At 38.9% G+C, this 144,179-nt stretch overlaps 1 protein-coding gene across 3 annotated transcripts; it reads right to left on the bottom strand.

The window, feature by feature from the left end:
- Positions 1–49,570: 49,570 nt before the first annotated feature.
- LOC126457599 (myoneurin-like) lies at positions 49,571–124,971 on the bottom strand. Of its 3 annotated transcripts, XM_050094044.1 has the most exons (6): positions 124,472–124,971; positions 97,180–97,401; positions 91,866–92,101; positions 87,798–88,443; positions 68,204–68,896; positions 49,571–52,545 (listed from the first exon to the last, which is right to left on the bottom strand). In XM_050094044.1, the coding sequence occupies exons 4-6, from the start codon at positions 88,422–88,424 to the stop codon at positions 52,297–52,299; spliced, it is 1,569 nt and encodes a 522-aa protein (XP_049950001.1). In that variant the 5' UTR covers positions 88,425–88,443; positions 91,866–92,101; positions 97,180–97,401; positions 124,472–124,971; the 3' UTR covers positions 49,571–52,296. The 3 variants fall into 3 exon arrangements, with proteins under 3 accessions (XP_049950001.1, XP_049949999.1, XP_049950000.1); XM_050094042.1 differs by lacking the exon at positions 97,180–97,401; XM_050094043.1 differs by lacking the exons at positions 91,866–92,101; positions 97,180–97,401.
- Between the last annotated feature and the right edge of the window lie 19,208 nt (positions 124,972–144,179).

Below are 144,179 nucleotides of genomic sequence, written 5' to 3'. Positions count from 1 at the left end.
GGCAGTTTCGAAATGGATGTTGTACTCTCTGAGACCTAGTGGAAATGCAAAGAAGAAGAACACGGTAATTATGAACATACCTGAAGTGGGGTGTCCAAGGTGGTAAGAGCCATAGCAGGAGTCTCCATTATGATAAATAAAGCATGGAAAAAGAGAATCACTAATCCAAGTTTTAGAAAATGAGGTGAGTAAGGTATTAAGAACAGAAAAAAATGGTAAATCACCTGGACCAGGCCGCATCAATCCGGAGCTCTTAAAAGTTGGTGGTGACAGAATTGTGAAACTAATAACATGGTTATCCAATAAAATGATACATGGAGATTCAGTACCCAAGGGAATGAACATGGATTATATTAATACTATATTTAAGAAAAGGGATTGCAAAAGCTGCTCCAACTATTGAGGAAATTGTGTTAGAAACTCATTAATGAGAATTTTTGAGAAAATAATTAAAAATAAGCTGAACATAAATTTTAAAACTCAGTAAGAGCAATATGGCTTCACAGCTGGTAGATCAAGCGTAGACCATATTTTCACATTACGACATATCTTAGAGAAACATGCAGAAAAATCAAATAACATACAATTAATATTCATAGATTAATATTCATACCTCACTAATGGTCCAGATGACTTACACAGGGTGGTCCATTGATAGTGACTGGGCCAAATATCTCATGAAATAAGCGTCAAATGAAAAAACTACAAAGAACAAAACTTGTCTAGCTTGAAGGGGAAAACCAGATGCCGCTACGGTTGGCCCACTAGATAGCACTGCCATAGGTCAAACAGAAGTCAACTGCGTTTTTTAAAATAGGAACCCCCAGTTTTTATTACATATTCGTGTAGTATGTAAAGAAATATGAATGTTTTAGTTGGAACACTTTTTTCACTTTGTGATAGATGGCACTGTAATAGTTACAAACATATAGCTCATAATTTTAGACGAACAGTTGGTAACAGGTAGGTTTTTTAAATTAAAATACTGAACATAGGTACATTTGAACATTTTATTTTGGTTGTTCCAATGTGATACATGTACCTTTGTGAACTTGCACATGCATTGACAATGTGCTGACGCATGTTCTCGGTCATTGTCGGTGGATCACGATAGCAAATATCCTTCAACTTTCCCCACAGAAAGAAATCCAGGGATATCAGATTCAGTAAACGTGTGGGCCATGGTATGGTGCTTCAATGATCAATCCACCTGTCATGAAATATGCTATTCAATATCGCTTCAATTGCCTGTGAGCTATGTGTTAGACATCCAGCATGTTGGAAGTACATCGCCATTCTGTCATGCAGTGAAACATCTTGTAGTAACACCAGTAGAACATTACATAGGAAATCAGCATACATTGCACCATTTAGATTGCCATCAACAAAATGGGGGCCAATTATCCTTTCTCCCATAATGCCACACCATACATTAACCCGCCAAGGTCGCTGATGTTCCACTTGTTGCAGCCATCGTGGATTTTCTGTTGCCAAATAGTGCATATTATGCCAGTTTACATTACTGCTGTTGGTGAATGACACTTCGTCGCTAAATAGAACACGTGAAAAATATCTGTCATCGTCCCGTAATTTGTCTTGTGCCCAGTGGCAGAACTGTACACAATATTCAAAGTCGTTGCCATGCAATTTCTGGTGCATAGAAATATGGTACAGGTGCCATCGATGTTGATGTAGCATTCTCAACACCAACGTTTTTGAGATTCCCGATTCTCGCACAATTTGTCTGCTACTGATGTGCGGATTAGCCACAACAGCAGCTAAAACACCTACTTGGGCATCATCATTTGTTGCAGGTCGTGGTTGACATTTCACATGTGGCTGAACACTTCCTATTTCCTTAAATAATGTAACTATCCAGCGAACGGTCTGGATACTTGGATGATGTCATCCAGGATACTGAGCAGCATACATAGCACACACCCGTTGGTCATTTTGATCACAATACAATAGCCATACATCAACATGATATCAACCTTTTCCGCAATTGGTAAATGGTCCATTTTAACATGGGTAATGTATCATGAAGCAAATACTATCCACACTGGCGGAATGTTACGTGATACCACATACTTATATGTTTGTGACTATTACAGCACCATCTATCACAAAGCGGAAAAAGTGGTCTAACTAAAACATTCATATTTCTTTACATACTACACAAATATGTAATAAAAAATGGGGGTTCCTATTTTAAAAAAACACAGTTAATATCTGTCTGACCTATGGCAGCACGCCATCTAGTGGCCCAACCATAGCACCATCTGGTTTCCCCCTTCAAGGTAGACGAGTTTCAATCTTTGTAGTTTTTTCGTTTGAAACTTATTTCGTGAGGTATTTGACCTGGTCACTATCAGTGGTACACCTTGTATATAGAGGCAAAGAAAATTAAGGAGGTCAGTACTTTCTGCTATATGCGACCCATTTTAGGGACGGAGAGAAAACCAGAGGTAGAAATTAATGAGAAAATACGCAGTGGAAGGAAGGTCACTGGGTTGCTCAACTCAACCTTATGGAGCAAAACTGTAATAAACTGAACCAAAAAAAATCACATATAAATTGATACGAGAGAGAATAGTTTTCTAGAGAATGGAGACATGGACTGCTAATCTGAAACACATAAAGAAACTGCAAGCAGTAAAATGGACTTCTGGAGAAGATCAGCAAGAACTTCTAGAAAAGAAAAAGTAAGAAACAATGAAATAATAAAGAAAATGGAAGTAATAGAAGGAATACATAACAAGATGGATAGAAGGAAGTTACAATGGTATTCGCATGTAAGAAGAATGGAAGAAGCCACAATTCTGAAAATGATCCTGGAATGGGAAACGGAGAGAAAGAAGAGAAGAGGACACTCTATGACCACCTGGCTCCAAAATGTGTAAAATGTGTAACTTGGCACAGAGGAAGAAGGTATGTACGACCAAAAGACCTGGAGGGACATCCTGATGGGATAAATTAAGATCTTCTGTAACAGATTTAATAATTTCCAGGTATTTTTTATGTTGGAAAAAAAGCCTTGTATAGTGGAAACTCTCAATAAATCAAAAATAACTCTATTTATAAAATCTTCACATTAGAGAAATGCCCTTCTGGAAACATTTTACATGCTGTACGTGAATAAATCATTCTAAACATTGAAATTATGTTCACTCACAAGATTTAATGAGACTGTGGCCATAATGTATCCCTTACAGGAATTACAATATTTTTATTTCTTAGTGTATTTTATTTTACCAATTCTGCTGTTGTTGTTGGCATGACTATTGCATTCAAATTTATTAACAGGAAGCAGAATAAATTGTTGATTACATTCAGTTCCTGTATTTTCTCCTTACAAATATTGTTGTTAGATATGGTGAATTTTTACTGATAAATGATATGTAGAAGATACAGAAATAGAAATGAGGAATTTACAAAGAGTGCTGCATAAGGTGACCACAATGAAATACAGGAAGAAGTCTATGATGTTACCAATGCTGAAAATAAGTGTGAGTGGTTTGAAATTTTAGACATGTCACCTGCAGTAAAAATGGTGAAATATACAGTACTATTCATCCAAAAGTAAGAAACAGCGTTCCAGAAACATTCCTAGGCAGAGTGCTTCAGTGCTTCCAAGAATAAGAGAAATAATTACATCAGAGAAGATTTTTTGTTATGATTTTTTGCTGTGGAGATGAGAAGAATTAATGTGATAATACCAATAACTGTGAAAAAGAGCTGAAGGCAAAACATTCTTATCTTGAAATACGGCAAGAGAAAGATGACACAGAATTGGCAGCTTTTCTCAGCCTTCTGATCATGTACCGTGTACAGAAAGACAATGGTAGGCCTCTTCCATGACTTTTGGTCTCCTGAATATGAACTCTCTTTATTTGGGGATTACTACCATGTCTGAAATTGATGATAAAGATACATGCAGCACAAGAAAAGAAATCTCACAAAATAAAGAAGAGTCTTTATGAGCAATATTTGAGATGTTTGTTGGAACTTGTATTTCATCACACATACCAGGGACTAATACTACATTGGATGAGCATTTGTGCATGATTAGAGGAAAGTGTGGCTTCAAAGTGTATACACCATCAAAACCAGGAAAACATGGTATCAAAATAGAGGCTCCTGTAGCCTGTGAGGCACAGTACATAATAAATGCACACAGGTCATGTAGGCAACGTTGGAGAGACCCAGCAGGGCAACAGAGTTGTAAACAACTTGATAGATCACTTGAGAGGCAGTGGAAGAAATATCATGACTGATAATTTTTTCACTAGCTATGAACTTGGTCAAGATGGAGAAATGCCAGAAGAAATGTTACCATCCAGGGCTAGAGAAGAATTTCCCAGTATCTTTTGGATTGCCAGGAATACACTGGTGGTATCATATGTTCCAAGGAAAAATAAAGCTATCATTCAACTGTCTACACTGCATGAAAAATTCAACACCACTTCAAATTATCAGCAAAAGCCAAGGGTTATTTTATTCTACAACAGCACAAAGTCTGGAGTAGACACCATTGACATGATCGCAAGGCAGTATTCAACTAAGCACAGGGAATGGCCTCCTGAAGTTTTTTTTTTATGACATGATAGATATGGCAGGCATCAGTGGCCATATTCTACATCTACATCTACATCTATACTCCGCGAGCCACCTTACGGTGTGTGGCGGAGGGTACTTATTGTACCACTATCTGATCCCCCCTTCCCTGTTCCATTCACGAATTGTGCGTGGGAAGAACGACTGCTTGTAAGTCTCCGTATTTGCTCTAATTTCTCGGATCTTTTCGTTGTGATCATTACGCGAGATATATGTGGGCGGTAGTAATATGTTGCCCATCTCTTCCCGGAATGTGCTCTCTCGTAATTTCGATAATAAACCTCTCCGTATTGCGTAACGCCTTTCTTGAAGTGTCCGCCACTGGAGCTTGTTCAGCATCTCCGTAACGCTCTCGCGCTGACTAAATGTCCCCATGACGAATCGCGCTGCTTTTCGCTGGATCATGTCTATCTCTTCTATTAATCCAACCTGGTAAGGGTCCCATACTGATGAGCAATACTCAAGAATCGGACGAACAAGCGTTTTGTAAGCTACTTCTTTCGTCGATGAGTCACATTTTCTTAGAATTCTTCCTATGAATCTCAACCTGGCGCCTGCTTTTCCCACTATTTGTTTTATGTGATCATTCCACTTCAGATCGCTCCGGATAGTAACTCCTAAGTATTTTACGGTCGTTACCGCTTCCAATGATTTACCACCTATGGCATAATCGTACTGGAATGGATTTCTGCCCCTATGTATGCGCATTATATTACATTTATCTACGTTTAGGGAAAGCTGCCAGCTGTCGCACCATGCATTAATCCTCTGCAGGTCCTCCTGGAGTACGTACGAGTCTTCTGATGTTGCTACTTTCTTGTAGACAACCGTGTCATCTGCAAATAGCCTCACGGAGCTACCGATGTTGTCAACTAAGTCATTTATGTATATTGTAAACAATAAAGGTCCTATCACGCTTCCCTGCGGTACTCCCGAAATTACCTCTACATCTGCAGATTTTGAACCGTTAAGAATGACATGTTGTGTTCTTTCTTCTAGGAAATCCTGAATCCAATCACAAACCTGGTCCGATATTCCGTAAGCTCGTATTTTTTTCACTAAACGTAAGTGCGGAACCGTATCAAATGCCTTCCTGAAGTCCAGGAATACGGCATCAATCTGCTCGCCAGTGTCTACGGCACTGTGAATTTCTTGGGCAAATAGGGCGAGCGGAGTTTCACATGATCTCTGTTTGCGGAATCCATGTTGGTTATGATGAAGGAGATTTGTATTATCTAAGAACGTCATAATACGAGAACACAAAACATGTTCCATTATTCTACAACAGATTGACGTAAGCGAAATAGGCCTATAATTATTCGCATCTGATTTATGACCCTTCTTGAAAATGGGAACGACCTGCGCTTTCTTCCAGTCGCTAGGTACTTTACGTTCTTCCAACGATCTACGATAAATTGCTGATAGAAAGGGGGCAAGTTCTTTAGCATAATCACTGTAGAATCTTAAGGGTATCTCGTCTGGTCCGGATGCTTTTCCGCTACTAAGTGATAGCAGTTGTTTTTCAATTCCGATATCGTTTATTTCAATATTTTCTATTTTGGCGTCCGTGCGACGGCTGAAGTCAGGGACCGTGTTACGATTTTCCGCAGTGAAACAGTTTCGGAACACTGAATTCAGTATTTCTGCCTTTCTTCGGTCGTCCTCTGTTTCGGTGCCATCGTGGTCAACGAGTGACTGAATAGGGGATTTAGATCCGCTTACCGATTTTACATATGACCAAAACTTTTTAGGGTTCTTGTTTAGATTGTTTGCCAATGTTTTATGTTCGAATTCGTTGAATGCTTCTCTCATTGCTCTCTTTACGCTCTTTTTCGCTTCGTTCAGCTTTTCCTTATCAGCTATGATTCGACTACTCTTAAACCTATGATGAAGCTTTCTTTGTTTCCGTAGTACCTTTCGTACATGATTGTTATACCACGGTGGATCTTTCCCCTCGCTTTGGACCTTAGTCGGTACGAACTTATCTAAGGCGTACTGGACGATGTTCCTGAATTTTTTCCATTTTTGTTCCACATCCTCTTCCTCAGAAATGAACGTTTGATGGTGGTCACTCAGATATTCTGCGATTTGTGCCCTATCACTCTTGTTAAGCAAATATATTTTCCTTCCTCTGTACTGAGCATAATCCCTACACATGGAAAAAAGAGCAGAGCAAGGAGACAATTTCTAATAGACCTTGCTAATGAAATAGCAGCACCCAAAATAAGAACAAGGTTACAGAACCCACAGAAAAGAACCAAGGCCATAACAGATGCAATAAACATAAGTGGATTTCATCATTTGATAGGATCTGAAGCAAGAATTCTCAGAGAGAAGAGAATGGGGAAGAAGAGATCTAGATGTGTCTCATGCCCACATGAGAAATATAGGAAAACGAATCAAATATGTGATAACTGTGATGACTTTGTATGTAATGATCATTTAATCGAAAAAATACTTTGTAATAAATATACTGATCATTCTGTGAACTAGGATTGTGAGCAGTTGAAATGAACACTAGAATGAGAAAGTGGTTAATGTTCTCTGTAATATTTATCCTATAATTGTTCCACAATTTCTTTCACTGTGGGACGGTGTTTCCTGCAAAGTTCTTTTCATGATTCATGTAAGTATGCAGCTAAAAATTCCTGGACTTCATGTAATAATCAAGTGATTTTGCTTATCAACTTATTAATTATTTTATTACAACAAACACAGGAAATAACAATAAAATAAAAACAACTAAATAAATAAAATACATTCATTTTTTTAAGAACATAATACATGTAGAAATTGCTGGTGTCACACATGACCCCTAATGGAATTTATATGATTATGGAAGAAACTGGGTGTAACGGTTAAATAAAGTGTTCTTCAGTAAGCAATTTACATTTAATTAACTACAAGAACTCTGCTTAGATGTACAATAGAGAGATGAGGCCATACATTCACAGACAGTCGTTCTTCCCGCGAACCATACGCGACTGGAACAGGAAAGGGAGGTAATGACAGTGGCACGTAAAGTGCCCTCCGCCACACACCGTTGGGTGGCTTGCGGAGTATAAATGTAGATGTAGATGTAGATGTAGAATGGTTTATCAACCCTTTTCACTCCTCCTGTTAATTTATAGGATAATTGATGCACCAGCAGATGACCCAATCTTTTGAATATTGTAATGTAATCTGTGCTGCGCAATATGGCTTTAGATCTTCCCTTTCTACTGCAAAAGCAGTTGTTGACTACTTTATAACAAATATATATAACTGCTTTGTGGATACGTCACTAAACGGTGTGATACTGCCGGATCTAAGGAAGCCTTTGATACAGTGTCCCACAATATCCTAATATGAAAGCTACAGTATTATGGAATAGGGGAGAACACTGTCCTCCTATTGCAGTCATACCTAAGCAATATGAAACAGTTAGTGTTAGTAAATAATAAAATATCAGATTCTTTACCTCTTGGAAAAGGTGTGTCACAAGGCTCCTTTCTTACACTCTTTCTGTTTATCAGTCAGTACAAGATCACACTAATTACTTAGAATACCACCTGAATGAGTTAAACAGAATGTAGCAACAGCAATAGATAGGTGTATGTCATGGTTTCAGGCTAATACACATAAATAATAGCTAACAGGAAAAAAAATACTTTTAATTTAAATACCCCACAATTGAATTGTGTACCAGATGCTCATATGTGATTTATCTGCTGCAAAATCCGAGAAGCCATGTTAGTAGAACAATTTCTGTATGCATATTTTGCTTTCTTCAGTTTCCATCTACCATGTGGAATTATGTTATGGGGAAACTGGGCTGGATCAAAGACGGTACTTAAATAACAAAAAGAGACTATCAGATGCATAGTAGGACCAACAACATGAGAATAATGTAGATATTACTTTGAGAAAATGAATTCAATGACAGTTCCAAGTATTTATGTTTATGGCTGCCTAGTATACGCTAAAGAAAACGTGGATAACTTTGATCTTAGGATGTCAATGCAGCACTATAAAACAAAAAATGGACATGCAACTGACAAGCCAATTCAAAAACATAATAACCAAATTGATGAAAGGTACAGCAATTTATGCAGTGAGAGATTTGAAAAATTACTTGAAATTTTGATCCGAAGTATCAATATGAAATTATAATTGTTATAGTTTATAAAGTTTTTAATGTGATATGATGATTTACCATGGCACCCTGTATTAGATTTGTGAACATTAGATCTGTAAAAAAATGGTCAGTTTGTATAACAGGGTACATTGCTAAAGTAATAACTATGGTTAATGCCATCTTGTAACGTAATTATAACTTAATTCCACAAAGAGCCATAGAAGGAACATATTGTAACTATAGATGTATATAAACTGCATATGACAACACCGATTACATGTGAAAACGTTTAAAGGTGAATAATTAGTTTACTCTACATCTAAATCTATACTCTGCAAACCACTGTGAGGTGCAGGGCAGAGATACATCCTTTTGTACCAGTTATTAGGGTTTCTTCCCATTCCATGCATGTGTGGATAGCAGGACGAATGATTGTTTGAATGCCTCTGAGTGCAGAAATTATTCTAATCTTACCCTCGTAATTCCTATGTGAGCAATACATAGGGGATTGTAGTATATTCCTAGAGTTGTCATTTAAAGCTGGTTTTTAAGAAGTTGATAGTAGACTTTGTCAAGGTAGTTTGCATCTGTCTTCAAGAGTCTTCCAGTTCAGTTCCCTCAGTATCTCCATAACAATCTCCCATGAATTAAACAAAATGTGACTGTTCATGCTGCCATTCTCTGTATACATTCAACATCTCCTGTTAGTCCTATTTGGTACAGGTCCCACATAAATGAGCAACATTCTAGGGCAGGTTGCACTAGAGATTTTTAAGCAATCTCCTTTGTAGACTGATTGCACTTCCCCAGTATTCTACCAATAAACCAAAGTCTACCACCTGCTTTATCCATGACTGGGCCTATGCGATCAGCCCATTTCATATCCCTATAGAGTGTTACACCCATGGATTTGTATGAGTTGGCCAATTCCAAAAGTGACTCACTGATGACAATGACACTCTATTCAAGATAACATGCTGCATCCTCTCTACCAAAAAGTCCTCAATCCAAACAAAAATTTCTGTTGATACCTCATATGATCATAGTTTTGACAATAAGTGTAGTTACTCAGTTCTATTCTATGGAGATATGTAAAATGTTCATTTCTATACTATTTCTTATACCTGAAATCTGATGGTTTCACAAACATATTGTCTTTTGCATGTCTATAAAAAATTCACCTTTTTTCCTGCAGGTAAGAAAATATCCATCATTAAGTCCTTGCAATAACGATGAAATCCAGTCATGCACATTCATAACAAACACAGTGAGAATTTTGCTGCAAGTCATTAGCGTGCATTTTATTAGTGTAATACAGGAAAGTGGTTATGGCAGATGGGTGTGGCCGCTCCATATTTCTTGTCAAAAGTCTCAGGGGATGCCACATAGGCATTTATCTAGATCTCACTACACTGCCAGCCTTTGGGGGGAACAAGCTGTTTATTGCTGTTGTGCACATCATATTCTCCTCCAATGTAGAAAACAGACAGGAATATGATACAAAGAATATTTCTTTTGAGGATATCAACATTCTCATTAAAGTTTCTAAATGAAAAAAAATTTAATTTTCCATAAATTGAGTAAAAGTACTGCTTGCAGTGATTTTTAAACCATAAATGAGATTATCTGTTGTTTGAGTGTGCAATTTGGTTGCAACTGACATCATAATATCATTTGTGAGGTCAAATATGGCTTTGTCTATCAATAAGCATTTTGAGAGGGATAGGGCATACAAATATTTTGGGGGTGCAACCTTTTCATAAATGGACATAAAACAACTTACACGAGAATACAAGCAAATAGACATGTCAAAGCAGATGATCTTGATATTATGCTTGAGGATTCCAGCATTTCAAAAGTTCATTGCAGCAAATTTCTGGTACTGATGGTGGACAGTCTCATGACATAGAAGACTCAAATAGATAAAAGATGCTCAACAATTAGCACAAATATATTTCTCATGAGAAAATTGTCACAAATTGATCATTACACTTTGCTAAAAACGTATTATGCTCTGAGTTATCCACATATCTTTACTGTATACTTGTATGGGGTATTATAGCTAATATATACATAAGCACATTACTTAAACTCTGAAAGAAAGTGATTAGGCACATTGGAAACTGTCACCAAGAATGTACTGCAGAAATAAATTAAAAGAACTGCAAATATTGACAGTGCCTGCTCTGTATATATATGAAACAATTACATACCTAGAAATAAACTCTACAGTTTTCATGAACAAAATTATACATGACTACAGTACTAGATGTAATGATAATTACCACATGTGTTCAAACTTCCAAACAGTATCAAAAACTTATAAAACAGTACCTGTTTTCAAGAAAATACCAGAAGACCATCTGGTCTCAGTTCATTGTCACAATGTAAATGAGTTCTTAGATGGAAGCATAACAGTGTAAAGGAGTTTCCTACAAGCAAGAGCACAAAATTCTTAAATAATAGTCTTCTGCATACTCCATGTAACTAATATAAAGACATTGTTCTGTCACTGTTAAGTAGCACAACTGTATGTACTCTTTTTAACTCTGTCTGATATGTGTAATATTATTTGTATGTTGTAAACTCTTAATATCTTTAGAAATGTCTCAAAATACTGTATACAGGGTGTTACAAAAAGGTACGGCCAAACTTTCAGGAAACATTCCACACACATGAATAAAGAAAAGATGTTATGTGGACATTTGTCCGGAAACGTTTAATTTCCATGTTAGAGCTCATTTTAGTTTCGTCAGTATGTTCTTCCACCTACGCTCAATGGAGCACGTTATCATGATTTCATATGGGATACTCTACCTGTGCTGCTAGAACATGTGCCTTTACAAGTACGACACAACATGTGGTTCTTGCACAATGGAGCTCCTGCACATTTCAGTTGAAGTGTTCGTACGCTTCTCAACAACAGATTCGGTGACCGATGGATTGGTAGAGGTGGACCATTCCATGGCCTCCATGCTCTCCTGACCTTAACCCTCTTGACTTTCCTTTGTGGGGTCATTTGAAAGCTCTTGTCTACGCAACCCCAGTACCAAATGTAGACACTCTTCGTGCTCGTATTGTGGACGGCTGTGATTCAATACGCCATTCTCCAGGGCAGCATCAGCACATCAGGGATTCCACACGACAGAGGGTAGATGCATGTATCCTCACTAACGGAGGACATTTTGAACATTTCCTGTAACAAAGTGTTTGAAGTCACGCTGGTACGTTCTGTTGCTGTGTGTTTCCATTCCATGATTAACGTGATTTGAAGAGAAGTAATAAAATGAGCTCTAACATGGAAAGTAAGCGTTTCCGGACACATGTCCAGATAACATATTTTCTTTCTTTGTGTGTGAGGAATGTTTCCTGAAAGTTTGGGCATACCTTTTTGTAACACCCTGTATATCATTGCTTTTATGCACTTACCAAATTCTTTGTAACATATCCAAGTATATCCTGTTGTATCCAATAGCACTACCAAAAGTGATCCAAGGATGAAAAATAAATAAATAAAAATAAGAGCTAACTAAAGTCACTGTGTGGAAAATGGGACTGTTGACATATTCCATAATAGCTCATTTTTTTCAAATCTGGAGGAAAATCTCAAAGTCATGAAATGGGACAGTAAGTGGAAATTTTATGCTTATTTCCAGTTTTACAAGTCAGCACTATTATTGTACATTTCAGTCTTTCAACAAATATGTCAGAGGAAAGAGACTCATTCCATTGATAGCTCAAGGTGTGAACTTCCAAGTCATTATAAGATTTCTTTTTCTGTACTGGATATGCTCATCATTTTCTACAATTGAATGACTTTTGAAATGTCTTTGTGGATATGAAGATTGGAAATGTGACACATTCTAGGTGTCACTTTTTGCAGTGCCACTGTATTCATGGCATTCTTGTCGATGTACCCTAGACTTGTTCCAAGTGTCAAATCATGGAGCAAATGTTTCAAACATTCATCACTAGAAGATGCCGGGTCATTGTACCAAGCAGTACTTCCCTCAGGAATTCCATCAGCTAAAGCTATGAAATCATTCCATGCAATTCCAATGCATGCATCTGTCTTTGACTTTAAAGATGCTACTGAAACATTGTTTTTAATGCAAGCAGGGACACAATTCTGACTGGGGAGAAATCACATATGAGGTTCCCCAAGGCTCAAATTTAGGTCCACTACTGTTTCTCTACATCTAATGTACAACAAATGGAATCAGTTCTTTTTGCAGATGACACCAGTATTGTAATCACTCCCAGTATACAAACAGAAATGGAAGAAATGGTGAACTAAGTTCTCAAAAGTATCATTGACTGTTTTTCTGCAAATAGTCTCACCCTGAATTTCACAAAGACACATCATATTCAGTTCTGTACCTCTGCACCAGTTATAAGTGTAACACATGGTGATGAAATAATATGCTGAGTGGCCAGTGCAACAGAATGTCAATCCTAAGGGCCCGGGTTTGATTTCTGGCTGGGTCGGAGATTTTCTCTGCTCAGGGACTGGGTGTTGTGTTGTCCTAATCATCATCATTTCATCCTCATCAATGCACAAGTCACCAAAGTGGCGGCAAATCAAAAGACTTGCATCCCGCGAATGGTCTACCCAACAGGAGGCCCTAGTCACGTGGCATCGTAGGGTGGAAACTACAAAATTATTAGGTGTTCATATTGATGAGAATTTAAATTGGAAAAAACACATTTTGAAACTCCTACAACAACTTAGTTCTGCCACATTTGCACTAGAATCATAACAAATTTTGGGGAGAGAGAAATCAGTAAGTTGACATATTTTGCTTATTTTCATTCAGTAAAGTCATATGGAATAATGTTCTGGGGTAACTCATCTTTAAGAAAGAAGGTCTTCATTGACCAAAAACATGTTATAAGAATAATATGTGGTGCTCATTTGCGATCATCTTGTAGACATCTGTTTACGGAGCTGGGCATTGTGACTACTGCTTCACTGTATATTTATTCCCTCATGAAGTTTGTTGTATATAATCCACTATAGTTCAAAAGGAACAATGAGATGCATAATTAGAATACTAGAAGAAAAAATGGCATTCATTACTCAGCATTAAGGTTGTCTTTAGCACAGAAAGGGATGCACAATGCTGCAACAAAAATTTTTGACCAGTTACTCAGTGATATAAAATGTCTAAAAGACAGCATGGTCAAATTTGAAAATAAATTGAAAAAGTTTCTCCTTGAGAACTCCTTCTATTCCACAGAAGAATTTCTGTGTTTGTAATGTATAAAATGTGGTGGGTAGGAATTCCTAACTCAACTGTATTTCTTTTTTTCTATTTCAGGGGGAAAAAAATAATAGTTATATGGTGATGTTTAGAGTACAAATAGATGTACTAATTAATTTGCAATATGAATGTAAAATGACTCATTCAACATCATGATGACCTATCATGCAAAATGATCCATGGAACATGAAAGTAACTAACTAACCAACATAGACTAAAAGTCTACTCCCAAACTCCTCATTACATGGCTATGAAAATTTATAATAAATTAAAAATGAATAACTTTCATAGTCTGGAACTAGGTTTACTAAAGATAAGATAACATGTCATCCAAGTGCAAAAATGTTATTATTCATTCGTGAAATTTATAAAAGGTTATGAAAATTTCTTTGTTGAATAATAAACAAATTTTATATGATTTTTGTAAATTGGATTGTTTTTGTTCTTTGTTTGACACACTGTATGTATCTCTGGTCCATCAACAATGTAGGGAAAGGCAGATTGCTACTTACCATAAAGAAGACACATCAAGTTGCAGACAGGCACAATTAAAAGAAACTTACATAAAGATATCAGCCACAGCCTTCATCAGTAAAAGAGAGACACACACCATTCATACACACAAGCAAGCACTTCTCATGCACACAAGACTGCCAACTGCAGCATCTCAGGCCAGAAATGCTAGAGTTGGCAGCTTTGTGTGCATTTTAAGCACTGCTATATGAACTTAGTATGTAACATAATATCTCACGTACAGACAGAAAGTTTAATACAATTATTAGAATGTGTAAGTCTTATACGAGGGGCAGTCAAATGTAAAAAAAATATCCGCCACAATAGGACCACGAAATGGCTACATTCAAAAGTTATCACCAATCATGTTCAGACATTTATCCCACTGAGAGACATCACAGTCAATTCCTGGTTAAAGGAGAATGTGGTTGGTCACTGATGGACCCACAACCGCATCCACTCTTGCACTTTCTCATTTGACTGAAACCAATGTCCATACTTTTCTTTCTTCAGGCCACCTCAGAATTGAAAATCACATGGTGAAAAGATCCAGGCTGTATGGAGGATATTGCACTGTTTCCCAACCAAATCACTGATGTGTAGCCTTTGTCTAGTTGGCAGTGTGAGGGCAGATGTTATCATGCAACAGAATGATTCCATCCAACAGCCCGAGGGCAAATGGCAAAGTCATCAGTGGAAATATCCCACATCTACGCCCCCCCCCAAAAAAAAAAAACTACTTGCACAAGTTCTAGTGAGGTCACTATGACCTTCTTGTCCACCTGCAGGGGCCCTCTGCTCATTCCTATGTTCCTCGAACATAGTTGAAGGCTATGCTTCAGTGATCTGGTTGGCAAACACTGTAACATCCTCCATACAGCCCAGATCCTTCACCATATGATTTGCACATCTTTGGCAACATGAAGAAAGACATGTGTGGACATCAGTTTCAGTCAGACAAGAAATTGCAGAGTTGGCATATTTGTGGCTGACCACATTCTATGAAACAGGAATTGATCATCTCGTCTCCTAGTGGGATCAATATCTCAACATACGTGGTAAATACTTTTGAATGGAACCATTCCATTGTCCCATTGCGATGGGTGCTCAGTTTTGACTTGACTGTTTGTGTTACTATTATTACTACAGTTTTAATATCTGAGCAATTGTACCTCAATTTTGGTTCATACATTTACATATAACTTTGACTGTAAGCCTTATGACCATTTACTCCGATAATCTGAATGCTCTGTATCCTAGAGAGGCATTCATGTTAAGTATACATGGAATTAAAAATAAATAGATAAATAAAATGAAAGTATGAAAGAATTCTGTGGTATACTTGTTAAGTGTCAGAGCTTAGACGATTAATGTTGCTGAAAACTTCAAACACAAACTGATTGAACTTTGGACATCTCCCTGTGCTAAAGCTTATAACAATGAGAATATAAAGCTGAGCTCGAGACAGGGTGAGAACAAAATAAGGGATAAGTAAAGAGGAGACCTGCTCTATATTACGACATCTCAAGCTGCTGAGATGCTTCACAGTGAAGGTGTATAGGCAAATTTTTGAGCAACCATATGATACACAATCATGACAGTGCCTTCAAAAGATGAAGAAAATGTTCCTTCCCCCCCCCCCCCCCCCACCCCCACCCACACACACACACACCCACACACACCCAGACATACTTCATAGGTAAGATGAAGTTCGACAAGAGTGTTGCCTCTTCTACATGGTGAAATCAGAAGGCATGTAAAAACATCCACATCAGTGTTAAAATGTTACATTTAATCAATGATAGCGAATGTTTATTCAGTAATGAATAATATTTCTGATGGTTATAGTAATTAACAAAGAGACAAGAGAAAATATCAAAACACCCTTGTGGGAAGCTGAGTAAAGGAATGTGTATAATGTGACATATATCAGTTCTCGATTTCATGTATGTATAGATGATTTTCTACCAATCCGTAACAGCTGCTTTCCCAAGAAAACAGCACATGGCATCACTAAGATATAAGAAAAGACTAAGATTACAAAAGAAATCAAAACATCATTTGCAAGGAAAAAGAAATTGTATGAAATTATTATGACAAAGAGAGAAACAGGACTGATTTCATATTACAACAAAATTGTCATGTTAAAGGAAAGTGATTAAAAAATAAAAAACCTCTGTATAATGTCTGAAATTAATAATTCAGACAGTAAAATTAAATCTATGAGGGAAATTGTTAAAAGAGAAACTGGGAAATCAGTTAAGGAATGAGAGGTCACTGTTATTAAAGAAAACAGCAAAACAATATATTACAGCAGTTTGGTAGCCAACATATTTAATAATGACTTCCAAAAAATAGCTCAGAATCAAAACATCATTTGCAAGGAAAAAGAAATTGTATGAAATCATCAGAACAAAGAGAGAAACAGGACTGATTTCATATTACAACAATGCAGTTTGGTAGTCAACATATTTAATGATCACTTCCAAAAAATAGCTCAGAAGGGTGGTGTGGACAGTTCAATGAATAAAACAGAGACTACAAGCAAGAAGCAATGCCACACAATACATAAACCACAATTACTCCATTCTCCATCACAGTAAAAACTCTCATGGAATTGATAATATCTCAAGTAAATTGTAAAAATTGTGTTGTGTTTTTACAGTACATCCTAGATTTTCCATTGTTTAAAAATTGTGTTCTTCACATATATGCACAGTATTCAGTCACATACACAACACTGATCAATCTCACTACTAATCTCCCACATGAAGGTACTGGCAAGATTGTGTATGCAGAACCATAACTCACATTGCTCAAAACAATGGTCAGTTTCAAACAGATCTCTCTACAAAAAATGCCATTTTTTCAATTCATAGATCATATTATATAAAATTTAAATGACAAAATATTGTCAACTGGTATATTCCATGACTTATCAAAATCACTTTATACTGCAGCTCACAGTTTTCTCACAGAGAAGATCAGTTATGAATTATGTGAAAACTATCAAAGGTTTTTAAATAAAACAAATGTTGTTAATATTCTCCATCTTTATTCTTCATGTCTATATATTTATTTCTCAATGTAGTCACTCTGAGAACAAACATACTTCCCAAAAAGAGACCAGTTTGTTGATACCGTCACTTTAGAGTGATTGAGCCACAACCTCTCCACTGCTTGCACTACTTCATCACTACCACACTGAAGTCTTCAAAGATATTCTTTAAGTTTTTGAAACAGACAAAATTCAGATGGGACCAAGTCAGGACTGTATGAAGAATCAATGACAGTGAACCCGGGGTGTCAGACCATTGCAGTCCTCAAGTGTGGTCTGGCATTGTCATGCTAAAGCAAGGGTGCACCATGTACGGACAAACTCTTTGAATTTGAAACTTGATTACAGCACACTGTTTCTCAGCCATTGATATAGTTACAGTTACACACTACCATGTTGCACAGCAGAGGGTTGCAAATATGTAGGTCCAAAAAATAAAGATGTAAACTGTTAATAACATTTGCTTCATTTAAAAATCTTTATAAGAGTTTTCACACTAAAAACATGAGGGCATTACTTTTCAGCACGCGCTTGTACAATGGTATCAGAGATCTTGCTTCTAACTGGTTTTCATACTACGTATCTAAAGGATCCAGAATGTTGCATTAAGAAACCTAGGATGTGTGTGCAATAAACAGTATCTTCATAATATGGAATATTCACTTTACGTGTACCACAGGGACCTATATTGGTCCACTCTTGTAACTGGTGTATACACAGCTGGTCATTAAAATTGCAACACTAAGAAGGATGGCAAATAATGAAATTTTACTTGTGGCAGTATTATAAAAATGATAGATTGCTACTCACCATGTAGGGGAGATGTTAAGTCACAGACAGGCACAACAAAAAGGCATTAGATAATTAAGCATTTGGCCAAAAGGTCTTCTTCTAAATTACACACATTCACACAAGCACAATTCATAAACACATGACCACTGTCTCTGACTGCCAATGCTGGGCTGCGAGAAGCTGTGTATAATGGAAGAAGCAGTTCAAATGGTTCAAATGGCTCTGAGCACTACGGGACTTAACATCTGAGGTCATCAGCCCCCTAGAACTTAGAACTACTTAAACCTAACTAACCTAAGGATATCACACACATCCATGCCCGAGGCCAGATTCGAACCTGTGACCGTAGCGGTCACGCGGTTCCAGACTGAAGCGCCTAGAACTGCACGGCCACACCGGCCGGCCAAAGAAGCAGTCTGGGTGGTGGGGGTAAGGAGGAGGCTGGGGCAGTGAGGTGGCAGGATAGGAGGGTAGGGTGGATGACAGTAAAATGCTACTTGTGTCTAATTCAGAAGAAGGTCTTTTGGCAAAAAACTTACTTGTTTAACATCTTCTGTTGTGCTTCAACATCTGATGAGTAGCATCCTTTCTTTTTCATAATCTTGTCATCCTGGAGTTTCCATTCTTTGAAATTTTACTTATTGTGTATATACATAATACCCTGAAGACTATGTTATTAAATTCATAGGTGATTTACATATATACAGATTGTGAAATGTAGAACACAGAGCTCCACATTAGCAGCAACAATGGCTGTAACCCAGCTGGGCATCGAGAACTGCTTACAGATGCAGGTACATCACCCCATCCTGCTTCAACTCTGTGCCAGAGTCCATTAAATGTAATGATTGGGAGGCAACTGCTGGTCTACAAATCCATCAGCAAGACCATAACCAAATGTTTTCAATAGGTGAAAGATCTGTGAACGTCCTGGTCAGTGAACACACACAAACACCTTCAGCATCAAAACAGGTCAGTACAGCACTCACAGTATGTGGTCTTGTATTACCTTGTTGGAAGACAGTAAAGTGCTACTTGTGGGAGCATAAGCGATGTGATAGGGATAGGGTGGGGCAGTTAGAAGGTTAGACAGGGGGTGGGTGGAAGGGAGAGGGGAGGTTCAAAAGGGAGTGGAAAAGGAAAGAAGTAAAAAGACAGTCTATGCATTGGTGGAATAGACAGTTGTGTAGTGCTGGAATGGGAGCAGGAAAGGGGATAGGTGAGTGAAGGATAGTGACTAATGAAAGTTGAGGCCACGAGGGTTGCAGGAAGATAGGATATATTGCAGGGACACTTCCCATTTTCCACTTGCGCTGTTCAAAATAGCTGGTGTTGGTAAGAAGGGTCCAGATGGCACAGGCTGTGAAACAGTCATTAAAATGAAGAATGTTGTGTTGAGCAGCATGCTCAGCAACTGGGTGTACCAGCTGTTTCAGCCAGTTTGCTGGTAGCCATTCATGAGGACAGACAGCTTGGTTGTCATGCCCACATGGAATGCAGCACTGTGGTTGCAGCGTAGCTTGTTGATCTCTTGACTACTTTCACAGGTAGCCCTGCCTTTGATGGGGTAGGTGATGTTTGTGATCAGACTGGAGTAGGTGGTGGTGGGAGGAAGTATGGGACATGTCTTGCACCTATGAGGTGGAATCCAAAGTTTTTGGGACTGGTGCTGCTATCTGGACAGTAGTAGTAGTAGTAGATCTTTGCACCACTAGGTGGTGAGAGCTGCATACTTGATGAGTCAGTGTGTGGAGTGGGATTCAGCTTGGAGGACATGTTGTGTGTCCACAGTGATTTCTGTAATACTCTGTGTTTGGTGTGTGGCAATTTTACGATGGATCCGTGAAAAGAACAGCATGCGTGTATCAAATTCTGTGTGAATCTCGAGAAAAATGCTTGGGGGACTGAGCACGAGCCATACATGTGTGTTTGAGTGGCATGCCTGGTTCAGGGCCGGCCATACAGATGTCGAAGATGATGCTCACACTGGAAGGCCCGTTAGCCACACAACGCCAGACATTGTTGCCAAACTTCAACAATTTGTTCGTGCAGATCAATGTCGAACCATTCAAGACCTTGCAGATGAAGTGGATATTGGTTATGGGACATGTCAACGAATGTTGACTGATGAATTTGGCATGCATCGTGTCACCGCAAAATTTGTGCCAAGGATCTCGACTGCCGATCAGAAGGCACAGCATGTTGAAATGTGCACGGACCTTCGTCAGACAACATCTTATGATCCAACCTTCTTGTCACAGGTTATCACCGGCAACAAGAGCTGGATTTACGGTTATGAGCCAGATACAAAGCAACAATCGTTCCAGTGGAAGAGTCTGGGCTCTCCAAGACCCAAAGAAGCAAGACAGGTGACGAGCAAAGTGAGGAGCATGATCATCGATTTCTTTGATGCCAAGGGAATTGTGCACAAAGAACTCATCCCACCCAACCAAACAGTGAATTCCATACACTACTGTGACTTTTGTGACAGCTCTGTGAAAACGTGTGGCGACAACAGCCTGAACTTTGGCATCAAGGGAACTGGCTGTTGCAGCACGACAACATGCCCTGTCACATGTCCTTACTCACCAGGACCTTTTTGGCTAAAAACAACATGGCAGTTGTACCCCAGCCACCGTACTCAGCAGATTTTGAACCTTGCAACTTTAAGCTATTCCCAAAACTGAAACTCAAGTTGAAAGGCCATCAGTTTGACACTCTAGAGAGGATTCAAGAAGCATTGCTGGTGGTGATTAACAACCTCAAAGAACAGGACTTCCAGAAAACATTTGACCAGTGGCAGAAGTGCTGAGACCAGTGTGTACATGCGGATGGGAACTACTTCGAGGGTGACGGTGACCATTAGTTCAAAAGTAAGGTTTCAACAGATGGCAGCACCAGTCCCGAAAACTCTGGATAGCACCTCATAAGTCTGTTACAGGGATGTGAGCCATGAGGCAAGAGGTTGGGAGCAGGGTTAGAGTATGTGTGGACAAGATATTGTGTAGGTTTGGTGGGTGCCAGAATACCACTGCAGGATGGGTGGTAAAGACACTGGGTAGGATATTCCTCATTTCAGGTCACAACAAGAGGTAAACAAAACTCTGGTGTAGAAAGTGATTCAGTTGCTTCTATCCTGGGTGGTACTTAGTCACAAGGGAAATACTCCTTTGTGGCTGGATGGTGGGAATTTTGGAGGTGGTGGATGTGCCTGTCTGTGACTCAACATCTCCACTATACAGTGAGTAGCAATCTATCCTTTTCATTATATTGTTATTATTCCATCCTGGATTTTCCATTGTTTGATACTAAAAGGGAAAAAAAGTATTTAAATTGTTCTTCACTCAACCTTTGGTGTGGCACAGAAAGGAGTGAGGTGCTCAGTCAAAAAAATCATCGACCACTTTCCCACTGATGTAAAGAATTTAATACAGAATAAAATTTACTTCAAACAGAAGCACCTGTTTGATGAGCTCCTTATACTTCATATAAGAATTTCTGAATGTCTAATTAGTACAAGTGTGTTTTTGTGTGTGTGTGTGTGTGTGTGTGTGTGTGTGTGTGTGTGTGTGTGTGTGTTTTGGGAAGGAGGGATGGGGGGAGGGCAAGAGAGAGAGACAGGGAGAGAGAGGTTATTGGACATGGTTAATTATAAACCACTGTATGTAAAAAAATAAATAATTAAATAACAAATAACCTATAACATAATATCATGTTGACTGTGAGGAACCCATAAGAAATAAAGATCAATATAGTCTTCCATTCAGTGAATCACCAATCTCCTCTCTTTGATGAATAAGTTATTTACTAAAATTATCTACAGCCACTTACAAAAATATTAGTTTTAGTTAGACAAAGGAAAAATCAAGCTTTATAATTACATATAATACAATGGGCCATTCACAAGTTGCAAATGAAATTATAGATCAGAGGTCATTGTGCTTGCCATCAATGCAGCAACAGAAAACAAGAGAAGCTATCAAGTTTGTGCAGAACACACACAACACAAACAGAGAAGAATGTTACAAGCTCCTTCTGCCATGGCTGCTAATGCTACCTGTCCAGTGGGTCCTACCTGTTCTCTGAACAACACTTGAATTATTTCAAGTTTTGGCTATGGACAAAGCAAGACACATGTATGCTATTTGAACATATGTAAATGAGTCTAATGTTTAAGGAATAACTTAGCTTGTGGAAGTTATTGTCTGTGAAAGTTGAAAATATATAGTGATTGAACTGAAATGTATTTTATGAGTACCAAAATTATTTCAAGGTCTAGAAAAGTATTTTAATAAATTCCTTTAACCAACTACAGCCTTCAGAGAAGAAGCTTTTGGGAGATTGACGTAGCTGATTACCCAGAGGTAAGGATCGGCTACACACAATGTGCAAGTTAACTGAATTGAGAGACGTGTGTGCCTTGCAACCCAATACCACACTGTCTCTTGTCGTCCAAAAAAAGTTAGAACATGGAGACCCAAGTGACAGGACCTGAGAAAACGGGAATTTTAAGACAGAAACAGGAAGAAGATATTATGAGTTTCCATAGCAACCATGACTAACATGATACGAGAACTGTTTCCAGTAATTGTATTGAGTCCAATAAACCAATGGAAGAAAGTTGTGAGTGCAACACAGTAAGAGATAAGAGAAAGTAATAGAGGCAAAAAACTTGAGAGAAGACCTCAACCCTTCGACTAAGAAGATTGGATGTGAAGAGTAAGCAGTCTTCACACACGTACATCGCGCCGACACCGACACAGTAACCAGCCACCGATGCCGACTTAACCAGCTGCTGCTCACCAGTGCTGACTCTACGTCTAATCACCAACGATGACACTGAAACCAACATTCACCGCCGCCGGCGCCAGTGCCGTCCACTGGCACTGATTACACATTCGCTCACCAACGCAGCTAAAACTCTATGCTGGGTGAGTGAAAAACAATAATTATTTGGTAACGTTGAGGGAACTGTTGAATGATAAATTGTTAGTATAGTTATTATACTCAGAGGTCAATTTTTTTAATGATCACCAGAGCTAAGAGTAAAACGAATATGGATCAAGAACAGCTACTAGCAGAACCAGTCACAGCTATTAAAGTGACTAAGGATATGACAGACTGGTCTGAATTAGTGAATTTAATTAAAGCTCAGCGAGCAGATTCAGCAGCTGTAAACGCTCAAATTGCTGCTTTAAGAAAGAAGATAGGCTCAGTACATTCTAGATTAGATGCTAAGTTAGATGACCAGACAACAGAGTTAAATGCTAAAAATGCTTCCTTGAGAGATGAACCGAGTGCGAATTTAAGTGAAAAACTAGAAGCACAAAATGTAATGCTAAGTGAAAAATTAGATGCTCAGAGTGAAATTTTAAGTAATCGAAGTGAAACCCTGAACAGTCAAGTAGCAAATATATTTTTATTAAAGACTGAATTTGACTCTTTAAATAATAAGGTAGAAAATCTGAAGTTAGATTTAAAGAATGAACTCACTAGTTCTTTGAATACTTACATTAATCAACTATTTACCGAATTTAAATGGAGACAGGATGAACAACTTCAAGATTTATCTAAAAAATTAGAATTTGACATTAATGATAAATGTAATAATGTAGAAATGGAACTGAGCAAAAAACTAGGATCGTTTCAATGTATATGTAGTGTTACATTTGATGCTGTAAAACAAAGGTTACACACTTTAAAGGAAAGTGCTGAAAAGCAGGACAAACTAATTCCTATAGTCCAATTGCAAATTACAGGTGTCAGTACACAAGTTGTCAGTTCACAAGTGAATAATATAGGATGAAGTTTTAAAGGAAAAATAGCCAAATTTGACATTATAAATGTAAGTAGTTTGGTGGAACAATTTGAAATAATTAAAGATCGAAAAGTTACAGATAGTATAATCTCTGGAAAGATTTCAACGGTTGCTTTTTCCGAACTTAATGATGCAAGCAAAGTTATGGATGACTTGTGCTAAGAATTCAAACTTGTCCATGACAAAGTAGAAAATAGGATAACTTTATCTAATGTTGTGGTTCCTATTAAAGTGGTAATTGTTTTGTTGTGTGGACGCTTACAGAAAAAATTTAATGAGAAGTATTGGTCCGTAAGTAATCGAGTGAGGTTAATGTCAGATCCATGGGATCCGGGCGGAGTCACATCTGTCCCCCAGGGACGTTAATATCCTGGTGTCAACAGGCAGAGTGACAACCATTGGATCCCTAGTTGTTTTCGGTGTTTCTTCTGTACTATTTTTCCTGCACTGAATGCCCTTCAAATCTTAAACTATTCTGTAATCTGTTCTTGAATTCTTATGCTATCCTATTATCCACCTTTAGGGAGACATATAAGCTGATCAGTTTTCTCTTGCTTCTGCATCCTTGTCTTTACTTGGCTGACAAGCAATGGCTACTGCAAGTCATTGATATCGAAGCCATACTGTTTCTTGTAGTAAAAGCAATAAGTGATTGTATCACTATTCGTGGTCTCAAATGGGTTACGTGGGCTTCTGTTCCACGCTATGTCATCAACTCAATAAAGTTCGTTGTTACATCGAGTCAGGACTGAAGCACCTATTACTGTTTTCATAATATGTTCCTTAGAAGCAGTTGGATTCCGATTTGATATATCTCCAATTACATTCAGAACATACCGTGTTCTCAGTATTTGGTTGTTAGTGCCCGATAAGTATTTAAGTCACCTTCATGCTCTGCTCAAGTCAACGGTGGTCTCAAATCCTGGCACCAGAGTATAGTTAGGTCTTATTTTCACCTAAGCTACTCTTTGAAAGTATTCTCTTATCTAGTTGATCTATGTAAACCTGTGTGTAGATTAATAAACTGCAAAGAATATTAGACTAATAGAAAATGGAATTTTATATGAATTATTACATAAGTGTGATGCCATGATACATAATTTTACCTTTATGAGGTGTGATTTGTAGGGGATGGTTTGTATTAGTTTTGGAAGGGGTGGGTAGTGTAAGTACTAACATGGCTAACACAGAACACACACCACACCTTCCAAATGACACTCGCAGACAAGTGCGACTGATTCTTCATCATTTGCTGTTCCATAGGGGTTGCTAAGAGTTTTCTTCGAGGACTTCAAAGGTGAAGGTGAGAATGTCCATTCTGTAGGAGACATTTAACATCATACCTCATACAGCTTCTTTCCACTCAAATACCAGTGAAATAAGGATGCTGGGGAAGGGAGGTGGGAAGGGTTTCCTGTCTCTGGGGCTCTCTTCTTTCACTTCTTCGATCTTAGCAACCATTTCTACTTTTTCCTTTCTTACTTCCCATCTGAGTACCGGTCTCTTTTTCCCCTCTTTCCATATGCATATACTTCTATCACTGAAGTCTTTCTTATTTTCCATGGTTTCCAACAACCTTAAACTTATTTCATATAAGTAGGCCAAAGAATCAGGCTACACAAACACACTTCTGCATAAACACACCATAACACGAAGATGTGAACAATGAAAATACAGATTAAAAGGATGTGAGAAATGTCAAGTGTTATAGGGGAAAAATGTGCACATACAGAAATGTGTACTTATGGATGTTGATTGTGACGGTTCTACATCGTCTAGGTACTTGAAAAAAAACTATCATGTTCATAAGGAGCATAACTAATGAGCATAAGTCAGGGAGGAACTAATTGTGATAATTATTAAGGAATGTCAGTCTAACAAATATTCTGACAATTTGCAGGATAGTGGGACTCTAATAACCTAAATAAACATATTATATATTGAATGGTGTATAGAGACATAGTATGTATAAGTTGAAAAGTAGGGGAGGATTCCAGGGACTAAATAAAGTATCAAGAAGTGGAGATGAGACTAGAGACTTTTGAATTACTGCAAGTCTTGACTATGAACGAAGCAAGACACAGGTATGCTACTTGAATGTGTGTAAATGAGTCTAATGTTTAAGGAATAACTTAGCTTGCAGAAGTTATTGTCTGTGAAAGTTGAAAATATATAGTGATTGAACTGAAAAGTATTTCAATAAATTCCTTCAACCAGCTATAGTCTTCAGAGAAGAATCTTTTGGGTGATTGACTTGGCTGATTACCCAGAGATGAGTATCGGCTACACACAACATGCAAGTTAACTGAATTGAGAGATGTGTGTGCCTTGCAACCCAATACCACACTCTCTCTTGTCATCCAAAAAACATTACAATATATAGCTGACCCTCACCCAGGACAGTGGATCACTCGGTCCATGGGTCGATGAAGAACGCAGCAAATTGCATGTTGACGTGTGAACTGCAGGACACATGAACATCAATGTTTTGAATGCACATTGCAGACCATGGATTCCATTCCCGGGCACATCTGGCAATCTATCCTATTATGCTATTTAGGAATAAAGCAGATGACTCACTGAAAGGTAGAAGTGCTGCGTCATCAACAGATACACACACAAAAGGTACACAGCTTTACTTTGATAGCTTTCAGAATGCAACTCCTTTCTCAAGCTGTAGGAGAAATATGCACACACACACACACACACACACACACACACACACACACACACACACACACACACACACACGCACCTGTCTCCCCACATTTTACTCATTCAACTGCCAGCTCCTTCCTGGCCCACGGTGAGTGTACTGATGTGAGGAGAAGGTGCAGGGTGGGGTGGGGTGAGGGATGGAGAGAGACGGGAGGCAGGAAGAAGGTTGGGGTTAAGTGTCTAGAGGCTTGTGGGAGAGTGGGGAGCCATCTGTGGGCTAGCTAGGGGTGCAGGTGGCAGATGGTTTAGCACTCGGTTTCACACACTAGGGCATGAGATGGCAGTATATAACTAGCTGGATAAGTAATGTTCATAATATAGTAGAAAGTGGAATTAGTATATAAAAGTGTTTTTTGGTTTAAAAAAGAAAAGTATTTCGGTTATTACATGAAAAGGTGTGAGGGACTGAGTCAGAGGTTTATGGTTCACAAAGAGTTTTGTCTGAGAATCAGTAATTGTCATGGAGAAACATATTGTCAGTATAACACAAACGAAAGGGTTTCCATGATCAGTGATTACCTGTTTAATTAATGGGGAAACACCATGTTGTGATTGTTGCTTCGGTTTGAATGTGAAACAAACATAACTGTTAAATGAGACTGGGTGAGTGAAGCACTGTTAGGGAAGCATATTACGTGAAAAAGTAATTTGAATTTTACTGTTATTATTTCAAAGTGATATATTTCATTCTCAGATTAAATAACTTTGAAATTTGCAATGCACAAGAGGCACACATTTGCTTTAGGAATATGGTCAGGTTCGTTTCGTAACAAAACATGATCTCTATGTAAGGATTCCAACTTGAGTCCACTAGTCCAATAACTACAAAATTTAAGTAGAAAAGATATTAACAAAGAGAGGAGAGCAGGAGCTCTACATCTGTCATGGTGCCAGGGACTGTAACTTTATATTTGGCATACCATTCCTGGACAATTGCTTTTTGGTGAAGAATGGAGAGATGGTATGCAATAATTGTAATTAACTATACACAATAAAGCTATAAATCTACCTGTGGGGAGAGTAATGAGAATGTGCCATTGCAAAAAAATGTTTATACAACAAAAATCTATAGCATCTTGAATTTCAGTGGTTTGATACAAGAGACGAATTCCACATCATCTTGGATTGCAGTGGTTCAAGACAACCATCATGATGATGCAAAAGAGTGGTGCAGTTGCTGCACCACACCACAAAGCAGCAACCATCAGGTGTAATAAAAAATGTAAGTATTGCAATAAGGCCAGTTGCATGTAGTTTGAAATTGCTGCTGTAGGCAAACCGTTTAAATTATTTGATGTGTGATGGGCTTAATACGGAAGAAGTTAGTTAGACCTGTATTTTGTATTTTTTGACTTTGAAGTGTAAAAGTGTTGTTAGAAAAGGAACAAGCACCAGTTGATAGTGTTGTTGTGGGAGCTCTTCCTAGTGAAGATGGAATAATGATACTATTAAATGCGATAAAAGAATTCACATAAGTAACTAGAATGAATCTAGGTAGGAATTCACAGAATATGCAGAAAGTCAAGAGAAGAAATTCAAATAATTTACAGAAAATCATGAGCGAAATGAAGTCAGTGTTTAAGGAGCATAAAGAGGAAATGAAGTGTATAAATTAGGAAAGTCAAGAGTACAAGGTGAAAATATTTAAGGGGAGTCAACAGAAAATGGTGAAGAGATCTGAAAAAGACAAGAAGAGAAACATAAAGATGTATGGTATGAAATGCAAAATTCACCTACTATTCTTACAGACTGTACATCACCTATCATTTATTTCTATTTTTATTCTTATTTAATTATTTTTTCTATTGACATAAATAGAGTAAATTAGTTTATCACATGAGTAATGATATTTTGTTGATTACAGTATGTTAAACAGTCATAGAAAAGGTTCAGAGACATGATGATCTTGCTACTGTTTTTTCCATGCAACCTTTGCATGTAACTTCTGCAGATTTTACAAATGTGCCTTAACACTAGTAAGATTAAGATGTGCAGTATGCTGTGAAGCATTTCATAGTTTTACTTTTATTTAACCCAGCTGTATGGCAAATTCCATTTCTATGTATCTTTATTGGCTGCCTATCAGATTTTTTAAAAAAATGTAAAGATTGGAAATTTCATTGTTGGGATGAGAGAATGTGAAATGCATGTAATATTTCTGCCATACTGCAATATAATAACTCAGGAGGGAAACATTGCTGTGTTATTCATTGGTTATTCATTTTTCTGTGGGATTTATGGTTTCTTTTTCTTTTGTTTTTCAAAAAACTTTTGATTTTCAAAAAACTTCTTTCTCACATTTTTTAAAAAATTCTATGGGGGGATGTAAGGAGTACTGCTATACGGTACTTGCTCTCTGAATGTATCGATAGTGTACTCCTCACTTAATTGATGTCTTTTGGAACTTTTGGAGCCAAGTGTGCCTTCTCTCTGGGAAAGCACTGTCTTGCTGTATAATGACAACAATGCCCCAATGCTAGGGGTGTCTTGGATAAACATATTGTTAGTAAAAAGTAAATGGAAGGGCTCCCGTGACCAGTGATTACCTGTTTAATTAATGTGGAAATGCAGGGCAGCAATGGTTGGTTCAGTATTAATGTGAAAATGTGCAGAAGCAAATATAGACAGAGTAATTTGAAAAGTATAGTTATTATTTCAAAATGACATCTTTGAGTCTTCAATTAAATAACTTTAACATTTGCTACATATGAGAGGCATATACACTTTAAGTACATGGTCAAGTTCATTTTGTAACAAAGTGAGATCTTTACATAAAGCTCCCATACATGAGCCTGATATTCATAAAACTAAAGTAGAAAAAAACATTAATAAAGAGAGGAAAGACAGAACTTTACAAGAGAAAGTATCATGAATATTCTGTCAGGATTTAACACTAATAACATAGTAATTTTTGGATATGCTAAGTAACATTTTGAAAATTTTATTGAAATTTGTCTTTTGGGTTCAGTGAAGCGAGTATTGTGCTTCAAGCAAATATACAGGGTCATATAGAAATACTTCCATCCCCTTAGCTCAATTTGATTATTAAAAATGTTATGTAATGCTAATATAGGAATACATAAGGCATTGCTTTACCATTATTTTAAATGTTATTTATTGTGCTATTAGGATAACTATTTGTGTTTCTAATAGGTAATGACTGTCTGACTAGATGAGAAACATTTTATTAGAGGTGTCGGGTTAGGAGTTACTAGTGTACTAAAATAGAGTTTTTTGACCGTTGTTTTACATGTGTGATTGCTGTATGTAACAACATTCGAGGACACTGGTCGACGTGGCTGAACATAGGCTCACAATTTGAACCTGTGAAAATAGGGAACTGAATTACAATAAAATGAGTTAATTAAGAGTTAGCAGAACAGAACTTGAAAAAACATTGAAAAGAATATTGTATATTTCTGTAAAAAATACTAAAAATTTGTTTCCAGTTTGAAGAATCTAGTATACGTGATAACATTAAAGTATGCATAAAATGTATATCTTCTATAACTGATGTCAGTGACCAGTTTTAACATATATTTCATTTGTGTATGCAATACTGTAAATTTGTAGTTTACGAAAAGTTTACATTTTTTAATTTGGGATTTATATTGGAAGGTTTTTAGCTAACTGTCTGGACAGTGGATTATATACTCAGCTATTGGGTGGTATCTGTATATATGACCCAATGTGAGGCTTGCGTGACATAGCATGGTGAATTCTCCCCATCTGTTATGTTTTTTATACTCTCACTAATAACCCATTTTTTGATAATTTTTATCTTATTCTCAATACATTTATCTACTGACAGGGAACACTTAGATGAAAATCTCAAGATCTTATTTAGACTTAATTTTACTTGAATTTACTCTTCAGATTGTCATTCTGGTTGTTTTGTTTACATTAAGATAATTAATTTTCATTAGGGCACTCATAATTTGAAAATGAAATTGAGTGATATTAATACTACAGTGCAACATACAAAGCCCAATGAGATAATGGGCAGGATACAAAGGGATGACCTACATCTTTCGAAAGCTAAGCATTCCAAATTTCCAGTAACCTATCTTAAATTACCTAAGAACAGTTATCTTCCAAAATAATTAAACTTAAATTTCTGACCACTACAAATTTTCATTACTTGTTTTGCTCTACCAACTGTTAGAATGTGATTTTTGGCTACATACTTTCATTACCTTAATTTTTCTGCACAATGTGACATGCAGAACTAAATAATTAACTCACTGCTTAATAATGTCATGTAATTTACACTAATTTGCAATATGACAATCATATACGCAAATGAGTGGATCGACATCACAATGAATAATACTGTCTATGCATTTTTCTAAATTTCTAACCAACAACATTTTCTACATGCCAAAATCACACTGGATATTGTAGTTCATCAAAAACAGTAAAACTCACCCCAGTCAATTCTCTAAGCACAATCTAATTTACAAAATAACAGTTTATTCTTACACCCATCTTCAAGTAGTCAGACATCACCCAAAATTGGCAGTTTGCTGTTAGGAAACCAAAGAGTAAAACCTATGTCAGGTGCACTCTCAGTGTTGGCTCACACCAGTCATGCATGTTCTGTACATGGAAATGCATGCTCTGACATCCACAAAACTCAAGAAATTTAATGTTTAAAGACTTCTGTAACATAAATTAAGGAACATTTTATTGAAATGTGTTTTGATTAACAAGTGATGTGAAAAATCATTGTAATCAAAACAAATGATGGTTGGACACAAAGATTCTCATTTTGTACTGAATTAAATGAACTACTGAAGCACAATCATCTATAATAAATCACACAGGATTGTGCTAACTGTGAACGGTAACTTTTTGTGTAAATGTGACCTATGTTTTGTGGCACAGTTAAACACTTAACTTTGCCAATGAACTGTTTGTTTATAGGTAACTGTACGTCCTTGTCTGGTTCTGTGAACTAAGAAGTCTTCTTAGTTGACAAACTGGTCGCCATTATTAATATTCAAACTTTGTGAAGCTCAATGTTTGCATTAGTGTAATCTAAATTATGGTGTCATGAAAATCTTTGAGCCGACACCATCCCACTCACATTTAGACTTTCAGCTTTGCAGTGATCAAGAGTGGTGCTACTGAAGAGAGACTACACAAAACAGGTCAGTAATACTACAATGTGTTCAACAGATGTCATGTATTTGTCATTAGTAAATAATAATATCAAATGTCAGTATTAGTATATCAGAGAGCCATAAAACTGATGCACTGAATTACAAAGAGTGACACAAAAAAATAGAAATAAATACAATACATCTTTTTGCTTATGTATCTCTATCTGATTTAGAGATAGTCAAACAGATATACCAGGTGTAGAAGTATGGAACCAGAATTTCTGTATAGCTGGAGCTACCCATCAGTGTAGGGCCCATGACACTGCATCTGCAGCACCATCTGCTTCCTGTAATGGCTGACGACCAATGTCAACACACAGTAACCCAAGTTCTGTACATCAGTATCTGTTTCAAAGCCATAAACATGTTGAGTTTTGTGCCTATGAACTGTGTTTTGTGGACAGCATTGGTTTTCCATTATCAATTGTGGGAAACTGCTGCAGAATCACACTGATTGCTTGTCAAAGCTTTTGGGAAAACACAGTATTTCATGTGGTTCAAAAAATTCAAAAGTAGTGATTTTGACATCAGAAACTATGAGTGCAGGAAACCACTGAAAAAGTTTGAAGACGACAAATTGTAGGCCTTATTGGATGAAGATAATACTCAGACTCAACAAGAACTTGCGGAACAATTGAATGTGATGCAGAAAGCCGTTTCTCTTGAGCTGAAAGCCATGGGCAAGGTGCAGAAGATGGGAAAAGGGTTCTGCATGAGCTGAATGAAAGACAGCAAGCTAATTGAAAGACCGTTTCTGAAATGCTGCTTGCTAGATATGAAAGAAAGTTGTTTCTCCATCGAAGAGGGACAGGTGATGAAAAATGGATATATTTTGCGAATCCTAAGTGTCATAAATCGTGGCTGAAACCAGGCAAACCATCAACATACACTGCAAGACCAAATTGCTTTGAAAAGAACACAATGCTCTGTACTTGGTGGGATCAGAAGGGTGTCATCTATTTTTGAGCTGCTAAAACCTGATGAAACTGTTAATACAGATCACTACCAACAGCAAATCATCAATTTACAACACTTATTAATGAAAGTATGATCATGTGGCGTATAAAATGGAATTAGTGTATGGAGTAAGAACCTCTTGGTAGTGCAGATACAGTATGTCACCTTACACAGTAGGTCATGGACAGTTGTGGAATTAACTTCAGGCATCCCCCAGGGAAGTGTGTGTATGACAGGTGATGTAGTTATCTCTAATGAAGTACTATTTGAAAAAAGATGCACTAACTTTCATATGATTGTGAAAAGATTTTGAAGTGGTGTACAGATTGGCAACTGGTTTTAAATGTTCATAAATGTAAAATTGTGCAATTCACAAAATACTGGCCATTAAATTGCTACACCATGAATGTGACGTGCTACAGGTGCAAAATTTAACCGACAGGAAGAAGATGCTGTGATATGCAAATGATTAGCTTTTCAGAGCATTCACACAACGCTGGCACTGGTGGCAACACCTACAACATGCTGACATTAGGAAAGTTTCCAACCGATTTCTCATACACAAACAGCAGTTGACCGGCATTGTCTGGTGAAACATTGTTGTAATGCCTCGTGTAAGGAGAAGAAATGTGTACCATCACGTTTCCGACTTTGATAAAGGTTGTATTGTAGCGTATCGCGGTTGCGGTTTATCGTATCGTGACATTGCTGCTCGCATTGGTCGAGATCCAATGACAGTTAGCAGAATATGGAATTGGTGGGTTCAGGAGGGTAATACAGAATGCCGTGCTGGATCCCAACGGCCTCGTATCACTAGCAGTCAAGATGACAGGCATCTTATCCGCATGGCTGTAACGGATTGTGCAGCCACATCTCGATCCCTGAGTCAACAGATGGGGATATTTGCAAGACAACAACCATCTTCATGAACAGTTCGATGACGTTTGCAGCAGCATGGACTATCAGCTCGGAGACCATGGCTGCGGTTACCCTTGATGCTGCATCACAGACAGGAGCGCCTGCGATGGTGTACTCAACGACGAACCTGGGTGCACGAATGGCAAAACGTCATTTTTCAGATGAATCCAGGTTCTGTTCACAGCATCATGCAGGTCACATGCGTGTTTGGCGACATCGCAGTGAATGCACATTGGAAGCATGTATTCATCATCGCCATACTGGTGTATCACCCGGCGTGATGGTGTGGGGTGCCATTGGTTACACGTCTCGGTCACCTCTTGTTCGCATTGACGGCACTTTGAACAGTGGACGTTACATTTCAGATGTGTTATGACCCGTGGCTCTACCCTCTACATTCAATCACTGCAAAACCCTGCATTTCAGAAGGATAATGCACCACCACATGGTGCAGGTCCTGTACTGGCCTTTCTGGATACAGAAAATGTTCAACTGCTGCCCTGGCCAGCACATTCTCCAGATCTCTCACCAATTGAAAATGTCTGGTCAATTGTGGCTGAGCAACCGGCTCATCGCAATACGCCAATCACTACTCTTGATGAACTGTGGTATCGTGTTGAAGCTGCATGGGCAGCTTTACCTGTACACGCCATCCAAGCTCTGTTTGACTCAATGCCCAGGCATATCAAGGCCGTTATTATGGCCAGAGGTAGTTGTTCTGGGTACTGATTTCTCAGGATCTATGCACCCAAATTGCATGAAAGTGTAATCACATGTCAGTTCTAGTATAATATATTTGTCCAATGAATACCCGTTCATCATCTGCATTTCTTCTTGGTGTAGCAATTTTAATGGCCAGTAGAGTAGTACTGGTATTCTTCAAGTATGATATCAGTGAGTCACAATTTAAATTAGTCGATACATATAGGGTGATTTCATAAGGAAGGAGAAGGGTAAATGTATCAGTTTGAGGCAAGGAACCATGGTCTGAAATGACAGAGTTGAAAGGTATAACCGAAATCTTTCTAATAGCTCTGACAGTATAATATGTGTGCTGCTACTGCTGTTGCTAAGTCTGTAGGGTAAGCAACTTTCAGAGTTGGTGGTATGGACCAAAACAAGACAAAAACGTCTAGTGAATGCATGCTCTAAAATGCATATCTTAACAACTATGAGCACTCATTCATCTTCAGTACTGTGAAACATATCTCTTCTGCTGTGAGCTCTTTGGTTTCCATATTTTTGGTGGCTGTAGTATGGACCACAAAATAAAATCAAAAATTCTTAAATATTGGCTCTACAATGCATACCTTAAGAGCTATAGCACTTTTGTCGGTAGAAGAGACGTGTTTCACGGTAACAAAGATCAACAACTGCTTAAGGTAGGCATTTTAGAGCCCATGTTTACTAAATGTTTTTACTACCACCTCTGAAAGTTGCCTACCCTACAGTCTTAGCAACAACAGTAATGGTACATGTATTCCGCTTTCAGAGGAATGAGAATGATCTTTGGTTATAACTTTCAACTAGACCACTGTCCCTTGCCTTAAACTGATACCTTTCTCTATCATCATGAAATCACCCTACATGTGTTGACTAATTTAAATTGTGACTCACTGATATTGTAGTCATAGGACACCCGTAATATATTTTTGTGTTTTGTGGACGGAATATTTTTACATTTCTGAAATCAGTTGCTGACCTTTACACCAGTTAAAAATCTTTTCAAGATCAACTGCATATTAGTGTATCACTTTTCAGATAGGACTTCATTATAGATAACTACATCACACTGAAAGTTTGCAACATCATCACAGAGTCATCCTGCACAAATACTTGGGTGCAACATTTTGCAGGGATCTGATGTGGAATGATCGCACAGGCTCAGCTGCCAGTAAAGCAGATACTATTGAAAGCATCCTCTGCCATTTGCCTCTCAGTGATTTGCAGAGTATGGATGTAGAGATGGAAGTTGCAAGTGTTATTAATCTGTTTTAGAGTGACATACATGCCTTGGAACTCTACATTTCTACTTCAAGCAATCACACCCACTGAAATTTGAACACCATTTCATATGTATCTTTCACATTTGGTTCTTCAAGAGTTAAAATGTAGCTGGATGCCACTACATTAATATTTGCCTTAAGGAAATTGGTGTGTAGCGAGCAGCACAAAGTGTGGAAAAAGAATGAAATGTTCTGTCACTGTTGAGATCTGTGGGGACAAAGAAACAGCTTGGCTGGAAAAATAGAGGTTGACACCAGACAAGAAACTCAAATCCACTGACATGGAAACTGCAAGTGCATATGAGATTATTTGGGTACGATTTAGAACCAAGTGTCAGAATAAAATTATAATTATTATAACTGGAGCCTTCTTTTGACCACACATTCACCCCCAAATATAAACGAGAAATTTAGATAAAGCTTTATCCAAACTAACATACACCTTCCGCAGTCATTAGATGAGACTTCAGTCATCGAATAATTTAATGATATAACTACAGTTTTATAAGTAGTGGACACAACAGACCCCCTGTGAGGCATTTCTAAGAGCATTCTCTGAAAATGGCTTAGAGTAGATATTTGAAGTCCCACTGATGATGGAAATATAATGGATCTAATGTTAACAAGCATAATGACCTCTTTGATGCTGTCCAAGAGGAAATTGGTATCAGTATCCATGAAGGACTTGCAGCAATAATTACTCTGAAAGTTCTATGGTCAACTAAAACAAGTAGGAAGATTTATATGTGAGTAAACAAGATAAAGAGGCAGTAGAGTCATATCTCAAGAAGGAGCTTGAAAAATTTAGCTCTAGACAGGAGAATGTAAAGGAACTCTAGCTCAAGTTCAGAACAGTAGCTGACCAAGCACTGAAGATATATATAAGATTACCTTGTAGAACACTTTGTGATGGGAAGAACACAGTCTCTGTACAACGCAGGGACTACTGTACAATAATTGTAAAACAAAGCACAGAGTTATAGACAAAGATATGTTAAATGAATGTGTTTTTCAAAATGACAGTGTGTGAATCCTTCATTGACTACCGTATTAGACTCTTATCAACATACAAAATATCTCTCACAAAACCAGAACAAACTCTGGTCATATACGAGGGCTGTCAGGGGAATCAAATTTAGTGCCCAAACACCCATGAATGACAAATGAACTAACATTGAAGATGGCAAAACAATGGCATTGAGAAATCGCTAAAACCATTCTTATTACACAAGTTTGTTGTCAACAATCAAAAAACAGAATACAGTATTTCTGAATGTGAAGTAGGAAGAGAGAGAGAGAGAGAGAGAGAGAGAGAGAGAGAGAGAGAGAGAGAGAGAGTGTTTGTGTATGTGTGTGTTGTTTTCACATGTGTGCGAGTGTGCACATGCACACTTTTCAGGGAGGGCAAGAGGGATCGAATAACTAACTTACTAGCTGGCCCCAGGGCCTGACAAGATCCCTGTCAGATTCCATTCACAATTTGCAGCTGAGTTAGCCCCTGTCATAACTATAATATACCACAGAGCCCTCAAACAAAAAGCTTGGGCCAGTTGTTTGAAAGAAAGAACAGCTCACACTCACCTACAAGAAGGGTGGTAGAAGTTGTATACTAAGCTACCATGCAATATCGCTGACATCCATTTCTTTTTAGAATCACTGAACATATTCTGAGCTCTAACATGACAAAGTGCTTCAAGCAGAAATACTTCTTCCTTCTGAACAAGCAGGAACTTCGAAAACCTTGGACACGCAAAATGCAACTAACACTTTGAAAAACTCATGAAAAGCAGTGAAGCTCACATAACACTACATACAGAAAGCTGGTTGAAACCTGAAACTGTTAGCAGTGAGAGTTTTGGGGAAAATTTAATTGTATATCTAAAGGACAGGCAAATGGGAAATGAAAGTGGGATATTTTTCGCAGTATACAAGAGAATCCAATCCACCAAGACAGTAACTGAAGCTGCATGTGAGATTGTTTGGGCAATACTCAGTATCAGGGGTGGGCATAAAATGATTATTTGACTCTTTTATTGCCCACTGGACTCATCTTCTGATGTAACCAAAAACTTTTAGAGAAATCCTCAGGTCATTCATATGTGAGTTCCCTAATCTTACAATAATCGTTGGTGGAGACTTTAATCATCCAACAATTAGCTGGGAAAACTACAGTTTTTTCAGTGGTGGGTGTACGACATTCTGTGAAACTTTACTAAAAGCCTTCTCTGAAAACTACCTACAACAGATAGTTTGGAACCCCACTCATGATGGAAATATATTGGATCTAATGGCAACTAATAGACCTGATCTCTTTGAGGATGTCCACATTGAAACCAGTATCAGTGGCCATGATAGGGTTGTGGCAACGATGATTACCAAAGTACAAAGGACAGCTAAAACTAGCAGGAAGATATGTATGTTCAGTAAACTAGGTTAAAAAATCGCTAGTGGCATCTCTCAATGAGGAACTTGAAACTTTCACCACATGGCAGGAGCATGTAGAGGAACTCTGGCTCAAGTTTAAAAGAATAGTTGACCACACACTGGATACCTATGTACCCAGTAGAACAGTTCACAATGGGAAGGAACCTCCATGGTAAGCAGTTACTGTAGAGAAACTTCTAAAGAAACAGAGATTATGGCATAATAGGTGTAAAACATAGCATAGGGTGATAGATACACATTTGGCTGTCAAGAGAGCAATGCATGATACCTTCAATGACTACTTTAATAGAATATTGTCAAGTGATCTTTTACATAACCCAAAGAAATTTTGGTTGTACGTAAAGGCTGTTAGTGGTACCAAAGTTAGTGTACGGTCCCTAGTGAGTGAGACAAGAACTGAAATTGAGGAAGCAAAGCAAAAGCTGAAATCTTTAACTCCATTTTAAATGCTCCTTTACAAAGAAAAGCACTGGAAAATTGCCTCAATTTAACCCTCGTACAACTGTAAAGATGAATGAAATAAGTATTAGTATCAGTGGTGTTGAGAAACAACTGAAATCGTTAAAATTGAACAAAGCCAGATGGAATCCCTGTCAGATACTACACTGAATTTGTGGCTGAGTTAGCCTCTCTTCTAACTACAACAAAAAACTGTGCCCATTTTCTGGAAGAAGGCACAGATTGCACTCGTTTACAAGAAGGGTAGTAGAAGTGTTCCACAAAACTACTGTCCAATATCCTTGGCATCGATTTGTTGTAGAATCTTAGAACATAGAGGTATCTTGAACAGAATGACCTCCTCAATGTCAACCAGCACAGATTTTGAAAACATCGATCATGTGAATCTTAACTTGCACTTTTCTCAAATGACATACTGAAAGCTTTGGATCAAGGCAATCACATAGATTCTGCATTTCTTGATTTCCGAAAAACGTTTGACTCAGTACCACACCTATGCTTATTGTCAAAAGTATGATCATATGGGGCATCAAGTGAAATTTGTGACCGGATTGAGGACTTTTTGGTAAGGAAGATGCAACATGTTATCATGGATGGAGAGTCATCATCAGATGTAGAAGTAACTTTGGGTGTACCCCAGGGAAGAGTGTTGGGACCCTTGCTGTTCATGTTTTATTCAATAACCTTTCAGGCAATATCAATAGTAAAATCAGGCTTTTTTGAGATGATGCAGTTATCTATAATGAAGTACTGTCTGAAAGAAGGTGCATAAATATTCAATCAGATCTTAATAAGATTTTAAAGTGGTACAGGGATTGGCAATTTGCTTTAAATGTTCAGAAATTAAAAATTTTGCACTTCACAAAATGAAAAATGTAGTATCCTATGATATAATATCAATGAGTCACTGTGGTAACCAGCCAACTCATACAAATTCCTGGGTGTAGCACTTTATGTGGGGATATGAAATGGAATGATCATATAGGTTCAGTCGTGGTTGATTGGTTTATTAGTAGAATACTGGGGAACTGTGATCAGTCTACAAAGGAGATTGCTTACAAATCACTTTTGCAACTGGCTGTAGAATGTTTCTCAAGTGTGTGGGACTCAAAACAGATAGGACTAACATGGGGTATTGAACATATACAGAGAAGGGCAGCATGAATTGTCACAGGTTTGTTTAATCCATGGGAGAGTGTCATACAGGTATTGAAGGAACTGTGCTGGAAGACTCTTGAAGATAGACATAAACTATCCTGAGAAAATCTATTACCAAAGTTTCAAGAGTCAGCTTTAAATGATTACACTAGAACATTCTATGACCCCCACGCATTGCTCGCATACGGATTGTGAGGATAAGATTAGAATAACTACTGCATGCACAGGGGCATTCAAACAATCATTCTTCCCACACTCCATACATTAATCTAATAGGAAGAAACCCTAATAGCTGGTACAATGCACCTCATGGTGGTTTGTAGAGTATAGAAGTAGATGCAGACGTAGATGTAATTTGTCCACAATTTTTGGACAACATAGCCCCAGTTTGACAGGAAGAAGGGTGATCAAAAATTAATGTATGACATTTGGAAAAATAAGTTAAAATTAAAAAGGGAGAAGATTATATGTCATGAAGACGATCGACTATGGAATGACAATGAACAGATGCAAGGCAATCAGAACTAGAAGCAAATGATAGAGAATGCACAGTCAAGAAAAAAAAAAATCTGTATGACAATTTGCAAAATTTTTAAGAGAGTGGAAGAGGGAAGAACTAAATAGAATGGTAGACATTTGATGAGAGTGAAAGCGTATAAGTTAAAAATACGCAGAGAATGAGAGAAGTAAAATTTCATCCCACCATAGATTGGTTTTCCTCCCATTATTTATAGCCTTGAATGACTTTTATACTAAATTTTTCATTATTCTCATATCTCCTTACCTTTTTGTCTGTATTGCTGGATGGAAGAATATCTGGTTCCAAAAATGAGTTATTTTGTCACTATCTGTGAGCATCTGCCTTCTTGCTGTTTAATAAATACAATCGTCTGACAGTGTGCAGAAACATATCTGACAAGAAAAGCACAGTGCATAGTAGGAAGGCTTATTCTTAAAATTTTATGATGCATATTACTTGATCCCAAATACGTCTTTCTCACATAATGATCACAGCAGTAAAATTAAAGAAGTTTCAGTTTCTATCGAGGTAGTCCAACAGTTTTTCTTAGTGCACCAATTACTAATGGAATAGCTAGGGTTAAACTGATGTAACCTGCACAACACATCATATAATTGTTTTTTCGATACAACTATAAACTAGGAATTGATTGTATCAGAAATCCAAAATAACCATGGCAGGAGGAAGGATAAATGGAACAGAAGAAAGCCTGCATAGTGCCACTGTCAAAAAATGGTTCAAATGGCTCTGAGCACTATGGGACTCAACTGCTGAGGTCATTAGTCCCCTAGAACTTAGAACTAGTTAAACCTAACTAACCTACGGACATCACAAACATCTATGCCCGAGGCAGGATTCGAACCTGCGACCGTAGCGGTCTTGCGGTTCCAGACTGCAGCGCCTTTAACCGCACGGCCACTTCGGCCAGCGCCACTGTCATTCAAGGTTCTATTAATCTCAAAGTTTTCAGAACATTGCCCCAAACATTTGCTTCATAATTTTTTTTATTTCTCCATATACAAAACTACTGGCCAGAATGGAAACAATAGATCAGTGCACTGGAGGTTTGTCCAGAGCTGACATAATTTTATTGTCCTAAAACATTTCAGACTGCAAGTTTTATATTATTTTCTTGTAGTACAATAATACAAAAAGAAGCAATCAAACAATGGGGACTCCAGAATGGAATACCAACAATTTTGGAAAAAATATAGATTATTCCCTAATATTATAAAAAGGATAGATTCTGTCACCATGTAATGAAGATGTTGAGTCACAGACAGGCACAACAAAAGGACTGCTATACATTTAAGCTTTCAGTCAAAAGGCCTAAGTAAAAGATACACGCATATTTACAGAAGCATAACTCATACACACATGACCACTGTACCACTGTCTCTGGCCTTGGCACAGTGCAATCTAGCTTCAGCAGCCAATGACAGTAGTCATATGTGTGAGAGTTCTGTTTGTGTGAATGTGTGTATTTTCTACTTTAGAAGAAGGCTTTTCAGCTGAAAGGAGTCTTTTTCTGTGCCTATCTGCAACTCACCATCTACTCTATAAGGTGAGTACCAGCCTATCCTTTTCACAATATTGTCATTACTCCATCCTGGATTTTCCATGGTTTCACGCAGTATGGCTATTCTTTTCATTTGACTTGTAGTTAAAACAAACATTTATCTATTGGTAGTGCATCTGTATATTACAAAATAAAAAAATAAATAAAAAAACATAAAAGGGTATCACATCCTGAACTGTAAACTCAAATAATTCCTTGCAACAAGTGAATAAGGATTTTGTACCTAGTAATAAAAAATTAAATTTTTACTCCATTCCCATCTTGGCCTGCCTGGCCTTGCTCTGGGTCTCAAGAAGTTTTGTCTCTTAAGTTGAAACAGTTTTGTTCCTGTTATGTCTTTCCTTACACTTACTGGAAAACAAAAAAAATCTGCACTTGAAAGCCAGCATTTATTTTTCCTTTGCAGTGTTTTTCATATGTGTCTCTTCTTGACACTTATGTAAGTTTACTACTTACAGCAAAAATCATATACAAAAAGAACCACCTATAGTTGTGCTTCTCATGCACAGAGAGTGCTTTGGATCAGGGCAACTAAGTCAGTTCCATACTATCTCCTGATGATTGCATCAGTTGTTACTCAAAAAGAGGAAATATGAAAAATAAATATTTGAAGAGGAAGTGAAATGTGTTCAGGTAAACATGCTGTAAACATCCACACTAATTTTCAAATATAAGTTAAATAATTAGATGTGTAGTTAAAATAATTAGTTAATTAACACATAATGCAAACACACAGTTGAAGAGGAATGGGAATATATTTAAATACTGTGTTATACCGAAATTTCAAGCAGATGGAGATATTATTCTTAAAGAAATATTTGCAGGCAAAATAAACTGCAAGAGTTGTCAATTTCGCATCTTTTGCAGAGTAATATAAGTTTTGGTGGTTAAATTACGGCAATATAAGAATAATATTGGTTTTAATTCACAGTTAACTTGCTTAAATAAATTGGAAAGAGAGCACTTCACAAAAACTGCAAACAATGAAACAGTAGCTGGGCAAAGGATCTACATGTAGCACTTATTTTAGTGTAGAGGGGAATGAGCTCCTTACCATAAGATTATCCTACAGTACTGCTGCAGCTCCTTTAAGGAACTGTTGGCATAAAATAATCTGTCAAAATATACAAACATATGCAGATAACAGTTATCAGAAATACTGCTGAAATGTTATCTTATCTCATTTTATCACTGCCTCAATATTTGTTTTCTCAGAAAAAACTATAGTTTTCTGCTTTCTACTGATTTATAAATAGAAATTTCTTAGAAACAGGTAAGTGAAATTACATTCCTATTGCAAGTCCTTCAGGTTTAAGTTGTCCTCCTATCAACTGAAAAACTCCATGTACCAAAAGAAAATGGACACAATTTCTATTTAATATACCTACAGTGCTATATACTGTTTGTTTTGCATATATACTCCATGTGTGAGACAAAAAATAATCATCATGGATATGTAATACATCAAGCATCAGATGAGTAAAAACAATCAGCTCGGGCATAGCACTTTTATAGATTATTGTAATTACAAATAAGCACTCCACTCATAAAGAACAAGCTTTCAAAAATATTTTTGTTTCTATTTTAATTAGTTAATTTATTTAGTGTTATTTTTTAGTTTATTCTGTCGTTTTCATTTCAAAATACATCAGTACATGCTTTCAAATTGTTTTTCTATAGTACATACTTGTCACTCATGTCTAATAAATTGCAAAATTTCCATGTGAACTGTCTTCTGTATGGACATATTACAACATATCATACTTCTAATTACTGAAACTTGGGTCATTTTTAAAAGTGGCTAATACCTGATAGGAGTTATTACTGGAAAGACACATATCTTGTGTACTCACAGTTAAAACTACTGTCTGAAATAAGTATGGGTAAAACTATACAAAAGCAGGGGGCTAGGGACACATAACATGTGGGATTAAAGTGCTGAATATTTTTCCAGAGAGACCTCTACATAGGGCAGATAACAAGCTATAATTTTATAACCACAAGTATTGTCACTCAGATACAGTGATTCTTCTAGATGTGCTGTTGTTTTAGCAAAACTTTGCAATTGCTTGAGAGGACCACCACTTAGCTGTCTTTGTATGTACTACTGTGTCTTGATGTAGGTACAAGTTATGGCACACTCAGTCAAGGTTATGGAGGTTTGTCAAAATAAAATGCTAATATACTATAAGTTTAATTTTGTCAATGCTTTAAGACCCTATGATATCTTCTGCGCCAACTGTAGTCCTACAATGTATTTCTCCTGCATTGATAATTTTATCATGAATACACTGGTATCATCACAATCACAATCATCATCATCATCATCAATTATTGCACTTAGGCCTACATAGAAAAACAAACAAACAAAAAATACAGGACAAAAGAAAAAAACAGTGAACTATACATAATTAAGAAAGGACACATCACAAAATGCACAATGAAAAAGGGTGGTCAGTCATAACAAAGGAGATACCTACTGCAGGTGGTAATCCATCATTGCCGAACTCTAGCTTCATCTTCCACTGCTGCCAGTTCCACTTATTTATGGATTGTTAATACTCGATCCCTCCATCATGTCCTTGGACGTCCCCTCAGGCATTTTCCAGCATGTTAAGAATGGAAGACTCAGTATGGGAGTGATCTATCAGCTCAAAGGATGTGCCAAACCACTGTAGTCTCTTGTGCCCTATTGTGGCTTTCGTAAATGCTGGGACAGGTCTTCATTCATTCTTCATTCATAAATTACCTTCTATGTATTCGTACAAGGGTATATAGATCTTTCATAGTACCTTCCTCTCAATGGCACAGATTGCTTCTTCAGTTGTTATTGATATTAGCCACATTTCACAAACTTATAAAAGTACCAGCCGTACTAGTGTCATGTACAGCTGGATCTTATTCTTCTGTGACATCAATCATGACTTGAATAAACTGTTCAGGCTAAAGAATTTGCAGTTAGCAATATTTGTTGATGCACTTATTTAGTGACTTCACTTTTATTGTCAGTATGGATCCCAGGCACTTGAATTTTTAAACTTGTTCAAAGGTATGCCCATCAACAACAGTGGAAGGAATGAGAACCTGACAGTGTGATACAATGAGATATTTAGTTTTATCATCATTCACAACCATTTCAGTTTTCTTCGCATTGTGGAGAAATCGGGAAGTAACAGCACATACTTAAGGCTGGCACCTACAATCACAAGATTGCCAGCAAATGCCAGGATTGCATTTGCTTTCACTAGCTCAATTTCTATGATTCACTCAGTGTCATGGCTTACTTTTTAAAAGATAAAGTTGAATATTATTGGCACCAATGGATCTCCTTGCTTAAACCATTTCGAATATTCAGTGGTAGTGATAGTAACTATCGCTATAGATGCCACCTCCCTGTACGCTAATATTCCTAATGCCCATGCTGAACCAAACTTGCCAAGTTGATAGAGATTAGCAAGCTATAATTACTTGGATGTATTTTGATGGGATGACAAATTCCTCTTAACATTTTTCATAACATGGAACATTCAATGTTGTCATAATCTTGTCAAACATCAAGGAAGATAGGGTGTAATTCCTGAAGGTTTTGAGTAGTGACCGGATATCCTGCTGGATTTCTGGACAGAAATCTTTAGGACCACCCCAGAACCTCTCCCAGAGTCCATCTCTCTACCCACTCCTACCACTCCCCGCACCCCTACCTTCTACATACTTCTTAAAGTCCATAAACCCAACCACGCAGGACACCCCATTAAGGCCAGTTACTGTGCCCCCACTGAGAGAATCTCTGCTCTCGTAGAACACCACCTTCAACCAGTTACCCTGAACCAACCCTTCTACATAATAGATACCAACCATTTCCTCCAATGAGTCTCCACAGTTCCTGTCCCTTCATTACATGGTGCCCTGCTCATTACCATAGATGCCACCTCCTTGTACGCTAACATTCCAAATGCCCATGGACTTATTGTTACTGAGCACTATCTTTCCCATCACCCAACAGATTCGAAACCAACAACCTCATTCCTAGTCACCATACCAACTATATCCTCACCCACAATTACTTCTCCTTTGAAGGCATTACCTACAAACAAATCCAGAGTACGGCTTTGCGCACCCCCATGGCACCATCCTATGCCAACTTATTCATGGGCCATCTACAGGAATCCTTCCTAAAAACCCAGAATCCTAAACCCCTCACCTGGTTCAGATTCATTGATGACATCTTTGCAATCTGGATCAAAGATGAGGACACTCCATCCACATTCCACCATTTGCTTCACCTGATCCTACTCAACCCAACAAGCCAATTTCCTAGATGTTGACCTACACCTAAAAGATGGCTACATCAGTACCTCCTTCCATATCAAACCTACTAACCACCATCAATACCCCCACTTCGACAGCTACCAACCGTCCAAACCAAGAAGTCCCTTCTGTACAGCCTAGCCACCTGTGGTCATCGCATCTGCAATGATGAGCGGTCCCTCTTGAAATATACCGAAGGTCTCACTGAAGCCTTCACAGACCGTAATTATCCTCCCAACCTTGTACAAAAACAAATCTCTTAAGCCTTATCTTTCCAGTCTCCCAACACCTCCCAAAGTCCCACAGTCTGGCGCAGAGAAGCATTCCTCTCACAACTCAGTACCACCCAGGGCTGGAGCAACAGATTACATTCTCCGCCAGGGTTTCACCTAGCTTTTGCCATGTCCTCAAATGAGAAATGTCCTACCAACTATCCTTCCCACCCCTCCCACTGTGGTATTCTGGCATCCACCAAATCAACACCATATACTCGTCCATCCTTACACAACCCCTGCTCCCGACTACTTTCCACATGGCTTATACCCCTGTAATAGACCTAGACGCAAAACCTGTCCCATACATCACCCAACCACCACCTACTCCACTCTGGTCATGAACATCATCTATCCCATCAAAGGTAGGGCTACCTGTGAAACCAGTCATGTGATCTAATCTATAGGACCACTGTGCTACATTCTACATGGGCATGACAACCAACAAGCTGTCTGTCCATATGAATGGCCTCTGACAAACTGTGGCCAAGAAACAAGAGGACCATCCTGTTGCTGAAGACGCTGCCAAACATGACAGCCTTCTTTTCAATGACTGCTTCACAGCCTGTGCCATATGGATCCTTCCCACCAACACCAGATTTTCTGAATTGCGCAGGTGGGAACTTTCCCTGCAATACATCCTATGTTCCCATAACCCTCCTGGCTTCAACCTTCATTAGTCACTGTCATCATCCATCCAGCCCCTTCTCTTTCACTATACAGTTGTCATTCCACCATCACACTCAGTCTTTTTACTTCTCTCCTTTTCTGATACTCCCCCCCCCCCCTCCCCACCTCTCCACCGCCCTCTGTGTAACATGCAGCACTTCACTGTCCACCACCCTCAACTATACTACCCATCCCCCTCTCCACTCTCCCACCCAGCCTCCTCCTTACCCCCACCCAGTCGCTACTCCCACCACGCACTGTTGCTGCTGCTCACAGCATGTTTCAGTTACCTGAGACTGCAGTTTTGTGTGTGTGTGTCTACTGTTGCTGAAGGCCTCAATGGCCAAAAGTTTCATTTGTGACAGTCTTTTTTGTTGTGCCTATCTGCGACTCACCTTTTCCGCTGTATGGTGAGTAGTACCTTTCTTTTTCATAATACTGTAACATTCCATCCTGGATTTTCCATTGTCAAAAATAAGAATGAGATTGACATACTTTGTCTGTCTGAACACCATATAACTGTGGGGATGGAAAGTGTCAGTATATATGGTTATAATTTAGCATCTTACACTTGCAGATCTAGTGTGGATAAAGGAGGAGTTGCCATTTACACAAAACAAAACCAAAAAATATGTATATCAGAGATGAAATTAACAACTCAGGCAATACAATCAAATCAATATGGAATGTTGTTAGAAGAGAGACAGGAAAAGTAACTGCTGGGGTAGGCACCATAAATATTAAAGAGAATGAGACCATCTTAAGCAAGGTACACAAGTAGCTAATGTATTTAACAACCATTTCTTAACTGTAGGTGAAAAAATTGGTGAAGATAGTTCAAAAGAAAAAGCCAACCAGTATATGTAAGGGTCAGTTTTGAGAAATCCTTGTCAGATTAATTTTCATGTAAGAACCTCTTGTGAAATAAGAAAAATCATTAAATCTTTGAAAAATAAATGTTTGTTGGAGTAGATGACATCTCTAACAATGTATTAAAACAATGTGGAGTAGTTATACTGATGTCCTGAGTCACATCTGTAATGCATCACTAGTTCAAGATATTTTCCCAGACAGGTTAAAATATGTCACTGTCAAGCCTCTCACCAAAAAAGGAGACACCACAGATGTCAATAACTACCAGCCAGTGTCCTTGCTTACAGCATTTTCAAAAATTGTTGGGAAAGTAATCTACTCAAGAGTGGTTAGCCATCTCAACAGTAATAGGATACTCAGTAAGTCACAGTTTGTATTTCAAAAATGCTGTTCAACTGAAACAGCAATATACAATTTCACTGCCCACATAATAGAGTCTTTACTTTAAACAGTAAAATGTCACCAATAAGAATTTTCTGTGAAGCAAAAAGTTTCTCTATATGGATTAAGTGATTTAAGGAAGTTTCCCACTTCATCTAACTGGGATGAAATTACATTTGGTGTTCCACAGGGTTTGATCATGGGTCCCCTTCTGTTCTTGATGCATGTGAATGACCTCCTTTTTTATCTGACACAAGAAGCTAACTGACACTGTTTCCTGATGATACAAGCATCATTATCAATCCACTAAAAGAAACTCCAACAGAAAATGATACAAATAATGTCTTTGGAAAAGTTATTGATTGGTTTTCTGTGAATAGGCTTGTTCTGAACTTTGAAGATACACAGTACATCCAGTTTTCTACAGGATAGTTTACATCTATCTTCAAAAGTCTTCCAGTTCAGTTCCTTTAACAGTATCTCTGTGACACTCTCCCATGGATTTAACAAACCTGTGACCATTTGTGCTGCCCTTCTCTGTATATGTTTAGTGTCCCCTGTTAGTCCTATCTGGTATGGATCCCACACACTTGAACAATATTCCACAACCAGACACACAAGTGATTTGTAGGGAATCTCCTTTGTAGACTGATTGCACTTCCCCAGTATTCTACCAATAAACTGAAGTCTAGCACCTGCTTTAGCCATGACTGAACCCATGTGATCATTCCATTTCATATCCCTACAAAGTATTACACTCAAGTACTTGTATGAGTTGGCTGATTCCAACAATGACTCACTGATATTATAGTCAAAGGGTGCTATGTCTTTTCATTTCTGAAGTGCAAAATTTTACATGTGCATGTACATGATGGTAATTAAAAATTATAAATCTGAGTACCAATCAAAACCAATGTCTCTCAAGGAAAGTATTGATAGGCTATTAAAATCAGATTGTAAATGCTTTTGCAGTTAATTTATTAGTGTAAAACATTCATCTAGAATCCAAGGAAAGGAATCCACAATTTACAAAAGTCAACATTAAAACACAGCAAGACAAACCTTTATATGCCTTAAAGAAATGAGTATCTTTTATAAAGAAGTAACACAAATGAATAAGACAATACTAAATTAGTAGTATTTTTCTCAAAAGTTACAATATATCAATTTGCAGTTTATGTTATGTTTAACTATGGCATATTAACAAATTATAGTTTCCTTATAAGTAAGAAAGAAAAGAGTACACCTTAGCAGACATAATACCTAAGCTTTCCAAGGCACAATAGTTTTGTGTCATAGCAAATGTCTTACTTTAATGTTATGATGCAGAGGTACAGTACTTGGATGAAGCAAAGATTATATCAGAAACGCAATGCAGACCGTTTTGTACAGTTACTGTGAAATTTCGTGGACACTTTTCAGTCTGAATACATGAGACTATTCTTATACCCTGAGTAACATGAAATCAATGAAGGGAACAAAGGAAGAATGGTTCTTGACAAAATGAAATAATGAACTGGAGAACTAAAATTTTACCCCTACTTGAAAACTGCTGACAGATGACAATTTTGAGAGAGCATCATCTGCTAAAAGAATGTAAATGCAAATATGCAAGTGATATAAAACCAATTTGTAGAGGTACAATTTCCCAGCAGGTGGTTCAGACACACTGTTTTACAGTTGTATTATCCAACACACAGACTGCCTGCTACACTTGTGCCCGTTAGGCTACCCGTATAAGAAGGAAGTGACAAGGCCATGCTGGTTGGTAATAGAAAAATATTAACTGACTGTGCTGGCCAGAAGGGTTTCTTGACATACTTGGGGGTACCCAAAAAACAGACTAGTGGAGCTTGTGTAGAATGTATTTCTGCCACTAGGTGTGTATTGTGCAACTCATTGCCAGTTCAGTGCCCCCGTGTTGTCAACCTCGCTTGTTCTGTTCACCTGCAGTGATTGTTTTTGCTAACACTGTTTCATTCTTGTTTCATTTTTTATAATGGCAAGTTTAAGTGAACAACACGCAGCTGTGAAATTTTTTTTCTACTCGGTCAAAATGCTGCTGAAACTGTTTTATTGTAGGAAACAGCTTACCAAAATGAGGCTACTGAAAACTCAAGTGTAAAAGTGGTTGCTCAATTTATAAATGGCAACATGTTGATTGATGACAAACCTCATTCTGGACGTCCGTCAACTGCCCAAATCACCAGAAACATTAAAAAAGTTCAAGAGCTTGTGCTCACAGACCATCGACAGACAATGACCAACTGTCAGAGATTAGTGGGCTATTTCGGAGGTCGGTTCAGCCCATTTTAATGGAAGATTTGGGAATGAAAAAGGTCGCTGCCAAGTTAATTCCTTAGATTCTGACTGGCAATCAAAACAAATGTAGAGTTGAAACATGTCATGCTTGGAAACAACAGCTTGAAACTGATTCAGATTTTCTGTCAAAGGTCATTACTGGTAATGAGTCATGGTGTTATGGTTCATCAAAAAAGACCCCATATGCACGTTACTCGCCTTACCTGGCTCTGTGCGACTTTTTCTTATTTCCACACATTAAAAGGGGATGGGAGGACACCAATTTGCTAACACTGAAGAAGTCAAGAAAAAACCAGAGAGGAGCTGCCAGCCATTTCTAAAGATTACTACAAAAATGTTTTGGATAGAGGAAGGATCGGTAGGACAAATCTATTAGTTGTAATGGAGAGGAGTATTTTGAAGGGGAGAAGGTTGTTTTGTAAGTAATTTGAAAATATATAACTTGTAAAAACTAGTTCCTATTTTTTTCATTTTTTAGGTGGGGGGAGGGGGGGGGGGGGGTAACCCTTGTATGAGTTATAATCACTGAATCTGCATGGGAACAATGCTTAGTATGTGAAAACATATCATAACCCAAGATTTATAAAATACACAATAAAAATAAACTACTAATAATGGCATCTGTTTCACCAGTCACAGCACTGAGGCTACTGCTTAAATTGCTAACTTTCTAATGGTCTGCAGACTTTCTCTCTAAAAGTCCATCAATGCAACTAGAGCTGATGGCACCTGTGAGTGTCCATGTTTTCCTTATCTAAATCACTTTTCATTTTTAAAACCACCACCATATTTCATACACTGCCAAATTGTTTACATTCCTGTATGTATTGATTACACATCTTCTGCGAAACCTTCATTAACTTCCTTTAGTTTTTGATACCTCCTCTTGTCACAATACTTCATGGAAAAAGCATTACAGAGCAGATACAAGCAGAAGGAAAGAAGGCTAAGGTATAACAGGTTGAAGATGATGAGATCATTAGAGATGGGATACAAGCTAAGATGGAACAATGGAATCATGCAGAACTTACAGCTAGATGGTAAGATGGGAATTTGACTCCACTCCTCCAAAATTTGAGTTCAGTGTACTGATAAATGGACAGTCTCGGGACACACACACACACACACACACACACACACACACACACACACACAAAGCTAATAATGAAGCAGTAAAAAGGAAATAAAGACAAACCATAACCACATGCCTAAATAGTGTTACACTGCCAAAGGCCAAATAAAATTAAAAAAATAAATAAACCATGACCAAATGAAAAGAAAATCACATCTTTCACTATCACTATCATCTTTGGTATTAACTGTCACATTCACATTTAATACATGAAAAGTTCAGAGTACAGTATGCATTAAGAATTAACTTCCTGTTTAGACACTGCCTGGATAGTACACTCCCCAAGTTGTCTTACAGAATATAACAGTTCATCTGTATTTGAGTCCAAAGTTTCTGCTGCACTGACTGTTGAGTCAGTATGTTTCTGCTGTCCAAATGAAAGTGATGATAAATAGCTGGTATCTCCAAATGGAAGTGATGACTCTCCCCTTCCTACTTCTCGCAGTTCATCTTCTGTTACTGCATTATTTGCACCACTGGAAACCTGAAAAATAAGTCAGTGTCAGTCTTCACAGAAAGTGACTCACGTTACTACAGTCATTTTCATAATCTAAACACAAATAAAGGTAGCAAACAAGCAAAAAAAGAAACAATGAATCATAGATAAATGGTAATACCAAAAGTACACTAAGTCACAAAATCTGATGGAAAAATTAATATGAAATGATGAAAATATGGAAACAAATCCTATAACAAGTGGCAGAACAGGGAAAAGATGTAAATAGGGACTCAAATACAAGTATAATGATTTCTTTCAAAAAGAAAAGATTCTGCTCCCAAAAACCACAGAAAGTGCTAAGAAGATCAATTGTGTGTTACATCACCGCCTTTCTACACTCATAATGTGTCTCAAATCTAGCTCCCATTTAATCTGCCTAGATTCCTCCAAGATATTCAACACAGTATCACACAGTCACCTGATTACTTCATCTACATCTACATCTATACTCAGCAAACCACTGTGAAGTACATGGCATGCAGTACATCCCAGTGTACCAGTTATTGGGGTCTTTTTCGTGTTCCATTACTTGGAGTAACTTCCTAAGTTTTTGTGAAGACATGAAGAATTCCTGATGTTTAGGAAATAGGGCAACCAGAGTTTGTCAGAAATAGAGGTAATGCATCAGTCTATAAATCAGGGTAAAAATTCAAATTTATCACTGCTAATTCTATTGCTCATGGCTAAGTATTACTGAAACTTGGGTGATCTAAATATAATTTCCATAACATGTAGTGAGTAGTGAGTTCTGTTAAAAATGAAGAAGTACAAAAGGTGTGTACTTGTGATGCAGTTCAAAAGTATGTTGTTGTGATTATAAAAGACCTGTTTACATGATAGGAATGGTTTGTTGAAAAGTTCAAGGAACAGTTGGAACAACATGCTTCCCTGAAATGAAAGCCTGTTTCTTCACTATAAGAACTAGCATATGAAAGACGCTAAAAACAATTCTCCTGTCTTTGTAGCATATTCTGGGTGAGAACTATAACCTGATTATACTTCCTTTCATGATTGATTCAGAAAACAAATTGCCTCCTGACAGACACCAAACAGTAACTGAACAGGAATGTCTGAATCACTATACAGTTGTTGAAGTGAGGTAGAAACCATTCAAAACATGGCCCATCTTTCACTTTTGAGAAATAACTAAATAAACAAGGAAAATTAAGTACTAACTCATCAAAGTCATAACATGGAAGGATCTGAAACATATGGCTCTGAGTCAGTGATATCTACCAGCTGGGAACATTTATGTTGAGATATCTCTGGGATAAGACACTATCCCAAGAGAACACTGAACAGGCAATGTGTCTTCAATATAATTCTTTGCATAGTTAATACTGTTATGAAACACTCTAGTTCCAACAACTGCTCCAACAACTTCCTCATCTTCAGCAATGTCTTCAGTCACTCTCTATCTTTAGAAAGGGTGGGAATGATTGTGAGTAGGCTGTCTCTCATTTCCAAGCACATTGCTAGATAAAAATGTAGCAAAGTATATGGTTTGCCTGTTACATCCTGGGATGGTATTGGGTGATGAGGGGTGTTTCTTTGCACCTGGTTCTGCCAAGGGGAGGGAGGATTATGGAAGCTTGAAGATGTGGTGTGAGAAATAAGTTTATAGGCTAGATTTGAGGGATAGTACCTGTCTCTGAAGGACTTAGTGAGACCTACAACATATTGAGCAAGGCAATTCTCATCATCACAGATGTGTTGCCTATGGGTGTGGCAAGACTTTATGGGGGTGATTTTTCGGTGTGAAACAGATGACAGCTGTCAAAATGCCCATAGTAATGATCGTTAGTGGACTTGACATGAGCAGAAGTATGGGTGGAGCCACCCACTTCTCAGTGTCCCCTTCCTCTGTTCTTTCATCTCACCCCAACCCACTCGCTGACAGCATCATCATCATCATCATCATCATTCACTGCATGTTTTTAGTGGTTAAAGTGCCCTTGTGTCACACTTCTATTTCGGGCAATTGCTGGCTCTCCCTCCTGCATTCCTATGACATACATCTGCTGCCTCCATCCAAACTGTCGGCCATCGGCCAACCTTCCTCAACTTCCCTGACCTTCCATCCAATTTCATACCTCTCTTCACTCCTTACACTTGGTTACCTACCAAACTGCCCTCCTAGCACTGTGTATTTGGCTGACGTAATCTCTCTCTCTCTCTCTCTCTCTCTCTCTCTCTCTCTCTCTCTCTCTCTCTCTGTGTGTGTGTCTGTGTGTGTGTGTGTGTGTGTGTGTGTGTGTGTGTAAAGGGGGGGGGGCAGGAGGGGGGCTAGATGTGTGGATGGGTGAGTGTGATTGGGTGGGAGAATGGGTGTGTGTGTGATTGTGAATGTGGGTGTGGCTGTGGGTGGGTGGGTGTGCATGGATGGATGGATGGATGGATGGATGGATGGATGGATGGGCGTATGCATGCACACATGCTCATGTGTATGTGTGCATATGGTACTCTAGCTCAAAAAAGAAATCATCCAAAAGTTAGTGAAGCTCTCAGTCTTCTCTGATGCCTTGCATGCCTGTCAAAGACTCAATGCCTCTACTATTCAGTGAGTTGTTACCTTTACTCCTAAATTATTTACAACACAGACAAAATTTCATTTATACACAGAGAGAAAAGAGTACGGATCAAGGACAGAATGCCAGATTGGATACGTTTCCATGATAACTTCTCTAATCTTACAGATGACGCAATGCTATTTCTTTTAAGGTAGTATTGCATTACTTTAGAAATTTAATTATTTCATTTTCATAAGTAATATATCAGAGTCAACAGCAAATCATACCAGTCTAACTTTTAAACCTTTTTTTTCAGTCAGTTTTGTACCCTCTCTGTGCCTCTACCCTAGGGAGAAGCCAATCTCATCAACCTCTCAGTATAGTCATGAACTTTGGCACTTGTCTTTTCAGGCATCTTGTTTCCCTTCATATTCACTGTGGTTTGAAATGATAAATTTTAGTTTAACACAACATTCTAAACTTATCAATTGATTTTGAGCCAGGTTTTATGAGGTACAGATACCTCAAAAGTCACTAAAACTTGAGCATAACTAACGCCTTTTTTGACATAGTGGTCATTATCATAATTACACTTTGGCTCAGTATTATAACACTAAGTTCCACATTCTTGTCTGAGACTTTCATCTTAATTTACGTTGTTGACATAAACTCAAAGTTCAGTTGTGTTGCCAGTGTCAACAAATTTCTCAAACCTGTGTACAAAACACAATACACTAAATGTGGATATTCATTTAAAAACCTATATCATTTCATCAATTGCTAACTATATATGAATGATGAAGAACTTTGAAGCTCGGGTCCAGTGCAGCTTTTACGTGTATGTTGTAAAGGTTATTTTTAACATTTTAATGTCAACCTAAGCTGCATGTATTTATTTTCTTTTATTTACTCAAACTTTTTTGCTGAACCAGTTTTGCACATTATTGCCAATCATATTCAGCTAGACCATATATAGTCAATAGGTATTAAAATACATCATCTAAATAGTCTCTTATTATAACCTGTTATATACAGCTTCTAGTATGCTGATATGGCAAACAATGACGAGTAAAATATGGTCAGTAAATTGTGTTCAAAACAACTGTGTAAATGCGAGTATCTTGTGTGTAAAGTGCAAAAAGTTGTGTCAAAAAGGTGTAAGTGCTTGCAATGCATGCGTACTTAAACTAAAAAACATAAGTCCAATTGCTACAAGATTGGAAACAAAGCAGGGTTGTATCAGTAATAAAAGTGTATCACACAACATTGTGGAATTACAGCATGAGATTTCAAGAAAAAACGAAATTATAGGGGTGCCTAAAAAAGAAAACTGTGGCCTTTTGAAGGAACTCAAAATGCTGGAATCTAAAGTTAGTGTACTTGAACTTGTTATCCACAAAAATGAATACAATGAACAGTGCAAAGTTACACACAAAATGAAGAATGAAATAGCAATCAAACACTGTAAACACTCCAGTGAAAATCTACAGTTTGTAGAAGTTGCCTATTTGATAAAAATTCGAAAAGTCAACAAAGCTCAGCTGGTGAGGGCGATAAAAGTACAAAAAACAAATTGGAAAAGACAAATGGAGGTATGAAACAGAAAATTCTTCTGTTAGCAGACAGTCATAGGTGGCATTGTGAGAGACTCTTAAAAAAAAAATAAAAAAAAAAATATATATATATATATATATATATATATATATATATATATATATATATATAGAGAGAGAGAGAGAGAGAGAGAGAGAGAGAGAGAGAGAGAGAGAGCCAGCCCTACTCTCATACGTTTTCATTGAAAAAACCAAATGCACCATTTAGAGAAGTCATGAATAACGTGGAAGGCAAGATCACAAATATCACAAAAGATGACTATTTGATCATCATGGGTGGAGCAAATGATACAAAAAACACGATTCAGGACTTCATAGAGAGTGTTGCTGGTCTATTACAAAAAACAAAACATATTAAAGTCATACTCTGTACAATTCCTTAGAAATTTGATGAGTTACACTGTAACAACAAACTATATCAAATCAACAACTGTTTGCTAAATGCGACTCTAAAGCACAGTCATGCCAACACTGTAAATGTGAACACATTCCTGAGATGAAGTGATTGTGTAAAACACGGTTTGTGTGTGGTGATGAAGGGAAAAGAAAAGCTGTGTTGACATATACAATTGGAAACAAAGTCTAACTATAGCCAGCCACCACAGATAAAACCAGTCACAGAAGAACATAAACTCCAACAACCAAGTGCAATAAATCAAATGAAATATGCATACATAAAACCCAAACAAGATATGAAACCAGCACTAACATTAGAATTAGCTGCTGAAGAAGAAATGAAAATATCCCCAACGTCAGCATCAACTACTGGAGGAAGACACAGGGACATCTAAACAAAATGTGTGTGTTTTTTTATGGAAAAACACTCAGCTAAAAAGATCAGACTCAAGGAAGAAGAAACCACAATCCTCCAGACATTCACTCCCAGAAAAGAAGAAAGAGACACCATCATTTGTACAGAAGAACCTCCCATTGCTTGGCAACCCAGAGGAAGATTGAAGACAGCCTGCATGAAGTATGAGAACTTTACTGCACATCAGAAGAAGGAGGATGCCAACTCAGCATCACATTCATCCAGGATTCATAAAATGGAGCAGTAGAAGCAAGTAGGCCCCAAATTTCAGGAACCTGTAGTGTTTCACCAAAATGTGCAGTCCCTAACAAATAAACTTGATGAATTTCAAGTACTATGAGAGAATGAACTTAAAGATGTTTCAATCCTGTGTATAACTGAACAGTGGCTGCAGAAAGACACACTGAAAATAGTATATGTTCCAGACATCACACTAGGTAGTTGTTTCTGCAGGAAAGCAAAAGGTTGTGGCGGCAACTGTATCTACATTATAAGTGATATCAAATTTGTGTCCATTCAGTTCCTGGAAGATATTCCCAGAGAAAGAAATATGGAAATATCAGGTATTGAACTGTTAAATGAAAATATGGCCATAATCTGTTTGTACAGGGGCTCCGATAGTGACATGAACACTTTACTACAAAATTTAGAATACCTCTTTCATAAATTATCAAAAAAGAACAGAGGTCTCATTATTAGTGGTGATTTTAATATTGATTTTTCTGTAGAATCAAAACTCAAACTGACATATTGAACCACCTATTAACATTTAATTTGAAATCTACAATGGAAATAGCAACATGTACAACAAACACTTCAGCCACAACAATAGACCAAATATTTACTGGTATTCTTACAAAATGTAATGCAAAATGTTTCACCACAGGTTTTGGAGATCATATTGCACAGATAATATAAGTGAACATAGATCACCCTGTACATCCTAACAAAACATTAGTAACCACCGAGCGAAGTGGTGCAGTGGTTAGCACACTGGACTCACATTTGGGAGGATGGTGGTTCAAACCCACGTCCAGCCATCCCGATTTAGGTTTTCCATGATTTCCCTTAATCACTTCAAGCAAATGCCTGGATGGTTCCATTGAGAGGGCATGGTAGATTTCCTGCCCTATCCTTCTGATGGGACCAATGACCTCACTGTTTGGTCCCCTCCCCCCAATCAATCAACCAACCATTAGTAACCACTGCTAGAAATTTCAGTGTACAAAACATAAATACATTTATTAACTGCTTAACTAAAGAGATGGAGGAAGTATACAGCTGTAGCAATACTAATGAAAAATTTGATAAATTCCTAAGCACCTTCCAGCATTACTTTGAACTGTGCTTCCCAAACAGAAAAAAGAAAATCTAGGAAAACATGCAAAAAGTAATTGTATAACTTCAGGCAAATAAGTTTCACTAAAAGGAAAAAGATTTCGCTGCTATAGCCATGCAAATCAAAACAACTCCAAAATTTGATGCATATTTTAAAAGAGATAAATAGATCCTAAATAAAGTTACCAGAAAGTCAAAAAAGCTAACAAATTATGCCTGAATGGGAAAAGCTACAAATAAAATGCAAGCAATGTGGGCCACTGTTAGGACAGAAACGAAAAACACAGGAAAGACACAGTAACACAAATCTCCTTGAAAATGGAGACAAAATTTCTGACCCACACAGAGTAGCTGATGCATTTAATGTATATTTCACAGAAACAGCAAACACATTGATGGAACAACAGCATAAAACAGCTTCTGGAAACAGAGATGGGTAAAAAGTTAAATTACAAAGCAATCTTTTTGTATCCAACAGATGAAAAGGAAATAATGAATATTAAAACGGAATTAAAGTCAAAATTTTCTTCAGGTACAGACCATGTTCCTGATTATATTGCACATACTTTTAAATATTCTTTTAAATATAAAAGAATGTGCAACATAGCTGACTAAGCCCATAACTCATCTTTGCAACTCTTTATTGTGTAGTGGTATTTTCCCAGAAAAACTAAAAATGGCCAAGGTAAGACCTCTTTAAAGAAGGGAGACAAGACAAATGAAAAAAAAAACTACACACCAATATTCTGGCTGTCCGGTTTTTCTAAAATACTGGAAGAAGTTTTTTACAAAAGACTGATTTCATTCATAGAAAAAAATAATTTTGTATCAAATACCCAACATGGGTTCAAAAAAACTCAAATCAACAGAAACTGCCATTTTTCACTTTGTTAACGAAGCCTTGATGCAATAGAACAGAAAGAACACAAATCAGCAATATTTGTGGACCTCACAATAGCTTTTAATGTGATAAACCACAGCATACTACTTGAAAAATTGGAGTATGTAGGAATGAGAGGCCTGACACATGAGTGGGTGACATCATACCTGAAAAGCAGAGAACAGATAGTTGAAATCATGTATCAGGATGAAAACATTATGTACAGCCAACAATCTAAAAGAAAAGAAATTAAGTATGGTGTTCTCCAGGTTCTATCTTGGGTCTAGTGCTGTTCTTAATATTTATCAATGGCACAGAATCATCTAGCCATTCCAGAAAATATATAAAATTTGCAGATGACACACATGTATTGGTAAAAGGCAAAACTGCTGCAGAACTACAATATTGCACCACACATGTTACAAGATGGTCCATTACAAATAATCTTATTAATAACACAGAGAAAATTGTTGCACTGCACCTTCACACCACACACAATAAAAATCCATTAAGCCCCACCATAAATCTATTTCATAAAAACTTAGAAACTGTAAACTCAAAAAAATTCTGGAATTCTGGACTCAGAACAATATGAAGTGGGACACATACATCAAATACATCAGCAAGAAGTTTAGCACAATATCCTATAGCATAAAAAATACTAGCTAGGTGTAAACAAAAGAAACACTACAAAATGTGTATTATGCCCAGACAGTATCACTACTGCAATATGGGATGATTTTTGGGGGAAATACGCCAATAAGCAAAAGCTGTTTCATAGCACAGAAGAGGATCATGAGGACAATTGAAAATGCCACATCCATAAATTTTTGCAAATCCCTTTTTAAAGCACTCCAGATACTAACACTACTATACCTGTATGTTCATGAGATAATTTCATACATAAAGAAAATTTCAGAAACTAAAAACCACTTAGCATGTACAAATCAAGCAGTCCACACACACAGCAGCAGGCAAAAATCAGACTTCCACAGCAAACATGCAAGCACAACTCTCAGGCAAAATGGAGCACTGCAAACTGGCAAAAAACTTTACAATAAACTTCCTCACAACATCAAGAAAATAAAAGAACACAAAAATTCAAAGTGGTCTTGAAAACATATTTACAAGACAGGTGCTATTATATGATAAATGAATACCTGTTAACATAAATTTAAACAATTTCCTTTGGTAAATAAATATCTGTTGACATAAATTTAAATTACTTCCTTTCTCATATTACATATATCAAACTGCTTTTGTTATCTATTGTACTACATATTAGTACTTACCAAACGAAAGCGTTGGTATGATGATAGAGACACTAACAAACACAAACACACACACAAAATTCAAGCTTTCACAACCAACGGTTGCTTCATCAGGAAAGAGGGAAGGAGAGGGAAACATGAAAGGATGTGGGTTTTAAGGGAGAGGGTAAGGAGTCATTCCAATCCCGGGAGCGGAAAGACTTACCTTAGGGGGGAAAAAGGGACAGGTATACACTCGCACATACACACATATCCATCCGCACATATACAGACACAAGCAGACATATATGCCTGCTTGTGTCTGTATAGTGAAAGCTTGAATTTTGTGTGTGTGTTTGTGTTTGTTAGTGTCTCTATCAACATGCCAACGCTTTCGTTTGGTAAGTTACATCATATTTGTTTTTAGATATACTTTTCCCACGTGCAATGTTTCCCTCTATCTTATTCATACTACATATTAGGTTGTACTAGTCTATTAATGCATTGTATTTCATTTATTTACTGTACTGTATCATGTGCTTAAATTATTTATGTCATTGAATCAATCTTACTGTTATGCAACAGTATTTAAAATTGTGTACTAACATACAAAGTAAGCTGTATCCCACATCATATATTTGATGAATGGATGCTTAACAAATAAACAAACAAACATATTACAAAGTAATTGGACTGTGCATGTTATGGCTTGTATGTAACAAAGTAAACACTGTCGATAGTTCATGGTGTTTGGGCCTGGGGCAGCAAGAAAGCATTGACTTGTGTAGATGAATGTTCTTGAACAGCTCCCTAAGTGTTTAAGAGGGTGACAGAAAGAAATGCTTGTGCCAGAGAAGCAATATCACGTATTTCTACATCTGAAGTGTTTTCTGGTGGGATACTATTTTATGATTTCAAACGTGCTGTATCCTAGATACCAAGATTTGGTTCACTTACAAAAGCAAAGCCTTGACTGTCAGTCTAAAATTACAGCTGATCAACTCTTGGCTTCTGTTGGTCCAATGGCTGTTGCTAAGAAGTGCATGTAATAACAGTCACTGAACTGTCACTGCCTTTGAGTGCATACATTGCTTTTTCACACATCCAACTATCCCCAAAAACATCAAAATGCTGCATCATGGCAGCAAGTCACAGACTCAACATAAAACAATGACCTCTCCAAAGAGCCACTTATAAGAGCTGACCATGTTATTGAAAAATAGTTAATGATACCTCTACTAATCAATAGCTCATTCATTATCCTTCTTGAGACTCAGTAGAAAGTCACCTAGGGCTTTTAGCAAATCACTCTTACATTAATCAAACCGCTTGCATAGTTGTACATGTTGCAGCTCTGTTTATGGGACAGGGAGGGCCACCAGCCTCAGATTGAATCTGCCTGGTGAGTTAACAATGAGGATCAGTGTTCTGGCCAGCCTGGATGTGATTTTTAGCCAGTTCCTCACATTGTACTAGGTGAATACTGGGCTGGTAACCATGCCCCACTTCAGTTACATGATTTGCAAACATTTAGAAAACATTTGTTCACTTTCACAAGGACAACATTGCATGCAGACAGTTGGGTTGCACTTATTCCATCCCAGAGAAGGGGGGAGGGGTGGGGGGGGGGAGGGGCAGGGGGGGGAGGAGTGATGTCAGGAAGGACATTAAGCCATCTCTTAAACTAACCATGCCAAATCCATTCATAACCACACCGACACTGCACCAATGTTGGACAAAGGGGCAAGAAAAAGAATAAGACTCTTATGTTATTCTCATCGATTTGGCTTCTTTATAGCCAAAATATGATGATGCCAACTGAAAATTCTGGGATTTTGAAGCTGTAGAAGTCAATGCAGATCAGGAGCAAGCTGGGAGCACAACACTGTGTAATGGATTTGAGCTAATGATACATTAAAAACCTATGATACCAGCAGGTGTCGGTATCTATGTATACATACAGAAAAATTCATCTAAGAAAGTGTGTCCTTAAAAATCAATTATTTAATGCCAAAATATTTACATTCCATGTATTTGAAATAATGTTGAAGTTATAGCATAACTGTTTTTTAAATTCAAGCATATTAATTCTGCTAAGTATGTACCAGCCATTGTCTCCGACAAAGATCTAAACTCTTTGTTTTGCATAGTATTTCCACTGTTCTTGTTTCTGTAAAAATTTGGTGGGAAGTGGTTGTAAAGTAAAATTGAGTTCAATAAAATTTTTTCTGGGTTCATGACCGCATTGTCAATATATATAAAACTACCAACATTTCGGTCCCTGTTGCAAGCGACCTTCTTCAGGGTGTGACCAAAATGTCAGTAGTTTTATATATGTTGACAATGCGGTCACAAACCCAGAAAAATTTTATTGAATGTGACAATAGCCATGGAAGCCTACGTTTATAAAAGTGAGTTGTTTTTTGAGGCTGCAGACAGTGGATGTATTTTTTGTTTCGTTTCTTAAAGCTGTACCTTTATAAAACGTGACATGTTGCAGAATAGAAACGTCTAAATGTTCAGACACTTCATTTAGTATTTTGAGAATTGCCTGATTTTCACAATCATTTCATTGGATAATTTTCTTTCTGGAAATAAACCTGCAGAAATTATCATACCTCCAAAGAAGACAACAAAGCCAACGTTAAGGTAATCAGCTAAGTGCAACTTCGTATTTTTATACGTGGATGTGTCCTTCGATGCAGATTGGATGACTAACATCTGGTCTAAGGATAAGTCATTCAATATGCAGCATTAAAGAGGCACATTACAAGGGTAAGTCTTTATGGAAACGATTCTCACATCTTAGCTTGGGGAACTCATTGAGGTAGCTGCCACTAAGATGTCCACAGGCATCTTTTATCTACTCCACTAAGCATTTGAGAAGGAGAAACAAGGAAACACCAAATGGCAGGTCATACTCAACAGTTTTTGCACAGAGAAGATGCCCCATCACATAGTGCTGTCTCACAAACTGGAACTAATCTCTCTCTGAAGTAACTGCAGTTACCTTCTAAAATTATGTTTTTGATACTTTGAGAATATCGTAGATATCACACAAGCATTATTAAAAGCATTTTTGTCTTGGTAACAGAGATCTTATGAGATTCCTTTGGTATTAAGTTGCTACAGTTAGGACTGAGGAATCTGCCTCTGTATAAGAGTGCGAGGTGTGGCTGACTGCCATGGGGGGTCCAGGTTCGATTTTTGATACTGGCAAGAATTTTTCTTTGGTTGTAGGACAGTAACAGGTTGCACTCATAACTGTAGTACTTCTGAAATTCTGTTTGTGACACTCTGAAAATATCCTACATATCACACAAGTTTTATTAAAGCATTTTTGTCTTGGTGACAGAGACCTTATGAGATTCCTTTGGTATTAAGTAGCCACAATTGGAACTGAGGAAGTTGCCTCTGTGGGTGAGTGCTAAGTATGGCTGACTGCCGTGGGGGGATCCAGGTTTGATTTCTGATACTGCCAAGAATTTTTCCTTTGTTGTAGGGCCACAACAGGTTCCACTCAGCCTCATGAGGCCAACTGAGGAGCTACTCGTGCATGTACTAGCAGTTCCAAGGTCAAGAAACCTGACAACACCTGTGAGAGTGTTGTGCTGACCATATACCCCACCACACTGCATCCCATGATACCACTGGCAGAGACTAACACAGCAGCTAGTCAGGCTCAATTGCCCGTCTAGAGTCACAATGCACAACTTTAACTTTACTTATCAGAACAGCTCCTTGACATCCGTTCTGTGGATTGGAGACGAGCTAGCGGCGGCTGCATTATGCTCTGGGGAACATTCACATTGGCACCCATAGATCCAGTGGAGCTCGTGTGAGGTACCAGAATGGCAAAGGAGTATTGCACACTGGTTACAGACCACATACACCCCTTCATGACAAGCACCTTTCCCGATGGCGCAGTGGAATTTTTCAATAAGATAATGTGCTATGTCTTGAGGCCAGGAGTGTGATGGAGTGGTTTGAGGAACAAAGTGGCAATTTCCAATTAATGAGGTGCCCCCCCCCCCCCCCCCCCAACTACCCATATCTGAACCTGACTGAACACATCTGGGTTGTGACTGAACACAACATCAGAGCTCATCATTTAAGCAAATTAGCAATTTAAGCAAATTAGGTGACTTGTATGTGCAGATGTGGTGCCAACTCCCTCCAGCGACCTACCAAGCCTCATTGCTTCCATGTCACAATGCGTTGCCACTGTTATCTGTGCCACAGGTGGACATACCAGCTATTAGGTAGCTGGTCATAATGTTCTGGCTGATCTGTGTATTTTTCCCCAATGTATACAGATATTTTGACTAGGTTGGGATGAGCTAGTGACTCATCATTTTGCCACTAGATGGCATATGTGGATTTCAGCCCTTCTTGACTCAGCCAATGTCACTACACCAATATGAGTCCACAAGTTCAGCTTTTCTGTTATGAGTGTGACTAAGCATATAATTGTACCTTATGTGTAATCTGTACTGATAACACATAGGAAAATAACCAGCTGTAGGAAGAGTTAACTAGCTCTGTCAATAGTGGTAACATTACCTTAACTAGAACGGCAGTCAGAATTGAGGGACCAAGACTGCTGGTGCAAGACCATCAACTTTGATATTGGCACAGAAACACTCTGCACTGATTTTGAGGTAATCCTTGGATTGATAACGCAGGATTCAAGAAAAAGAAAACTAGTTGCAATAGAGTTATAAAAACTCAGAATTAAGGTTTTCTTTGATCTGAAGGTGTACAACAAATATTGTCACTCACTACTCTCATTATTTACATCAGTCTGAAATACACAGATGGAAAAAAATCACAACACCAGAAAATAATTAATGTAGAGTAATGAAATTTTGGGAATACGTTTGTCTAGGTATCATATTTAAGTGACTAAAATTGCAAGAACACAGGTTAATGTGTGCACAAGATAAGCCATTGCAAATGTAATTAATAACCAGTGTAACTGCCGGAATGCTGAATTCAAGCATGAAGATGTGCATGTGTTGCGTTGTACAGGTGCTGGATGTTAGTCTGTGGCATGGAGCTCCATACCTGTTGCACTTGGCCAGTCAATACAATGATAGTTAATTTTGTTTTGTGGATGATGCCGGAGCTGTTGTCGGATGATGCCCCGTATGTGGTCAACTGAAGATAGATCTGGTGATTGAGCAGGCCCATTCAACATGTCGATACTCTGTAGTGGATGTTGGTTTACAAAAGCAACATGTGGATGAGCGTTACCATGTTGAAAAATTCTCCATGGGATGCTGTTCATGAACAACAACATATCAGGCTGAATCACCATATTGATATACAAATATCCAGTTAGGATGCATGTGATAATCAAACGCATTCCTGTTGTCATATGAAATCGCACCCCAGACTATAATTCCAGATGTAGGTCCAGTGTGTCTAGCATGCAGATAGGTTGGTTGCAGGCCCTCAGCTGGCCTCCTTTTAACCAACACACAGCCATCACTGGCACCAAGGCAGGATCAGCTTTCATCAGAAAATGCAACAGACCTTCACTGTGCTCTCCATTGAGCTCTTGTTTGACACTATTGAAGTCGCAAATGGCGATAGTTTTGGATCAGTGGAATGCGTGCACTGCAGGGCATCTGGCTATGAGTTGTCCTTGAAGTAATCGTTGTACCACTGTGGCTTCAACTGCTGTTCAAATTGCTGCTGCAGATGCAGTATGATGTTCTGGAGCCATACGCCAAACACAATGGTATTCCCTCATGGTAGTACCAGATGGCCGTCTGGAGCATGGTCTTCTTGCAACTGTACATTCTAATGATCACCACTGCTATCAATCATGTACAGTGGCTACATTCCTGCCAACTCTTCCTGCAATATTGCAGAAGGAACATCCAGCTTCTCGTAGCCCTACTACACAACCTCACTCAAACTCTGTGAGGTGTTGATAATGGTGTCTTTGTCACCTTAAAGGCACTGTTGACCAACATCAGCTTGCCACATACAATCTCAAAGGTTATGACCATTACAGCATGTATTTAAAGCAAACCTGAATGGCATTCTGTTTGTGGTGCTGCTAGAACCACTCTTATGTGACTGGCACATTTTTCAGATGTAGAAACACACTTACTAACTCTTTTTTATGTTGCCCAATTGCTCCTTGGTGTTGCAATTCTTTTTCACAAAGGTTATCTTGTTACAAACACTGCATCAGAATTTTTTTATGTGGATTTTTCAGTCACTTAATGCTAATTTGGTTCATAAACAACACAAAGAAGACTACTATGTTTCACTGAGTTAAGTGATGCAATGGTATGGCAGTAGATTCACATATGGGAGAAAGGAGGGTCAAATATCTGTTTGGCCATCAACATTTGGGTTTCTGTGGTTTCCTTAAATCACCTAGCCATATGCAATGATGGTTCCTTTGAAAAGGACACAGCAAATTTCCTTCCCAGCAAAAGCTTGTGCTCCATCCCTAATGCCGCCATAGTTGACAGGACACAAAGCTTGAATTTTCTTTTCTTTCTCTTTGCTGTATTTCAGTTTGCATTATGTACATTAATCATTTAAAGTAGGATATTTCAAGAGGCAAAGACCAAATAACACCAGCTAAAAGCTGTTATCATAAAGCACACCTACCACAGCAATCTCCTATAAAAAGTTGAACATACGATTCTGGATCATTAAGGTTCAACCAGCAGGAGGATGACAGAAATGTGCCTTCGATGACATCCAAATAAAAATAAAGCTTCACTTTTTATTTCCACATCAAAACTTGTAGCACAAAATTACTTGTAATATTTAGTACTGACTCAGACTTTTAAAATTGGTATTCACAATAGTGTTTAGGAGGTACGACAAGTACTCTGCATCATCAACCTGTGTCTCTGGATCACTAAAAGAAAACAAACAAATTGTTCAGCAGATCATACTGCTGCTTATCAAGATGGGATATTACATTTAGTACATTATGTGCATGTGTTTGGTTCAGTGTATTAGAAATTTTATCTTGTATTTGGCCTAGAATATGAGTGGTCACAGTTATGTGTTCAGATGAATGTAACAAGTAACAGTATTTGCTGTATCAAAATAAACCTGAATAAAGCAACAAATGACAATTAAAAGATTACATGATTAATTTCATAAATACCTAAATATTTCTAATTTTACAACTTCAGAAACATGCACATGTTTGGGTACACAAAATAGTTTTGTCCAAAAATTATACAAATAGAGCTCAGTACCTTTTGTGTTAATATGTAACTCTGATATTTCCTATCTTTTATATCCAAAGCATGGTATTTCATCACATGCAGCCTAAGTTTATCTTGACGAGTAAACTTTCGTTGGCACAAAACACAAATAAATGGTCTTTCTCCAGTATGGACACGGCGATGTCTGGCAAGGTGAGATGCACGACTGAATGATAAACCACAGTATTCACATTCATGTGGCTTTGCTGCAATCTCACTTCTCCTTATTAATGTTGAAACATCAGAAATATCACTGCATGAGAGATAGGTACTGACAGGATTGTCACAAACACTCTGTTTCACCTTATAGGTATCCTTATAATTCCTTGTATCACTGTGTATTGACATCACTCTATAATCCACTGCGCCTAGCTGTTCTTCTTTTATTTGGATCTCAGGGATTGTATGAATAAATTTGTCATCAACAGATTTACAGCGCAATTCTTTCATAGCTGATTTATCAGTAAAATTTGACTGTGGTTGCAATGAAGTATCAACATCATTTAAAGCATTTAAAGTAGAGTCATCATTTTTGCTTGGCAGTCTCGATCTTTGTCTATCACAAAGCATCTTTTCATCTTCTGAACTCCATGACAGAGAATCTTGAAACTCTACAGCCTTTCTGCGAGTTTTCAAACCATTTTTCCTCCGATGGCGCTTCATGGATTTACATTTCAGTTCTGCCTGTCAAGAATGAAATGCACATCCATTAATGATACTAATGTGTTACAATAAGCAAAACTAACAGCAGATTTCCAAACATAATAACTAAACCTGGAAGGAAATAAATACTCTTCAATAGGAGCACATATATGAAGGAGAGAGTATCTGATAATTCAGATGTGATACTAATGAAAAGTTTCTGTGGCTGTACCAGTTAGCCTGTTGGGTGAAATTAGGTTAACTTTACATTGATGTATACAAATTTCCTATTTTCAGCAGTTTACTCAACCATGACACTTATTTATTCACAAATCTTTTTCTACAAACTTGATAATGAAGCAGAGCCATTGAACATTCCAGGTACTCTGTACTAAATGTAGAAGTATTGCTGAATGAAATTAAACAATCAACACTAGAAGCCATACTGCCAGTACTTTTAACCTGTGTGCTGCAACATTACAATTTCAAGATGTATGTTCCCTTTTTTGTATACAAACCTCCATGTATTAACTATATTTGTGCAAAACATGGTGTTTTGGATGACTTGATGTTGCTCTTTCTAGGGACAAGATTCTTTCAATGAAGGTTTGGAAATTTGCTAAAATGAACTTGATCATATGAATTATTTCTGAAAGTACAAACATGTGCAACTACCTATCACTTGGTCTTTGTTGGTCTATAAATACAGAATTAAGCCGATTCTATTTTTGAACATATAAAATAAAAAGGTCCAGACAGCAGATGAGTATTTTACATTCTTCATCACTTAAGAGTTGGTTTCTTCCTGTAGAACTAGTCCAATTGAAGACTTTCTGAAACCGTAGATATGAATCAACAGTGGGTGGACAGAAAGGTAGTAAAGAGAAAACTGGAAGCGTGTGAAATAGGGTGTACAGGAAGATGTTAATAATTAGATAAGCATATTAAATTTCAAATGAAAATGTTTTAGATACAATATGTGAAGAAAGAAATATCTGGAAAATGATAGAGAGAAAATGATAGATGAGAAAAAATTCTCTTATGGAATCCAGGACTAATTATTATAATAAAGGAGGAATTAACTGAGAAGAAAACTGTAGGGCAGCATAAAACTTTGAATATGCATTGCAGATTTCTGGGTAATTATTATAATAAAGGAGGAAGTAACTGAGAGGAAAAATGTAGGGCAGCATAAAAATTTCAATATGCATTGCAGATTTCTGGGGACTTAAGTGTAATAAGTAATGTGGCACAGTGTAGAAAGAAAGAATGCATGTTATTACAATGGCCGCTTACAACCTAGCCTTGTGTATAAAGATGAGGCATAAATGAAACATTGCTTCTGTGAATATATGATATTACACAATAGAAGTTTAACCAAATCTAGATAGCTTTACAAGCTATACAGAAATTGGAAAAATTATCAATTTAAGCCTTGATTTAATGGTGCACAGGTAAAATTAAGATGAGAATGTCTGACCAGAATAATACAGAACAACATACAGTATAAATCCCTAATTTCAATGGTATAATATTAAGATTCAGTGTCATGACAGCTTTTGATACTAAAAAGGAAGATAGTTGGCATTTTCAGTCAGTAGATTATAGCAAATCTGACAAAAATTAGAAATGAAGATAGAAAATCTGGAACTGTTAATTGAAATGAACAGCTAGCCTACTTAGCTCTAATAGGACAAAAATTTACTGAAAATAAAATTGCCAGGTGTTTGTGTCTGCCTGCAAACATTTGAATAAATTTTAATTGGTATTCACTCTGTCTATGTGACGATAATTCATTTCATTTCTTCCCTTCATTATTTTCTAGCTATCATTAGGTTTTCAGATGTTAGCAACCTTTCCTACTCATATTTCACTGTCCAGGTGTGTGTGTGTGTGTGTGTGTGTGTGTGTGTGAAGTGTTTTCTACATGTACCTCTGAGGACCATTACATCGTATGTCAGACTGGTGTCAGTGAGTAAGCGATCAGCAATGCGTATTGCCACTAACAAATTTACAACACAGTGTCTCCCATTGTGTTATCGTGGAGACATTAACATTAGGTCATTCTACAAACTTTCACTTTCTGTTGTCTTATGGAACTATTTTCTAACACAATGGAGCAAAAGTAAATTAGTATTTATTCTGCAAAAACGAGTAGTTAGAATACATTTTAACTCATTTCCTAGCAAAATGGTTCAAATGGCTCTGAGCACTATGGGACTCAACTGCTGTGGTCATAAGTCCCCTAGAACTTAGAACTACTTAAACCTAACTAACCTAAGGACATCACACACATCCATGCCCGAGGCAGGATTCGAACCTGCGACCGTAGCGGTCGTGCGGTTCCAGACTGTAGCGCCTTTAACCGCTCGGCCACTTCGGCCGGCCATTTCCTAGCACATTTCCCCTTTAGTGCTATTTGTTGTTGATACTAACCATCAATTGCAGATGAACTGTGTTTTATACAATCATGATACAATACATAAAATAATTTTCATTTAGACTTAGGCCAAATATCTAGAGTTCAGAGGGGTTTTCAGTGTTCTGGAGCAAAGTTCTTCATCAACCACTGTGTTAACATAAAAAATATTGACAATAACTACACGTTCAAAAGAAAACTAAAAATTTTCCTTGTTATCTGCCCTTTATCTGATTATCTACATTCAAGCCCTGAAGACTATCATAAGCTGCATGACAAATAGTGTTCAGTGTAAACAGTTTTACAAATTTTGATCACTTATATATATATATATACACACAAAATTCAAGCTTTCGCAACAAACTGTTGCCTCATCAGGAAAGAGGGAAGGAGAGGGGAAGACGAATGTCATCTGAAAACCTAATGATAGCTAGACGAATGGAATGTTTCCCTCTATTTTTTTTTATATATATATATATAAAAAAACAAAGATGAGGTGACTTACCGAACAAAAGCGCTGGCAGGTCGATAGACACACAAACAAACACAAACATACACACAAAATTCAAGCTTTCGCAACAAACTGTTGCCTCATCAGGAAAGAGGGAAGGAGAGGGGAAGACGAAAGGAAGTGGGTTTTAAGGGAGAGGGTAAGGAGTCATTCCAATCCCGGGAGCGGAAAGACTTACCTTAGGGGGAAAAAAGGACAGGTATACACTCGCACACACGCACATATCCATCCACACATACAGACACAAGCAGACATATTTAAAGACCTGCCAGCGCTTTTGTTCGGTAAGTCACCTCATCTTTGTTTTTATATATAATTATTCCCACGTGGAATGTTTCCTTCCATTATATATATATATATATATATATATATATATATATATATATATATATATATATATATAAAATGGAAGGAAACATTCCACGTGGGAATAATTATATATAAAAACAAAGATGAGGTGACTTACCGAACAAAAGCGCTGGCAGGTCTTTTTATATATATATATATATATATATATATATATATATATATATATATATATATAAAAAAAGCGCTGGCAGATCGATAGACACACAAACAAACACAAACATACACACAAAATTCAAGCTTTCGCAACCAACGGTTGCTTCGTCAGGAAAGAGGGAAGGAGAGGGAAAGACGAAAGGATGTGGGTTTTAAGGGAGAGGGTAAGGAGTCATTCCAATCCCGGGAGCGGAAAGACTCACCTTAGGGGGAAAAAAGGACGGGTATACACTCGCACACACACACATATCCATGCACACATATACAGACACAAGCAGACATATTCGAAGGCAAAGAGTTTGGGCAGAGATGTCAGTTGAGGCGGAAGTGCAGAGCCAAAGATGTTGTTGAATGACAGGTGAGGTATGAGTGGCGGCAACTTGAAGTTAGCGGAGATTGAGGCCTGGTGGATAACGGGAAGAGAGGATATATTGAAAGGCAAGTTCCCATCTCCGGAATTCAGATAGGTTGGTGTTAGTGGGAAGTATCCAGATAACCCGGACGGTGTAACACTGTGCCAAGATGTGCTGGCCGTGCACCAAGGCATGTTTAGCCACAGGGTGATCCTCATTACCAACAAACATGCGAATGGACAGTTTGTAGCTGGTCATTCCCAAATAGAATGGGTCACAGTGTAGGCAGGTCAGTTGCTAAATCACGTGGGTGCTTTCACAGGTGGCTCTGCCTTTGATCGTGTACACCTTCCGGGTTACAGGACTGGAGTAGGTGGTGGTGGGAGGGTGCATGGGACAGGTTTTACACTGGGTGCAGTTACAAGGGTAGGAGCCAGAGGGTAGGGAAGGTGGTTTGGGGATTTCATGGGGATGAACTAAGAGGTTATGAAGGTTAGGTGGACGGCGGAAAGACACTCTTGGTGGAGTGGGGAGGATTTCATGAAGGATGGATCTCATTTCAGGGCAGGATTTGAGGAAGTCATATCCCTGCTGGAGAGCCACATTCGGAGTCTGATCCAGTCCTGGAAAGTATCCTGTCACAAGTGGGGCACTTTTGTGGTTCTTCTGTGGGAGGTTCTGGGTTTGAGGGGATGAGGAAGTGGCTCTGATTATTTGCTTCTGTACCAGGTCGGGAGGGTAGTTGCGGGATGCGAAAGCTGTTTTCAGGTTGTTGGTGTAATGGTTCAGGGATTCTGGACTGGAGCAGATTCGTTTGCCGCAAAGACCTAGGCTGTAGGGAAGGGACCGTTTGATGTGGAATGGGTGGCAGCTGTCATAATGGAGGTACTGTTGCTTGTTGGTGGGCTTGATGTGGACGGACATGTGAAGCTGGCCATTGGACAGATGGAGGTCAACGTCAAGGAAAGTGGAATGGGATTTGGAGTAGGACCAGGTGAATCTGATGGAACCAAAGGAGTTGAGGTTGGAGAGGAAATTCTGGAGTTCTTCTTCACTGTGAGTCCAGATCATGAAGATGTCATCAATAAATCTGTACCAAACTTTGGGTTGGCAGGCCTGGGTAACCAAGAAGGCTTCCTCTAAGCAACCCATGAAAAGGTTGGCGTACGAGGGAGCCATCCTGGCACCCATGGCTGTTCCCTTTAATTGTTGGTATGTCTGGCCTTCAAAAGTGAAGAAGTTGTGGGTCAGGATGAAGCTGGCTAAGGTAATGAGGAAAGAGGTTTTAGGTACGGTGGCAGGTGATTGGCATGAAAGGAAGTGCTCCATCGCAGCAAGGCCCTGGACGTGCGGAATATTTGTGTATAAGGAAGTGGCATCAATGGTTACAAGGATGGTTTCCGGGGGTAACAGATTGGGTAAGGATTCCAGGCATTCGAGAAAGTGGTTGGTGTCTTTGATGAAGGATGGGAGACTGCATGTAATAGGTTGAAGGTGTTGATCTACGTAGGCAGAGATACGTTCTGTGGGGGCTTGGAAACCAGCTACAATGGGGCGGCCGGGATGATTGGGTTTGTGAATTTTAGGAAGAAGGTAGAAGGTACGGGTGCGGGGTGTCGGTGGGGTCAGGAGGTTAATGGAGTCAGGTGAAAGGTTTTGTAGGGGGCCTAAGGTTCTGAGGATTCCTTGAAGCTCCGCCTGGACATCAGGAATAGGATTACCTTGGCAAACTTTGTATGTGGTGTTGTCTGAAAGCTGATGCAGTCCCTCAGCCACATACTCCCAAAGATCAAGTATCACGGTAGTGGAACCCTTGTCCGCCGGAAGAATGACGATGGATCGGTCAGCCTTCAGATCACAGATAGCCTGGGCTTCAGCAGTGGTGATGTTGGGAGTAGGATTAAGGTTTTGTATGAAAGATTGGGAGGCAAGGCTGGAAGTCAGAAATTCCTGGAAGGTTTGGAGAGGGTGATTTTGAGGAAGAGGGGGTGGGTCCCGCTGTGACGGAGGACGGAACTGTTCCAGGCAGGGTTCGATTTGGATAGTATCTTGGGAAGTTGGATTATTATGAGATCCATCCCTCATGAAATCCTCCCCACTCCACCAAGAGTGTCTTTCCGCCATCCACTTAACCTTCGTAACCTCTTAGTTCATCCCCATGAAATCCCCAAACCACCTTCCCTACCTTCTGGCTCCTACTCTTGTAACCGTCCCCGGTGTAAAACCTGTCCCATGCACCCTCCCACCACCACCTACTCCAGTCCTGTAACCCAGAAGGTGTACATGATCAAAGGCAGAGCCACCTGAGAAAGCACCCACGTGATTTACCAACTGACCTGCCTACACTGTGACCCACTCTATGTGGGAATGACCAGCAACAAACTGTCCATTCGCATGAATGGACACAAGCAGACAGTGTTTGTTGGTAATGAGGATCACCCTGTGGCTAAACATGCCTTGGTGCACGGCCAGCACATCTTGGTACAGTGTTACACCGTCCGGGTTATCTGGATACTTCCCACTAACACCAGCCTATCCGAACTCCGGAGATGGGAACTTGCCCTTCAATATATCCTCTCCTCCCGTTATCCACCAGGCCTCAATCTCCGCTAATTTCAAGTTGCCGCCACTCATACCTCACCTGTCATTCAACAACATCTTTGCCTCTGCACTTCCGCCTCGACTGACATCTCTGCCCAAACTCTTTGCCTTCGAATATGTCTGCTTGTGTCTGTATATGTGTGAATGGATATGTGTGTGTGTGCGAGTGTATACCCATCCTTTTTCCCCCTAAGGTGAGTCTTTCCGCTACTGGGATTGGAATGACTCCTTACCCTCTCCCTTAAAGCCCATATCCTTTCGTCTTTCCCTCTCCTTCCCTCTTTCCTGACGAAGCAACCGTTGGTTGTGAAAGCTTGAATTTTGTGTGTATGTTTGTGTTTGTTTGTATGTCTATCGACCTGTCAAAACTCTAGCTTTCACAACCAACAGTTGCTTCATCAGGAAAGGGAGAAGGAGAGGGAAAGACGAAAGGATGTGGGTTTTAAGGGAGAGAGTAAGGAGTCATTCCAATCCCGGGAGTGGAAAGACTTACCTTAGGGGGAAAAAAGGACGGGTATACACTTGCACACACACACATATCCATCCACACATATACAAACACAAGCAGACATATTCAATATATATATATATATATATATATATATATGCTATCCGTGATCTGAAGGCTGACCGATCCATCGTCATTCTTCCGGCGGACAAGGGTTCCACGACCGTGGTACTTGATCATCGGGAGTATGTGGCTGAGGGACTGCGTCAGCTTTCAGACAACACCACATACAAAGTTTGCCAAGGTAACCCCATTCCCGATGTCCAGGCGGAGCTTCAAGGAATCCTCAGAACCTTAGGCCCCCTGCAAAACCTTTCACCTGACTCCATCAACCTCCTGACCCCACCGACACCCCGCACCCCTACCTTCTACCTTCTTCCTAAAATCCACAAACCCAATCATCCCGGCCGCCCCACTGTAGCTGGTTACCAAGCCCCCACAGAACGTATCTCTGCCTATGTAGATCAACACCTTCAACCCATTACATGCAGTCTCCCATCCTTCATCAAGGACACCAACTACTTCCTTGAACGCCTGGAATCCTTACCCAATCTGTTACCCCCGGAAACCATCCTTGTAACCATTGATGCCACGTCCTTATACACAAATATTCCGCACGTCCAGGGCCTCGCTGCGATGGAGCATTTCCTTTCACGCCGATCACCTGCCACCCTACCTAAAACCTCTTTCCTCATCACCTTAGCCAGCTTCATCCTGACCCACAACTTCTTCACTTTTGAGGGCCAGACATACCAACAATTAAAGGGAACAGCCATGGGCACCAGGATGGCCCCCTCGTACGCCAACCTATTCATGGGTCGCTTAGAGGAAGCCTTCTTGGTTACCCAAGTCTGCCAACCCAAAGTTTGGTACAGATTTATTGATGACATCTTCATGATCTGGACTCACAGTGAAGAAGAACTCCAGAATTTCCTCTCCAACCTCAACTCCTTTGGTTCCATCAGTTTCACCTGGTCCTCCTCCAAATCCCATGCCACTTTCCTTGACGTTGACCTCCACCTGTCCAATGGCCAACTTCACACGTCCGTCCACATCAAACCCACCAACAAGCAACAGTACCTCCATTATGACAGCTGCCACCCCTTCCACATCAAACGGTCCCTTCCCTACAGCCTAGGTCTTGGTGGCAAACGAATCTGCTCCAGTCCAGAATCCCTGAATCATTACACCAACAACCTGAAAACAGCTTTCGCATCCCGCAACTACCCTCCCGACCTGGTACAGAAGCAAATAACCAGAGCCACTTCCTCGTCCCCTCAAACCCAGAATCCCCCACAGAAGAACCACAAAAGTGCCCCACTTGTGACAGGATACTTTCCGGGACTGGACCAGACTCTGAATGTGGCTATCCAGCAGGGATACGACTTCCTCAAATCCTGCCCTGAAATGAGATCCATCCTTCATGAAATCCTCCCCACTCTGCCAAGAGTGTCTTTCCGCCGTCCACCTAACCTTCGTAACCTGTTAGTTCATCCCTATGAAATCCCCAAACCACCTTCCCTACCCTCTGGCTCCTATCCTTGTAACTGCCGCCGATGCAAAACCTGTCCCATGCACCCTCCCACCACCACCTACTCCAGTCCTGTAACCCGGAAGGTGTACACGATCAGAGGCAGAGCCACGTGTGAAAGCACCCACGTGATTTACCAACTGACCTGCCTACACTGTGATGCATTCTATGTGGGAATGACCAGCAACAAACTGTCCATTCGCATGAATGGACACAGGCAGACAGTGTTTGTTGGTAATGAGGATCACCCTGTGGCTAAACATGCCTTGGTGCACAGCCAGCACATCTTGGCACAGTGTTACACCGTCCGGGTTATCTGGATACTTCCCACCAACACCAACCTATCCGAACTCCGGAGATGGGAACTTGCCCTTCAGTATATCCTCTCTTCTCGTCATCCGCCAGGCCTCAATCTCCGCTAATTTCAAGTTGCCGCCACTCATACCTCACCTGTCTTTCAACAACTTCTTTGTCTCTACACTTCTGCCTCGACTGACATCTCTGCCCAAACTCTTTGTCTTTAAATATGTCTGCTTGTGTCTGTATGTGTGGATGGATATGTGCGTGTGTGCGAGTGTATACCTGTCCTTTTTTCCCCCTAAGGTAAGTCTTTCCGCTCCCAGGATTGGAATGACTCCTTACCCTCTCCCTTAAAACCCACTTCCTTTCGTCTTCCCCTCTCCTTCCCTCTTTCCTGATGAGGCAACAGTCTGTTGCGAAAGCTTGAATTTTGTGTGTATGTTTGTGTTTGTTTGTGTGTCTATCGACCTGCCAGCGCTTTTGTTCGGTAAGTCACCTCATCTTTGTTTTTTTTTATATATATCTCTGCTACTGCTACTCTTCAGTCCAATACACCTCTCTGCACATTGGCATTCTGTTTTTGTTCCATTGTGGTTCCAAGCATTCTCTCTGCAACCTGCTCCCACTTGAAATGTTCTTTGGCATTTCCTCTTTGGTCTGGTGCACCAGGCCGAGTGCTGCTGTTATGTCTTTGGTCCAGTGTCCCCATCTGTGTGCTGGTGTTTCATCTATAGTCCAGTGCAGTTTTAAGTGTTCTCTTTGTGGCCCTCTCCCACTCCAAGTGTCCTGTGACATTCCATCTTCTGTGCACTGCACTTGGTGCTCTGTCTGGGGTTCATTCCTCCTGTACATGCCATCAGTTCTTCTGTTTGTGGAGTTCTGTTGCTGTCCCCTTTGGGTTTTCAGCAACTCCAGAGCAGGATCCAAACCTCTATTGAGTATCTAGTGTCTTCTTCATCACCTTTATCTCTATAGACGCTTTTATAACACTATCCCAGTATCTGATGGTCTATGTCAGAACCCTTGTTTCATCATAGTTCATGGAATGACTGAGTTTCAGCCAGTGCTCAGGAATGATTGATTTAGGTGCCTGTCTTAATCAGGTGTGCATCTGATGTTCTTTGCATCTGATGTCCACTTTCCTATTGTTTGGCCAATGTAAGGCATGTTACACGGCAAGGTATTATAAAATCCTGGTTTTCATAGTCCCAGATCATCTTTCACATTTCTCAGTAGTCCTCTTATTTTGGCAAGAAGACAGAACACACACTTGATGTTATGCTTCCTGAGAATCCCGCTGATTTTGGCATAAATAGATCCCACATAGGGCAGGTATGCCAGTGTCTTTGCCTCATCTTGTTCTTCTTCTAGATCATGTGGCAGTATGGCTGGTTGAAGAGTCTTCTGAATATGTTTGCCTGTGCATCCATTCTTGCAGAACACTGACTGTACGTGTTCTACTTTTACTCACAAACTATCTGGGTCTGACAAGGTGTGTGCCCAGTGGACCAATGTCTTCAGAACTCCATTCTTCAGTGCTAGGTGGTGACAGCTGCTGGCTTGCAGGTATAAATCAGTGTGTGTAGATTTGTAATACACACTGTGTCCAAATGAAGCATTTGTGCCACACTTGACAAATACATCCAGAAATGGCAACTGGCCATCCTTTTCCAGTTCCATATTTGAGTGACGTGAGTTTAGACGTTCCAGAAAATCAGTGAGCCTATCCCTACCATGAGGCCAGATCACAAAGGTATCCTCCACATTCCTGAAAAAGCATATGGTTTGTATCTAGCCATCTCTAATGACTTCTCCTCAAATCTGTCCATGAACATACTGGCAAGGTTACACCTTCTGCTTGCCTGTAATATTGGCCCCTGTACGTATGTTGAGACAGAGATATAGTACTAGTTTTTACCAGGATTAAGCATGACATCAACTCCAAAAATCATGCCACTTGTGAGAGGCAGGATTTGATACAATGGGCTAGACGTGGCAGCCAGGAAGTTCTGACACTTTTGCCTATACGTGGCAGCCTCCTTAGTAGCTAAAGATTTGGACAGGGTAGACAGAGCCTCTTGGTTCTAGCAGTTTATCATGACAACAAAATAACTCAGCATGTTACCATCTCCACTCAGTATTTTCACTCCACCTAGTCAGTGACTTGAGCATGTTCATATTGACATCAATAGATCTTTACAAGCATTGAAAGATATTTTACTGCCTGACATTGATTGGACATATTGACCTGAGGCCTATCCAATGGAAGGTGCAACAGCAGCATCTGTGACCATGATGCACTTTCACAAATGGATTGTCTGTTTCAGTGTAGCCCTAAGATACAGAGAAAACAGTTTGAGTCACACGTCTTTAAAGCACTTTCAACATTGCCTGCCATGAACCAGATTTTCGCCTAGCATTGCACTCCTAATGGTACTGTGGAACAGCTCCACAGTTTTGGAGCAATTAGTCATTAATTTTCAACCTGGTATGGCCCATAACAGATAAGGCTTCTTTCCTAGTAGTATGACTATGTGAGTACATTTCCATTATTCAAAATAGAAAACAAGGGGGAGGAGGAAGAGAGAAGAAAGATGTCTCTGCCATGGTTTCCTTTGAATAAAGAAATAAGTAGTAAAACTACTGTAAGTGCAACATGCCATGAACTTACTTTATGGTGAGAAAATGCAAAGGAAGAGAGGCAAAATTTTAACAAAAGCTCTGGCATGGAGGCTGTGCTAGGTATCAGTTATAGTATATGACAATTTGGATTGTATTGTATATTGTATTAGTAATAACAAGTCAGAATGTGTGTTAGAAACTATGTGATTGAGCCTACATGCTGTAATATGAGATACAATATCAAATAGGATTATTAGTACTGAAAGGTTACAGCTCACATAAGCATATTAGAAAAATCATCATGCCACAGAATTAGTAGACTAAATAGAAGCCAGTGCAGTTAACACAGAAAGAACAAACCGTTGTGAAAAGTATGTGCACTTTGACATAGAACTGTTTTTTGCCTTTTGGGAGGATAACATTGTTAATTATGCAGTTACTGATGTTTGTATAACCATATTTTTGACTCTATGATGATAATTATAGTTAATGTTGCAGAAATGTTGAGTTATAACAATAAGATCAGAGTGGAAAAAAAAAATATGTACTATCAAAATCGAATCAGAATCACAGCAATCAGGATTGCTGGGCATTAATGTAATGGACAAGAATACCGGAATTGAAGATGCTATCAAAACAATTTCACATTCATGGCAAGCTCATAAAATTGATAAAGGTGTAAATAAAGAGTGAAAAATACGACATAATTCAGGCACGAGTGACAAAAGACGTAAAACGAGGTCTCAAACCAGTAATAGAAAAGCAAAATCGCATAACACAAAACATATAACCAGAATAGAAAGAGGCAACAACAGATTAAACTAGAGCAGAAAGTGAGAACGGAAGAGCAGATGACAATAGTAGAGAAAGAGAAATCTAGGCATAAGACAACATAGAAAAATGCCAAAAACATGAACCACTGTGAGAACAAAAAAATCCACACTTAAAGCATATTTAAGGAACAAATAGAAGTAATGGCAGTCATAAGGAAGGGGGTTAATAAAGAAAGAAATATGATTGAGGAATTGTGTAAAATGTGATGGGACTGTAAGCATAAATCTAAATATCTAGCTAATATAATTTAACCAAGTGCTGATTTTACAAATTTATTCCACGAGGAATCTACATTTAGAAAATAGTTAACCTACCTTTAAAGGCATTTTTCCAGAAATGTGACTTAAAAGCAAAACAATCCAGTGCATAACCAAGTTATTTAGAAGGACTAGCTGAGATGAAAATACTAGCAAGGATATAACAAGCTACCTAGAATTGAAATCAGCTTTTGCAAGATAATTAATTTTGGAAACAACAAGACACCAAAAACCACACAGAAAGAGAGGACAAATAGCACAGAAAACATGGAACACATATCAACGACATAGGAAGCAGTGAGCGACAAGACATGACATTTGATCCAGTTGGTGCACAAGACTGACTAGCAAGACTACAAACATAAAATGCTATCTTAATCAGATGATATTTGCTTGTAATAGGGAAGAAAAGACATCAGAAAGAAAAGAAGATGACACACTGACAATTTTTGAAGAAATAAGAACAAGAAGCCATATCATGAAATCCACACTAAGAGAGACTGGACATGACAGAAAATACTGTGGCAGCAACATGTGAAACAAAATGTATCAGTGAGATATTTTAATGTGAAACATCTGCACATAACAATGATTTGTTTTTGAAAAACACCGAATGGGTACAGTATTGTTTGAAACCTTATCTATGAGTTTGGAAACATGCCAGCATTGTACTGTATTGTATTTTTATTGTTCATTTGTTTATGAAAGCAGTTAATGTACGAGACTATGGAAAAGTCAATACATTACAAAAGTTACTTTTCTAAGTTTACATCTTTAAACTGCATGTCATTCTCATATATACACTACATTTCAGTTAAATATTGTTCAATGGAGTAAGAGCAGTGTCGTCGTAAATATAACTTTAAAGAGTTTGTACAGATTTTGGCCTAAGTATTTGTTTTAATGTTTTTGAGAAGTTCATTAATGTGGAAACACTCGGACCATACCGGCACCTTTGTGGCACACACCACAGGCACAGGCATCATTCTATTAAGGTGTGTTCACTTGACCCTGCTCTCAGGACACTCAGTATATAATATCAGATTCGACCTGGCATTGCACTCAGAATATGCATGGAACCTTTAAACAATTTTTGTTAGCATGATTTTCATTCTTGTGAGTACTTATTTGTGAGTGTAGTTATTACACAAATGGCAATGAGTTCAGTTGAATGGTCACAAGTTTTTTGCCAAAGTGATGACCTTGACATGCACATCCTTGTTGGTAGCACTTCAAAACTTACTGCAGCAACAGCTGGAAATGCAGCATCAAGAGCACGTGGCCATGTTGGATAGTGTTTCAATCAGCCTGTTAGCATGACCTCAACACTCGCTAGCTTACACATCACCTTTCCCCACCTATGATGAGGCCATTGAGGGTTGGGAGGCACATGAGAAATGTCCACTACAACACTTCATGGCCTTCAAGGTAATGGATGATGATTTCATTAAAGCACTCTTCCTGTTGTGGATCTTTTCCCAAATGTACCGCTTACTAGGAAAGTTAGCCGCTTTTCAGTGTCCTGCACTCTTTTTATTTAATGAAATGCGTCAGTTGTTCATGTCATATTACCACCAACATAGCCAAGTTATTTCCATGACATGGGAATTTTACCAATGCAGGAAGGAATCCTGTCAATTAAATCAAACTTGGGATGCAGAGTTGCAAGTCATTTCATTGCTCCCCAGTCTAAGGAGTCTTATGCTGATACTATGATTCTGGGTGCAATCATTCAATCAGCTCTCAATAAAGAGGTCCACCAATGGACACTGCAATTTGAAGACCCCATTTTATAAGAAGTCCTCTCCATTTTAAAATTGTATGACATTACTCTTGCACCAGGCTGACAGATTCCTGGATGGAAGTAGCTGCTGTCAACTTAGACAATGGTAGGCACTCATGTTCCAGTATAGCTCTGGAAGTGGAAATCGTGGTGGTACAGCATTTCCAAATTCCACATTCCAGACAAACAGCTCCGCAAAGTATCAGTATTCTTGCCACCACTGTAGAAAGGACACAATGTGGCAGTATGCCAAGCACAGTCAGGACTGATTGCAGTTTCAATCTCTCAATCTAAGGACATGAACATCATTAGCCCTGCATGTGACAGTCTTGCTACTGTTTCTAAAAGCTGTTCATCAATGTGCATATTAATGAATCACCATATGGTTACAAGTAGATACGGGCACAGAGGATCATTTATTAATTGTAACTTATATCTTTGCCTCTGCTCTCCTTCATTGTCTTCTACTTTGCTCCATCTTTCAATTATAACAGACAAAAAAATCTTTATTATTGGACAGTATACAATGAAGATGGTATACAGGATGGTGGTCCAGCAATTGTCCGTCCTTGTAGTGAACAGTATTTTTACAGAAACTTTGTTTGGCTTGGATGCTTTTACAACATTGGGACTCACAGTTGCTGGTTCGATTAGCCTGGTTTTTGACCTTGTGTCATATTAGGAATTGGATAAACTGTGCAAGGAATATCTGGACTTTTTTTCACTTGGGTTACGTAAGTCCACAGATGTTACAGTGTATATTACTGTCAAATCCAAAGCACAACCTCATTTCTTCAGGACTAGGCAAGTACCACTTGCACTTCATGATCAAGTCAAGGAAGAACTCAGCAGGCTGACTGCTTTGGATTTCACTGAACCTATATAGCCCAGCCAACAAGCTACACTGTTAGGGATTATCAAGAAACTTACTTGCAAGCTCCATCTATGTGGCAATTTCAAGGTTACTATTAATGCACAGTCTATGGTCAACACATACCACATCCAGAAGACAAAATGGCTAGGGGACAGCATTTGTCTAAACTGGATTTGTCAGAGGTATAGTCACAACTTCCATTCAATGAAAAGTCATGAGAGTTAGTTGTAGTCAACATGCTCTATTGGTGTCTACAGGTACAACCAGTTGGTTTCTGAGGCTCTGAGAGCTTCAGCCTTGTTCCAACATTTTTTTTTCTTTTCTTTTTTTTTGAGCAACTCACACAATGTGTTTCTTGTTGTGTAAACTACCTACATGACATTATAGTTTCAGGTTGCACCACAAAGGAACATCTCCAGAATCTTGATATGGTACAATATCTGTGACTTTAGTACCTGCACCACCTTCTATTTGAATAAACTTGCACTTGAATGTTATGAAGAACACCGCCTACCAGCAAAGTAGTCTTAGAAATTATAGATTCAACTCTAATATTCATTCATTTATTTATTCACATAATGTATTCCATAAATACTATTGCAACAGAGAAGCTTCAGGGATTTGCAACTTGTCAAATTATATAGTACCAGGAAAAAGCAGCCCCTGTGGGCACTTCTGTAAAGTGTAATAACATCAAATTATGACTAGCAGTATTCTAGCAATACTGATAATTATGGGAATTACTTTGATATTACTTTACACTCTGCAGGTGCAGATGAAGTAAAATGGCCACTCTACGGGACATTATCACTGAATCAAGGTTATTGATAGAAACTTGTCACTTACACATTTTGAATCTACCTATTATGGGGTATCACACCAAATATTTTTAAGCAAAAAAAGAAAATAAGATATAGGAACTTATATGCATTTTTTTCTGAATGCTTACATAGTGCTCACTTTTCCCTACCTAGAGCAGTAATGTGGCCAATGCCATCACAATAGTATACCCCATTTGTTGTTCTGATTTTTTTATATTTTCTAGGTGTGCCACCAAAGGCTGAAGCACACTGGTTTCAGTCAGTTTCTATATTAGATCAAATATAACAACAGAGATGGTTTTAAATAATATCAATTAATCAATTCAAAATTATCACAAAGGGACAGAATGACTGTTGGTAGTTTTGATATAAAAGGGTTTAGAAGTCAATCTGACTTGTGGTATTATGTGTGATACATGGAAGTAACTAATTATTATTGTGGAATCGCCTTGTCACTTTTCCCTGTCAGACACCATATCAGCATAAGTGGCTCATAGACTAAACTATCAAACCAAAAAAAACAAGGATCTACATTTGCAGGCCAAAACATATTGTTTAAACATTGATATGATAGTAAAGTATTAATTTATGTATGAGTGAGGTAACAAGAGTAATATAAATAACTTATCTTACATCTGACAATTAAATATCAGAAAAATTTTCACTAAAAAGTAACTGAACAAGCTTCCTTTGCCAAATTCACAGGCAACAATGTCAGTGCATATTAAACTTATAGTCTGACCACTTCTTGACAGGTAGCAGCACCATTCTGACAAACAATATGCAGTGTAGTTCATTTGTGTAAGATTTAAATCTATAATTTGTGTATTGGTCTTGTGGTTTTTAGAAACATGTAAATAAAGTTAGTTTGACTTTGTGTTGTAGAGAGGTTTTACTGCTTTTCTTATTTGACTGAAGACTGTGATGAATAAGTAACAAGGTAGTGCCAAGAAACCAAATAGTATATGTAAATTTGAATGAATGTTTATTCCTTAGCGACACTGGAATGAGTGCATCAATTTCAAACAAATTTATTACACATATGACTTCATATCTGGAAACAACATTGTTGGGATAAGAATCCCGTACAACTCACCAGAATATCCCTGACTTCTGTTTGCTGCAGAATCCTTGAGCATATTCTCAGTTTGAATATAATAAATTTTCTTGAGACAGAGAAGCTCATGTACACAAATCAGCATGGTTTTAGAAGGCATCATTCAAGCAAAACTCAGCTTGCCCTTTTCTCACATGATATATTGAGAACTATGGATGAAGGGCAACAGGCAGATTCCATATTTCTATATTTCCATAAAGCATTTGACACAGTGCCCCATTAGGCTATTAACAGAGGTATGAGCATATGGAATAGGTTCACAGACATGTGAGAAGCTCGAAGACTTCTTAAGTAATAGAACCCAGTATGTTGCCCTTGATGGCAAGTATTCATCAAAGACAAGGGTATCATCAGGAGTGCCCAAGAGAAGTGTGATAGGATCATTGTTGTTCTCTATATACATAAATGATTTGGTGAAAAGGGTGGGCAGCAATCTGCTGTCTTTTTGCTAATGATGCTGTATATGTATGGTAAGATGTCGAAGTTAAGTGACTGTAGGAATATACAAGATGTCTTAGACAAAATATCCAGTTGGTGTGATTAATGACAGCTAGCCCTAACTGTGGTGTAAGTTAACACAGATGAGTAGGGAGAACAAACATGTCATGTTTGGATACAGTATTACTAGTGTCCTGCTTGACACAGTAAAGTCATTTAAATATCTGGGCATAACATTGCAAATCAATATAAGATGGGATGAGCATGTGAGAACTGTGGTAGGGAAGGCGAATGGTCAATTTCGGTTTATTGGGAGAGTTTTAGGAAAGAGTGGTTCACCTGTAAGGTAGACTACATATGAGACACTAGTGCAACCTATTCTTGAGTACTGCTCAAGTGTTTCGGATCCATACCAAGTCAATTTGAAGGAAGACATTGAAGCAATTCAAAAGCGGGCAGCTAGATTTGTTGCCAAAAGGTTTGAACAACACATAAGTGTTACGGAGATGCTTCAGGAACTCAAATGGGAATCCCTGGAGGGAAGCCAATGTTCTTTCCAAGAAAAACTGTGGAAAAAATTTATAGAACTTGCATTTGAAATTGACTACTGAATGATTCTATTACCGCCAACATACATTGTGCGTAAGGACCACAAAGATAAGATACAAGAAATGAGGGCCCATACAGAGGCATATAGACAATCGTTTTTCCCTCACACTGTTTGCAAGTGGAATAGGAAAGGGAATAACTAGTGGTGGTACAGGGTACCCTCCGCCATGAACCGTTCGGTGACTTGTAGTTTAGCATTGTAGATGTAGATTAACACAGCACAAAACTTTGTTGTGAAGACCATTTTTAGTTTCCATCCAGTAGCAAGAATAAATAAATTCTTAGATGAATTAACCCTTTAGCAAGAAACATAAGTTAACTGTAGCAGAACATATTGATCTCTAATTCAATCTACAGTATTTTTTAAAAATGCCTCTTTTTCATATGTCATTCTCTTCCCATTATAACCCAAATTCTTCGAGAAGAAATATCATTGGGACTGTCACCAATCAGCCTAGGAATTGCAAAAATGTGGACTCAGCACTAACACATTGTTTTCTATTATCTTAATCCCACTTCCCCTCACCCTTTTCACTAAGAAGGCTATAAATGAATTTTTTCCTGATATTTAACTACACACAAAATTGTTGATGGTATTCCAGAGTTAACCCCCTGCTCCCTCCCCCCGCCCCCCCCACTCACTCACTCACTCACTCACTCACTCACTCTCTCTCTCGTTCCTATAAACAGAAAGCTTGGATGTTAATTATTGACTAAACTGTTGTCCAAATAAAATAATTCTGCAAATCATCTGTGTACTTTCTGCAGGTGACATTTCTGTATGCATCAAAAACCATATATAGCAAAATGTTTTCAGCTAGAATAGAAATAAGAATAGCTTACCACTGAATATGGTGAAGATACCATTATTTCCTGATCCACCTCACTTGTAGAGTTGTCAACCTGGTCATTTGTGTCCACAAGCCTATTGCTGCCTTCCACATCATCCTCTAAACCATAATTTTCTCCATTCTGTCTTGTGTCTTTCAGAACATGTAAGTCAGATTCATCCTGATACTCATGATCATCATTAGTGGGCAACATGGTAGATGAATTATGCTGATCCATTCCAGAATCATTTTCTAGTCTGTCTGTGTCTTCTGTAACATTCTTCACTGCAGCTTGAACAAATCCCTTTACCTTAAGTTCATTTGCTGTTTGTATGATATCAGAAATATCTTCTTCTGGAACATCAGTGGACCCACGGTACATAAGCTGAAGTAATATTTGCATCTCATAACATGATATTTCTTTTAGTATAACAACAGGATGTTCACACGGGTTTTCCTGAAAAACAGTCTCAAAGTACGGGCTGCAGGCAGATAAAATTATTTTGTGTGCTTTTAAAGTACCATCCTTGCATGATATTGTGACGTCAGCTAAGCTATGACGATTGTAGAATTCGTAGAGAACTGTTTGCAAATTGGAGATATGATTGTCCCAAACTACATGCAAGTGACTGCTGCCCATGCTTTAGATGAAACAAAACCTGTAACACAATGAAACTGCTTTATATTTACACTGAAATCCAAAAGCATGTAAGTGACAAACATCGCATTTTTTTTTATTTTAAGACACTCACATATAAAAAGTATAAGTAGATAATCCTGGATTAAACTTATTTCCATCAAAACCGGAAGTTTTTGCTATGCTTCATAGCGTTCTAAGCAACTTCAATGAAGTCTTAAATCTTACCTATCACCATCAAACTGCAACAATAAGAACTAAAAAGGAAACTGTAACAAGAATTTTTGTTGGCAGACTGTAACTTCTAAAATATTATGTAAAGTCCTCATGTTGTGCTGTGGGGCAATCTGTACTGCTGTAAATGAAGGGCACATTTCGTATGCTTTGACTGCAGTATAGAAACTCTTACTGTTCCAAGATGACCAGTTTCTTATAGTGTCATCATCTGATCTTATGGAAGCACAAAAGGTGCTCCACATGTACACATATCTTGATAAAAAACACACACTTGATAAAATACACATAGTTGATAACATTCTCATACCATCCATGTATATTCATGTTGGACATGACTCTCTCAAGCTTACCGCACAAGTGGAGTGTTAACACAGACGTGGCAGATCCACTACAAAGTTACCTATCTCACTGTTGGATGATTTTAGTAAAGTGCTGTGTGGAAAGCTTAGGAGAGTCATGTCCAATACCAATATGCATGAATGGTATGAGCATGTTTTTGTAAACCATCGTCACCAGTTTTGTAAAGTCTCATCACTACTGCTGTGGAGACCGAGTTGCCACTGTTGTTATGGCAGGCCGAGTTTGTGAAATCATGAAACGGCTTCTTGTACAGTACACCGCTGAGGCAGTTTCTCCCTCCCACTATTACACAGCTATGCCCCAGGGTCAGGTAACAGGATAGGAGAATGGATGTTCTACAACACTCCAACAAATTACTAACAAAGTCACACAAATGAGTTAAAAAAGGTTCACTTGTTTTTGTGACTTGTCAAATAATGAAATCTACAACACTGTGTGTAATATAACACAAAAGAGGCCCTCAATGGCTAAGTGCAAATAATCATAGCAAAACTTCACAGTACACAGCAAATGCAATTTACAACTGTCTGTTCACTTCTAAGAGTTCACTAAACGACATTCCCTGTCTAGGTCAGCTCTGGATGATGATCTACAGCCAAGTGGACAAGAGCTGCTCTTCTATCTTCCAAGTAGGCTTCTGTCCGTTGTTGTTGTCATTGGCGGATTGTATGCAGCCGGCAATTGGCCAAGGCAAAGTTGATATCTTCATCCACAGTGTCGCACATGGCGCTGGCGGAACTCGTGCAAGTGGCGAGTTTCTATGGCATTAGTGCCAGCTTCATCTTTTGCCCTGGCTGTGCCTTGTTCAGATGACACAGCAGATATTATCAACTATGTTCATTTTGCCAACTGTGTCTTTCTTTTTAATCAATATATGTATATTTGTGGAGTGCCTTTTGTGCTTTGACTTCATGTAATGTAACACGGAACTTTTGAAACAAGTTCTATATCAGATGATGGCAGCATAAGACTGTTGAAACCAATTCTACTTTGAACAATAAAAGTTTCTATACTGCAATTGTGACATATGAACTGAGTTCCTCATTTCTAAAATATTACATGGCATGGGAAAGAATGTGCAATTAATCAACAGGCAGAAGATGAATTACACAAATCATCCACTTATCAAAGGAAGAATCACTATATAAATAGATTGAACTATTGTTTTTAAGATGAAGCTAACAAGGGAACCCTTCATACTGTAAACCACGGATTTTGATGTGCTTCAGATATGTTACAGAGGCACTTACCCTGGCTATCCGGTTTATAAGCGATGGGCCTTGGTTTTGGAGAAAATCGATTTTGAAGTTCATTGCACGTGTTGTATATTTCGAGTAAGTCAGTGTAGCACAGTGGTAATGGTTCGTTGCTACCGCTGTGGAGGTACGGAGTTCGAAGCCTGCTCGTGTATCTTCCCCCCCCCCCCCCCCCCAAAAATCGACCGAATTTTTCAATTTCATTTCAAAAAATATAAGCAAACAGTGTAAGGTTTGTGAAATTATAAATATATATTCAGTTATTAATTTTTTTCAAATATTCATTCTGTTTGTGGTTCACTTCATATTCTCCCAATTCATCTTCTTCATTGAAATCTATCAATTCATAATCAATAATGATCTGTCTTTCGGCCAAGAGATCCTGTATTGTGATACATATTTCACTGCCAATTGCAACGGAAGTGGCAGAGATCACACTAGGCGGTGTATTTGTTACGAGATTCAAATCACGGAGTAGATTTTTGATGTATTTAATGCATTCGTGATTTCGTCTTTTGATTCTTCATTCAACTCCTCTACTTGCGGATCTTCTGCTAGCTGCACTACTGCAGGAACACTTGGTTCTTCCATTTCACAAACTTTTTCTAACACACGGCACTAGATACGCTTTGCGAGCAGCTGACGCCGGAAAACCTAAAGGAATGCAACTCGCATCCTCATTACTTTAGGAGATGAGGTTCCCATTATGGATAACGGTATTCATGGGAGAGGGATGATAATGGGCGGAGATCGATTTCAGGTAATACAAGAAGTGACCGTTGTAAGAACATTTGGAACTCCAACTGCAAACCACAAACGGAATGAATATTGGAAAAAATTGATAACTGAACATATCTTTATAATTTTGCACACCTTCCACTGTTTGTTGATATTCTTTGAAATAAAATTGAAAAATTTCAGTCAATTTTGAAAAAAAAAAGTACAAGAGCAGATTTCGAACATGGTACCTCCACAGCGGTGGCCACGAACCCTTACCGCTGCGCTACGCTGACTTGCTCGAAATATATGTAATGTTACGGGTATACAATACACGCAATGAACTTCAAAATCGACTTCCTCAAAAACCAAGACCTGTCGCTAAAACACCAGATAGCCAGGTACTCAGTGCCCATACAACATATTTGAAGCGCATCAAAATCCATGATTTACAGTATAGAGGGTCCCCTTGTAAGACACAAAATAACATCATAAAGAAACTAACTGGCATACAACCTGTGGTGCTAAAGCATCCAATCTCTTGACTGCAGCTTTGTCACTAGTATACCCAGTAGCTGAATACAGCAACACAATGCTCATGCAAGGAAATTAGACATCCATGTGAATGAATCAATGAAAATTATTATGGGTATATTAAAATCCACACCAATCCCTTGGCTGCAGACCATCAGTAGCATTCTGCCACCTGAATTGTGACACCAAGAAGCAACCAATGAAGAATGGAAGAAGCTGCATCACCCTGACTACCCCCAAGACCTTTCAGATTCATACAGTCTTAAATGACCCTCCTCCAGACAGCTTGATATCACACACTAAACTGTGGCATTATGAAAGAAACAACAGGAAGTTTTACCTTAAAGAAGAGTGGTACAAGAGACGAAATGCGGCAACATAACAACATCAAGGTGTTCAAGATCCATCTGCCAGTCTACTGGGTTTGATCAGAAGAGAAGTGACAACACTGAACAGGATAAGAACCGGTCACACCAGGTGCAATGCTGTGACATGCAAGTGGAAACTCCAAAATCTCCAGCCTGTGATTGTGGAACCCAACAACAAACCATCTGGCATACTGTCACAGGCTGCTCTCTGAAAAAGAACCCAGACCGTTAAGTGTCGTTATTAATGCTGCTCCCACTATCAATTGGATTCATTCAATAGATGTTGAACTCTGATTGACTGTTTTAATTAACAGTCCTACTTTTTTAGTATTATTGAATTATTAATTTTCACAATTTAAACATATTAGCTTTGATCCTAAATTCATAAATGTATAATTGCAAACTACAAATATTTCTTAATATTTGTTGTTGTCATCAGATGATACATAAATAAATAAGAATATAAATTTTTGATGACACACAACAACTAGGTAATATATGCCTCTATGTGTGATGGTTACATGTTTTTTGAGGTCTCAAAACATATTCTGAAGCTATCCATTCACTCACCTGTCAATGATGATGGGTGATATGTGTTGTTGAAAAAAGCCGTAAAGTATGGTTGACAAATGGCAAGGAAACTGATGTAACCTCTTGTACATAAGCATAAAAATATCTGTGAATGTAAAAGCAGTTTTTTGTCTATTGAATGAAGTTTTAGAGATTCAAAATAATTTAAAGCCCACAAGGAGTGAACAATGCAGCTTGCAATTTGAAACTCTTCTACATCAGCTGTATTTAATGAATCTGTTGCAAAGTGCTTTTTTTCTTTAGAATAGATGTTTGCTCCGGCCTGGTTAAAAGCACCCAATGAAGATGTTATGAAAAAAACTTTGGGGTATTTACTTATTCTAAAATATGAAAATTCTATTAAGCCTGGGATTAGTTTCTCACTTTACGTGCAGTACATTTCAGTACTTATTGTCCTATTCCGGCCCCACTCACATTCGTTTTTAATCACCGTTTATGAAACTGATTAATGCTCAGTTGCTTTAAATACAAGGGTGTGCTGAAAAGCAATGCCTCCGAATTTTTTATGTGAAAACTCTTAAAGCTTTTTTAAATAAAACAAACTTTCTTGACATTCTACATCTTTATTCTTCATGTATACATGTTTATTTCTCAACATAGTCACCTTGGCAACGAACACATTTCTCCCAATAAGAGAACAGCTTGTTGATACCATTACGGTAGAACATTTGACTTTATTGATGGAGCCACAATCTTACCTCTGATTGCACCAATTCATCAGTATCAAAGTGAAGTCCTCAAAGGCATCCTTTCAGTTTTACAAACAGATGAAAATTGAATGGGGTAAGTTGGTACTGTACGGACGATGACTGATGACAGTGAACCCAAGATGTCAGACTGTTGCAGAAATCACAGTACTCGTGGATGGTCTAGCAGTGTCATGCTAAAAAGAGAGGGTGCTCCATGTGTGGATGAACTCTTCGATTTCGTGCTTTCAGAAACTCAATCACAGACAACTGTTTCTCATACACTGATACGGTTATGTTACACATCACCATGTTACACCCTACACTTTGGAGTCCTCTAACAGCAGAGGATTGCAACTTGTGTCAGCATAATGGGAAAGTCAATCAATTAATATACATGACATGTAATACCTCAACTGATATTGAGAACAGAATAAAAAATTTCTAATCATTACTTTTCAACATGCCCTTGTACACACTCTATTTCAGTATCTGTCTTTGGCTTATGTACAGGTTAGAAATTGTGTTACCATTTATGTATTTTCAGTTTTAATATGAACAATTACATTAATGTATTGTTCACATTATACTCCGAGTATATCTATCATCCCATAGCTGTAGGTCATTTCTAACTGCAAACTTGTAGAAGGTTATTGCCATATCCATCATATATCTGATCAGCTTCAACTCTTGTCACTTAACAGTGGTCTGCTGAAATATCAAAACCTATTTTATCAAATAATGGAACTGTATTTTTGATCAATCATTATCACCCCACAGATACAGATTCACTCTCGCCCTGAAAATGGAGAAAATTTGATACTTTTTGCACTATCTTTCTGCTGACCGTCATTCCTAGCTGACACATACCCTTCATCGATGAGTGACACACTCATAAGAAGACTAGTCATAAAGGATTAATTACCACTACAAAAAATAATATTTATGTAATTAATTTCACGTCTGTGTGTAGGTATATATCAGCAGTCCTGGTACACACTGAAATCCCTGAACCACAGCACGACGCTAGAGGAGCCATAATAAAATGAGACAGCCCATCTTCACTTTAACAGCACGCTGCATCTCTCTGTTCTGGCAGCATATCATGTTATGATACTGTGGGACAGAGATTTCAGTGTGTACCAGGGCTGCAGACATATACTTGCCAATAAAGTTGTTAGTTGACGATTAAAAAATATGACTACCCCTTATACTCTTCCAAACAAAATTCTTCTAATATTATTGTTTAATTTCAGTAATTACAGTACACATCTCTATCTGAAGACCTCTGTAATGCCATGCAACATTTTTAGCTCCGACTTAACAACACCCTGTCTCTTGGAATGTTCATTTTTATTTCAGTGGGTTCACACTTAGTAATCCCCACACAGTTGTACAAACGGTAAATTATTTGGTATAGCAGAAGCTTCCATAAAATTAAACAGATAGCACTGAATGTAATTACGCTTTATAGCAGTTTCCATAACTTTCTGCATACCTGTCTGTGGGGGTTGGGTTATTTGGGGGAAGAAACCGAACTGCGAGGTCACTGGTCTCATCAGATTAGGGAAGGATGGGGAAGAAAGTCAGCCATGCCCTTTCAAAGGAACCATCCCAGCATATGCCTGGGGCGACTTAGGGAAATCATGGAAAACGTCAATCAGAATGGCCGGATGTGGGATTGAACCGTCATCCTCCCGAATGCGAGTCCAGTGCGCTAACCACTGTTTCACCTTGTTCGATATATACCTGTCTGTTTCCTATTCCACTAGATAATCATGCCTAAGAGGAACAACTGTCTATACCTCCATATGACCTCTATGCCTCCATGTGACCTCTGATTTTAGCATCATTTCAAGAGATATATGTGGAAGAAAGGAATTACCTGTCTGTCTCTTCTTGTCTTCTTGAGACATACGCTCTCCGAATTATAATGGTATGTCCCTCCCTATTACACAATGCCTCTCCTATAGCTTTTACCACTGCAGTTGGATGAGGCTATCTACAAAACTTTCGCAGAATGATATTTCCACTCTGCAGCAGAACGTGCGCTGATGTGAAATTTCCTGGCACTGTGTGCCAGACTGAGACTCAAACTTTTGACCTTTGTCTTTCACGGGTAAGTGCTTCACTGACTGAGATACCCATACACAACTCATGATCCATCCTCACACCTTTAGTTACATCAGTATCTCATCTCCTACCTTCCAAACTTCACAGAAGCTCTCCTGGAAAACTTGAAAGGCTGGCACTTCTGGAACACAGGATATTGCAGAGACATAGCTTAGTCACAGGCTGGACATGTTTGCAGAATGTGATTTTCATTCTGCAGCATTATGTGCACTGATAGTGGAAACTTTCCCAGACTTTGGCTAAGCCACATCTCCTCAGTATCCTGTGTTCCAGGAGTGCCAGTATAGCAAGATTAACAAGAGAACTTCTGTGAAGTCTGGAAAGCAGGAGATGAGGTACTGGTGGAACTAAAGCAGTGACGACCAGTCATGAGCCGCACTCGGGTAGCTGTCAGTACAGCACTTGCCCACAAAATACAAAGGTCCAGAGTTTGAGTTTCAGTCCAACCACAGTTTTAATCTGCCAGAAAGATTTAACATTTTTGCTGTTACTAAATTACTCCTTGATGAAGTATATTGCTGAATTACCTGGTTAGGGTTCCAGAACAGAAAGCAGTTGCCAAATTGGTTGAATGAGAATGATATAACAAGCCTTCTTTGGGTTGAATTACATATCCATACAATCAAACAATAAATTACAGATGTTGATGTTGAGATTCAACTTTCCGACCCCACACCAGCCAACAATACTCTAGCAGGTCTTCCTGCATTTTCCTTCAAATTATTGGTGTCGTGGCTTTCCTATATACAACAGCATCATCCATAAGCAGCCTTTATGAGCTTTTGGTGCTATCCACATCACCATTTTAATGTATATTCAGAAATTATCCAGTAACAGCCTCCCTCCCCCCACCACCTCCACCTCCACCACCACAACCACCACCACCACCACCACCACCACCACAAGTACTGATGAACTTCCTTTCATATTCATTGATTTATATTTGCTAAGAGGTTTTTAATCCAGACAAAAATCTCAGAAAATATTCCACAAGATAATATTTTGTTCATTACTCACGAGTGTGGAACAGTACTACACACTTTCTCACGCCAAGTAACAGGCCATCAACCAAAGCTAGGTACATTTTTGCCTCTCCAGTGTCATGTATGAACAAAGCAATATAAATTTTACCACACAGGTGTTTCTGGAAACCATGGTGCTTACTGCAGAGGAGATGTTTGGTCATCAAAAAGGCATAATAAGCTAGAATGAAATGTGTTCCAGAATCCTATAACAGAGTCAGCAATACAGAGTAATAGTTACACACATTTGTCTGACAATTCTTGTTGAAAATGGCCAGTGACTTCTTTTAACAACTTTGAGTGCCTCCAGTAACCTATGATAAACACATACCAGAAAAAGAGCCAGTTATTGCAAATAATCTACGTTGAACCAAACAGGTATCCTATTAGATACAGTGGCTTTTCCTCTCTTGGGTAATTTTAGTTGTTACCATTTCATAATCACTGAACTCAATACCTAACGAACAATGGTAAATCCAGGATGGAATGTAACAATATTCTGAGAAGGAAAGTTGCTACTCCCCATGTAGCAGAGATGCTGAGTTGCAGATAGGCACAACAAAAAGATTTTCACACTTAAAGCTTTCGGCCAATGGCCTTTGTCAACAATAGGCACACACACGTACACACAGACACACACACATCTCTGCTGAGAATATGGATCTCAATACCTGTTATTTCGATTTTGGTATATATTTAATAATCAGAAGGAGGAACCATAGTATGATCATTCTTAGTGAAAAATATTGGGATGACATATTTAAGTACTTCTACATTCTTTGTTGTCCTCTGTTTTCACACCAATTGGAAAAATGATTTTTGTCAATTTACTAATTATGTAAAACTAAATATACCTTGGAATTTTTATCAGAGCAGTAGATAAGATTTTTACTCTTGAATTCACTGAATGCTCCTCCTCCTGCTCTGTTTACACTTCCAGTGTTGTATATCAGCAGGTCTTTGGCTTCATTTAAATACATCATGAAGGTCTCACTCTGATTTCATAGCATTCTAACATGGCTATTGAAGCACTGCATCTATTTTCCGTTCCTCACCACTTAGCTCAGCCCATGTGACTGCAAAGTATATTGTCCAATGTCCTTTCATTTTATCAAGTGATACTTATTTTCAGCTAAAGAAATACATGTCTGATATTGACTTCTTGAGTTTCGATTCAGGTAAGCTCATCAAAAAGTTGCAACATTTTGACAAGCTTACCTGTCTGGAAAATCAAGAACAGAATATAAAAACATTACTATACTCATGAAAACAAATTAAATGAGTACCTATATCATTAAATAAGTAAATTCATTAGCATCCACCCATCATAAAATTCTTGTTTCCATGTCTCAGTGGTTTTTTTTTTTTTTTAACTTTGTATTGTTAAGTGTGAATTTTGACAGAGAATGATACAAAAAATAAAACTGTTACCATATCTGGTGACTGCTCATCATCTTCAGAATATCATAAGACTAAATTAAGATAAGGCATGGAATGGATCAGACTAGAAAAAAATCATACTGAATTTTTTTAACAATAATATGAATAAGATAGATTGCTACTTACCACATGGAGGAGACACTGAGTCGCAGACAAGCACAATGAAAAATTTGTCTGGGCCACACAACTGGAGACATGGCCACACGTGCGCAAGTTGTGCTTGTGTGTGTGTTATTTTTCTATTTTGGAATAAGTTCTTTTTTGTCTGAAATCTTATGTGTTAGGCAATCTTCTTCATTGTGCCAGTCTGCAACTCAATGCTTCCTCTATGTGGTGATTATCAATCTATCCTTCCATATTGTTGTTATTCCATTCTGGACTTTCCATTGTTTCATACTGAATTCTTTGTATCAAAATAAAAATTATCTGACTACAATTCATTTACAGGAGAATCAACTCCAAGTACTGCCAGTTAACATTTAAAAGTAAGAAACTTTTAGTTTCTCCACCAGGTACCTTCGTCTGAAATCTTCTTGATGGTTAACAGAATCTTCTGTCGGTTCTTGGTAGAACAACATTATAATAAATGAAAAGCACCAGTTTGCTTTTGTTCTACAATATTACTTTTATTGTTAACCGTTTTTCGGCTTACAAGGCCATCTTCAGACATTTACTGAGTATTATCACCAAAGAAGTTACAATGTTTGCAAACAACATTGGACGAGAAGTAACATGTCTCGACTGAAGTAGAAACATACAGTAACATCTTTGACAGTGTCATGGTAATGCAATGAAAAAGTAAAACTTGAACAGTACATAAATAACAATGGAGTAGACAGGAAAACCTCTAACACAAAATAGGAATAGCATGTCTACATAACAGTTTCTATTAATAAACAAAACTAATAACATAAAATAAAATTAGTACTAGACAAGGCTACATCAGGAGGTATGAGACATGGAGAGTGATACACAAACCAATTAAAAGAAGAGACAGTTATCAATGTAACTATAGAATACATAAGGAACTTAAGCAATATCAATAAGATAAACAGAAATTGATAAAAGATAAACAGAAATTGATGGTCTCTGATACAATTGTTGGCTTATTAGAATGTGATATGGAATTCAGGAATTCCTGCACATTCTCCTCTTGCTTCATTTTATAATATGAAGGCATTTTGCTCTCACTTCCAGGAAGACTGTGAGATTCTCAAATGATGGCCTGCACTTGAGCCTCCACAATGCCAAGTGCCTGTCCCTGATTGTGGAGCAGCACTTTTCACTCCAACAGGGTACAGGATGTCTTCATAGTTGTCTTGAAAACTTTGCCATACTGGTGACAATATCACATTTCTGAATGATCTCTACATTGAAATACACCAGCTGGCTCTACACCCAGTTTGTATTGCTGAGCAGCCACACTGGTGACAGTCTTTCAAGAACTGCTCTGTCCAGCAGAGGTGTCCCAATAGTAAATGGTAGCTGGAGAGTAGATAACTGACCACTTCCCGCAGAGCAAATTGTACAAAACATGGAAACCATAACAAAAGATCAATCACTGGAACCCTGCGGAGCTGAACTGCGTGTTCCGTCCCATATTCAGATGACGCAGTTCTTCTCCAGCCAAGTGATGCTCAACAACTCAACCCCAGATGCAGATAGTGGAAAAGCCACAGAGTATCTCGTGTGGAGAAATGAGGAATGGCTGCAGAGTTCTGTAATAATATTAGAGAGACTCTTGGTCATATGATATACTGAGGCAGGTAGAGGAAACGTACAATTACTCTATGCTGCACGCACAAATGCTGTAATAGTAACTACTTGTAGGTTAGCGTTGACAAGCTGTATACATTACATACAAAGATGGCTGCTCCTCTTTCAGTTCTCTCTCCTTCAGCTCTCTCTCCAGTGTGGCTGTCCTTCCTATGGTGGATACAACCCCTTAGCACAGGGCTACAAATAATGTAAAATTTGTTGCTTGTAAATGCAAGCACAAAGATCTGACCTATCCTATCAGGCTAACTTCTTCCACATGTATCCTGAACCATTTTAAATTCCACTTTAACATAGCAGACATCTTAGCAGTGAGGTTTTTATTTCCTTTGCCTAGGTATTAACACCACAGAGCACCAGCTTCACTTGGGAGAAGGGCACAGAATAAAATTGGTGTTCTTGAAGGAACTATCGTTGCATTTGCCTGAGTTTTCTAAAGCAAAGAAAATTTTATAGGAGTGTACAGACTGGCTATTACAATAACCATGCTTCCAAATGCGAGTTAAGTGTGCTATCCACAACATCGTCTCACTCAATCTTTCCCCCTATCTTGAAGGGGTGGAAATGTTTGGTGTCTTATGGTGAGACTTGTTAGTTCTCTTCAGCAGCTCTGAATTTCTATATTGTTTGTAGTTTCCTCTTCATCAGGTTCTTCACTACACAAACAGCATGGATGGATAGACAGAGGGCTTTGAGTTATTTCTTTCTGTTCTCAACCTCTTCACTATGCCTTTCTCAATCACTGGAGATAACTTCTATCACTGTGAACAAACTGCTCAATTTTGATAGTTCTGTCTCAATAGAAGATTTTGCAGCTTTTTCTGTGAGCTTTGCTAGTCATGTGAGGAAAATAACTGTATCCATGGCAGGGCACTGATGACCTTGCTCTTTAGTGCCCTCAGCCACAAATCATCATCATCATCATCATCATCATCACAATCATCTGTATCCATGGCAACTTCATCATTGCAAGTGTACTTGCATGTGAAGATGCTTGTGGCAGCTTCAGTTAGTAGTAGATGTGTTGAAAAATCCCTTATCTAAACTGTCGTTTTGGCCACTGAAGCAAATGGCATTACAAAGGTTGATGGTTCATGAGTCAAACTTTTTATGTAGTTTATGGAAACAATATTCTCCTCGTTACTTTCATTTCCAGAATTTTGTTTTCACCCAAATAAGGGTTGAAAAAGTACAGGTACCTTTGCACTTCACAAAGAATAGAGGAACAGAACAAAGATTACTATCTTCATTAGCAGCTTGGTCACATTTTACTACATTGCACATCCATGGCAAACTGTGTCCATAATACCGACACTTGAGACCAGTGCATTCCATTAGGAAAAACTGGTCTCACTTTTGGGCAAATGAACCTTGCCTGGAGAATCATCATCAGAACAAACATTGTTATCTTTTCAAGCTCACAATTCATTTACTAACTTCACAATGTACTTTATTTCTATTCATGTCAACATTTCCCTTAAAATATATACGCATTAAATCATCCCATGACAAGACACCCTTGCTAGAATTGAAGGTGAAGTACAATTTGGTCACAATCATGTACTCACAAAACACTTTTCTTTTCTCTATATGTTCAGCTAGAAATGGCTGTTTCTACTAGCAGTGTGCCATTTCTCAAGAGCTTGACATATTTTAATGTACTTGAACACTGCAGCCCTTGCTATAGCAAGGTGACACTTTTTCATAACCACCTTCCTTTTTCTTAACAATTAAGAATATAGTTGAGTCATGTTATGCGTCCAGCTACTCATCAGCATTCTTTTCTGAGGTGAAGTTTGCCTTGAGTAATTGGGAGCCCTTTTTGTTGAGTGGGTTTATTGCTCCTTGATCCGATCCTGTTGGATCTTTTTTATTATATGTAGAATTACATGACATGGCAATACCACGATTAACTAGGGATGTATAGTAATAATCAAACTAGACAGAACTTGAATATGCCTTCTATACCTGGTCTGCAGCAGGTGCCCCAAAAGCCTGCCAGCTAACAGCTGTACCACAACAACATTCTACTACCATCAGCATGTAATACAACTTGAAAAAATAAAAAAAAGAGGTAGGCCAACATAATTTGATGGTTAAATCATGCTCCCATTCCACCACCATGACCCATGGTGAATATTCAATCACACAAACGAGTTTATGGTTTACAGCTGATGAGTAGCACGTACCAGTGTTCTGCTCAAAAAACCTGGGATTGCCAAATACAAAATCAGCCAACAAGACTTAGCTACCTACAGCACTCAGAATTTGGAATTACCCAGGACGCATGTATGGCTTACTGATTGCTACAGATATGGCACTGCTCCATTCTGTGTGTGTGTGTGTGTGTGTGTGTGTGTGTGTGTGTGTGTGTGTGTGTGTAGAGGTACTCTAACTGGCTGGGCAGCACATGCCACTGTAAAACTGGAAAAAAACGCTTAGACAGAAAGAGCTGTATGAAGAGGGTCATCTGGGAACATATTTTTCGAGATGTTTGAAGATTCTATGCTTCTTTGTAATACCATAAACTTTATGCTGAATAAAACAATTAAAAGGTACTATCTGCATAGCAAATCCTGTTATATAACTGCCTCCAGTAGGGCCAGTTATCAGGATTCACATTTCTCCAGAAACCATGCTGGAAGAAACTAAGAGACCTTTCAATTTTGGAAAGCACATTATTCATTAGTTCTCCTCTGGGTAGCAACTAATAGTAATACTGTAATAGTTAGCTAGTGATTTATGGTTCTTACCTGGTTTGAGAAGCCATTTTTTTTAATCCTTGAAATATTTAAAGAACATGACTGGTTACCCTTGTCTCACACGGTGTAATGAATTTGCTTATTACAAAGTACTTTGTTTACAGTGCCAGACAGAGTGGACACCAGCTCTGCCATGAAGAAATATCCGTTATTCCCCTCTTCACTGTTGGAAATGAAATCCTAACTTTGTTTCATTGTCCCTTTGCTGCAATGGGAGGCTGAATCCTAACTAAGCAGCTAAAAAAAGTAGCCTCTGCGTACTTGCAAACCTTCAAGGACAGCAACGAATGAAAGAATAAGCCTACCTATGAAACTAAAAAAATAACTTTACTGTGAAATAAAAATAAAACAATAACCAAACTTAATGCAGTATCTACAAAAATGCACAACTGTGCTGTTGGCTAGTATTCAGTATCATGTTGCTCCACCACATGCATGTAACATGCTGCTCACAATATTATCAACACATTGTTGTTGAAACATGGCCCATTCTTCGATGCTGCACTACTGAGGTCATTCTGTCGATGAGGAGGGTACATGCAACAGCACACTGCACGTTTCAGATGGTCCCAAACATGCTCAATTAAGAGGGTAATCCCAAAAGTAAAGTCTCCTATTTTTTTATAAGTACATAGACCTGTTTATTTCTACAATGGTTTACAAAAGTTTACAGCTTGAACATCTAGCTATTTTGCGACATAATCACCATAATCACCATTTCTGTCGATGCATTTTTTTAGATGCTGTGGCTGTTTTTGTATGCCCATGTCATACCAGCTCGCCGCCATGTTGTTCAGAAAGTTATGAACCTCTTCTTTCTCCTAGTTGTCGGGGCTGAATCGTTTCCCGGCGAAATGTTCTTTTAATCTAAGGAACAGTAATATATTCACTGGGTACTAAGTCAGGACTATAGAGTGGGTGGGTGATTATGTTCCGCTGAAACCGTTCCAGGAGAGCAATGGTTTTCCGAGCCATGTGTGGGTGAGCGTTGTCATGGAGAATGTGTACGCCCTTGCTCAACATTCCTCTTCTTCGGTTCTGAATTGCCCGTTTGAGTTTTTTCAGAGTCTCACAGTACCTGTCAGCGTTAATCGTGGTCCCAGTGATTCAGCTCCAATGACGAGGTGAAAGAAGAGGTTCATAACTTTCTTGTATGCTCACACCATGCACCTGCTGTCTCATAGTTTCAGGAGAAATATGGAATTTGGTATTTTTGGCCAGTCTCATATACAGTTGTAGAGAGTGTATTATCACTGTTGAGGTTAATTTGTGGGCAATACAGTATAGAGACAGACAGGGCTGGTGGTCTGGTGACAAAGTGTGTGCACGGAAAACTGAAGCTTGTGAGGTCTAATCATGTTCAGAGTGTGGAAAATTTCAGTCCACCTTTAACCTAGACTTCATGTCAGTGATTTGCCAGAAATGACACATGGTTTGAATTTCACATTAAACTGTAAGTGCTGTTTACCCGTAGGAATACTGGGGTTAGTTAGGCAAGTATCAGGTGGCATTTAATTTAAAGACTTACAGCAAGCAATTGAGCCACTGTGGTTATCATCATCATCATTTTCTTCTTCTTCATGATCAAAACATCTTGCATCCAATTGTCTAGCCCTACAGTTAATATTTTGATGTTGAGTTTATCTTTCAAGATGGCAATGGATGAGCACACTGCGCCCACCTCATGAACACCTTCCCCCAGGAAGGAGCTATCAACTTAGTGAAAGCACCTGCACACACAGTTGACATGAAACTACGAAGGTAATCCCAAAAGTAAGGTATCCTATTTTTTTTGTAATTACTTAGACATGTTTATTTCTACAATGGTTTACATCAGTTTACTGCTTGAACATCTAGCTATTTTGCAACATAATCACCATTTCTGTAGATGCATTTTTTTAGACGCTGTGGCTGTTTTTGTATGCCCATGTTATACCAGCACGCCGCCATGCTGTTCAGAAAGTTATGAACCTCTTCTTTCTCCTAGTTGTCGGGGCTGAATCGCTTTCTGGCCAAATGTTCTTTTAATCTAGGGAACAGGTGATAGTCACTGGGTACTAAGTCAGGACTATAGGGTGGGTGGGTGATTATGTTCCACTGAAACCGTTCCAGGAGAGCAATGGTTTTCCGAGCCATGTGTGGGCAAGCGTTGTCATGGAGAATGTGTACGGCCTTGCTCAACATTCCTCTTCTCCGGTTCTGAATTGCCCGTTTGAGTTTTTTCAGAGTCTCACAGTACCTGTCAGCGTTAATTGTGGTCCCAGCGATCAGCTCCAATGACGAGGTGAAAGAAGAGGTTCATAACTTTCTGAACAGCATGGTGGCGAGCTGGTATGACATGGGCATATAAAAACTGCAACAGCACCTACAAAAATGCATCGACAGAAATGGTGATTTTGTCGAAAAATAGCTAAATGTTCAAGCTGTAAACTGATGTAAACCATTGTAGAAATAAACAGGTCTAAGTAATTATAAAAAAATTGGAGACCTTACTTTTGGGATTACCCTTGTAGCTTCATGTCAACTGCGTATGCAGGTGCTTTCATTAAGTTGATTGCTCCCTCCTGGGGGAAGGGCACAGTGTGCTCATCCATTGCCATCTTGAAAGATGAACTCAACATCAAAACATTAACTGTAGGGCTAGACAATTGGATGGAAGATGGTTTGATCATGAAGAAGAAGAAAATGATGATGATGATGATGATGATAATCACAGTGGCTCAATTGCTTGCTGTAAGTCTTTAAATTAAATGCCACCTGATACTTGCCTAATTTACCCCAGTATTCCTATGGGTAAACAGCACCGACAGTTTAATGTGAAATTCAAACCATGTGTCATTTCTGGCAAATCACTGACATATGAAGGCTAGGTTAAAGGTGGACTGAAATTTTCCACAGTCTGAACATGATCTGACCTCACAAGCTTCAGTTTTCCATGCACACACTTTGTCACCAGACCACCAGCCCTGTCTGCCTCTATACTGTATTGCCCGCAAATTACCCTCAACAGCGATGAGACACTCTCCACAACTGTATATGAGACAGGCCAAAAATACCAAATTCCATATTTCTCCTGAACATATGAGACTGCAGGTACCTGGTGTGAGCATACAAGATTTTCCTGATAGATATTTTGTAGCCAAAGTTCAGAAATAAATAATTTCATTGAGTGGAAATGAAATCTCATATTAACTTTGAATACAAATGAACAAGCTTTATCAGTAGAATTTATGTATTTTTGTTATCCAGAATAATCATTCAGAATATAAAGTTTTCATTTTATGTAAGAAAACTTATTAGGGGATAAGTACTATTTTGTGTATTTTATTATTTGCATGAGGTATTTCGCATGGTCTCCATGCTGTTCCAAGAGAGTTGAAGGTGTTTTTGGATTGGAGCTCTGACAGGCAAAGCAATCAAGGTCAGCAAAGAGTCTCCTGCACCAGTCTCTGTGTGTGTGTGTGTGTGTGTGTGTGTGTGTGTGTGTGTGTGTGTGTGTGTGTGTGTGTGTTTTTTTTTTGAAAAACCACTTCTTATTTGTTATCCAGAAGGTCTCCTACAACAAGATACTCATCATCTTATATGCGTTGTATTTAAAGCCTCAAAAGATCATAATTGCCAAGTTCTGGTTTTTAGAAAAAATTAAGTTGTTCTACAGATAATAAGAATATTCAACAAATCAAGGGTTTGCAGACTAATCTGAGCTGAAGATCACAATAAAGTAACTTAAAATATAAATGAACCCTTGCACTGGCCATCCACACATTCTTCTACAATAATCAAGTGTCACACAAATTCTACACTTGTCAACGAATACAACCTGATGCCACTATACAGGATCCATTCCAAATGTTCCCTTGTTCATCCTTTTTTCATGCACCACACTGCTGGAGGGCTTGTACCGCTATTCATAGTGGATGCCTAAGGACAGACTGATCGTTTTAAGACTTGCATACTATATGCACCTACAGAGCCCTCCCATTGGCTTCCAGAACTGGAACACACAGTTCTTTTGTATGCTACTTGAGGCACCTTTCAGCCATTATCTGCAGGTAGCAATTATTGGCTGGTGGCTTAGACAGTGGGCAACCACTACAAGGCATATTTTCAATGTTTTGCATCTGATAATGCAGCTGAATGTTCAAATTATGTTGCTGTGACATATACCAAATCAGTAAACAGCTTCACATATCAATAAGTTCTTCTTACCATGAAGTGACAACGTACACACAGTACGTTGAACTAAGCCAATGAGACAAGTTGTCAGAATGAGCAGTATATGCAAGCCAAATTGTCCCATTCATAATTGGAGGTACAGTATGTTTTACTGAATTACGTTGACAATGAAGGGTTTTCTTTTACCTTCAGCACACAGGAGTCTGTACATAGTGACCGGAAGTGGTCAAAAATGGTACTGAAAAAGTACACACAAAAAAACTGTGTAAAACGTCAGGTAGGTACAAAACATTTTGTGCAATTTAGTTCTGTTGGTAAGACCAATGAAATATATTGTTTCAGCCTGTATAATGTCAGTGTTGTCAATAGGGGGCTCCCATATCCCAAAAAATTGGTATTAGTGAGCTCCTCACACAGATAAATTCCTGCCACTATCTTTCTTTAATTATTTGAATTGTAAATTTTGACGATGGGATGTTCTCTCTGACTTGTCTTCACTTGAACATTGTAACCTCCTATCCCTCATGATAGAGCAATAACTTTCGCTGCAACAATACTGATAATCTTGTAAGCTAGCTAAGAGATTTTGATGTGAATACATTAGCATCACTTCACATGACCTACCAAGCCCTACATTATCTATAAGTTCAAGCTTGAGTTGTTGATCGCATAGTATCCAACTAGTCCTGCTACCATTTAATTTTTGTGGTTTCCTTCAGGTGACTGCTCTTTCTAATAACAGAACCTCAATGCCACATGGCTGCTTAGCTCTTCACCAGCTTTTCACCGAGCAGCATCAGCATGGCGAGAAATGGTTTTGGAAGAATCTGTCTGTACTGATCAATTTTGCGCACTGACTTCGTGATAACAGAAGCAACAGACAAGAAAATTGGCAACTGTTGGTGCTTCTCCACCATTATACGAGGGCCGTTCAGAAAGTAACCTCCGGTTGATTTAAAAAAATACACCAAGTTAAATAAAAGTATTTTAATATATACATCTTACAACTACATCTTTGCACTATTTTTCTACATAGTCTCCATAGCGATTGAGGCACTTATCGTATCTCTTCACAAGCTTTGAAATTCCTTCTGCATAAAAATCACCCGCTTGTGCCAGGAGCCAGCCTGTGACCGCATCTTTGAGCTCTTCGTCGTCATCAAACCGCTGTGACCCGAGCCATTTCTTCAAATGCATGAAGAGGTGATAATCACTTGGCGCCAGGTCTGGGCTGTAAGGTGGATGGTTGATAACGTCCCACTTGAAGGACTCAAGAAGGGCCGTTGTTCTGCGAGCAGAGTGAGGACGGGCGTTATCATGCAAAAAAACCATACCGGAAGTCAGCATACCAAGGCGTTTGTTCTGTATAGCCCGTCGTAACTTTTTTATTGTTTCACAGTACACGTCTTGATTAATGGTCGTACCACGTTCCATGAATTCAACCAACAACACCCGTTTGGCATCCCAAAACACCGTTGCCATCAGTTTTCTGGCAGAAAAATCTTGCGAGGCTTTTCTTGGTTTGGTAGGCGAATTTGAATGTGCCCACATCTTTGATTGTTCTTTTGTCTCAGGGTTCACGTACTTAATCCAGGTTTCGTCACCAGTCACGATTCTGTTTAACAATGGTTCTCCTTCGTCCTCATAACGTGACAGAAAGTCTAATGCAGAGGCCATTCTTTGAGTTTTGTGGTGGTCAGTAAGAATTTTGGGCACCCATCGTGCACAGGACTTACGGTAACCCAATCTTGCTGTCACTATCTCGTACAAGAGAGTCTTAGAAATCTGTGGAAAACCAGTAGACAACTCCGACATTGAGAAACGTCGATTTTCACGAACTTTTGCATCAACTGTCTGAACGAGTTCGTCAGTCACCAATGATGGTCTACCATTCCTCTCTTCATCATGAACGTTTTCTCGTCCACTTTTAAATAAACGTACCCATTCACGGACAACTCCTTCACTCATAACTCTTGGTCCGTACACGGCACAAAGCTCACGATGAATAGCTGCTGCAGAATATCCTTTGGCTGTAAAAAACCTTATGACAGCACGCACTTCACATTTGGCGGGGTTTTCTATTGCAGCACACATTTCAAACTGCCACAAAAACTAAACTAGCGCAGGTACGACGTTCACTCGACCACGGCTTGATGCCGACTGACCTGTTGAGTGCGCGAACGCACAGATGGCGTCGCTACTCCCCCCACAACCCGCACTGTGACCAATCGGAAATTACTTTCTGAACCGCCCTCGTATATTGCAGTCAATTTGAAATTCTTAGTTCTTATATTTTGCATTCTACAGCATGGAACTATAAGTCTCTTCTACACACTATACATTTATCTAAGCAGTCAACAAAAGGCAGAGGTTATATGTATTCCATTCCATCTTCATTTTACGATTCACCATACTTGCAGCAAATTGAGATACTTTTACATACCCAAGTGACATGGCAACAACACTTGTATTTCTAGTTGTACAAGAAGTTAGGAATGCAGGATTGTACTTTAAGATTAAGAAATCCTTACGTGGTGTAGTCTGGTAGCATTGGGAACTAATTGTGTGCCTGAATGATTCTGTACTTCATTGTTCCACAATCACTTTTCTCAACACTGTTTTTCCATCACTTCTTGATGTATTCTGGTAGCATTGGGAATTAATTGTGCATATGAACAATGCTGTACTTTACAGTTCCACTATCACTTTTCTCAACATGGTTCTTCCATCACTCCTTTATTTTCTATTGCCCTATGAGATCATTAATGTCAATCAACAACATGTCACATGTTGTTGCTGGTGTGGTCTTCAGTCCTGAGACTGGTTTGATGCAGCTCTCCATGCTACTCTATCCTGTGCAAGCTTCATCATCTCCCAGTACCTACTGCAGCCTACATCCTTCTGAATCTGCTTAGTGTATTCATCTCTTGGTCTCCCTCTACGGTTTTTATCCTCCACACTGCCCTCCAGTACTAAATTGGTGATCTCTTGATGCCTCAGAACATGTCCTACCAACCGATCCCTTCTTCTGGTCAAGTTGTGCCACAAATTCCTCTTCTCCCCAATTCTATTCAATACCTCCTCGTTAGTTATGTGATCTACCCATTTTAATCTTCAGCATTCTTCTGTAGCACCACATTTCGAAAGCTTCTATTCTCTTCTTGTCTAAACTATTTATCGTCCATGTTTCACTTCCATACATGGCTACACTCCATACAAATACTTTCAGAAATGACTTCCTGACACTTAAATCTATACTCAATGTTAACAAATTTCTCTTCTTCAGAAACGCTTTCCTTGCCATTGCCAGTCTACATTTTATATCCTCTCTACTTCGACCATCATCAGGTATTTTGCTCCTCAAATAGCAAAACTCCTTTACTACTTTAAGTGTCTCATTTCCTAATCTAATTCCCTCAGCATCACCCGACTTAATTTGACTGCATTCCATAATCCTTGTTTTGCTTTTGTTGATGTTCATCATATACCCTCCTTTCAAGACCATGTCCATTCCGTTCAACTGCTCATCCAAGTCCTTTGCTGTCTCTGACAGAATTACAATGTCATTGTCGAACCTTAAAGTTTTTATTTCTTCTCCACGGATTTTAATGCCTACTCCGAACTTTTCTTTTGTTTCCTTTACTGCTTGCTCAATACACAGATTGAATAGTATTGGGGAGAGGCTTCAACGCTGTCTCACTCCGTTCCCGACCACTGCTTCCCTTTCATGCCCCTCGACTGTTATATCTGCCATCTGCTTTCTGTACAAATTGTAAATAGCCTTTGGCTCCCTGTATTTTACCCCTGCCACCTTCAGAATTTGAAAGAGAGTATTCCAGTCAACATTGTCGAAAGCTTTCTCTAAGTCTACATATGCTAGAAACGTAGGTTTGCCTTTCCTTAATCTTTCTTCTAAGATAAGTCGTAGGGTCAGTATTGCCTCACGTGTTCCAACATTTCTACGGAATCCAAACTGATCTTTCCCGAGGTCGGCTTCTACTAGTTTTTCCATTCGTCCGTAAAGAATTCACATTAGTATTTTGCAGCTGTCACTTATTAAACTGAATGTTCGGTAATTTTCACATTTGTCAACACCTGCTTTCTTTGGGATTGGAATTATTATATTTTCCTTGAAGCCTGAGGGAATTTCGCCTGTTGATACATCTTGCTCACCAGATGGTATAGTTTTGTCAGGACTGGCTCTCCCAAGGCCGTCAGTAGTCTACTCCTGTTGCCTTGTTTCAACTTAGGTCTTTCAGTGCTCTGTCAAACTCTTCACACAGTATCATATCTCCTATTTCATCTTCATCTACCTCCTCTTCCATTTACATAATATTGTCCTCAAGAACATTGCCCCTGTATAGACCCTCTATATACTCCTTCCACATTTCTGCTATCCCTTCTTTGCTTAGAACTGGGTTTCCATCTGAGCTCTTGACGTTCATGCAAGTGGTTCTCTTTTCTCCAAAGGTCTCTTTAATTTTCCTGTAGGCAGTATCTATCTTACCCCTAGTGAGATAAGCCTCTACATCCTTACATTTGTCCTCTAGCCATCCCTGCTTAGCCATTTTGCACTTCCTGTCAATCACATTTTTGAGACGTTTGTATTCCTTTTTGCCTGCTTCACTTACTGCATTTTTTATTTTCTCCTTTCATCAATTGAATTCAGTATCTCTTCTGTTACCCAAGGATTTCTACTAGCCCTTGCCTTTTTACGTACTTGACCCTCTGCTGCCTTCACTATTTAATTCCTCAAAGCTACCCATTCTTCTTCTACTGTATTTCTTTCCCCCATTCCTGTCAATTGTTCCCTTATGCTCTCCCTGAAACCCTGTACAACCTCTGGTTCTTTCAGTTTATCCAGGTCTCATCTCCTTAAATTCCCACCTTTTTGCACTTTCTTCAGTTTTAATCTACAGTTCATAACCAATAGATTGTGGTCCACATCTGCCCCTGGAAATGTTTTACAGTTTAATACCTGTTTCCTGAATCTTTGTCTTACCATTATATAATCTATCTGATACCTTCCAGTATCTCCAGGCTTCTTCCATGTATACAACCTTCTTTTATGATTCTTGATCCAAGTGTTAGCTATGATTGGGTTATGCTCTGTGCAAAATTCTACCAGACGGCTTCCTCTTTCATTTCTTACCCCCAGTCCATATTCACCTACTATGTTTCCTTCTCTCCCTTTTCCTACTCTTGAATTCCAGTCACCCATGACTATTAAATTTTTGTCTCCCTTCACTACCTGAATAATTTCTTTTATCTCATCATACATTTCATCAATTTCTTCATCATCTGCAGAGCTAGTTGGCATATAAACTTGTACTACTGTAGTAGGTGTGGGCTTCGTGTCTATCTTGGCCACAATAATGTGTTCACTATGCTGTTTGTAGTAGCTTACCCGCACTCCTATTTTTTTATTCATCATTAAACCTATTCCTGCATTACCCCTATTTGATTTTGTATTTATAACCCTGTATTCACCTGACCAAAAGTCTTGTTCCTCCTGCCACCGAACTTCACTAATTCCCACTGTATCTACCTTTAACCTATCCATTTCCCTTGTTAAATTTTCTAACCTAACTGCCCGATTAAGGGATCTGACATTCCACGCTCCGATCCGTAGAATGCCAGTTTTCTTTCTCCTGATAACGAAGTCCTCTTGAGTAGTCCCCGCCCGGAGATTCGAATGGGGGACTATTTTACCCCCGGAATATTTTACCCAAGAGGATGCCATCGTCATCTAATCATACAGTAAAGCTGCATGCCCTCGGGAAACATTACGGCTGTAGTTTCCCCTTGCTTTCAGCCGTTTGCAGCACCAGCACAGCAAGGCCATTTTGTCACATACATTAGACATTTACTTTTAAACACACTCTTCTGAGATTACTACTGCATAACAATTTAGTGGAGTGTGAGGTGCCTGATGTTTGCTGAAATAGTTTTGAATTTCAAAAGGAAGGTGATGACAAAAAGTAGAAAGACGATTTGCATCAGAGAAAGATTTATTCTTAACATTCCCACTGTCAATGAACATATTACTATACTTCAATGCAGGCATATATCTCACTAAGAAACACTCTGCTACCACATATTCCATAACAGGTATAGGAAATGGGAAAAAGGATACTGGTACACGTGTACTTCCTGCCACATGCCATACTGAGGTTTACGGAGTACCAGAGCAGATGTGTAACATACACTTCTCTCTCATGGTAATGATAACTATGTTCTAAGTAACACTGTGTATTATATTATTATTACTTTCTCTTAGTGTCAATAAATTTTAACCATGACGATATAATACTCAGCTTTTATTACTGTTTTAATGCAGCTGTTCCGTGGCAGTTAAACACAATCACTAGAATCTGTATGATGAAATGAGTAACTTTTAAGTAGATACCTTTGGTGTAGTAAAGCAGCTTAAATCACTTAATAAAGGCAAGTCTTATAGTCCAGATTGCATTCCAATTAGGTCTCTTTCAGAGTATGCTGATGCAATCATTCCATACTGACCAATCATATACAAATCACATATAAGATTTATACATAAAAAACTGTAAAGTTGCACAGGTCACGCCAATTCTCAAGAATGGAAATAGGAGTAATCCAATGAATTGCAGACACGTATCACAGACATTACATGCAGCAGAATTTTGGAACATATACCGTGTTCCAACATAATGAACTGAGTCGAAGAAAATGGTCTAATGATACAGTCAGCACATATTCAGAAAATATCATTTGTTAAAAACAACTAATTCTTTATTCACACGAAGTAATGTGTGCTCTCAACAGGAGATTTCGAACTGATTCCATATTTCTAGATTTCCAGAAGGCTTATGACACCATTCCTCACAAGAGACTTCTAATCAAACTGCAAGCCTACAGAGGATAGTCTCAGTTGTGCAACTGGATTCACAACTTAGCGTCAGAAAGGACACAGTTCACAGTAATAAATGAAAAGTCATCAAGTAAAACAGAAGAGTCATCTGGTGTTCCCCAAGGAAGTGCTATAGCCACTTCATTGCTCCTAAACTATATAAACAAATTAGGAGACAATCTGAGCAACCCTATTAGATTGTTTGCAGACGAGCTGTCATTAGCATCTAGTAAAGTCATTAGAAGATCAGAGCCAACTGTAAAATGACAGGCACTTAGTAAAGGCATGCATGCATGGTGTAAAAAATGGCAATTGACTCTAAATAAGCGAAAGTGTGAGGCCACTCACACGAGTACTACAAGGAACCCATTAAATTTCAGTTACACAATAAATGACACAAATCTAAAGGCTGGAATTACAACTGCAAACAACTAAAATTGGTACGACCACATACTTAATGTTGTGGGATAGGCAAACCAAAGACTGTGTTTTATTGATAGACCAATTAGAAGATCCAACAGGTTTAATGAAGAGACTGCCTACACTACACTTGTCTGCCCTCTGATCGTGTGTTGTTGTGTAATATGGGATGCTTACATGAAAGGAATGACAGACATCATCGAAAAAGTCCAAAGAAGGGCAGCTCACTTTGTGTTATCACAAAATAAGGGAGAGAGTGTCATGGATATGATAAGCGAGTTGGGATGACAATCATTAAAACAAAGGCATTCTTTGTTCTAGCGAAATATTTTCATGAAATTTCAATCGCCAACTTTCTCCTCTGCAAAAATATTTAATTGATACCAACATACAGAGGGAGAAATGATAATAACAAAATAAATCGGAACTTGTACAGAACGATTAAAGTGTTCATTTTTCCCATGCAACGTTCGAGAGTGGAACAGTACAGAAACAGTCTGAATGTGGTTTGGTGAACAAACTGCCAGGTAAATAGTGTAAATTGCAGATTAGTCATGTAGATGTAAATCAGTGAATGGCATATATAGCCCCACTGAAATTCACACAGAAAAAGCCTAATTAAACACAAGTGAAGCAGGTGACTCAGGGCTTCTCAGTAATGATTGTTTTGTCTTTACGCTCCCGCATCCTCTAAGAGTGCACCACATCACAGGGTTTGAGTTTCTCTCATAGGTTTTCCACCAAATCCTTCTGATTCATGACATCAAGTCATGATCTTTGTTCACTTAGCAGCTCTTGATTCATCAAACCCAGTATCCAACACTGTTTAATGAGATGTCTGCCTTTTAAATGCTCAAGTGTGTAGGTCCCACACGAAACAGAACAGGGGATATTGTATGTATATAGAGATGTGCAGCAAAATTGGTCACAGGTTTGTTTGATCCATCATAGAGAACCAAGAAGACACTGAAAGACATGAAGTGTAGGACACTTGGAAGATAGATGCAAAGTATCCCTTGAAAACAAACTTTGAAAGTGTTTCAAACAAACTTAAAACAGAGCACACAGAAACATTTACACAATCATCCTTCCCGTGCTCCGTAAATGAGTGGAATGGGAAAAAGACCTAATAACTGTGTAACATCATAAATTAAGGGTCGACCTGGGACAGCAATCGCACAACTTGCGTATGGGCCGCTAGACGCCGCCGCAAGCGCTAAGAGTGCATTGCGATCGCAGGCGCGCGTGTTGTGTACGAGACGCAAGGTGCCGCCACGAGCGCAACCGTATATAAGTGCCGACGAAGTTCGGCCAGCTCTCATTTTGTTGGCATCTCATTTTTGCCTATTCTCTCATTTGCTTAGTTGCTTACCTCTTATTCGTTTATGGCTCATGTTACTGTGCTCTCTTTCAGCCATTCTGATTGTTTTGATTTACTGAGAAGTGCTCATTTTGGCATTTCACTTTTGCATATTTCTCATTTTGCTAATAATATGCTCCTTAGCTTTTTACAATTGAATTGATTAACATAGTCTCATGTACTGTTTGTTCATTTCAGCCTGTTCATATTTTGATGTTCTTTAAATACTGTAATAATTATCGGAAGCATTTCTTCCCTTAAACTTGTGTAAAGTATTCTCGATGTAGGATTTATTCTGTGACACAGACGTAAGGTTTTGAATATAAATTATATACGAAACTGTGCTTTAAAAGGAATTTATTTTTTCAGTTTGTACTACATCAGACGACAATTTTGTGATATGAGGGAGAAATCTGAGGGGCAAACCCATGGAAATAGTCTTAAGTGATCGCCTTTAAAAATAAAAATTTGTGTGACACTGAAAGACGTGACATGCAGGCATCGAAAATTTATATATATAAAATTATACATTACAACTGGTACAATGGGACATTTCCTCTGCCATGCATTTCACAATGGTTTGCAGAGTATAGTGGTAGATGTGTGTGGAGACATGCAAAGCAGCCCACAAGGCAGCAGTGATCTATACATCAAGCATATTGTATGCAGCCCTTTCATAGACCCACTTAGTCCTCTGGGAAACAACTCTGTCAAACTAGCTGAAAAATTCAAAAATAATTTTAGCTGTTTTCCATATTATTTTCCTTATTAATGGATAACACCCAATAAGGTTTACAATAAGAACGTCGACTAAAACGGGATGTAAGTACTGGTAAAATCACTAGGGCCAGGGAAACACAATTAAGCCCAGCACAACTGAAACCAGTTCTTGAAGTTATGTCATTAAAGCAACTCAAGTCTGACCAAAAACTGTGTGTGGATGTTTCTATAAATGTAAAACTATTAAGTCCTAGAACATTACAGAAAATACAGAAATCAAACCTATACCTTCCAAGTGAACTGGCCAGTAAACTATAATCACATTCCTCTACATCAGAATTCTTACTGGCTAGTTAACTAGTTAGGTACAGCATGCAGCTCTGACACCTAATCCCTCGTACAGTTGTTTTGGTAAAACTTGTTTTAGTGTACTGTAATATGAAAAGGCATTACCTTTTTGTGAGTGATCCACTTACCATCATCAAGTAATATATTAACACTTTCGCTGCGGCCGACGCTTATAAGCGTCAAAACAAGCCACGAGCCAGTGCGGTTGACGCTTATAAGCGTCCGCGCTCACTGTCGGATTACTCAGTTCAGTTGCAGCGTCTAAGCTAGCATCAAAGCGTGTAAACTTTTGTTTTGTGTTTGACAGAGGAATAGTCACTTAATGTATTAGGCGACAGTGATTTTCTGTGTAATGAGGACGAGGCATACCACGGAGATTGTCATTCAGAGGCTGCAAAAGAATTGCAGAGTGATGATAGCGTGGAAGCACAGCTTTCGAATCTGTTTCGTGACAGTTCCGAATCTGACGATACAGATCACAACGATTGTGTGGGAATCGACGACGAAAAAGAGCCCGACCGGTCACACAGAGATGATGCAGGTGAGTCCCGGCATAAAGAACCACATAATATGAAGTATCACCATTTACAAAGTAAGAAGTTCTGCAAATTCATCCTGCTGGCTCAATTCTCCTATGGATTTCTTCAGATTATTGGTAACATACGAATTGTTGCAACTTGTAGGTGACGAAACGAACGATAACGCAGTCAACATATTGCTGAGCGAAAATACAAAAGAGGAATCTAGGATCTGTAAATGGAAACCTCTAAGTGTAGGCGTCATCATTAAGTCAGTATAGAACATGATCCTACAGATCTTACAAGGTCTTGAGGTCGGCCTGTAACTCAGGTGTCTTAGGAGCGTCGGCTCCGAGCGGTACCTGCCGTTTCAGAGAGTTACCGGCCCGCACTCGCACGTTGCCGGGCCGCACTGGAGAGTTGCGCGCCTGCACCGATGCCGCAGCGAAAGTGTTAAATACCTGTTGCTACAGAAACTATATGGCATTATTAGGTCGATATACACAGACAAAGCAAACATTTAAACTGTTGCAGTGCACATCAGACTTCAAATGAGAAAAACTATGGGGTAGTGGGAAAGAGGAAAAAAGTCTCTCTCTTTCAATGAGGGCGAAAAAAGTGGATTACTTTGAGAGAGGGCAAATAAACTGTAGTGAAGCTGCAGAGATATATAACAGAGAATTTCAATTCAATCAATGGGCAACATACTGCCTCTCATCACTGTGTTTCCTTTTCTGAATAAAAGGTAGAAACGGAAGCTTCAAAATAATGATAATAAGTTGACCAGAAGTGAAAAATAAATTAAACATACATATCTGGTGTGTCTCATAATATGGTCAATACGGTAGAAAGGCCTTGGTACAGACTGAGAACACTTTGAATGTGTAAAACAGTAAACTCTAGCTTCACACATAAGTTCTACTGCTCGAGCTGTAGAGCAGAGCTACTATTATATAATGAACCATAGCCTTACACACCAAACGGCCAGCAAATTTTTCAGTCTTATTTATGAGGTTTTCAACAACCCAATGCCTCTAATATTCAGTGAGCTGTTACCTTTACTGCTTATTACAGAGTGCAAAAAATATGTAGGGATATAAAATAGTACTAATAGGATACAGGGTAAATGCAATGAAGCTACAAACGAGATTCCTTGCAACAAAAGATTAACAGAGAATATTGAACACACACACACACACACACACACACACACACACACACACACACACACACAGGCTACATTAATAGTCACACGTTTACATGACTGTATTTTCTGTGTCTCGCATAATTTTTTAAATGACTCCATATTAGCCATCGACTGTACTATTTATTGCAATATCCTCTATTCCAATTTTAACATTAAATCATTTTTAAGTGGTTATGGGTACTGAAAAGACAGCTGTAGTCTTTTTACTAATGATTACTACTATTGTGTTTTAAGCTCCACCACTTGAAAATGATGTAAGGTCAAAAATTCAATGTGGATATTGTAATAAATAGTATAGTCAATGGCAGATATAAAGTCATTTAAAAAGTAACAGGTATATTTGATCCATGGCAGAACATCATGGAAATGCCAAACAATGTGCACTCCTCAACTATCAGAGCACTGAATACAGTAGTAAACTATCCTAACAGCTAGCTCCAACAACTAAGGAATCTAGGAATATACTACATTCCCCTACATATTGCTTCCACAGGGATAATGAAAATATGATTAGACTAATTACAGCAAACACACAAGCATTTAAGTAATCATTCCTCCCACACTCCATACATGACAGCAGTCCTAATAACTGGTACCAGTACAATGGAAAGTACCTTCTACTTCATAGTGGTTTACAGAGTACACATGTAGACAATGAACTTCAAAAGAAAAGGGTTACTTCTGCCATTGGTGTTTCAATTTAGTATTCAAAACAAATAATTCATGAAACAGTACCAGCCAATGAAAAGTGAAACTAACCACATAAAAAGTATTTTTTTAATTACTTGATTATTGTATGTAAATATGTTGCAGCAGAGTTCATGGTTGCCTATACTATAAAAACTATACATGGGAACACAGTAACTACCTTGAAACAGTGACTGCAAACCTAGATTTCCGCTAATAAGAAAGAAATAATTTCAGAAGGCAAGTTTTCGTATGTATAGTATGATTAATTTTCTGTATTTGTGTTTTTAGAAATTCTGTAGCATTTCTATTAGTAATTCATAAAATTTACTTGTGCTGTAATCGAAACATACCATTTAACGCAGAGAAAAATTGTATGCTTAGCTGTCATATTCCATCACAGTGAAATCTAGAAGTTCATATTATTTACAAAACAGTAATGTTATTTTCAATGCAATTATGTTTTATAAGTAACAAATACTAAACAAAGTCATACTGTATGCCAGTAATCGCCGCCCAACCCCCCCCCCCCCCCCCCGCCCCCCCATGAATGATGTACCTTGCCGCTGGTGGTGAGGCTTGCGTGCCTCAGTGATACAGTTAGCCATACTGCAGGTGCAACCACAACAGAGGGGTATCTATTTGAGAGGCCAGACAAATGTGTGGTTCCTGAAGAGGGGCAGCAGTCTTTTCAGTAGTTGTAGGGGCAACAATGTGAATGATTGATTGAACTGGCCTTGCAACATCAACCAAAACAGCACTGCTGTGCTGATATTGCCAATGGCTGAAAGCAAGTGGAAACCAGAGGTGTAATTTTTCCCGAGGGCATGCAGCTTTACTGTATTATTAAATGGTATGGCATCCTCTTGAGTAAAATATTCCACATGTAAAATAGTCCCCCATTTGGATCTCTGGGTGAGGACTACTCGGGAGGATATCGTTATCATGAGAAACAAAACTGGCATTCTATGGATCAGAGTGTGGAATGTAAGATCCCTTGGGCAGGTAGGCCATAAAATTCAAAAAGGGAAATGGATAGGTTAAAGTTAGATATAGTGGGAATTAGTGAAGCATGATGATAGGAGGCACAAGGGTTCTGGTCAGGTGAATACAGGGTTATAAATACGAAATCTAATATGGGTAATGCAGGAGTAGGTTTTATAATGAATAAAAAAAATTAGGAATGGAGATAAGCTGCTAAAATCAGAATAGTGAATGCATTATTGTAGCCACGACAGACACAAAGCCCATGTCTACCACAGTAGTACAAGTTTATTTGCCAATTAGCTCCGCAGATGATGAAGAGATCGAAGAAATGTATGATGTGGTAAAAGAAATTATTCAGACAGTTAAGGGAGATAAAAATCTTTAGTCATTAGGGACTGGAATTTGACAATAGGAAAAGTAAGAGAAGGTGAATATGGCCTAGGAGTAAAGAATGAAAGAGGAAGCCACCTGGTAAAATTCTGCACAGGGCATAACTTGATCACAGCTAACACTTGGTTTAAGAATCATGAAAGAAGGCTACATATGTGGAAAATGCCTAGAGAAATCAGAAGGTTTCAGATTATATAACGGTCAGACAGAGATTTTGGAACCAAATTTTAAATTGTAAGACATTTCCAGGTGCAGATGTGGATGCTGACTACGATCTACTGGTTATGAACTGTAGATTAAAACTGAAGAAACTCCAAAAAGGTAGGTATTTAAGGAGATGGGACCTGGATAAATTGAAAAACCACAGGTTGTAGAGATGTTTGGAGGCAGCATTAGGAAACGATTGACAAGAACATGGGAAAGGAATACAGCAGAAGAAGAATGGGTAACTTGGAGAGATGAAATAGTGAAGGCAGCAGAGGATAAAGTCGAGGGCTAGTAGAAACCCTTTGGTAACACAAGAGATATTGAATTTAACTGACGAATAGGAGAAAATATAAAAATGCAGTAAATGAAGGAGGTAAAAAGGAATACAGACATCTCAAAAATGAGATCAACAGGAAATTTAAAATGGCTATGCAGGAATGGCTAGAGGACAAATAGAAGCATATATCACTAGGGGTAAGATTGATGCTGCCTACAGGAAAATTAAAGAGACTTTTGGAGAAAAGAGAAGCACCTGTATGATTCTCAGGAGCTCAGATGGAAAACCAGTCCTAAGCAAAGAAGGGAAAGCAGGGCAATGTAATTGAGGGCACTATTATGGAAATGGAAGAGGATACAGATGAAGATGAGATGGGAGATATGATACCATGTGTAAAATTTGACAAGTCAAAACAGGGCCCCGGGAGTAGACAACATTCCATTACAACTACTGATAGCATTGGGAGAGCCAGCCATAACAAGACTCTTCCATATGGTGAGCAAGATGTATGAAACAGGCAAAATACCCTCATACTTCAAGGGGAGTATAATAATTTGTATTCCAAAGAAAGCAGATGCTAAAAGGTGTAAAAATTACTTAACTGTCACTGTCATAATCGATGCAAGATACTAACACGAAAAACCGGTAAAAGCTGACCTCGGAGGAGATCAATTTGGATTCCGTAGAAATGTAGGCACATGCAATGCAGTACTGACCCTATGACTTATCTTAGAAGATAAGTTAAGGAAATGCAAACCTATATTTATACCTTTCGTAGATTTAGAGAAAGCTCTTGACAGTGTTGTCTGGAATATCCTCTATCAAATTCTGAAGGTGGCAGGGGTAAAATACAGAGAGCAAAAGGCTATTTACAATTTGTAAAGAAACCAGATGACAGTTACACGAGCCGAGGGGTATGAAACAGAAGCAGTGGTTGAGAAGGGAGTGAGACAGAGTTGTAGCCTATCCCTGATGTTATTCAATCTATATTTTGAGCACACAGCAAAGGAAACAAAGGAAAAACCCGGAGTTGGATAAAAACCTTGAGTTTTGCCAGTGACATTGTAATTCTGTCAGAGACAGCAATTAAGGTCGATGCCACTTTATGGCCACAGAGAGAGAGAGAGAGAGAGAGAGAGAGAGAGTTCTTTCAACAGAAATTTAATTTTGAAATATGCAACTTGTTAAAATGTAATGCAAGTGTCCCATTCCATTACACTGGAATGACCCAACAACTACTATGGAAATCTGAGTCTGCACATATTCAATTTTACTTATCCTTTGCATTACAAAAACTAGTATGGTACATTGGGGCAAATTTAAAAAAGTCTGCAAGGCATTAGTAAGCAGAACATTTACAAAGTTCCATGCTGCTTGAAACTGAAAAGAATGCACAGCAACACCCTGCTGAACAACTAAATGAATTAAGTGGCAATTGCTAATTACCTGTTTGTAAATACATGAATGACAAATTAAAAAGAAAAATGTTAACATATTCTTGATAATTTCATACTAGCCTGTCAAGATGACTTGGCTAAAACTAACTCTACAGTTCTGCACTCTGAAAATACCAAGCACCTATTGAATATTATGCCAATAGCTCTTCAAAGAACTTTGGAATTCCTACAAAGATTTCTGAATATAATCATGACTTGGCTTCGATACACAGAAGAGTGATTGCAGTTACATCATTACAATTCTATATTCATGCATGAAAATTATGTGCACACTGCCAGCAGACTCCTTACTCTGATGGGCATGCATACTAACAATTGAAAATATACCCCACTACAACATCTCCCATGTCATAATGACTTTCTGAAATGTCTGTAGCTACCGTTAACAATAACTGCCGGTTTACATATGCTGGTAATGTGGATGTATATTTTTTGTGACAATTTATCATTAAAGATGAAAAAATAATAATTAACGTGGAGTTATACCATATGTGACCAGTGTTTATCAAACTGTAGTAGTTTCTTCCTGCGTATATTCGAACAATGTCTGTTGAGCAATATAGTGTACATACTTCCCAAAATCTGGTTGGAACAATAACAAAATTGACATCTTGGTGTCCTCGACCAAGTTACACTTCTGACGTGAAAATAACGAAGTGGATGTTACTAGTAATTGCCACTACCATATAAAATGGCATTGCTGGATGCAGCAGCTTCTTATCTGGTGGCAAGGCTGCCACTTATTTCTTGTCACATTCATTGGCGATGTACAATAATTTGCAGACAATGACTATCATTTAAATTGGCAGCTCTCTTTAAATGTAATAGTCAAATGAAAAGGAATGCAGGCAGGTAGGTGCAACTCCCCGATATGATGTCAGTGTACACCAAAACTGAGTTTCACAAGTGAAACTACTTAGTAGTGGCAATTCAGTGATGGGATTCCACTAGGATCTAGCATGCATTTATAAAAAGGAGAAAGCTTACAAAATCCTAAAGTGACTTATCCCCCAGTATCATTACAGTACCTCATTTAGGATTCTTATTTGGTCAGACTGCCCCAAGAGGTTGGGACAGTTCAAAAAAGTATGTAGCTAAGGATATTCAGCAACCAAATTAAAAGAGCACATCCTAAAAGGAAGTGCTAATACCACACAAAAGTCTATTCCTTGAGACATAAAAACCTGTTTTTGTTAGGCTAAGTACCGAAGCATACAATTAATTATGCAGACACTTTCATTTCCACAGATTTGAAGCATAAACTGAGTAAAATGAACACCGTTGACTGATATCACATAAAAAGAATATCAGTAATTGTGGTAGTTGACATAATGACAAACCTGCATTGTATAGCTAACTGGTGTACAAATGAACAGTGCTGTTCAACTCAGAGGTTTGGTTCTTAGTGAAGGAAGGAATTGGAATTACCAGTATTTACCTGGCAAGGAAACAAGAAGTAGCTGCATAAAATTCATGATCATGAAACATCACAACAATGTCCTGGATTCAATAACATCTCTTTATGTTGAATATCATAAGAGAGCAGGCATGTGACACTCACTGTCATTGCCCATCCATCTGAGAGCTTGGCCATGAAATAGACATTTGTAGCCCACCAGATGGTGTTTGACTGGAGAGGGGCTAAATACCAGTACTGGATACAACCTTCTCTCTTCTCTACCATCACCAGTTGCACACCAAACATACTTGGTATGAAAAGAACTGGAATGGCATTCACTTGGAAGACTTGCATGACGCAATGGGCCACACAAAGTGCAGAGTATGGAAAACCATGTTCAGAGAATTTAATAGCATGGTCTGTCAGCTAAAATATTACATAGTTTAGTCATGGATATTTTCCTCCACGCTACGAAATACATGATTGGCAACAAGGAATAGATTAATAAATATGTAAAAAGAAGCATACATATAAACTGTGCCGCCAGGTACCACAGATTCACAAAAAATTGCTGGGATTATATATGAAAAATAAAATCTATATAATAAATTTATGAATTTGGGTAAAGTAGATATTCTGCCATGTGCTGCACCTGAAAATGTTAGTGATGAGAAAACACAGTCAGGGGTTTTGTTTCCCAGCCACAGTTAGCGTCTGTGCTGTTTTCTCAAACAGCGTTTTCTTGTATCACGTTCAAAAGCTGCATCTTGCATTTGAATATCACAAGGGAAACATATGTTTTCATAAGTAACATCAACGTCGCAACATTGGTAATGGTTTGCGCTGAAATGCTACGTTACTGATAGTTGTGTATTTACAAAACCACACTATAGCAAGTTCCCAAACCGCATTCATTTGATCACTATACGAAGGATAAAAATTCTACACGAGTTCATATTTTATAAAAAAACATTTGCGTAACAAATATATACAAACTGGAATCGGACACTAGAATTTCCCCGCAAACAGCTTAGCATCAGCAGAATTACTTGCAGTCCCCTCACTTTGGAGAAGTCTCGGGCCTAGACAATACAAAATAATGCGTTAGTGATCAATATTTTGGTACCTTTCTGCTAGAAAAGAACTACATCGTGCTGCACACTGTCTCCGCTACTTTAATTTCGAGTGTTGGCCAACATATTCCACATGTTGGTCTAATAATACATTTTATGGATGCGAGTTGTTTGATATTTACTACTTCAATTACTAAACGAAAATTAACGTTTCATTGGACGTATGTTTTATTTTCGTCACACACAATTCTTCAAACATCTATAACAACACATACATGACTTGTGTTTCTTAACTGTTTACGACGAGATTATTGATCAGCAACAATTTTTTTGTGACGAGCCAACGATGTAAAAAATCCAGTGATCTCATTAGATGGATTTGGGGGCAGGCAGGCATCGCGGTTGCTGATTGGCTAATATTAATGATGTCATAGAGGGCTCCATACAAGACATAATTGACCATAGACATACATGTCTGTAAGTTGGAAATGCTCTGTTATCTGTGGTGTATGTACTTCACGTCTGTGCTCATGCCATAAACGAGCCACGTACATCACAGACATCTATGCCTGTGACGTCCATAGAGTATGTATAGCTATGGAGTAAGCAAAATCTATGCGCATCTTCTCAATATCAAAGCGGGTTCATGTCGAGATTTTGGGACGACGCTGCTTGTGTCTACAACTTGTGGTAATAGCGAAACTTGAATATTATACTATTCGCCCTGTTTTTTATACTGTTTCTTCATATTTGAGTTTTAGTAACAGCTATGTTGCAGTATTGTCATCGCTACGGATGTAAAGAGAAGTATGTGAAAGGAGGACCAGTTACTTTTCATAGGCACATACAACAAATGTATAATTGTAAATGTCATATCGATATGAGCCACTTTAGGCCTCTGTGTCGAAAAATATAGAGATATGGTATTATATAGTCTTTTAATGTAAAGATAATTTCTGCAATTTTGTGACAGTGTGTTTTTGAGACAAGTGCTAGATAAATTTCCAAGTGTGTTTAAGTAAATTGCCAGTCAGTGTATACACATCGGTAGGCTGTACTATGTTCATATGGAGATAAGTGTGATTAATTTCCTTCACTTTATGCAGGTTCTCAAACTCACACATGTAACTAAGTATTTCTGCATGAGACATATTTTTATACAGCGTCATTGTAACTTAATTAATTAGAACAGATTCAACAATATGAATCAGTGCAATAGAAAACCTACAAAAAATATCTTTGGTTGTCACTTCTTTTATTACTCCAAAATTCGAGCATTGATCTTGTATTTTTTAGTTTTTGTGCTTAGTGTATGGTTTTACTTTTCTGATGTGATGGCAAAAAATGTTGTAGAAACTTGTCTATAAAAAGCAGAAGGGTAAAAAAAAAGTGTGGGGATGTAGCTGCATAGACTCTCCAGGAACAATATTGCTGCCCTGAGGTAGCTCAACTAACCTCTCTGGACCTACAGTTAGTTCGCTCTAATCAATGTTTGTGACAACATGTTTTTTTACCTTGTAGGGCATAAATATATTTGAATGGAATCCTATAAACTGTTAGTTGTTGTTATATGTAACTACTATCCCAAGTACCGTACTTCCTACAGTGGTGACCTGGAAATTTCAGCCGCGCCGCATTTAAAAAGTAAAATTTCCCGCACTGGTCCAATGCCCTACAATGCCACAGCTACCTCCAAGTCAACCATTTCCTGCTCGGAGGGATGGCAGCCTCACCTCTTCGTCAATGCCTGTGAATTCCACGATCTTTCCAGGCCTCAGTTTGGTACAACTTCGCCAAAACCTGGACGAAGTGTCCAATCCAGCAGTGTGTAGTTGGTGATGATATTTGGTTTGTGGGTCACTCAACTGCATGGTCATTAGCACCCATTCAAAGTCCCAATTTTTTTTTACACTCCAATTTTTTAGGCAGTTCACTATCACGAATGAGGATGACGAAATGATGGGGGCAACACAATCACCCACCTCCCAGGCAGAGTAAATCCCCAACCCAGCCGGGAATCGAACCCAGGACCCTGTGATCCAGAGGTAGTAATGCTAGCCACCAGACCATGAGCTGCAAACTCAGTGTGTAGTTAACCAACGACAATGATTACATATGCACTGCATCTACGACACCAGAGTCACATCGCTTCACACCAAACCGGCCAATGACGTATTGAATTCTACCACTGACAGCACTGTAATGATGGCGAGTGACTATTTGCCTAGCAATTCTGATGTGACAAAAAATATGATTCCAGGCAAATACTGGCTTCCTGCTGCCCCAGTCATCATACATATAATGCTCCAAGCTTCCACACAGGAAATAATGACACTTACTTCTTTGGACACTCCTTTAGTGACAGTGAATCTACATGCATTAACGTTCCCAGCGTTCTGCAAAACTATCTGCACCCACCAAGAGTGCCTTGATAGTTGGCCAACAATAGCCCCTGCTAAACAATCCTCAAACAGTTTCCGACTATTTACCCCCTCCCATACAAAAGAACATGACATAAAAGTGAACTACCCAACACAAACTATGTCATCGTGCTGCATTCGCCCCTGTCATCATGTTGCGACCACTGCCACATCACCTAAGTTATTTCACATCTCCACCATCTGCCCCGCATTCACTTGTAACCACCACTGCTATGCTCGGTGTGCACACACTGCAACTCCTCCATGGATGTGTAGCACTGGGATTCAGCACAACTGCCTTACAAGATTCATTACATCATGAGCATACCATGTAATCACAGCATCTGACAGCTCCCATGGACCAGCCGGTCATGCCCACCTTCATACTTGGCCCACGTCTAATGCACTGCACATACCTTTGTCTGATCAGAGCACACTCCATCCTGAAACTCCTACACCTGACATGCCTACCATAAGGCGCAGCCCTTCGCTGTTTTACATAAATGCCACTCCACAACGTCTCCGTTTCTGCTTCTTCTACCACTCCGAGCAATGCCCACTTCTTGATCGTGCCAGCCTCACATAACCATTGCCCTTACAATTCCGCATGTCCTCAACCTAAACTCCCTCCGTTAATTGTGGATATGCATACGCTGTAGTTCGCAGTTAGTGAGTGCATAATGCTATCTGCAGGCATCACAGAGAACAATGACAAATTACTGGTACTTTTCGATCACCTCAGTGATTAGCGATTTTCTGCTTGATGTGCACATGCAAACTAACGAGTATGAGACTGTCAAGGCACCTCTGCTTCAACCTCTATCCTGCTTGCCAGAGGAACAGCTTTATGTAGTGATAAGAGAAACCTTCTCAGTCACAGTAAGCCTTTTGCAATGTGGTGCAAGCCTCGCCTGCAAATTGGCATGAGCCTTCTCCTCGATCATGCCCTGTAGACTTCATGACTATCAAAACTGCTGGAGAGCATTTAAACAGTGACGCTCGCATATGAAGACACTCCACTAGATCTCAAACTATGTCTGGTGACCGAAGGCTAGGTCACTCCCAGCACAGCTTGTTGATTGACTCTCATCGTGACCGCACTACAGCTGACAGCATGTCCACCTACATTGCTGACAACACACAATTCCAACCGAACCTAGCCAATGCCCCACCTACGTTCCCAGCCACTTCTATTTGCCTTCTATCATGAAGATGCCAGCTATCTGATTTCTACCAGGATTCACTGAACCTTACTGAGCCCTTACCCGCTACTGCTCTGTGTGGTCTCCCAGGTGACAAACATAAACAAACACCTTCAGTGCACACTGGCACTAATGCACCTCTGCCCGTTCACCAACCTGTGCTTGCCAGTCAAAACACTGTGAATCAGCTGGGCACTACACCCATCCACGTGCACCACTTCTGCTGGTTCCCCATTTGCTTTGACTCTGACATGCTACGTTGCAGACTGCCTTGGTCATACCCAAACTTATCTCGTGGTCTGATACTGGTGCACAAGGTGGCTCATGCTCTGCAAATTGCGGCAAATCGCCACTTCAAGATAGCATCTGCAAGTCTAACTTACGACTGGATGGCTCTCGCCTCTTCATTTACGATGCACAACTGAATTCTTACCTTCTTGTTGACACCAGTTCCAATGTTAGCACAATTCCACTGTCTCTAGCTCTCACTACACTTTCACCTTCATCCATGCAACTGCAAACAGTTAATGACTCTGTGATACCAGTCGTTCGCACAAACCTCATCACTCTCGATCTTGGCAACCACACGCCTATGTCCAGGACGTTCTTGGTAACTGAAATGGTGGAACCTGTCTTGGGAGCTGACTTCCTCAGGCTCAATCATTTACTGCCAGACCTGAACTGCGCTCTGCTCCTGCACCACAATGGTCTAAAGCTTATCAGGAGCAAGATCTGTGATTCCCTTCCTCCCAGTGATATACCGTCATGCCTACTTTGCAGCCAGAGACGCCTCTTGATCTTATCTTGAAATGTAGACGATTCCGGATGAGCTCTGCATGACATATGCTAACACTCCAAACTGTAGTGTTCCAGCTTGGATACGCAAGCAACAAATGACCTTGGCTCACACACTGCTGAGATATCTAACAAGCTTCGTATTGCTCAACAGCAGCTCACCACTTTGCAACAGCTACGCCCACTGCCTGACAACTTCAAAAGAGGTCAGTCAAGTGCCATTTCCAAACTGTGCTCACCTGACCGCACCCAGTGTTATTGACAGTGCCTCTGCAACAGAGTTGTTCATTGACGATGGTGTTACAATAACGCCTATCGCTATTCCCTTGGTCTCCATGCCAGCCCATCTGGCTGCAAGGGTTTGTACCATCTGGGATGTGGGACAATTTATCACATCAACACCACTCCTGACCCATCGGTTTGCCATTGCACTGTTCCCTCTGCCTGCCTCCACACAAACTCAAGTGGCAAAAGCCATCTTGGACAAACTCTTGTGTGCTAGAACTGTTCAGCCATCCATCAGTCCCTGGCCTTATGCTATCAAGCTCATCCTCAAAAAGGATAATGGCGATTGTGTGGCGATTATTGGCACCTCAACACTTGGACTATAATAGACTGCTACCATGTACCGATATTAGAAGACTTTTCTAATGTAACATATTATTATTATTACTATTATTTGTGTTTTGTCTTTTCTGAGCAGAAGAGGGGTGATCCGGAACCAGTATTGTCATACCAAGCTCTATGTACAATGGCAGTAACAAGAAAAAGAAGAACTTAAATTTAAATGCTGAATATGTTTCTTACATATTGAGGTTCTGTTGACATTAATGCCAGTTAAAGTTCCCTCAGGATATGTGTACCTTCCAATTTCTTTCAATTATTCTTTCAAAATTTCTTTTTTAATTATTCAAACAGGAATTATTAATCAGTTCCCATTATATATTCATTTTATTCCCCCCCACCACTATTCAATGGCGATCTTGACAGGACGGCGCCAGGCAGAATATGAACAGACCTCTCAATTGTTGAGATAAAAATGTTTTGAGACAAATGATCCATTTTATCGTTACAAGAAACGAACGAGGCCTTTGTTGCATTTGTTACATGTCCGTGAGATCGGAACTATTAAAAACTTGAAGGAGCAAATTAAAATTAAATTCTGCCTACAAACGAGATACGCTGGGAATGTGGATTTCAGCAGTTAAGGTAGGAAGTTGCTATGCTGTATGCTTATATGCCCGCACTTGGCGCCATCTCTCTCACAGTAGGTAATCTCTTTTTCTTCCAATTAATATCTTTAACGGAAAATGCATTTCTACAGGGAAGACGAAAACTTGAGTAAAGTCAACATTAAAGTACAATATAATTCATTCAAATTCTGAAAGACTGTGTCAGAGAATATCAGGTTCATTAATGAATATGCATACAAATCTGCTTTAATTGAAAAGTAGCAATACAAAACAATTTCATGTTTAAATTTTTTTCTTTTCATTATTTTGTTAAACACAGTTCACAATGGAGTCAAACGAAATGGCCTCTGTTGAAAATTCATGACAAAATGCAATTCCAAGATGGCGGAAATCCGAGCTTGGCAACAACTGAAAGTAACGTGCCAAATCGTGAACTGGGCAATGGCTACCAAAACAACCAGGTTAGCATCCCAGAATTAAAAAATGATGGCAGTGGTGATATAATTAATTATGATGTCACTTTTCTGACACTCGATCAGACAATTTCTCAGTTCTCACCAGGAAACGTTTTTCCAAATAGTGAAACTGAAGGGCACGACAGCGAAATTTCCTCTGACTACTTGCTCACTACATCGCGAACGCAAGAGCAGGAAACAGTTCAAAAAAGCACTGTAAATACTAGAGATACCCTCAATTTGACACAACTAGTGCAGCTAATAGCACAATAGCTTACAAAACAACAGGAATTTCACGAAAATAGAAGACAACAGTTTGCACAGAAAAATCAGGCATTTAACGATTTCAAGAATGGTATTAGTCAACAGTTGAGTGAGGTGAGCAAAACTAAATGCGCTGAATTATCTGATTAGTTATCTGGTAATTTCATAGAGCTCGATAAACAACTAAAACAAGAAGTAATTACCGACATGTTCCGCAATACAAATACATTAATGGAAAAGTAACATCCGTAAATTGTAAACAGGAACAGCTTGCAGGTGAGTTGCAAAACCTTAGTGGAACATATTTTCAAATTAAGGAGACACAATCCAAAGTGGATGCACCGGTAAAAAATGTGGCGAATGCAGTCAGTGAGCAGCAAGATCTATGCAAAATCCTACCTACAGAGATTCACAAGCTGAGTCCAAGACTAGATCAGCTACGTTTAGAGTCAGAATTTGCCAAAAAACAGATAGATAAGTTATGTGCAGATGTAAAGGAAATAACTGAAAAAGCTGAAGCTGGGATTCTGAATAAGAGCAGTACCCTTGCTGAAAAGGTAGTGTCAGAACGTAAAATTTATGTAGATACTGTATAAGAAGCTCTAAAGGAGGAAAAAAGTCAACTCCTAGCTAAAATAGACTCTGGGGTAAAGGAACCAGAGAAAAGGTTATGAGGCAATGTTGCTAAAACTACTGCCATTCCAAAACGCCATATGACAGAAAACATACCTATGTTTTTGGAGAAGTTAGGTACCTTCACTGGTTACCCTCAATATGGGGTTACCCGTCAAAGGAAAATAGCGAAGTTTGCATAATGCAAAAACCCTTGCTGGCAGTTGCACCTGTCGAGCAAGTGCTGTTTCCATGTGCTACCCCACAAGTGAACATAAACACGCCTGTCACTGACAGTGCGGCGTGTTTGTCAACATCACTTGCAGATGAGGGATTACTTAGGCATCGACAATTTCCGATATTTACTTTTGAAGGGAACAGAACACACCCTGTGGTCTTTATCAGAGCATTTATGCCTCTGAGCACTATGGGACTCAACATCTTAGGTCATAAGTCCCCTATAGCTTAGAACTACTTAAACCTAACTAACCTAAGGACATCACACACACCCATGCCCGAGGCAGGATTCGAACCTGCGATCGTAGCAGTCCCGCGGTTCCGGACTGCAGCGCCAGAACCGTACGGCCACCGCGGCCGGCCAGAGCATTTAAAATGTTTTACCTCGTACATGGACTGAAGCCCAGAAAATTAGATTTGTTGTTGGATACACACAGGGTGACGTTCTGCTATGGCTGTAGACATGGCTAAATCCTACATGGCTAAAACCAGGTACTGGACGAACCTGGTATCTCAAGTAGACGTGCTGAAAATTTTAAAGAGCTGTCTTCCTGCCCACATAGGGAAAAACGCATTACCATCCCGGAACACGACACCGAATACTTCCTATCTGTACTGGACTTAATATATTTATTATAAGAAGAGAGACCAGTGCAAACGAAACCTGTTAATACGCCGATAGCGACACAGAGATTTACAGACCAACAAGTAAACAACAGATTCGTAGTACAACACGGATGGCAACCATACCCCATACAGACGTATGGCAATGGTAACGGTAATCCCAACGGCAATGGAGAAAGTTGTAAATACAAAGGTGGATATGAAGGAAATGGGCAAAAATTTAGCAAAAACAATTACAATGGGCGAGTAGCGTATGGCCAGCCTGTTCAATATGTGCAGACACAAGTTACCAGCAATAACCAGCCGATCGCTTGGCAAACGCAAAACAATAACAGACAACCAAATAACCCACAGACAGCGGAATTCGGCCAGCAAAGTAACACACATATACCGAATAACACGCAGAGGCAAAGAGAATTTCAGTCGAGAGACTCTCAGGACACTAATTGCCATAACCAAGCACCAATGGTCAACATAGTGGAAGTTACACCTAACCTAGAATCGATACCACCGCGACGCTGGAAATCTTGAACTGATCATGGTAGGCCCCCGTTCTGTGGCCTTGGAGGGGAGCGGGGGCATGAGCTTGATCGAGACTTGCTTTATCAGATACGATCATGATAATGATGTGAGAGATGATCTGTATCAAGATAATGAGGGTACGCAGAAAAACTTGACAGAGAGCAAAGTACAAACTACTATTAAAGCCAAATTATTTGACCTTGATGTACCAATTGTGGTTGACACAGGTGCTGCAACTAATTTGATGTCACAGGGATTCTTTCAAGAATTGAAGAAACATAGATGCACACCCACACTGCCAGTGCAAAATTGCAAGGTACATTCTACCACTGGTCAGAAATCGAAAGGAGTCAAGATACAAACCTTAATTCCTGTACAATTAGGACAGTTTTATGTACGTTGTAATTTTTTGATAGTAGAGAAATTAATAGTTGATTGTTTAATGAGTATGGATACATTTACGACATATCAAGTACAAATTGATATTTCACTGTAAATAACCAATTATTTGTAACAGACCTAATCAAGGGAAGTACTAATAGATGTAAAACTGAAGTTACCCACGACCTTGAAGTCCAATTGATAAATCCCATAGTTACGTTTGTCAACACATACAATAAGGAACAGTCGTCAGCAGAAGAAATAATCGCCGACACAATAAGCACAAAGGTAAGTGAATCTAAGTGCTTGTCTAAAGAACAGCAAGCGGAACTTTAGGAACTAATACTTGCTTATACAGGGTGTTACAAAAAGGTACGTCCAAACTTTCAGGAAACATTCCTCACACACAAATAAAGAAAATATGTTATGTGGACATGTGTCTGGAAACGCTTAATTTCCATGTTAGAGCTCATTTTAGTTTCGTCAGTATGTACTGTACTTCCTCTACTCACCGCCAGTTGGCCCAATTGAAGGAAGGTAATGCTGACTTCGGTGCTTGTGCTGACATGCGACTCATTGCTCTACAGTACTAGCATCAAGCTCCCGCACATTTCAGTCGAAGTGTTCGTACGCTTCTCAACAACAGATTCGGCGACCGATGGATTGGTAGAGGCGGACCAATTCCATGACCTCCACGCTCTCCTGACCTCAACCCTCTTGACTTTCATTTATGGGGGCATTTGAAAGCTCTTGTCTACGCAACCCCGGTACCAAATGTAGAGACTCTTCGTGCTCGTTTTGTGGACGGCTGTGATTCAATACGCCATTCTCCAGGGCTACATCAGCGCATCAGGGATTCCATGCAATGGAGGGTGGATGCATGTATCCTCGCTAACGGAGGACATTTTGAACATTTCCTGTAACAAAGTGTTTGAAGTCACGCTGGTACGTTCTGTTGCTGTGTGTTTCCATGCCATGATTACTGTGATTTGAAGAGAAGTAATAAAATGAGCTCTAACATGGAAAGTAAGCGTTTCCTGACACATGTCCACATAACATATTTTCTTTCTTTGTGTGTGAGGAATGTTTCCTGAAAGTTTGGCCGTACCTTTTTGTAACACCCTGTATACACGTATCTGAAAAAAAGACCAGGTACTACTAAGGATTTCGTGTACAAATGGAAGTGTGTCCTCACAAAACTTTTTGTTCTACCTCATACACTGTACCATGGACAAAGAGGGAAGTAGTAAGAAAAGATATTTGAATGGGACGTGAATGAATGGGGCATACTTCAACCATCACTTTCCCCTTATTGTAGTCCTTTCATAGCTGTAAGTAAGCCCGATGGCAAGGTGCACTTGGTACTCGACACACATAACATAACATTAATAAGATTATTGTGCCAGTCCGAACACGTCCAAACAATTTAGAGGAACAGCTTACGAAATTCCATAATGTTAAATTTCTTACTATAATCGACCTCCGGTCTTCATATTGGCAAATAATACTACATGAAGAAAGTGGGAAGCATACCACCTTCGTACATGGAGGCATGAGCTTCGAATTTCAAGTATTACCGTTCGTATTGAACGTAAATGGAGGTATATTTATCTCTGCACTTGACAGAGTGCTAGGATTCGATTTTGAGTAAGGTAACAGTATACATGGATGACCTTGCAGTCGTTACACCTGCTTGGGTAGAACATTTAAGATTAATTGATCAAGTATTGAGCCGTTTTTCCGAATATGGAGTGACAGCAATCTCAAGAAATCCAATTTCAGACAAGAAAAGATAAAATTTTTAGAACACACAATCTCTTCGGAAGGCATACTGCCACATCCTAAAAAACTTGATGCCATTAGGAATTGTCCTATTCCTCAAAACAAGAGACAATTAAAGGCATACTTAGGCCTAGTCTTATTTTTCAGGAAATTCATCCCTAATCAACTTATGAACAGTGATGCTTTACTCCATCTTACCCGGAAAAACAGACCTTGGTTATGGGACAAGCAATGTGAAACGGATTTTGAGAACATCAAGCAAGCCTTATTAAATGCTAATATTTTATCTCAACCAGACTTGAATAAGAATTTTTGTATATGCACCGATGCATCTTTTCAGGGTCTGGGTGCATGCCTTTTTCAAATGGTAAAAGAAGAGGGAAATCTCGTCCTGAAAGTAATTAGCTTCACCAGCCGCATGTTATGCGAAGCTAAATGGTCATATTTAGTTATGGTGTTGGAAGGTTTGCTCTAATTTGGTCCTTTAAAAAGTTTGAATATTTCCTTTGGGGTAAACACACAAAAGTATACTGTAAGCAACAGTCCCTTTAACATCTATGGTCATAAGTCCCCTAGACTTAGAACTACTTAAATCTAAGGACATCACACACATCCATGCCCGAGGCAGGATTCGAACCTGCGACCGTAGTGGTCGCGCGGTTCCGGACTGAAGCGCCTAGAAACGCTCGGCCACCGCGGCCGGCCCTATTGTTTTTGTTAACTTGTAAATTCCTACACTGATGGATACCCATGTGGCGTACGTATCTTCAAGAATTCGATTATGAAATAGTATACGCAGAAGGAAATCAAAACATAATATCTGATGCTCTTTCATGACTACCACAAGGCATAGAGGAATTCAACGATCCTTTAGAGCAGGAAGATGAAATAAGAGCTATGTTGATGGAGGACAAAACACTACAACTATGCTATATCCACATGTGTAAACACATGGAGCAAGTACAGCAGGAAGACAAACGCTGGAGTTAGGTAAGAGGGAAACTTACGCGAAATGGCGATGAAAAGTTAAAAAGGTTTATCACTATTCACAAAGTTGTTCTGTTCCATAGGAACCATCCCGAACAAGAACAATGGCGCATGTGCTTGCCAGAGGAATATGTAGATGATTTTATCTTATACAAACACAATACTAGTGGCCATTATGGCACTGCAAAATGCACTGACAAAATGGGTAAATATTGCTATTTCCCCAACCTTAGATGAAGAGTACTACAGGTGGTAAGAAAGTGTGTTATTTGCCAGAAAGCAAAACATTCTAACATCTCTAAACAGATAGAACTACATCCCACTGTGGCTAAAAGACATCTAGAAAATGTATCGTTAGACGTGGCTGAACCCTATCCCCGAGGTAAGGAGGCAGTAAAATATATAGTAGGCCTGTATGACACTTTCACCAAATACATAAAACAGTATGTGGTACAGAACATTACAGCCAGTTCAGTTATAAGACTGACCAAAGAGGATTATTTTGCAAGATTAGGAGAACCAGAAGTCATGTTAACAGATAATGCCTCATATTTTGTTGGATGTAAATGGAAAGAGTTTGTAGATTCCAACCAAATCAAACACATTTTAGCATCATAATTTCATCCCAAAGCATCCCCCATAGAAAGGGTGTTCAAGGATTGCACTCATGAACATGGGTAAAGACAAGCGCTTTTACCCACACAAAGACCTGAGAACGTTTATATATTGAGGAAGCGTGTAAGGAGTGTGTTATAACTGCCCATTACATTGATTAAATACTACAATGTACGGCCGGTGTCCCCACTGAATAAGTGAGAACAACGAGGTGAAATAAATTCCTCGGGCTGCACTATATCGAGGGTTTCACAAGGATTTGCCTTTACAGCAAGTGAGCTGATGTTCAATTGCAAACAAGTAGACGAGTGGGAAAAACTTTTGCCCAAGATACCCATACCAGAATTACCACTGAATGATAAAATGCGACAAGCCTTGAAACCTGGGCTAAATCTGGGAAAGGAATTTATGACAGAAAGCTGAAACGACAACACATTTTTATATAGGACAAAAGGTGTTACTTGGAACACATCCCAAATCCACAAAAGTTGGAAAACTGAACCGTAAGTCGCAATTATTATACACCGGATCATACATAATTACAAAAATCACCTACCCAGAGGCATACAGATTGCACTCATGAACATGGGTAAAGACAAGCGCTTTTACCCACACAAAGACCTTAGAACGTTTATATATTGAGGAAGCGTGTAAGGAGTGTGTTATAACTGTCCATTACATTGATTAAATACTACAATGAGTATCGAAAACGATTTAGCCAACTTAAGGCTATTCTTCGCGTTGTGCAAGATTGGAAATAAATAAGCACTCAGATGAAACTTTCTGGCAGATTAAAACTGTGTGCCGGACCGAGTTCGAGTCTCGGTCCGGCACACAGTTTTAATCTGCCAGGAAGTTTCATATCAGCGCACACTCCGCTGCAGAGTGAAAATCTCATTCTGGAAACATCCCCCAGGTTGTGGCTAAGCTATGTCTCCGCAATATCCTTTCTTTCAGGAGTGCTAGTTCTCCATGGTTCGCAGGAGAGCTTCTGTAAAGTTTGGAAGGTAGGAGACGAGGTACTGGCAGAAGTGGAGCTGTGAGGACGGGGCATGAATCTTGCTTGGGTAGCTCAGTTGGTAGAGCTCTTGCCCGTGAAAGGCAAAGGTCCCGAGTTCGAGTCTCCGTCCGGCACACAGTTTTAATCTTCCAGTAAGTTTCATACCAGCGCACACTCCGCTGCAGAGTGAAAATCTCATTCTGGAAACATCCCCCAGGTTGTGGCTAAGCTATGTCTCCGCAATATCCTTTCTTTCAGGAGTGCTAGTTCTCCATGGTTCGCAGGAGAGCTTCTGTAAAGTTTGGAAGGTAGGAGACGAGGTACTGGCAGAAGTGGAGCTGTGAGGACGGGGCATGAGTCTTGCTTGGGTAGCTCAGTTGGTAGAGCTCTTGCCCGTGAAAGGCAAAGGTCCCGAGTTCGAGTCTCGCTCCGGCACACAGTTTTAATCTTCCAGTAAGTTTCATACCAGCGCACACTCTGCTGCAGAGTGAAAATCTCATTCTGGAAGCACTCATATATCGATAGTAACGATATGATGGCGAAACATGGGAGCTCGTGATTGTTAGTCCGAGTTTGCAATAATGCCATGTTTTGCTTGTCAATTAAAGAAGCCTCCTTATCCTCCAAATAAATATGCTGTGGTTATTAAATGTTAACGTAACTTTGAAATTGAAATAATTTTTTAATCTGGTACTCAGGCACTATTGATAATTATAAAACTCATTGTTAGGCCTTCGCCATTATTAATACTTGTCATGATGATTTATGAAGTTTTTAAACAGACTTAATTTATGAAATCCCTTCGCACAAGTTATTTAGTGGTTAACAGGACCCAAACAAACTCCATATTATTAAATTCATTCTTAGCAACAATAAGCTTCAGTCGCTGCTGCTGCGAATGGCTGTAAACCACTTGGAAAGGGGCAGTCGTCTAAAGAGGTGAGTGCAAACCTTAGGACCAAAACAGAGACACTGACACGCCACATGTTATGTAGTCTAATCCAGTAAATTCCGTAGCACAAGCCAGATTCTGTATCACATGAAAATTCTCATTCAAAAACGCAGTCAGAAAGCTTAGCTATTCATTGCTACAGATTCATCTGTTCTTGTAGTTTTTCATATTCAAATACGCAGTCAGATAGCTTATTTAAACGTTAATTTCAAGTTTTTCATGTAACGATCTGTTGAGCGCTGAAATGACAGTGAAATTGACACTCATACAACACGCACAAGGTGTTATGCAGGTTAGGTTCCGATTACTGATAGCTCAGATTTCTTATTGAGTCCATTTTCGCAAACGAACATAGGCCACATCTGTTGTAGGCACATTACGTATATGCTGCAGGTACATTACAAGGCTGTATATCCTCTAAGTTGTATATATGTGTAATAATAATAGATTTAGGATGCTGGAAAGTCACATTTCACAATTTATGTTGTTAGTCGATAAGGAAGATTTTTGTTCATGTTTTTTTTTTTTTACATATCAAATGTGCAAACGTTTGGATGAGTGGTTGTAACACGGAAGAATTCTACTTTTATGTGTCTATGGACGATACTCTAAATACAATGCTTCATCTTGTGCGTAGCCCAGTTGTAAACAAATAAACGAACTTGTGAAACACACAGTAGCATACAATTCAATACACAACTCTACATCTACATTCCAAGTGGTATAAGAGCGACACAGCACATGCGAATTGGGGAGCAAGCTAGTCAACAAACAAGCGTGTGCGCCCCAGAGAGGCACAGCTGGGAGTGTTGGAGCGCCAAGAACAAACAAACCCGACGAGATACAGCCTGCACTAGCGTTAGTAAAGCCTATTGCATAAACAGGAACATAGAGAATTAAGAGAGAGAGTCTATACTACAACTACCTACACTGTACATACATAACAAGATAAGTTAACGGATTACATACATAGGAAAGGGTTGCTGGACTACAAAATATTTACTTAAGCTATGCTACTATATACATTATATCTATATATGTACAGCATATACAAATTTAAATATTGGAAGTGCACGCACTGATTATACTTGATGGACCAGAAAGGCCTTGCAGCAGGTAAACAAGCGAGTGATGCACACATGACATTAAATAAGTTTTGTGATAGCACGACTGCACACTGAAGTGAATATATGCTTGAACATATGAAAAAGGTATTAGTAGCCATCGAGCCACTATACACTTATCTATGAAGATTTAGTTTTAATTTAGTATTAAGTTTTTCTCTTCCAAGGAACAATGCATCGACACGTCCTAAAGTGAAGAAAGATAAATGCTTTTAGAGTGTTAGGTACCATATAAACATAAGACAAGCCCACACCGCAAAATAAATCTACTTATAAGTTATTGATATGTATGTATGTGATAGTGTGAAAGTATTTGAAGAAGAAAACAGTTGTAGTACGTCACGTATCACAATGCTGAAGTAAGGTTGAGCGCTACCAAATAATCAAGGGGTCGAAATCTAACTGCTCATGAAAGCGTCGAACACCTGGTTTACATTGAAATTTTTATGTACGTTTGTTACATATGTAAACACTGTTTTACACTTATTGTATGTAACATTCATACTGATGATACAACTCTGTATACCTCAGCATATGAAATTGTAATCCTTCATACAATGAACATAACAAGTAAATACTGAGCTGCACTTTTAAACACTGAATAAGTATTTGAAATGATTTATATCGTCAGGTTTGAGTTGTGTTTATAAACAACAACCTATTTTGTTCTTGGGAACACAGTAAAGTCTATTAAAGAGGTGGGACTGAGCACATAAATGCCTTTCCGTGAAATTTCCTCTAGTGTGTAGAACCTATCTGGTGAATGCTAGAGAGGCGAGGCAATGCGTAGTTATCTGAGTGGCGCGTAGTACCTGTTGTTTACTTCTTTAATTCTTTGGAATTGGTATATATGCTCTGACAAGAAGTCATTGCAAATTGAAATGAAAAGTATGTCAATTTAGGCCATAAAGGAAAACAGAAAGAATGTCATACGAAGCATGTATAACCAAATGAGTGTAATATGTGTACTCATATAATTGGAATCGAATAATGTAAGGAAATTGTAATTTAACCAAATGTACTAAAACAAAACGATGAGCAATGATAATATATATAGAAGGAGGAGGAGAATGTGTTACAGACTATAATGTATATAAGCGATGGTAATGGCATGACAGCAAATGAATTATGCAATTGTATTTGCACTACAGACACCTTATGTAATGTAACTGTATGAAAGACACTCAAAAATAAAGTGCGAAAACATGAAACCTGGCTGCAAAGTGTTAAGTGTGCATGTGATGTACGTGGGTGTGCGCATGTTAAACTAAAAATGGCAATAGTTCGTGTAACATGAATTTTCTGTGCCCATAAACGTCGTAAAAGCGGCTAGAAACCTACCTTGTTGGCAGATGTCGGATGTACGGCCGGTGTCCCCACTGAATAAGTGAGAACAACGAGGTGAAATAAATTCCTCGGGCTGCACTATATCGAGGGTTTCACAAGGATCACGCCACTGAACACGAGCTTCACAAATTTGTACAGTGAAAGTTGCTGTAAACGAATGACACGGACACACTGGCCTCGTATTGAACATGTGAGCGCGAAATGGGACAATAACAGACGTTGAGCTGCGCATGCATGCTTCGCAAGCTAAACACTGTGAAGACACTGACTAACAACAATGGGACTATGCGGTCACAGCAAGCACTTTGTTAGGAGAGAAAACTTATTTATGTATGTGTTAAAAGGAGCTGACATGCCCATATGAATTGGTAATCATACAGGATAGCTCCAATGATCGAAAATATAGGCTACGCCCATACCGGTGAGAGTTATCAACCCTCAGAAAGGAAAATAAGCTCGGACACTGGGCACCTCTATATGACGGCAGTGCACAGTGGGGGGCAATTACAACGGATCATATTATTTTTTTCTTTCTTCGTTCTTTTCCTTTTATACATGTAAGTTAAAGGTAAATTAATGACTTGCCTTGTGGCAGAGATAATGTTTTGATACAAAAAAAAGAGAAGAGATACGCCCTTCAGTTGATTAATTTCTGCCTCTACACCTCTTTGTTTCTACAAGTGGTGGTGGATGGACGTATGAAAAGCTCCGTCATACCAGTATTGTTTAAAATGTGTATTTCAAGCATACATAAAATTGCTATAAAAAGTTATTAGGAATGTATAGTATCATTCATATATTCACATCGATCACACCTGTCTGAGCACCATTTCACCTTCACCGAGTATCCTGCATCAGGAGGTTCGGAGCAGACAACAGGAATTTGCGCAAGCAGCGGAGGAACTATCCTGCATCGGCATTGTTATAATCAGGACTAATGTGAAGCAGTACGTAATTCAAAGAATGAATACTGATCTTAAATATATTGACATTGAAGGTCTGTTGATATTAGTACCAGTTAAAGGTCACGCAGGATATGTGTAGAGATTTATAAACTACCTTCCAACTTCTTTCAATTATTCTTTACATTTAGTTTCTTTTTAATTATTCAAGCAGCAATTATTTATCAGTTTCCAATATTTAGTCACCCACCTATTCTGACACTATTCAGAATCCATGGACCCTGCATGTCAGCAGGGGGCTATTCAAGCTGGTGGAGGCTCTGGAATGGTGTGGGGCGTGTGCAGTTGGAGTGATATGAGATCTCTGATACGTCTAGATACGACTCTGACGTGTGACATGTATCTAAGCATCCTATCTGATCACCTGCATCCATTCATGTCCATTCTGCATTCCGACAGATTTGGGCAATTCTAGAAGGACAATGCGACCCCCCTCACTTAAGGAATTTCTACAGAAGGGCTCCAGGAACACTCTTCTGACTTTAAACAATTCCGCTGGTCATCAAACTCCCTAGACATTATATCTGGGATGCCTTGCAACGTGCTGTTCAGAACCTTCCTCTCGTTCCACCCCCTCGCACTCTTATAGATTCATGGACAGTCCTCCTGCACTACTTCAGACATTAGTTGAGCCCATGCCATGTCGTGCTGCGGCACTTTTGAGTGCTCTACACGATATTAGTCAGATGTAACAGTTTCGTTGGCTGTTCAGTGTACATGGGAAAGTATACAAGCTCACTACTTAAAAAGAACATTTAAAATACAGAAAAGAGCAGTGGTTGTATAGCAAAAATACCACCCAGACAGACTTGTAGACCACCTTTTGGAAATTTGTGGTAAGGACTATGGGACCAAACTGCTAAAGTCATTGGTCCCTAGGTTTATGCACTACTTATTATAACTTAAACTAATTTTGTGTTACGGCTAACACATACCCCCATGCCCGAGGAAGGACTCGAACCTCCGAGCGGGGAGCCGCATGAACCATGACAAGACGCCAAGACAACATGGCTACCCCAAGCGGCCAGACCACCTATTGTACACCATAGTATTATGACAGGTGTACTCACTATATGTACATCAGAATATGGCTGTGAGAGTAAGTGAGGAACATCAAGTACATAAATATGTACATTCTTTGACAGCCGGCCGCTCCTAAGTTCCCACAGATTGCGACATGTGACAAATAACATAGCTACGCTGACAATCGACTTAAGTCTGACTATCTGCACAACCTGGCAGCAGAGTACGTGGTGGCAGTTCCTGGAAGAAGCTTTCTTTTCTGTTCGAGTTCTAATACTACATCTACGAACAAGGCTAGTCTAGCAGTAAGCCGAGCGTCGTCTCAAAGCAAAGTCTGGTACTTGAAACCACTCGCTGCCTAATTTTGTATAGCACCTTTCATCTGTTTGTCATAGTAGCACAGTTACGATGTACACACATCAAAAAAAGTTTTGCATAATCCTGGCTCCCAGAACTCCTGAAGATAGACGTTGACTGTGGATATTGTATTCGGACATGGAGGAGATACAGAGAGACAGGAATAGTCGATGACATGCCTCGCTCAGGCCGCCCAGGGCTACTACTGCAGTGGGTGCGGAATAGGCTGCATGATGCGCATCTTCACTCCTGACGTCCATGGCGAGGTCCATCTTTGCAACCACTACACCATGCAGCGCGGTGCAGATCCCAACAACATGCCAAATGGACCGCTCAGGATTGGCATCAAGTTCTCTCCACTGATGAGTGTTGCATATACCTTCAACCAGATACTGGTAGGACACGTGTTTGGAGGCAACCCGGTCAGGCTGAACGCCTTAGACACACTATCCAGCGTATGCAGCAAGGTGGAGGTTCCCTGATGTTTTGGAGTGGCATTATGTGGGGCCGACGTACGCCGCTGTTGGCCATGGAAGGCGCTGTAGCAGCTGTACGATACGTGAATGCCATTCTCCGACCAATTGTGCAACCATATCGGCAGCATATTGGAGAGGCATTCGTCTTCATGGACGACAATTCACGCCCCATCGTGCACATCTTGTGAATGACTTCCTTCAGGATAACGACATTTCTCGACTATAGTGTCCAGCATGTTCTCCAGTCATGAACCCTAACGAACATGCCTGGAATAGATTGAAAAGGGCTGTTTATGGACGACGTGACCCACCAACCTCTCTTAGGGATCTACGCCGTATTGCCGTTGAGGAGTGAGACAATCTGGACCAACAATGCCTCGACGAACTTGTGGATAGTATGCCACGACGAATACAGGCATGCTTCAATGCAT

The sequence above is a fragment of the Schistocerca serialis genome, chromosome 2 (assembly GCF_023864345.2).
Source record: "Schistocerca serialis cubense isolate TAMUIC-IGC-003099 chromosome 2, iqSchSeri2.2, whole genome shotgun sequence".
Classification (NCBI taxonomy): Eukaryota; Metazoa; Arthropoda; class Insecta; order Orthoptera; family Acrididae; genus Schistocerca; species Schistocerca serialis.
This window is presented reverse-complemented; position numbering and strand designations above follow the sequence as displayed.

Excerpts from the sequence above, each read along its gene's own strand:
- LOC126457599 (XM_050094044.1), bottom strand. The coding sequence starts at position 88,424 with ATGGGCAGCAGTCACTTGCATGTAGTTTGGGACAATCATATCTCCAAT. Across the intron at positions 68,897-87,797 it reads TATCTTCACCATATTCAGTG|GCAGAACTGAAATGTAAATC; the intron begins GTAAGCTATTCT and ends CATTCTTGACAG. Across the intron at positions 52,546-68,203 it reads GTTACATATTAACACAAAAG|GTTTCCAGTGGTGCAAATAA; the intron begins GTACTGAGCTCT and ends CTTATTTTTCAG.